At 55.4% G+C, this 136,214-nt stretch overlaps 7 protein-coding genes, 1 long non-coding RNA gene and 1 pseudogene across 17 annotated transcripts; 7 read left to right on the forward strand and 2 right to left on the reverse strand.

The window, feature by feature from the left end:
• Positions 1-1,117: 1,117 nt before the first annotated feature.
• LOC125626727 (uncharacterized) lies at positions 1,118-3,688 on the reverse strand. Of its 2 annotated transcripts, none has more exons than XR_012666209.1 (2): positions 3,601-3,688; positions 1,118-2,835 (listed from the first exon to the last, which is right to left on the reverse strand). It is a non-coding gene; the product is annotated as an uncharacterized LOC125626727 (long non-coding RNA). The 2 variants fall into 2 exon arrangements; XR_007353828.2 differs by lacking the exon at positions 3,601-3,688 and adding an exon at positions 3,445-3,523.
• On the forward strand, positions 3,261-29,216 carry WNK4 (WNK lysine deficient protein kinase 4). Of its 5 annotated transcripts, none has more exons than XM_048829923.2 (20): positions 3,261-4,470; positions 17,192-17,364; positions 18,580-18,800; positions 19,070-19,227; positions 20,257-20,345; positions 20,731-20,950; positions 21,354-21,684; positions 22,065-22,204; positions 22,306-22,379; positions 22,652-22,793; positions 23,217-23,333; positions 23,413-23,586; positions 24,158-24,215; positions 24,541-24,696; positions 24,989-25,527; positions 26,066-26,162; positions 26,370-26,805; positions 27,121-27,323; positions 27,648-27,748; positions 28,040-29,216. In XM_048829923.2, exons 1-20 carry the CDS (start codon positions 3,301-3,303, stop codon positions 28,040-28,042), a joined length of 4,602 nt encoding a protein of 1,533 aa, XP_048685880.2. In that variant the 5' UTR covers positions 3,261-3,300; the 3' UTR covers positions 28,043-29,216. The 5 variants fall into 5 exon arrangements, with proteins under 5 accessions (XP_048685880.2, XP_048685876.2, XP_048685879.2 ...); XM_048829919.2 differs by having other exon boundaries at positions 3,262-4,470; positions 24,989-25,557; XM_048829920.2 differs by having other exon boundaries at positions 3,263-4,470; positions 24,989-25,557; positions 27,651-27,748.
• Positions 29,217-33,094: 3,878 nt separating this feature from the next.
• Positions 33,095-40,162, forward strand: CNTD1 (cyclin N-terminal domain containing 1). Of its 2 annotated transcripts, XM_048830045.2 has the most exons (7): positions 33,095-34,190; positions 35,493-35,568; positions 36,547-36,721; positions 37,648-37,810; positions 38,177-38,321; positions 39,264-39,360; positions 39,987-40,162. In XM_048830045.2, exons 1-7 carry the CDS (start codon positions 34,019-34,021, stop codon positions 40,140-40,142), a joined length of 984 nt encoding a protein of 327 aa, XP_048686002.1. In that variant the 5' UTR covers positions 33,095-34,018; the 3' UTR covers positions 40,143-40,162. The 2 variants fall into 2 exon arrangements, with proteins under 2 accessions (XP_048686002.1, XP_048686001.1); XM_048830044.2 differs by having other exon boundaries at positions 37,684-37,810; positions 39,264-40,012.
• Positions 40,163-40,771: 609 nt separating this feature from the next.
• BECN1 (beclin 1) lies at positions 40,772-46,897 on the reverse strand. 2 transcript variants are annotated; one of them, XM_048830021.2, is made up of 11 exons: positions 46,676-46,897; positions 46,019-46,086; positions 45,738-45,796; positions 44,927-45,017; positions 44,494-44,630; positions 44,114-44,308; positions 43,677-43,823; positions 42,995-43,144; positions 42,850-42,910; positions 42,112-42,254; positions 40,772-41,566 (listed from the first exon to the last, which is right to left on the reverse strand). In XM_048830021.2, exons 1-11 carry the CDS (start codon positions 46,800-46,802, stop codon positions 41,398-41,400), a joined length of 1,347 nt encoding a protein of 448 aa, XP_048685978.1. In that variant the 5' UTR covers positions 46,803-46,897; the 3' UTR covers positions 40,772-41,397. The 2 variants fall into 2 exon arrangements, with proteins under 2 accessions (XP_048685978.1, XP_048685976.1); XM_048830019.2 differs by having other exon boundaries at positions 46,640-46,897.
• Positions 46,898-48,786: 1,889 nt separating this feature from the next.
• On the forward strand, positions 48,787-63,410 carry PSME3 (proteasome activator subunit 3). The gene is made up of 11 exons (XM_048830057.2): positions 48,787-48,964; positions 55,072-55,104; positions 55,522-55,584; positions 55,996-56,100; positions 56,403-56,451; positions 56,996-57,108; positions 57,740-57,808; positions 58,497-58,564; positions 58,733-58,787; positions 60,947-61,033; positions 61,584-63,410. Exons 1-11 carry the CDS (start codon positions 48,923-48,925, stop codon positions 61,662-61,664), a joined length of 765 nt encoding a protein of 254 aa, XP_048686014.1. The 5' UTR covers positions 48,787-48,922; the 3' UTR covers positions 61,665-63,410.
• Positions 63,411-67,960: 4,550 nt separating this feature from the next.
• On the forward strand, positions 67,961-69,656 carry LOC142070167 (amine oxidase [copper-containing] 3 pseudogene; annotated as a pseudogene).
• Positions 69,657-71,499: 1,843 nt separating this feature from the next.
• LOC142068272 (amine oxidase [copper-containing] 2-like) lies at positions 71,500-85,095 on the forward strand. Its single transcript, XM_048829962.2, has 4 exons — positions 71,500-73,193; positions 82,180-82,465; positions 83,613-83,742; positions 84,272-85,095. Exons 1-4 carry the CDS (start codon positions 71,501-71,503, stop codon positions 84,554-84,556), a joined length of 2,394 nt encoding a protein of 797 aa, XP_048685919.2. The 5' UTR covers position 71,500; the 3' UTR covers positions 84,557-85,095.
• An 829-nt stretch (positions 85,096-85,924) lies between these two features.
• Positions 85,925-98,397, forward strand: LOC125626675 (amine oxidase [copper-containing] 3). 3 transcript variants are annotated; one of them, XM_048829966.2, is made up of 4 exons: positions 85,925-86,678; positions 93,526-93,811; positions 96,223-96,352; positions 96,660-98,397. In XM_048829966.2, the coding sequence occupies exons 2-4, from the start codon at positions 93,555-93,557 to the stop codon at positions 96,942-96,944; spliced, it is 672 nt and encodes a 223-aa protein (XP_048685923.1). In that variant the 5' UTR covers positions 85,925-86,678; positions 93,526-93,554; the 3' UTR covers positions 96,945-98,397. The 3 variants fall into 3 exon arrangements, with proteins under 3 accessions (XP_048685923.1, XP_048685920.2, XP_074979690.1); XM_048829963.2 differs by lacking the exon at positions 85,925-86,678 and adding an exon at positions 88,274-91,171; XM_075123589.1 differs by lacking the exon at positions 85,925-86,678 and adding an exon at positions 91,689-92,994.
• Positions 98,398-112,857: 14,460 nt separating this feature from the next.
• Positions 112,858-121,326, forward strand: LOC125626704 (glucose-6-phosphatase catalytic subunit 1-like). Its single transcript, XM_048830038.2, has 5 exons — positions 112,858-113,173; positions 114,473-114,582; positions 117,910-118,015; positions 118,846-118,961; positions 120,037-121,326. Exons 1-5 carry the CDS (start codon positions 112,944-112,946, stop codon positions 120,546-120,548), a joined length of 1,074 nt encoding a protein of 357 aa, XP_048685995.1. The 5' UTR covers positions 112,858-112,943; the 3' UTR covers positions 120,549-121,326.
• Positions 121,327-136,214: the final 14,888 nt, after the last annotated feature.

Here is a 136,214-nt window from a genome sequence, read left to right on the forward strand (position 1 = left end):
ATGCCCAATCCACTTGTTCGCTGAGCAGGGGGGAGGTGATGCTATCAGGAACCCGCCAGTGTTCAGGGGATTTGCAGTTTGATCCCAGACCTATCTAGGGCCTCTGCAGAAACAACATTTCATTAAATGTTTCTCGACACCCCCCCCACCCCACCACCCCCCAGTTAAGGGGATTTGCAGTGCTGCACATTGACTAGTGCTGGGTTATAAACTTTAGCTGCTGCTCCAAGGATCTGTGTATAATGTCCTGGAAATGTGGGTTTAGTGGCTTTAATCTGAGTGGACACTGCTGGGCTGAAATAGTTCCTCTTATCGTTTAGTAGAAACAATCTGACTTTAGGGGAAATACATTAATCTGAGTGACAATTGCTTTGTATTTTGTGTCAACAGCTCCACAGAACTGTTAAACAAACGGAGAGCACCTCCCAGTTTAACCGTAAAGGCAACAGGTGCTTGTCCGTATGCGAGATAAAGGCTGCTGGTCCAGGCCATACACTTGTTAATAGCTCATAACTTAATGTCATTATTACACACTCACTTTGCTATTTTCACCAGTAGCTAAAGCAAAGCTGGCTGCCATGCTGAGGCAGCAGAGACAGACACAAGGGCAGGCCTTGAATCACAGCTGCACGAAGCAGGAGTCGGTTACAGCAACTTGCAAGAGAGAGGCGGCTGCTGCTTTCCAGTAAACATGATGCTCTGAAGCCTTGGGTTAAAAGCAGTAAGTAAATGACTAGATCAAGCACTTTGGTACAGCTCAATTACACCTGCGTCACCCCGCTGGCTGAGTCATTTCACACCGTACTGGAGAATGGATTGCAGGGAGCGAGCCTGGGAAAGCCAGGGGCTAGCTGGGACCCACTCTGACTTTCCCAGCTCTATAAGGAGAGGAGAGGCTGGGGTGGCATAAATTAAGCTCTCTGTAAAGCATCTGGTCTGATCAGGGCTGGCCCTAGACCAAATGGCGCCCTAGGCACGGAGCATTTTCGGTGCTCCCCCCCACCCCACATTTGTTAAACTTCTGAATGTCTTATTTTTTGCTGCATTTGTAGCCCATTTCATGAGTTTGATGGATGATTTATCCCTGTCACATAAGATGATAAATTTACACACTAGGATCTGTAAATCTATTTATTCATGCCATATATAAGCCAATACAAATAATTTGTTTCCTCTAAGTTTATAGAAACTTTTTAATTTTAAGAGTAACTGAAATGTACTAACATCAAGAAATTGAACTGTGCACCTACATTGGGGGGACATAATAACGTAAGAGCAGCCAGACTGGGTCAGAACAATGGTCCATCTAGCCCAGTATCCTGCCTTCCGACAGTGGCCAATGCCAGGTGCCCCAGAGGGAATGAACAGAACAGGGAATTGTCAAGCGATCCATCCCCTATCGCCCATTCCCAGTATCTGGCAAAACCAGTATTAAGTAGCATTCCAGTAGATGACAGTCTTAGAATGTTAACACTAGTCCTTTAGTTCCAAAGATCACTTTTCTCGCCATTTCCCTCACAAACTGAAGCAGTGTCAGATCCAAAGACAGGCCAATGGCACTTTCAAGCACTAAAATAGCAAGCGATGTCAGTCTCTCATTAGCCGTCGTCGATCGAAGTTATCTTTTAATGAACCTGAGCTTTGAAAAGCTGCACTCACCACTTACGACTGTGACCGGCAGCATGAGCAGAATCCTCAAAGCTATCCACACATTAGGAAAAGTGTCCTCCAGCTCTGCATCATGTATGAACTGGAGAACTTGGAGTGGAAAGTGCTCCCCGTGTGGCAAAATGGGATGGCTGTTGTCCAATTCGACAAGAGGTCTTTAGCATTGGTGTCCGAACATTCCCCATGTGTCAGTGTCCGGCGAAGGTCTGGTGAATTGTTCAAGAGTCTTTTCCTGTCCACCGGCAGCTTACTAAGGTCATACAACCCTTCTCCCTGCATCCCAGTCTTTTCCTGGTGCTTCATTTGTCCGAACCTTTCTTCGATGGACACTCAGCAGTGTCAGTGAGTGAGCAAAAAAACCTCCCTCTGGAACTTTTCTTCCAAGCTTCCCATCACCTCATCTCGGCCCTCGTAACCAAACTGTCTCTTCTTCTGATGAATAAGAGTTTCCTTGAATACATGCTCAAATCCTCAGGATTCCACCATTTCTTTGGCACTAGTGATGGCCTCTTCAAATCTGTTGACTGGTGACGCCCCGCCCCTTAAATACCCGCGAGGGCCAGGCTGACAGTGCTCTAGGAGGTTCGAGGAAAATGTAGTTCTCAGAAAGTTTGGAAGGTTCCATGAAATTCTACAAAAGTCCAGAACATTCTAGGAGGTTAGTTAAAAATGAATCCACACACAGACTACCTGGAACATTTTACTTCCAACCTTCTATTTTCCCTTTTGTCACTAACAACAAAAACAGCACCCTGAGCCTGGTATCCCCCGAGCCTGGTATCCCCCAAGCCCAGCACCCCATGTGGTCCGGCCCTGGTTCTGATCACTGTGCTGTGACAGCGCATGGCTGGCTCTCCCTACTCCCCTCACTGAGCATGGGAAAGTTACAGCCTCAGCAGAATAACGTGCAGCCAAGTGAGGAAGACGTGACCAGTGTGGACTCACACAGGTGAATTCTGCCATTTCCCTGCAGCATCAGCATTTTAGGGGTCGCTTCCTTGGTGTGGGGGTGGCTGGGTTTGTGGATCAAGAGTCTCCTCCACCAGGAACGCCCTCCCCAAGTGCGCTGCAGAATAGACAGCAGAGGAAGGAGCCCTGTATAGCAAGTGGCTCTGTGCTGCATACAGGAAGGAACTCGTGCCATAGCAGGACAGACCAGCGGGCCATCTATAAGAATAACAACACTTGTTATCCACAGATCTCAAAACACTTTACGAAGGAGGTCAGCAATATCAACCCCATTGGACAGATAGGGAAACTGAGGCCCAGAGAGACTCAGTGATTTGTAAAAGGTCAGTGGCAGAGTCAAGAACACAATGAGCCCCAGTGCAGTGCCCGGGCTCCCCAATCTAGGCCAGTCTCCTGCCTCTCCCAGACAACAGAGCTGCATGTGTGGGAGGGAAGGACTTGGTCATGAGTTGTGTGCCCTGGTCTGACATCACCCCGTGATGTGGGTCTGTCCTTTAGCTGGGGGCAGAAGGCACTTGGCCCACAGGGCTCATTAGCCCACAGTGACCCGAGAGATCTTTGTGCCCAAGTGCTCCTGTCCCAGTGTCGGTCTTTCTGCAAGGAGGATCTATCTCTTTGGGCTTTGCCATCCCAATATTTGGGGCTTTCCTTTCTGTCAGAGCAATGCCCCCGGTGCCCACTTGGGACCAAGGCCCCGCGGTGCTAGGGGCTGTACAAAGAACAAAGGCAGGCCCTGCCCCAGAGCGGGTTTGGACAGAAGGCCAGGCGAGTAAGGAAGGGGCAGCCGAGGCCATGCAGAGACAGCACCCGTCGTGTGGCCGCCACAGCCGGCTCAAGTGGCCCCGGAACAGCAGGCTAGGGCGGACTGGAGCGGGGCGCAGGGGGTCAGGCTGGCGAGTTCTGGCAAGGTGGCGCTGTTCTTGTAGGGTTGCTCCTGGAGGGTCTGAACTGTCCCAGCCTCACCAACACCTGTGTCCTCCTGATGGCGGGGGGGCGAGTGGGGAGCCCCGGGCTGGCCTTGCCCCCATCCGGGCTGGCGCCGGGGCAGCTGCTGCTCACCCGGCTCTCCGGCCGGCGGGGGCCGGCGGGGGCGGGCCGGGGGCGTGCGGTGCGCTGCGCTGCGCCCGGGGAGGGGGAGGCGCCAGGCAGGCGGAGCTCGGCTCCGGGCAGCCCAGGGCCGGCGCCTTACAGCGGCTCCCAGTCCGGGCTCGGGGGCTGCTGCGCCTCCAGGTGAGAAGCGGGGAGCCCGCCTGGCCCCGGCGCGGACCCCCCACCCCCATGCTGATGCTCCACGTGGCCGGGCCCCCCGCGGCCGGAGCCATGTCCCAGACCGAGGTGGATCTGTCCGGCTGCGGCATCGCCCTGGAGCCGGCGACCCCCGGCCGGGCAGCCCCGCTCCGCAGCCGGGGGCGCGAGAGCCGCCGCGGCTCCCACAGGTTCAACCGGCGGAGCTCGGCCGAGCTGGAGCGGCTGGGCTACGAGGGGGCCCCGGCGCCGGCGTCCGGCCCGGCCGGGGCGCAGGACGCGCGGGGGGACCCCCGGGCTCTCCAAGGCGCAGAGCCCGCGGCGCGCTCCGGCTCGGGGAGCGAGAGCGGCGGCCAGACGCCCTCGCCGCCGCCGCCCCCCGGCCGGGTCTCCCCGCGCGGCGCCCCCCCGGACGAGAGCCGCCGGGCGCAGGAGGAGAACGAGGAGATCGAGACCCGCGCCGTGGCCACCTCCCCGGACGGCCGGTTCCTCAAGTTCGACATCGAGATCGGCCGCGGCTCCTTCAAGACGGTGTACAAAGGGCTGGACACCGAGACCACCGTGGAGGTGGCCTGGTGCGAGCTGCAGGTGGGTGCGGGCCCCTCAAGGGGGGTGCGGGGGGCTCTCCGGGCCAGGCGCCCTCAGGCAGGGGCGTGTGGGGGTTCTGAGAGCCACTGCACCAAACTGTACGCCCTGGATATGATGGACAGCACCCCTAGTTCCAGCGCCTAAGCCCTCGGGTGGGCCTGGGGGGTCCCTGGGGCCGGCTGCTCCCCAGTGGTCACTTCACCGCGCAGCCTGTAAGTGTGGGAGGTGCTGCAGAGCCGGGAGCCCCCGTCCCTTGGCACCTGGCCGGCCCGCTGCGCTCCGGGCGGGGAGGTGCTTGCCTGTGGAGGGGGGGAGGGAGAATGGGGCCTCCTGAGTTCTTAGTGGGGAAGGCACTTGGCTTGGACTGGGTGCTGTGGCTCCCGGAGGTGGCTGGCTGGGCAAGGCACAGTCCCTTGGGGAGGAGGTCCTGGCTGTCAGCTGCTTGGACCCTGATGTCTGACAAATGTGGGCGATTCTGTTCAGGATCCTTCTCCCGTGCTCCAGAGGCTAGTGGAAGCTGCTCCCCAGCACAGGGACACAGCGACTGCGGGGCTGGGGCACCTCACTCTAGCCAGCCAGCCAGCCTAGCAGGCCCCTGCTCAGGACCCAGCATAGGAAGACCCTGCTTGGTTTCCCCACTCTGGGGCTGCCCCCTGCTCCCCCAAGGTTCCCAGATCAATGGGGCTCTACTTCAGGGTTAATCAGACGCTGCCCTGGGGCACAAGGCAGCCCCTTGGCACTCAGGCCCCAGGGGGTGGGTCGGAGGTGAGGGCTGTGTGGGAGTTTCTCCAGTCCCTGGCCCTGGATTGCTGAGTTAGGCAGGTTGGAGTGAGGCAGCAGGATGTGCCTGGCCCCTGGCTCAGTGCTTTGGCTCTGCCTGTGGTGTTGGCTGGGCTAGGGCAGGCCGTTCGGCAGGGCCAGCTTTTCTGCAGGTGCCTGGTCAAAGGCTCCTTTCACCAGAGGGAATTAAGAAAGTCTGGGGTTTCTGATTGGCCAGCGCTTGGTCCTGACCCAGTCCCTTTGACAGTCCTGGGACTGAGCCGTGGGTCGGATTGGGCTCTCCTAGACCCCCAAAGCTGAGTTCAAGACACGTCTCTCAGACTTCAGGTGGGGGCATGTGTGGGTCCCTGCACTCTCTATCGGCTTTAGCTTCAGCCTCTTTCTTATTCCCTGGGCTTCCCACTCCCCAGGGATACTTGTGATTCTGCGTCAGACTGGGGAAGAAGGAGCTCTGAGAAGGTAGGGGGAGGCTTGGGGTCACGTCTGTTCATTTCTCTGTTATCTCTGGCTCCTGCAGCCCCAGGTCTCTCCCTTCCATTAGTAGTGGCCTCCCGTGGCTGGCATGCTGGACCTGTGATTTCTGTTATGTAGGAGAGGGAGCTGGCAGCAGCAGCCACAGATACTGACTTACTGTAATTCATGGCTATTCCCACTGGTGCCATTTCTGCGGATGGACTGCAGCAGCCTTATAGATGGTGGATAGAAAGCTGGCTGGATCATCGGGCTCAACGGGTAGTGATCAATGGCTCCATGTCTAGCTGGCAGCCAGTATCCAGTGGAGTGCCCCAAGGATTGGTCCTGGGGCTGGTTTTGTTCAATATCTTCATTAATGATCTGGAGGATGGCGTGGATTGCACCCTCAGCAAGTTTGCAGATGACACTAAACTGGGAGGAGAGGTAGATCCGCTGGAGGGTAGGGATAGGATACAGAGGGACCTAGACCAATTAGAGGATTGGGCCAAAAGAAATCTGATGAGTTTCAACAAGGACAAGTGCAGAGTCCTGCACTTAGGAGGGAAGAATCCCATGCACCGCTACAGACTAGGGACTGAATGGCTCGGCAGCAGTTCTGCAGAAAAGGACCTAGGGGTTACAGTGGACGAGAAGCTGGATATGAGTCAGCAGCGTGCCCTTGTTGCCTAGAAGGCCAATGGCATTTTGGGCTGTATAAGTAGGGGCATTGCCAGCAGATCGAGGGACGTGATCGTTCCCCTCTATTCGACATTGGTGGGGCCTCATCTGGAGTACTATGTCCAGTTTTGGGTCCCACACGACAAGAAGGATGTGGAAAAATTGGAAAGAGTCCAGCGGAGGGCAACAAAAATGATTAGGGGCCTGGAACACATGACTTATGAGGAGAGGCTGAGGGAACTGGGATTGTTTAGTCTGCAGAAGAGAAGAATGAGGGGGGATTTGATAGCTGCTTTCAACTACCTGAAAGGGGGTTCCAAAGAGGATGGATCTAGACTGTTCTCAGTGGTAGCTGATGACAGAATGAGAAGTAAAGGTCTCAAGTTGCAGTGGGGGAGGTTTAGGTTGAATATTAGGAAGAACTTTTTCACTAGGAGGGTGGTGAAGCACTGGAATGCGTTACCTGGGGAGGTGGTGGAATCTCCTTCCTTAGAGGATTTTAAGGTCAGGCTTGAGAAAGCCCTGGCTGGGATGATTTAGTTGGGGATTGGCCCTGCTTTGAGCAGGGGGTTGGACTAGATGACCTCTTGAGGTCCCTTCCAACCCTGATATTCTATGAATTGAGCAACGCGCGCCCCTACCCACCCCCCTGCATGGCTCAGATCCGTAGGTGCCCATGTGCTGGCATCTTGGTGCTGTGCTATTTCTGCCATAAGAACGGCCAGCCTGGGTCAGATCCAAGGGTCCATCCAGCCCAGTGTCCTGCCTGCCGACAGTGGCCAGTGCCAGGTGCTCCAGAGGGAATGGACAGAACAGGGAATCACCAAGTGATCCATTCCCTGTCGCCTATTCCCAGCTTCTGGCATGTTGGGTGTGAAATGCTCCTGACATCTCGCTGCCCAGCTGCTCTGGACTCCTCCCAGCTCAGTTCTGCATCAGTCGCAGCTTCCTGCATGGCTCCTTCTCATCACTTGGTGAGCACCCGCGGCATGCTAGTGCCATGCATGGCGATCCCTGGCCCACAGAGCTTGGAGATGTGTATCAGGCCTTCTGTGCCAAGGTTAAGTGCCAGGCTCTGGGCTTCCTTTTCTGCATGCACTGTCCCACCCATCAGAGGGACTGCTTCAAACACCAGCCTCGCCCCTATTGCCAGCTCTGTGCCAAGTTCTGTGGAACTGGCCCCTTCAGGTTCCGATTTAGGGGCACTGTTGGCAGGTGTTGGAGGTGTCTTTGGAGTGTAGATGGGAGCTACGGTTCCTCTCAGGTTCTCCCTGACAGAGGCTAGTGTGGTGCCTGTGGCTTAATTAACAGAGATTTGTTGTTGGGTGCCCATGGGGGGTTTGTGTGACACGGCCAGAAGCTCTGTGGTGCCCTTGGGTTGGATGCAGAAGCTGCTTTAACACGCTCGGACCTGGTGCTTTCTGGTCTCCTGCCAGCTTTCCCATCCCTTCCTCCTCCAACCCCAGCCTCCCTCTCCTGGGGCTGGGGAGCGTGTGCTGAGGGGGGGCTGGTTTCTCTAGCCCCCACCCTCCTTCCTGCTGTAACCTGTAGCACGGCTGTATGGGGACTAACCCTGCTGGAGGACCCCACCTCTCCATACAACCCCTTGGGATGGGCTTTGGCTGCAATCCAAAATCTCTGACCACCGTCTCGTCCTTGGGTCGGCTGGCGCAGCTGCGAGTTCCAAGTCCTTGTTTACACAGAAAAAACTTGTCTTGCGAGTTTGTCTCCTGCCCCTCAAAGCAGCGTGGGGCGTCACTGTTTGCACACCCGATGGCTGCATCTCTGGGTGGGAGGAGGGACTCCTGCATGGCAGCAGGTGGTTCTGTGAGAAGGGACATTGTGCCCTGGGCAGCAGGCTGGCCCTTCGTGTCTGCCCACTGAAGCTTTGTTCTGTGTCCCGGAGCTTTCTCCCAAAGCTTCGTACCTTGCATACAAATCAGATGCCCCTTGTATTAGTGGTGACACTTCCTGGGGTCAGGCATTGAGGTCCTTTGCCCAGAGGTCACAGTCGCGCTCTCTGTGGTCAGCCCCACGGTGCCTGGCTTTTCCTGTGTGTGTAATTTTTGTGTCCCTCTGTGGGTTTGTCACGTGCTGTGTCCTGTATTTGGGCTGTGCCAGGCATGTGTGTCCCTGGCCCGCTCTCCACGCTTGCAGCGAGTGCAGCCTGGGGGCGTCTGGCCACCTTTCTTAGCCCCAGGTTGGCCTTAGTGTTGCTGCTCCAAACCGAGTTGCCAGGCAAATCCCAGTCTCTCTCCACAAACCACAGGCCACGTCAGAAGGGCGCCCATCAGGCTGAGAGCACGTGCTGTTTGCGAGGCTGGATCTGAGGTACCCTGGTGGGGCAGGAGGAGGGGGCTGTGTGTGCTGGTCTCTTAGCCTGCCTGGCAGTGTTTGGCATGGCCAGGCCAGCTGTCGTGGGCATGGTGCAGACTGCTTTCTGGTGTGCTTATAAAGTGATGCTGATTGGTGTCTTGGGGGGCCTGTCTGCAGGCATCAGTGCTGAGCAATCCCAGCCGCTCCATGTGTGTTCTGGCTGCACCTTCCCGGGAGGAGGCAGGGGACAGTTGGATACAAAGTCCCAGGAAAGCACAAGAACGGCCACGCGGGGTCAGAGCAAGGCTCCGTCGAGCCCAGCGGCCTCTCCGCCGCCCGCCGGCAGTGCCAGGTGCTGCAGGGCGAATGACCAGAACAGGCAGACAAGGAGTGATCTGTCGCCCGGTCCGAGCTTGTGTGCCAGCCCTGGCTTAGCTGCCCCCTCCAGCTCTGCTGATACCCCTCGATCCTGATCTGCCCCCCTGAGTCCCGACCCATGGCCCCCCTGCTACCTCACTGCCCCCCCCGGGAGCTCTACCAGTGCCCCTCAGTACTGACCCACGGCCCCCCAGTTACCCCCCCCGAGAATTCTACTAGTGCCCCTCAACCCTGACCCATGGCCCCCCAGTTACCCCCCCCCGAGAATTCTACTAGTGCCCCTCGGTTAGGATTTCCTCATTCAGCATCTCTGGTCCCAGGCCCCTGTGCCATGCGGAGCCAAGGAGCACGTGAGCAGACTTAACAAGCCTGTTTTTGAGCCCTAATCCTGCAGCGAATCAGCCGCTGTGGGACAAATATAGGAGTTTGCACCACAAATACAAGTGGTTGTGGTTGTGCCTTTTCAGAAATAGCTTTGTCCTGCGTTTGTCACCCGGTTGCCATTTATTGCCTTTAAAATATAAATGGTCACTTAGCCTCCACCCTGACCCGCTACCCCAGCCTGCAAGTCTCACACAACAGCTCTGCCAGCGCCCCTCTGTCCTGGCCCCCCAGAGCCCCCTGCTAGCCCAGTCCTGGCCCCCCAGAGCCCCCTGCTACCCAGCCCTGGCTCCCACCCCCCTCAGTCCTGGCCTGGAGCCCCCTGCTACCCCAGCCCTGGGCTCCCCATACAGAATAGTCTTGGCCTGACCCATTGCTGGTTTCTGAAGTCAGGTTTAAAGCAGGGTTTTATTGACAGATGCCTGGGGGATGCTGGGAGGGGCTGGGGAAACCAGAGGCCCAAAGTGGGCCCAGCTGGTAAATATTTGTTTATTGTGAATGGTTTCCTGCAGCTCCCCCCAACCCTTGCCGTGGGCAGTGGCGCAGGGCCAGGAGCTGGAGTTGCCTGAACTGGCCAGGGTGTGTCTGCACGGCGCTCTCCTTATGCCCCGAGTGCTTGTCCCTTCCCCAGAGCCCAGGCTGCTGTGGGCGGAGCAGAGCTGAGGAAGGGGGGCTGGTAAACCCAAACTGGGGCCCCCCAAGTGGATGTGAGCCCTTCAAGGGGGCAGGGGCATCTGGGGTTGCTGTTTTACAGTGTCCGTTGTCGAGCCCCGTGTGCTGGGTGCATCCCAAACGCTGGCAGGACAGTCCCTGCTCCTGGGGCTTGTGGTCAGAGGCTGGGGGGGTCTGGGCTGGGAAGTCGTGGGAGAGTGTCCGGTGGTGACCCAGAAGCCTTGTCTTGTGCTTACAGGCCTCTCTGTACTGGCGCAGCACTGCTGGGGGTCACGTTACGCTCCAGGGAGGAGGGCCAGCAGCTCCTGGTGTGTTTCCGGTCCCTGGTCAGGAGGCTTTGGTCCTGGGGGCAGCCTCTCTGTGCTCATGTGCCCAGCTGGGAACGCAGCTCCAGGCTGTCCTAGTGGCCCTTAGGTTCAGGGCAGGTGGCTAACATCTCCGGTTCCTGCTCCACTGGCCCCAGGGCAGCGCCCCATCCTCTGCGCCCCCCACAATCATTCTGGGTGTGAGTCTGTGAAGCTTCTGGGTGGCAGAGCTCTGAGCTGGCCTCCCCATGGGTAGCAATACAGTGGGGGAGACCCCTCGGGCTCCCAGCTGTGCGCTGGCTGTCTGGGCAGGGAGGACTGGGGCTGTGGCCTGTAGGCTGGGCTCCTGTTTCGCGCCTCAGACTGGCGCATGCTGGGACATGCTGGGGGACGAGGCGGGCTCTGGTCACTGCCTGGCACGAGAGATCCTGTACTCCCCGGTTACGCTGCGTGGTGTGGGCAGTGCTGGGGGCCCTTGCAGTTTCTTGCACCTGTTGATCTGTGGGCACAGCCCCATTCCCTGGTCTGGGCAGTACCATTCCCTCTCCCGGGGGACAGACCTCCGCTGAAGTCTTGGCTCTAGCAGGGCTGTCAGTACAGGCTTGCCGGACCCTCAGGGCAGGGCTGGGTGCGCAAGGAGGTGCCAGGCGCTGCTCCTTGGCTGCCTACTGGCGAAGCAGCCCTGGTGCTGTGCTGGGGGCCCATTTCCTCCTGGCTTGTTCTGGGAGCCTCTTGTTCCAGGCCTGGTGGTTCCTAGTACATTTTGGGGCTGGTTCCTGGGGGCTGTTGAGGTTCGTGGGACCTAGGAAAACAATCTGCTCCCTGCACCCCACTGGCTCCCTGTGCCCGAGGTGCTCTGACCGTGGATGCCAGTCAGGAAGTGAATGGAAGAGCTGAGTTGTTTTCAGGCTCCTGTGGGATGCGAGGGGCATGCTGTAGGTACACATGGAGCCTGGGCCTCTGCTCCCAGCCTGGGAGGAGGCAACAGCAAACAGGGAGGCTCCGTAGAGGCTGGTGCTGATCTCTTCTCCAGGCGGCAGTTGTGTGCCAGCCTCTCTCTTTACCGGGTTGCTGTTTCTCTGGGGAGCAGCAAGCTGTCTCCAGCAGGAGGGGTCTGTGGGGCTGTCCCAGGCTGGGATTTATGGCCGGGTGCTATTTCAGGGCCAGCCTGCACTCGCTATGGTGACCTGCAGAGGCTTTTAGCTATAAATGCACCATAATTATGTAAATTGGTCCCCTCTCCAGGACTCTGGGCCCTGCACAATGCGGCTTTCAGAGGCTGCTGCTCGGCTGTGCTGCCCTGGGCATCACAGAGCTGGGTCTGTAGCCAGAGCCTCATAAACACCCTTGGAGAGGAAGAAATGTGGAAAAATACCACACCGCCTCCCCCAGCTCCACCTCAGCAGGGGCCAATGAGAACAGTGGGGCACCCTGGGCTAGCTGCAGCAGGAGTGCACGTGGGCTGGCAGTGAGACCTAGCGGTGAGAGCCCGGCCGGCTCTGGCACTTGGGACTCGGTGGCTCTGGATTGCTGAACTTCTGGGACCCCTCAGCTGGGAGTTGGGGCGGGAGGCAGACGGTGTCTGCAAAGCACTCGGGGAGCTCAGTGATGCTGTCAGGGTGCCCTGGTGCTGCGAATGCCCGGCTTTGGGCTTTAATTCCAAGTGCTCATTGCTTGCTCTGGGTCCTCTCCCTCATGTGCAGGACACACAGTTACTGTGCAGCTTTCAGAGTAGCAGCCGTGTTAGTCTGTCTTCGCAAAAAGGAAAGGAGGACTTGTGGCACCTTAGAGACCAACCCATTTATTTGAGCATGAGCTTTCGTGAGCTACAGCTGTGCAGCCGTTACTGTGCAGCCGTTCTCCTGGTCCTGGTCCCGGTCCCCCCTGCCCACAGTGACTGGCTAGAACTCCCTTGGTTCAGCCTCGCCAGGAGGAGGCCAGGCCTGCCTTGGCAAGCGGGGGGAGGCTGGATGGCTTCCGCCCCAGCTTGTTAAATGGCTCCGGCGGCTGTGAGCCAGAGCATCGTAGTGCTGTGCACCAGGCGGCTATTAGCGAGGTTCGTTGTGTCCCTGCCCTCTGGGCTGAGCCCGACTGCTGGAGCTGGGTGATATGCTACCTGCCCCTGCTGAGCGGGCGCCTTCGTGGCCCTTCTCAGGGAGTGGAGCCAGGGAGGAGGGGGGTTGCTGCTGGCATGGCCCGGCATCACCCTCCTGCGCCTGTTCGTTGGGCACAGGCCGTCTTGGCCTGTGTGGAGCTGCTGGGGCACCTGGCCCACAAGGTGAACTTTCACCAAACATCGTGCTGCCGAAAGGGAGCCAGGACCGAACCCAGGCATCCTGGCTCCAAGCCCCTTCCCTCGCCCCCACATCTCAATGGTAATGTATCAAGAACGCTGAGCAGCATGTGCCAGCCTGGTTATTGCCCTCCGGGTTGGGGGGCACAGGACTGGAGGGCAGGCTGTGCCTCACAGCTCTGGGGGTGGCATGATCCCCCCTTGCACTCTGGCACTCCATCTGGGGGAGCCTGTATGCTCTGTCCAGGCACGGTGAGCCCTGGGGGTGGGGGATAGCCTTGGGCTCTTCCCTGTTGTCTCAGCAGCAACTCGCAGACTTGGGGAACAGATTCTGGAGTTCCTGAATCTGGTTACTTGTGAGCACCTTGGGAGATGTGTGGCTTCCCGGAGCCCAGCCCTGGGCCAGGCCAGCCACCTTTCCTCAGCAGACCCCTCCCCTCCCATCTCTGGGTCTGGAAATTGGGGGTGTGGAGCTGCCTGGGGACTGTCTGGGGCTGGGATGCTCTCAGGCAGCTCCCCAAGTGCTGAAGGACCAAGCGCTTCCGGCTGCTGTTTGTAATTAACCGAGGCTTAGCTGGTCCCTGACGAGTTTGCTGGGGCTCAAGTTGGTGCCACTGGACGTATTGGTCGCTGTTGCAGTTTGGGAGCACTTGTTTGAGAGAAGCCAAGGCTGCGATGGGGGGTGGCTGCAGGTCAGGACTGAGGGGCATTGGCAGAGCTGGTGGTCTTCCCGACCTCGGCTGTACTAGGGGCTGCTACGGGTCAGGACTGGCAGAGGAGCGGAGTGGGGCTTGGAGATCAGTTTGCTTGCCCTGGATCTAAAAGGTGCCATTCATTGGTCTCAGCAGATTCCCTGCTGTGCTCTGGGCTGGGTCAGGTCCCCAAACTTGTGTTTGAAAGGAGGGGATTGTGCATGGCCCCATGTAGGGTACTAGGCAGCTGCAACCCAGCCACGGGGCCAGTTATGATGCAACAAAAACATTACGAAAGATCCCCGGCTGATTTATGGCTGCTGTGAGCCGAGGGGCTGAGTGCACGGCTCCCTGGAGCCAGTAGCTTCCAGTGTTTAGGAACGCGGCGGCCGCGAGCCGTTGGTTTCTTTGACTGTCAGTTCAGGGATGTGGAGAGTCTGTCCCAGCCGGGCAGCTCCAGATCCTGCCTCCGCTCTGCCTCCTTGCTGCCTGGTGCTGGGGCAGGGGGTCAGGCCTTCACAGGCTGCTACTTGTGTCAGTTTCCCATGGGCCCTGCTCTCATCTGGCAGGGGCAGAGGGAGCTGCTTGCTGGAGGATGCTGGTCTGCAGCCCCTCAGGAGCAGTGTTCCCACTCTCTTGGCCCTGCCCTTCTCACGCCCAGCAGGCAGGGCCCTGCCAAGAAATACCGCCCGTGCAGCACATTCGGCATGCCGAGCAGAGGCCAGGAATCGATCGGGGGCCGTGGATGGAGTCAGCTCTCGCTGCTCCAGCCTCTTGTAATTTCATGCACCTGCCTTAAAGATATGCCAACGCAAGCCGGGCTCGCAGCGACTGCTGGCATACCTCGCCTCCACGCCAGGCCCGGCTCCCCAGTGATCATCACTGGCCAGGGCCCAGTTTGCCCGGCCAAGGAGAAAGCCATGGCCACATAGTGCCCTGCGGGTGTGGGAGCAGGAGCTCCGGCCCATGTCTGGGGAGGGACTGCCACAGGCCAGGCAATGTCTGGTCCTGGGGCAGGGGGGTCAGCCCTCCACAGGCTCCTACTTATGCCCGTTTCCCATGGGCTCTGCTCTCATCAGGGAGAGCAGAGGGGGCCCTCCAGTTTCTCCAGACGTTGCTGGGTTCTGAAAGGGAGGGAGCAGGGCAGCGTCTAGTCCCTGGCTGCTCCAGGACCTTGGGCAAAGTTACCAGCGGCCAGGCACAGCTCCTGGGGAGGGTTTGGTTTGTGGAGTGCATGACAGGAATGCAGGGGGACTCCAGGGCCTGGACAGCAAGCAGGGAGAGCCGTGGGGTGGGGGCTGCAGTGGGGAGGCAATGGGGTGGGGAAGGGGCGGCCCCAAATTCAGTTGGCTGTTTTGGAATTGCTGGGCTGCAGTGGATCAGTTTCCTTTGGACAGATGTCCCAGGGGGTGGCTCCTTCCGTGCCCTGAGTCCCCTGGCCCCCTAAGGCAGCCGGCGTGAGCCTGGGCCAGGGATGGGCCTGCCAGGCATCTGCAGGGTTGGCGGGGTTGTCACAGTGGGTGCCTACCAGGCCCCTGGGAGCCTGTCAAGACCCCTGCTGTCTGCCCCACTGCTCCTGGGAAAGTCCCCAGCCCCCTGTGTGTGCTGAATGGGAGTCATGGGGGGCCGCCCCCGCAGGTCCCCAGAGAGTTTGCCCGGCCTGAGCTGTCGCAGCGGAGCCTGTGGGCAGAGGGGAAGCTGTTCTGGCTAGCGTCAGCAGCCCTGGTGAGGGGATGGAGCTGCCAGGCTGAGCCGCGGGAGGCAGGTGCCTGTGCCCTCCCTGCTGACCTTGGGGCTGGGCTCCTAGTCACGGCGCTTTAAGCCTCTGTCAAAGCTCAACTTCTGCTTCCACTTTAATTAACTAGAGCAGGAGGAACATGGAAAAACCAGGTCCAGAGCCTGACGCGCCTGGGCTGCCAACAAAGGTGGCATTGAGGCTCATGTGGGCTCCTTGCCATAAAGGTGCCCTACGTCTGCACTCGCCAGCCGCCCCGCCCGCCCTCTTAGGAAGCAGCAGAGGGAGGTGGCAGGAATTGTTATTCCTTGTGTGCGGGTGCAAGGCTGGCCTGAGGGGCTTTGATTGCGGGGGTGAGGGGCACTGGGGGGGCCATGCCAGGTGGAGGGGGCAGCTGTGGGCAGGCTGCCCCTGTGGCATGCAAGTTATCTCTTGGCCAGCTGGGCGCTCCCTCCTGTCTCTGCCACAAGTTCCCCGGGCTGCAGATTGGGACCCAGCTACCTGGGCCCTGCTGAACTGCCAGGGGGGTTAGCACCTGGGAGTCAGAAGGCCTCGGGCCCCCCCTTGTGCAGGGGCTGGCGACTGATGCCCCGGGACAGATCTGCTGGCACAGAATCCCAGTGGAAATGAGCCCCCGCGCTTCTCCCCCGCTCTCCATGCAAATGCAGGTGCGTGCCCTGAGCTGGGGGCACAGAGGCAGGCTGGGTGGGCTGCTGGGGAGGAGTTGGGTTTGCCCCCCCTTGGATAAAGGTTTTAATACAAAGGTGGCTCCAATCTCCTGCAGCAGGGAGGTGCAGACACCGGTGGCTTTTGCTGTGTCACTCCGAGTCCACGTGGGTGCATGCCCAGCGCCGTGCGAGCGGGCAGCCTCCTCTGGCTGGGCCCACTGGGCACAGGAGGGAGAGGGGCCCCGCGCAGCCTCACCAGCCAGTAACCTGCATCCTTGCTGAAGAATCTCAGAGCTGGGCCGGGGGCAGCTTGTGACACTGTGCCTCCCTCCAGGCCAGCTGCTGAAATGCTGGCCCAGCCCCCTCCCCCCATCCAGAAAGTGGCTTAACTGGGGAGCAGCAAATCCCCAGTAAGTCAAAAAGTCTCACTCCTGCCCTGTCCTTGCCGGGCCACTCTGCTCCCTGGAAGGGGTGGGCGAGACACGTCCTTCCCCTCAAGGGGCTGGCACACGGGAGGCTTGGTTTGGTCACTGAGCCCGGCTGCTCCCTGCTCTCCGTGTGCAGAGCCCGGCTGTTTGCTGGGCAAAGGGTCTTGCTGTCCCTGCTTGCTCTCTGGGGCTGGGAGGTGAGTCAATTTCCATGCTTGTGCCCCCGCCACACAGCCCCGGACTCTGCCAGTGCTGTTCTGTCCTCCCCCGGCACTCCGTGCCTGCCCTGACCCAGATACGGGCTGTCTCTGGGGCTGATAAGCCGGGCTGGGGCGTTCTGGGGGAGTCGGGCAGCTGGGCTGCACAGTGTGTCCAGCTGGCGCGATTAGCGGCTGCCAGCTCCCCAGCCCTGCGCTGGCTCCAGGGCGCGGGGGCAGCAGCTGGCAGGGGCGTGGGGAGGTCGACGCTCCGTGTGGCCTTTCTGGTGCGGTGGTGCCTGGCTCCGCTCGGCTCAGCTCCATGAGTAATCCTGCTGCCCTGGGCAGCGCCGGCAGGGCTCATGGGGCTGCGTCTGGGACAGGCCACGGCTGCTTTCTGTGTGGGGCACCGGTGCCCACGCAGCCAGTCTGGGCTCTGTACTGGGAGCTAGGCATGGCCTTGCTGCCGTGTCTGTGGCTGGTAAAGGGAGCCGGGAGGATGCAGGCTCCGGGCCTGGAGAGGGGAAACACTGGAGGCTCCATCTCTGGGTGGAAGCATGGGGGCTCTCGGCGGCTGGGTTGTTTGGGGGGCTCCGTGGCAGGAGTATGGGGCAGCAAGGGCTGGGCTCCGTGGCAGGGGTACGGGGCTGGCTCAGGCCAGGCCCTGGTCCATTGTGCCACCAGCCCCGGTGCCAGAGGGTGCTCCCCGGTGGCCACTCATGCCTCTCCTGTGGGTTCCTTGCAGACCAGGAAGCTGTCGAAGGCTGAACGGCAACGCTTCAGCGAGGAGGTGGAGATGCTGAAGGGCCTGCAGCACCCCAATATTGTCCGCTTCTACGACTCCTGGAAGTCCGCCATCAAGGGCCAGATCTGCATCGTGCTGGTCACTGAGCTCATGACCTCGGGCACCCTGAAAACGTGAGCGGGGCTGGGCTGGCAGCGGGGAGGGAGCCGGGGGTTCTGGCGGGGGGGGGGGGTGTTGTGTGGCAGGCGGAGAGTGGTACGGGGCTGTGGCGGGGGAGGGAGCCGGGGGTTCTGGCGGTGGGGGGGTGGGGGTTGTGTGGCAGGTGGAGAGGGGTACGGGGTCCTGGCGGGTGGCGGGGGAGGGAGCCGGGGATTCTGGCTGGGGGGGGTTGTGTGGCAGGTGGAGAGGGGTACGGGGTCCTGGCGGGTGGCGGGGGAGGGAGCCGGGGATTCTGGCTGGGGGGGGTTGTGTGGCAGGCGGAGAGGGGTACGGGGTCCTGGCGGGTGGCAGGGGAGGGAGCCGGGGGTTCTGGTGGAGGGGGTTGTGTGGCAGGCGGAGAGGGGTACGGGGTCCTGGCGGGTGGCAGGGGAGGGAGCCGGGGGTTCTGGTGGAGGGGGTTGTGTGGCAGGCGGAGAGGGGGCAAGGGTCCTAGCAGGTGGCAGGGGAGCCTGTCTGGCCTGCGTGTGACGGCTGTGGTTGCTTGACCAGCATGTGGGCCAGGTGCGTTCCAAGCCGCCCCTGCCTGGCGCGAAGGGGCTCGGGCAGGGTCTGGGCAGAGCTCGCAGCTCCTCCCGGCCACGCTGGCCTGCAGCCGCCTACCGGGGTGGGCCTGAGAACTGGTGGGGGTGCTGTGGGAAAGCCCGGGCCTGCCAGGCGCTCTGCGGCCCCCAAGCCCCCACTGCACAGCCCGGCGGCTCCGGGATCAGCCGTCAGAGTGTCCCGGACGCCCTTATCTCGCCCCCGGCGCTGTGCCGCGTGGCACCAGGCAGCTCCGGCTGCTCGCCGTTGCTAGGCTCCTGCTTGGCCCTTGGCACCCGCAGCGCCACCCGTTCCTGTGGAGCCCGTTGTGTGCACTGCCTGGGTGAGAAGAGTCTCCACACAGCCCGCGCCGGGACCCTGCTGCCCGGCTCCGTGCAGCTTGGGTGGCGCCTGGCTGGGGGGTCTCAGCCGGGCCAGCCCCCTCCTGCCTGGCCCCATGCAGGCGCTGCCGGGTTCCCCTCAGCAGCGAAGGGGTGCGACCAGGCTCTGGTGACAATAGGGCGCAATGTGCTTGGTGCCAGGGGCTGGGCCTGGTGGCTCACTGGGCTCTGGCCTCTCCCGGGGCATCTCTGTGCTGGGTGGGGAGCAGCTGGAGTTGCCCCCTCATGTCCCCCGTGTCGCCCCTGCAGCTACCTGAAGCGCTTCAAGGAGATGAAGCTGAAGGTCCTGCGGTGCTGGAGCCGGCAGATCCTCAAGGGGCTGCACTTTCTGCACACGCGCTCGCCCCCCATCATCCACCGCGACCTCAAGTGTGACAACATCTTCATCACGGGCCCCACCGGCTCCGTCAAGATCGGGGACCTGGGCCTGGCGACGCTCAAGCGGGCCTCCTTCGCCAAGAGCGTCATAGGTACTGGGGCGCTGGGCGAGCGAGCGGCCGGGTTCCCCGGGGTCTCACGGCCAGGCTGAGGGGCCCCTCGCGGTCCGGGGGGCACGCTGCGCCATGGGACCGCTGGGGTGGCCAACGCCAGCTTGGCTCTGCCGAGAGGAGAGTCAGGGAGCGCAGCCTCCCCTGTAGCCAGCCCCCCACCCTGGGCTGGCAGGGTGTGGCTATCAGCCCCACTGCCCTCCAGCCCCGGGGGGCAGCTTGGTGCTGAGTCGTGTCCCCTCTGCCCCCAGGCACCCCGGAGTTCATGGCCCCCGAGATGTACGAGGAGAAGTATGACGAGGCGGTGGACGTGTACGCCTTCGGCATGTGCATGCTGGAGATGGCCACCTCGGAGTACCCCTACTCGGAGTGCCAGAACGCCGCCCAGATCTACCGCAAGGTCACCTCGGTGAGTGGCTGCGTGTGCGCCTTGATGCGGGGACCCCCCCGCCGGCACCGCATGGCCAGGGAAACTCCTGCCCCGCTGGAGCCACTCTAGGGGCCCGGGGAGCCCCCCTGGCAGCACCCCTCCCTTCACCGGAGCCACTCTGCGGTCCCGGGGATCCCTCTCCCCCCAGGAGCCACTCAACGCCAGCCTGGGCCTTAGCTAAGACGCTTCCCCCTTCCTGAGGCTGCTCTGGGAGCAGCTCCATGCCCAGACACTTGGGCAGCCATGAGCCACTGCTGAGCTCTTGGGTCCCTTGTCCATCCCCTTGGCTGGGGACAGAACGGGGAGCCTGGGTGCCCTTGCAGGCTGGTCCCATTCCCCTGGAGCTGTGCCTCCCAGCTGCCCCTGTCCTGCTCCCCAGGTTTCTGTCTGGTGGAGGCCACGTGGTGGTCCACGTGCAGCTCCCAGGCGTGCCAGGGCCTGGGAGCAACAGCCACCAGTGTTAATGGAGCGGAACCAGGAAGCTGTTGGTGAACCTGCTCCGATCTGCTGCCCTGGGCCAGCCCGCAGCCTTTACGACCCTGAGCCAGCCAGATCCAGCGCAGGGCCGGTTTGCTCCATGACCTCCCGTCCCCCAGAACTGCTCTGCCCCCTCGCTCAGGGCAGGGAGGGGCATGGCTCGGGAAGCTGGTTCTGCACTGGGCTCTGCCTGGCCCATGAGGGACTGGTGCTGGGTGGTTCCACTCACTCTGAGCCACTGGCTCTCGCCTGCCTGAATAGGGGTCTCCGTCCCCGGGGTGGGGGGTGTTTCCTCAGGGCCCCTCCCTGTGGGGTCCCTTCCACGCTCAACTTGCGGGTAGTGGGAGCTGGGTCCCAGGAGCCAGAGGGCAGCCCCAGATCTCGCTCGCTTGCAGGGCCAGTCTTGCCTCAGTCCGGCCCCCGGCACGTTCAGGGACGTCTGCTGCCAGAGCTAAAGCACAGAGGGTGTCTCAGCGGCTTGGGCGCAGCCTGGCCTGGGACCTGCCTGACGGTTGGGGTGTCTCCCTGCAGGGCATGAAACCCAACAGCTTCTACAAGGTGAAGGTGCCAGAGCTGAAGGAAATCATAGAGGGCTGCATCCGCATGAACAAGGCCGAGAGGTGGGCACGGCAGGCCGCAGGGCTTGGGGGTCCTTTGAGATCAGGTGGGGTGGGGCAGGGCTCGGGGGGGCCCCTGGGGTTGCGGGGGCAAGGCTGAGGGGTTGGAGGTCTCTGGGGTGCAGGGAGCTGGCTGGGTTGGGCTGGCGGCCCGGGTTCCAGATGAGCTAAGGTGCCCCGGTGCGGTTCGGTCCGTGCTGGGCTCTGCCCCTTGGCGCCAGTTATGCTGGGTGGGGTGCGGTTGGTTTGCAGGGAGCCGAGTTGCGCGGGGCTGGGTGGGGTCCCTGTGCCAGGTGGCCCTTTCCCGTACCGGGTTCCCCGTCTGGGCAGCGTCCCCCTGGGGTGCCCAGGCTGCGCCAAGCCCCGCTGACTCTGGCCTGTCCGCCAGGTACACCATCCAGGACCTGCTGGAGCACTCCTTCTTCCAGGAGGACACGGGTGTGCACGTAGAGCTGGCCGAGGAGGACGACGGCGTGAAGTCCGGCCTCAAGCTCTGGCTGCGCATGGATGACACCAAGAAGCTGCATGGCAAGTACAAAGACAACAATGCCATCGAGTTCCTCTTCGAGCTGCACAAGGACGTGGCCGAGGAGGTGGCCCAGGAGATGGTAAGTGCCCACGTGGGGAGGGGGAGCAGCCCTGCCCCCACCTTGGACAGGGAGACAATGATCTGGGCCAACCCTGGTCCTGGGCTCCCTGCCCCGCAACTCTCCACGTACCCACGGGGGAGCCGCTCACCGCTGGGATCTGTGCTGCTGTCCAGGGCTTTTCCTTCCCTGTCTGTAGTGGGCGCTGCTCCTTGTGCAGGGGGCAGCGGCCATTCCGGGGCAGCGACCATCTTACCCTCTGCCTGGGCTGCCCCCGGCGCAACTGAGCCCCACCCCCTTCGTCCCCCCTGCCCTTGGTGCCCTGACCTCGCCTGTGCCTGGCTCACTGCCTCCCTGGGTGCCCAGTTTGCTCTGCCAGGCTGTGCCAGGGCAGGGGCTGACCTGCCCCCCACCCCCACTGCAGGTGACCCTGGGCTTTGTGTGCGAGGCGGACTACAAGCTGGTGGCCAAGGCGGTGCGGGACCGCGTGGTCGCCATCAAGCGCAAGCGGGAGAAGGTGAAGCGGGCGCAGGATGAGCTGCTGCGCCAGGAGCAGGAGAAGCAGCCGGGCATCCTGCCCCTGCTGGAGGAGCTGAAGTGCCCCCCGGTGCCTACCACCCCCCAGCCCTCGCCGCCCACGCCTGGCTCCGGGGACTCCGTCTTTGGGGGCACCTTCCCCCCGGAGCCCGAGGAGCCCGAGGCAGATCAGCATCAGCACTTCTTGTATCGGCACACCAGCTACTCCTCCACCACCTGTACGTAGACCGGCGTGGGCACCCTCGTGCGGGGAGGGGTCTGGCTGGCATTGGCCGGGGGGGGCATGGCTGGCATTGGCCTGCGTCTCCCTGGGGCGCAGGGAGGGCAGCTCCCAGCCTCCCGGTGGTATCTGCGGCTGGCATTGCTGGGAGCCTGGAACCTGGCGCCCTGGCAGTGATTGCTCCTGTTTCTCTCCCGTTCTCCGGGAAGGGGGGCGAGAAACGGCAGCTCCCAGGGGGGAGTGCAAGAGCTGTTGTGGGGAGTTTGCCGTGGCTCCCCCCCATGAACAACTGGGAGCCAGGGATTGCTGGCTGGGTTGGGCTGGATTTGGTGGGATGGGCACCTGGGCTGGCCACTCACCCTGCTCTCTGCTTCCCAGCTGACTGCGAGACGGATGGGTACCTGAGCTCCTCTGGGTTCGTGGACTCCCCAGACCTGTCCCACTGCCACTCTGGCACCTTCTCCACCGGGGACCCCTTCAGCCCACCAGCTGTCCAGTCAGAGAGCTGCTTCCCCGTGGTGAGTGGGGCCTCGCGTGGCCATAGGGGCACCTGGAGCTCCCCTTTGGGGGGCTGCTGGGGATGCCTTGATGCCCCCTCACTCTGGCTTCTGCCCTGCAGAGCATCGCGGTGAGCTCGCCTACGGAGCGCCTGCCGTCTGCCCCGGCCAGCGAGTTCTCTTCCCCAGTGGACAGGTATGTCTGGGCCCTGCTCCGTCAGCAGGGCGGTGGCAGAGTGGCCATGGCCCCAGCCTTAGTGGGAGGAGTTGTTCCCCCCCCCCGTCCCCCGGGAGGTGGTGGCTGGAAGGGGCTGGGACTGGCCACTGAGATGGGGATCGGGGTGAGTTACGGGGTGGCTTGGGCTGGGGCAGGGGGAGCTTGGGGCATGATGGGCGCAGGTGGGGTCGGGCCTTAGTAACTCTTGCCCCTGTGTTGTGGTGCTACCTGGTGCTGGGGCTGCCCCCCAGCTACGCGTCTGACGTGGCGTCCGGCCTGAGCGACGGCTGCGACGGGCTCTCGGCCGGCGAGCGGAACGCCAAGCTGCCGGCCAAGCGGGCCGCGGGGAAGCTGCTGCGGCGCCGAGCCAGGTCAAGGCTCCGCATCACCAACGTAAGCGCCACCAGGCGCCTGCCTGTGTCCACGGGCCCCGAGGGGGCGGAAACTCGCTGTGAATGGGGAGTGTGGGGTGGGCGCTGTCGGGGGGAGGTCAGGGTGGCATGCCTGGGGAATAGCTGCTCCTGGGCCCATCTCCCCGGTTCCAAGCGGGTCCCGGCCCCGGCTGGGCACTCGGGGTCCCGCTCGCCTGCCCATGTGGATGTGCAGTTCACAGGGAAGGACGCGGGGGGCAGAAGCGCCGACTGGCTCTTCACGTTTCCATTGCGGGGGCAAAAGGGCCCCCCCCAAAACCGCGGGGCTCGCACAGGCCTGGGACAGCAAGCACTGGCCCCCCCCTGTGTGTTACCTGGCTCCCGGTGGGGCAGGGTGGCATGGGGGGGTCTCCACAGCTGCCTGAGAGCTGCCCCTGCCCTGCAGATCTCGGACAAGAGCGACCGGGTGGTGGAATGCCAGCTGCAGACCTACAACAACAAGATGGTGACCTTCAAGTTCGACCTGGACGGGGACAACCCGGAGGAGATTGCGGCTGTCATGGTGAGTGTGGGGCCTGGCTGGGCTAGGCAGGGTTTGGGGGGCCCGCGCCCAGCACTGACCCACCTGCTCGGCCCCGCAGGTAACTAACGAGTTCATCCTCCAGTCGGAGCAGGACGGCTTCATCCATCGAATCCGGGACATCATCCAACGCGTGGAGACCCTGCTGCGCAAGGACGGGCAAGGTGCTGCCAGGGCAGATGGCAGCCCGCAGCCCGAGAGCCTGTCGCCCTCTGCCGCCATCAACGGCCTCCCGGTGAGTGCCCCTCCCTGGCCCCTGTGAGCGCCCCCCGTCCCCTAGTGAGCAGCCCCCTGCCTCCTGGTGAGTGCCCCTCCCTGGCCCCTGTGAGCGCCCCCCGTCCCCTAGTGAGCAGCCCCCTGCCTCCTGGTGAGTGCCCCTCCTTGGCCCCGGGGAGCAGACCCCCGTCCCCTACTGAGCAGCCTCCTGGTGAGTGCCCCTCCCTGGCCCCTGTGAGCGCCCCCCGTCCCCTAGTGAGCAGCCCCCTGCCTCCTGGTGAGTGCCCCTCCCTGGCCCCTGTGAGCGCCCCCCGTCCCCTACTGAGCAGCCCCCTGCCTCCTGGTGAGTGCCCCTCCTTGGCCCCGGGGAGCAGACCCCTGTCCCCCCACCCCCCTGTGAGTTCGCCCGTTGAACACCTCCCCTCACTCTCCAGCTGCCCGGTGAGCAGCCCTCCCGGCGAGCGCTCCGCCCCCGTCCGTGTTCTAGCTTCCCGGGCTCTGCCGGGGGTCCCAGTGTGTGGGGCGCGTGCAGGCAAGAGCTTGCCGCAGCCCCAGCCTGGCCCATCACAGGCCCTATCTCTTGTTGGCAGGCGCAGCTGCAGCTACAGGATCTCTCGCGCTCCATCTCGTCCTCGTCCTCGCTCAGCGGTATGTGCCTGCCACCCCCTGCCTCCCTCCAATGGGGTGCCCCTTCCCTGGGCCTGCGACACCCCCTCCCTGGGGGGCTGGGCCACCCTGTGCTGCCCGCTGGCTTTGATGGAAGCATGTCCGCCTTGAAAGGGCGGTTCCTGTGGCCAGTAGGTGCCCGGGCAGCGGTAGCCAGGTGGCATTGCCCTATGCAGGGAGAGGCCTGTGCCACCCCCTGGCCAGCAGCTGCACAAGTTGGCCCCAGTGGGGGGAGGGCTGCTGCTGCTCGGGAGCATCGGGGCTGCACGGTGCCAGGACTGACGCCCTGCCTCTGCCTCTGTCCCAGACCTGGGCTGCAGCAGCCCTGGCCAGTCGGAGCCGTCTCCGGTCCAGCCCTCGCTCAGCGGCTCCCCCTTCGAAAACGACCTCTTCAGCCTCGCAGTCACCCCGCCAGGGACCCAGCCACTTGGGCTGCAGCCTCTGCTCCCAGCAGAACCGCCAGGTACTGGCTTGGACCCCGGCCTCCCCACCTTCCCCGGGCCCGGCCATGGCCCCACTCGGCCGGAGAGGCTCCTGGCGCCCAGCCGAGCTGGTGGCTGGGCAGGGCTGGAACGCCCAGGCTGCGCCCCACCAAGGGAGCAGCCAGCGACAGGGGGAGTGAGAGGGAGCAAGCGGGTGTTGGGGCAGGGATATGGGGACCCTAGATGGGAGGGAAGGGGAAGCACCCAGCCATGGAGGGGGGACATGGTTAACCCTTCCCCCCCGCCACATGCTCACCCCTTTCTCCCTCACAGGTTCCCCCAGTGCAGCTGCGTGGAGCTGGCCCTCCTTCTTAACGGCGCCCGACCTGGCCCCGTACCAGCTGCCAACATCCCAGTCTTTCTCACAGACTGCCGTGCCCGGGCCCCATGCTGGGGGCTCCCTGCTGCCCACCACACCACCCAGGGGAGGCCTGGGCCCCCTGAGCCCCCCCAGGAACAGCACCGCACCCACTGCGCTCCCCTGGTCTCCTGCCACCTCCCCCTTGTTCTCGCTGGCTGAAATGGTCTCCCTGGCAATGATGAGCATGGCCCAGACGCTGCTGCCGTCCATCTCCTCGGCTGTGTCCCCGCCGGGTGGGCCCCTGGCCTCTGCACCGATCCCTCGCCCATCGGCGCTGTACCTGGGGCCGGCGCACTTCACCTCCCCTGGCCCCGCAGGCCTGGTGGAGCCAGCACCACGCTGCAGTGGGACCCAGGAGCCCACCAGCTCCCATGTCACAGGGGGCTGGGGGCCAGCTCTTGCCCCTCAGGGCCTGGAAAGAAGCGGCACCAGGGAGAGTCCGCTGTCATCGGTGAGAGCTCCTGCTGTGGACAGCGGCTCGGTAAGCACCCCCCAGAAGGGCCATGGGCACTGCAGCATGAGGTGGGTCAAATAGCTGCCAGAAGGGGCTAGGCTGGGAAGACCCCAAGACCGTGGGGGGTACAGCCAGGACATGCCCCCTGGGGAGCCCCCGAGTGGCGTGAGACCCTGGCTCTTGGTGTAGGGCTGGTGGGAAGGGACCGGCTGCAGGCCATGCCCTCTGCTGCAGCAGAGCTGGCAGAAGGGCCCCAGGGGGCAGGTCCTGCTGGGACTAGTTAGAGCAACCCTGGGGCTGGTGTTACTCCAGGGGACGAGCCGCTGCCCCTGGGCTGGGGCAGCGCTGCTGGCTCGGAGCGAGGCCTGGAGCAGCCTGTTAATCCAGAGGCTTGGGCCTGAGCCAAGGAGCCGCAGCTCAATCCCTGGCCCATCTGCTGCTGGGGATTAGGTGGCCCTGGATGCTGCTGTGGACCAGGACCCTGCATGGGGGCGGCTTGGTGCTCCCTGGCCTGGCTCACCGGCTTCTCTCCTAGGTATCACCCTGCTCCCTGAAACCCAGCAGCCACCTGATCGTCTCAGAGTCGCCCGCCCCCGGCATGGCCAAGGCCCGGCTGTCCCCCATCAACGAAGGTAAAGGCCTGTGCCAAGCAGGGTTCAGGGTGGCAGCTGCTGGTTGAGCTGTGATGCCAGCCCTGGGTGGGGACAGGGCTGGCATCGCAGAGTGCCTGGTGCCAGTTCTCCCACCAGTGCAAGGAGAGCCACGCCCGGCGCTCAGACCTGCCCTGGCCCACCCTGAGCCGGCTCCCTGCTAACCTGCCCTTCCCCTTTCGTTCCCAGAGGCCAAGCCCCAGATTCTGGGCCGGTTCCAGGTGACCACATCCAAGGACCCAGCCAACAGCCCCCTGGGGCAGCCGAGCCAGAGTGACCGTGAGCAGAGCGGCCCGGAGCCCTGGGAGGGGGTGGCTGGCACCTCCTCCCAGCCCTCAGTGCCCAGCTCCTCCGCCCTGGAGGGCAGCACGAGCTCCGACTCAGACTCTGTCCCCGACACCCCGGTGCAGGACCCGGACGAGCTGCTGGCCGAGGAGGGGACGCCGGTGGTGCTGGCGGACAGCGACCAGGAGGGGCCCGCGGAGGGTGGTGCCGAGAGCCCCCAGCAGGCCGTGGTGAGCCCGGTGTGGATGAGCTACGCCCGCAGCTTGTCCTACCTGAGCAGCGACGACACGGAGAGCGAGGACGAGGAGATCTGGGAGGAGCTGCAGAGCCTGCGCCAGAAGTGAGTGGGGGACCGGGGCTAGGCCTTACCCATGGCTCCCGCGACTGGCACGTGCTGCGCTGCCGGGGGGGAGTGGGAGCAAGCTGAGCCTGCTGCAAGCGCCTCTGGCTCCAGGGAGGGGGCAGGCTCGTCCCCTCTGCCCCAGCAGGGCAGCTCTCAAGGGGGCTCCAGACCAGTGCTGGGGAGCTGTCACCCCAAGTCCTGCCCGGGGCGGAGTAAGGCAGCTTCCTGCCAGTCTCCTCCCTGTGGGCAGCGGGGCTAGAAACAGGCATCTGCCCCCTGCCCTGCTCTGCCTGACGGCCCTGCTGTCCCCAGGCACCTCTCGGAAGTGCAGACGCTGCAGGCTGTGCAGAAGAGGGAGATCGAGGAGCTGTACTTCCGGATGGGGAAGCAGGCCCCCCCGGGCATCGTCTCCCCGGCCGCCATGCTCTCCAGCCGCCAGAGACGCCTCTCCAAGGGCAGCTTCAACCCGTCCCGGCGCAACAGCCTCCAGCGCCTGGAGCTCTCGCAGCCCACAGGTACCCGGCCCGCTGCTCCCTGCTGGCACCTGGCCCCCGCTTGCTCCCTGCTGGCACCCCCCCCCGCTCTCCTCGCTCTCTCTGCCCGGGGCCCCCAGGTGGCTGTAGGACCCAAGGGCATGTGCTGTGGGGAGCTCTCTGGGGGCCGCACCCTGGGCTGCATGGAGAACCCTCAGGTCTCCGCCCTGGGGGAGGTGGCATTAACCTGTGTGTTGCCTGCTGGGGGAGACGTCCCCCCACGCCAGGCTGTGCAGCGGGCACCTGGGGGGCTGCTCCGTGGGGGGAGGCAGTGGCCCCCGGCCCCTCACCCCGTCTGACTCCCAGCAGGGATCATGCGCAGGAATTCGCTGAGCGGCAGCAGTACCGGCTCGCAGGAGCAGCGGCCGAGCAGAGGGGTGTCGTTCGCCGGAGACCTCAGCCGAATGGTGAGAGCAGGGGGCTGCTGGGGGCCTCCTGGGCCGTAGGGTCCCGTCCCACCGAGCCCCAGGCTGGCACCTCTCCATGGGACACGCTCCCTCTGGCACAGAAGGGGTTGTGTTGGAGCATGTGCTCTGGTGTCACCGCACGCCCCAAAGCGACACGGCCCGGGCTCCCCTCTGTGGAGGGGCACGGGGCTCTGAGCCCCCGAGAGCACGCACAGGTGGCTGCTGCCCGTAGGCCCCTCAGGGTGAGTTCCCCCTGCTGGGAGTCAGCGCCCCCTTCTCCTCTCTCTGCAGTGACCAGCCTGCCAGGACTGATTTTCATGGACTACCTCAGCCACGCGCCAGCTGCCATGGAGGGGTGGCGAGAGGCCCTGTTGTGAGCTGACCAGGCAGCGCCCTGCCCCACAGGCTCCTCCGTGTGTGGAGACAACGCTGGCACTGTGGGGCAGGGGTGGCGGCGGCTGCTGCTGCTGGGAATGGAGACGCCTCCTGCCCTTGTGTGCCCCTCCCAGCTTTGTCCCAGCAGAGCAGGGCACTGGGCCCCATGGTGTCGGCTGTGGGCGCCCGGAGCGTGGCCAGCAGAGACTCCTGGCTTTGTCCCACAGCCCCGGGGAGGATCTGCCCTGCCCGCACTGGGCCCCACGTGCCTGTGTGAAGTCTGATGGTGGCAGCACTCGGGTCCCAGCCAGCCCGGTTCACGCACCCCCAGGTTTGGGGGCTGGGAAGGAGACTGAGTGGGGTAGGACCCGTGACGGGGTAACTCCCCATCACCGAGCCATGGGGAGCCTTGCTGTAGAGCGCCCCCTCGTGGTGTCAGCTGAGACATGCTTCCTGCTGAGTCCCAGCCCTTCGCTGAACCCCTCTCCCCGTTCAGCTCCTCGCTCTTCAGGTGCACTTCCAGAATCCTTCAGGGACAGCACCAGAGCCACCCCCACCCTCAGGGCGAGTGCCACTGTGTGGGCCACCATGGACGCAGGCCCAGGCTGCCTGGGGCCTGGCTGGTCTTGCCTCTCCCTGGACGGATAGCACTTGGTCCTAGTCCCTGGACACCCTGGGCTAATGTTTGCCGAAGGCAGGGCCTGGGTTGTAGGAAATGCATGTGCAGACACCATCCCTCCCCTTTATGGCAACTCACCTTTGTGCTTTACTCCTCATCAGGAGCCACCGCCCCACTGCAGTGAGAGGGGTGCTGCCCCCTGCACAGGGGCTGCGTTCTCAGTGCCTCTTTGCCCCAGAACCATAAACGAGCAGCAGCAGGCCAAGTGCATTTACACCCTCGTGCCAAGCCATTCTCCTGGGCAACGGGCATCAGGCTTGTATGTGCAGCAGGGAGCCTCAGAGCTCGGCTTCCGCTGTGGCCCCATGGCTGCAGCGGGAAGCCCTGCCTCTCCATAGGACACAGACTGACCTTGTTGTAAAAGGCTTTTTAGAGACTGTACAGTGGTTGTGAATAAAACAGATCAAATGGCAATCGCTGTCTGCATGGTGCTTGGGGCGGGGGTGTGATTACAGCAGCTGGAGCATCTTGTAACCAAATCAGTTCTTCCTGTAGGATGGATGTGGGTGGGAGGTTTTTCTCAAACTGAGGAAAAACCCTGCTGGGTCCATGGTGGGGTGGGAGTGGGAAGGTGGCCAGTAGGTAATATACCTGCTCTCCCGGCTGCAGCAGGAGAAGCCTGTCCACCTGTAAATTCAGGACATAGTACAATGAGCTGGAAAATCTCATTTTCCTGCCCCCCCCCCCAACCCACTTTTACTTTTAAGCCTCTTAAGTAAATGTGGGCTGCATGGAACAGTCCCTGAGGCACAGAGCTGGCCTCCTGCCACCACCTCAATAATCATCTTGGAAGCACATTTTCCAGTGGCCTTTATTGGAACATGACAAAGGCAAAGATAACTGCAGGCACGGGAGCAGCTCCCCTGGGCTCAGGTCTGCTCTTCACAGGGGCAAAGGACCAAGTGTTTCCCCTGCAAGCTGGGCCAGGGGCATTAAGAGCTACCCTTTCCCTAGGAGCCTTTTCTGGCAGTGAGGAGTGTGGTTTGTACCCCTTTTCCCAAGGGCAGCACACCACCTTTGTATCTAATTCAGTGGGCCCTGGAGGCAGCATACAGGCACCTTCCCCCCGATTACTTCACTTACAGGGTTTTTCCTCTCCCTGGAGTATCTGAGCAGGCGCACAGGAATCATTAGCTGAAGGTCACACAGGCAGCTCACCACAAAGTTGGTTTTATTCATATCCTCAAAGTTGCATCACCTTTTAAGGAATGAGTCACTGACTTCCAGGTCTAGTGCCCACTTCTGCAAGGCCCAGTAAGGTCAATGCCTCAAGCACACTGACCTGTGGCAATGACTGCAGAACAGGGCCCATGGCTTGGGCAATCCAGTGCTTCCCCCATGGGGCCGGGTCCTAGCCCCAATGCAGATTGAACTGAGATTGTTGCTCAGCCAGAGGTTAAGCACAATTCACTCCAGGGAACTCTGCAGCCATGTGTGACCTCCACAATGCACTTAGAAAGGCATGAGCAAGTACTGTCCCTGCAGGACTTAATCTCTCCCCCTGAGGCCAGCAGGCACATTTCCATGTATCAGCCTCTCCCATGGCTCTACTCTTCCCCCCCCAACCCCCGACTTCACCAGGGGCTCTTCACAGCCTGGGGCAGAATTACTCCAGTGCTACGTCCTCCTCTGCCTGCAGGTGGTAAACAGGGTGTGGCACTCCCAGGCCAGGTACCTCCCCATGCTTCCTCTCAGCACCAGGAAACAAGGAATTCATGATGCAGCCCTATTCAGCCCAAGAATCATAGAATATCAGAGTTGGAAGGGACCTCTGGAGGTCATCTAGTCCAACCCCCTGCCCAGAGCAGGACCAATCCACAACTAAATCATCTCAGCCAGGGCTTTGTCAAGCCTGACCTTAAAAACTTCTAAGGAAGGAGATTCCACCCCCTCCCTAGGTAATGCATTCCAGTGTTTCACCACCCTCCTAGTGAAAAAGTTTTTCCTAATATCCAACCTAAATCTCCCCCACTGCAACTTGAGACCATTACTCCTTGTCCTGTCATCTGCTATCACTGAGAACAGTCTAGATCCATCCTCTTTGGAACCCCCTTTCAAGTAGTTGGAAGCAGCTATCAAATCCCCCCTCATTCTTCTCTTCTGTAGACTAAACAATCCCAGTTCCCTCAGCCTCTCCTCAGAAGTCATGTGTTCCAGCCCCCTAATCATTTTTGTTGCCCTTCGCTGAACTCTCTCCAATTTCTCCACATCCTTCTTGTAGTGTGGGGCCCAAAACTGGACACAGTACTCCAGATGAGGCCTCACCAATGTCGAATAGAGGGGAACGATCACGTCCCTCGATCTGCTGGCAATGCCCCTATTTATACATCCCAAAATGCCATTGGCCGCCTTGGCAACAAGGGCATGCTGCTGACACTGGCAGTGCCGTTGCAGCCAACAAACGTGGTCCTAGACACTTCCTATTTTACCACCTTTCCCCATTTGCTCTTAAATAGCTACAAAGTGCACCAGGGGCTGCTAGGCCAGGCCTCAGAGACCCCATTTAAGCTCCCACCTGTGTATTTCCACCAACAAGAAGATATTATAGGGATGGGGCACCAACTCCCATCCCAAGTGCCCCCCAGCAGGCCCCACTTGGGGAGGCCCAGGGCTAGCATTTCACAAACCCACTCTGGTGAATCATTTAGACAGGTTTATTGAGGCCTTGGCCCACCTGCTGCAGGGGGTGACTAGCAGAGGAGCACGTCAGGGAAGAAACCTGGTGCTGCTGCACCACAATCTGCAACTGCAGGCTGAAGGTTTAACTGGCGGTGGCAGGAGCCTGGTCTGCACAGGGGAGGGAACCCCTCTCCCCCACACACTGCAAGGACCGCCCCCCACCAAAGGGAGCGCCAGGCACGTCAAAGGCAGATGCAACCCAGGAGGGGTTGGGCTGCGGCGGGTCCCTGGCACATGCGTCAGTTCCAGCTGGGTCCATCCCAAGTGGGGAGCAGCCCCGGCCGGCTCAGGGTCTCAGTTCACCGGGGTCTTGGCAGCCTGGGCCCGGGCAGCCTCGACCTCCCGCTCCAGCTCGTCCAGGAATCGCTCCTGGGAGATCTTGTAGAAGGTGTAACCATCTGGGGAGGGGCCGCTCAGGAAAACATGGGGGGGGGGGGGGGAATCAAAGAGACACCGCCAGAAAGCCCCCCCGGCCCTTCCCTGCTCCATGGGGCTGCTCCCCCCCTGGAGTTCCCCCCCTCCTCCAGGGGTTCCCCTCCGCCCCCCTCCCTCTCTGGGGGGGACACACGCTGCCCCCACCCTCCCCCGGGGGGGACGACACACGCTGCCCCCACCCTCCCCCGGGGGGGACGACACACGCTGCTCCCACCCTCCCCCGGGGGGGGACACACGCTGCTCCCACCCTCCCCCGGGGGGGGACACACGCTACCCCCACCCATTCCCCCTCCCCGGGGGTCCTCCCAACCCCCTCCGGAGGGGGACGACACACGCTGCTCCCACCCTCCCCCGGGTGGGACGACACACGCTGCCCCCACCCATCCCCCCTCCCCGGGGGGGGGACACACGCTGCCCCCACCCATCCCCCCTCCCCGGGGGGGGACACACGCTGCCCCCACCCATCCCCCCTCCCCGGGGGTCCTCCCAACCCCCTCTCCCCCTCCGGAGGGGGACGACACACGCTGCCCCCACCCATCCCCCCTCCCCGGGGGGGGGACACACGCTGCCCCCACCCATCCCCCCTCCCCGGGGGGGGACACACGCTGCCCCCACCCATCCCCCCTCCCCGGGGGTCCTCCCAACCCCCTCTCCCCCTGCGGAGGGGGACGACACACGCTGCTCCCACCCTCCCCCGGGGGGGCACACGCTGCTCGGGGGGGCCGCGCCCCCCGCCCGGCCGGATACAGATGCCCAGCACCACCGCGCCGATGCCCAGCCCCGTCAGCAGGTTGCGGCCCCGGAGCCGCCGCTGCAGGGCCCGCTGGCGCAGCGCCCCTTCCGCGCGCTGCACGACGCGCCGCGGCTCCGGCTCCGGCTCCGGCTCCGTCCGCTGCGCGCCCCCGCCCGGCTCCCGCGGCGCCGCCATCTTCCCCGCCGAGCCGCGCCCCCCGCTCGCCCGCCTGACTGAGCGGCGCGTCACATCCGCTGCGGGCGCGCGCGCGGCCGTCGGCGTGAGGCGCGTGCCGCCACGTTCGATGAGGGCGCGAGAGCGGCCGAGGTCCGGACCTGTGGCCAATCACCACCAGGGGCCCAAGTGCGCCCGCCCGATTGGTTACGCGGCCCACGTGACAGCGAGCGCCACGGCGGCGTCTCTTGTGATTGGGGGCGGGGTCAGTGGCTTCAGGGGCTCCTGGCGAGTTTTTAGGCGGGAAGAAGTGACTCACGGGGGCGCCTCGAGCGACCGCCACGTGACCCGACGCAACGGGCAACGGCGTCGTGTGATTGGCTGAGAGGCGGCAGGCGAGGCAGCGAGGCGAGGCGATGAGGAGGGAGGGAAAAAATGTCCCCGAGCAGGCGAGGCTGCCGCGGCCTCCAGCTCCCACCATCGGCCTGGGCCCCCCCGACACCTCCCTTCCCACGCCCCCCAGCCCTGCCCAGGCCCAGGCCTAGGCCGCAGGTTCCCCACCTCGCCGCGGCCTTGAACCCGCCCTGGGGGTCGCGGAGGCTCTTGGGAGAGGCCCCGGCTGCCAGGCTGCGGCCTGGGGGAGCCGGCACGGAGCCGCCAGCTGGCTGCCAGGCCGGGCCCTCTCCGGCTCCAGCCTCCTCCGGGGGGACAGGCCACCCTGCCTCCGCCTTGCACCCGCGTGCCCTTGGCGTCCCTGGGGCCGCAGCTCGTTCCTTTTGCCGTCCGCGACGCCCCAAGCGGCACGAGGGGTGGACGGCGGTCACGGGTGCCCCAGAGCCCCGGGGTCGGGGCGTCACTGGCCGTTCTGCCAAGGAAGCACCAGGCTGGTTGAAATCCCGTTCTCCGGCCCGCCGCTGTGACGGCCCCCGCCGCACTGACCCAAGGGCGCACGTGGACACGTGTGGACACGTGTGGACTGTCACTAACTCCGGCACGATTCCGGTCACACGCAGGGCACACATCCAGACTGAGGAGGTGCAGTTTCTCCGTAGCAAAGTTCCTGATTATACCGCCGCCTTATTCCAGGCACTGCCTGGTGCCCTTGCTAATAATTACCGTAGTGGGCACGGCTGCAGTGCTATCAAAATAACGCTGTTATTATTTTATTGTTTGAGAACTGGCCAGAAGTGCTGAGATGAGCTCCGAGGCACAGGCAGTGTCTAGGTTTCGCACCCCGGAGCCAGTCTTTGGAGTTGTTGCTCCTGAGATCATTGAAGATACTTTAATCTGTTTAGCTACAGAAAATGAACAATATCTGAATGAGCTGTCGGATCAGGCAGGATGCTTCAAAGAGACCCAGATAGTGGGTGAGAGACGCAGATCTTTGTCAGCCTGTGTATGTTTGTGTGTCTGTGTCCACATGCCATGAATGCCTGGTTTGTGCATTTGTACACACCGTGTGCTTACAAATCCTTATCCTTCAATGAATATTTTGTAATATTCTACAGAGCACAGTACAGATCTGTGTTAAATTTACTCTGCTCTAAAGGTTTAGGGTGTGTGTCTGAGATTATGGAAATCAGTACATAGGACTGATTCTCACCTTGTTTTACACTGGAACAGGAGTTTCAGACTCATTTGGTGTGAAGGGCCAAATTACATAAGGTATTTTACAGATTATGAAACTACCTTTACAGCATCCTATAAAGAAGGAGCAGAAGGTTCAAAACTAGAGATAAAAGTAAAATACAAATTAATTATGCTGCTGAGCCTCTGCTGCCAGACTGCAGGTGCACCAAGGTGTTTTCTGTGTGCATGTGGTTCATTCTTAAACTTTAAGGCTCCCAGAATACAAGGATTACTAATGTTTTTATATGAAAACTAAGCTGGCTGTAGGCTGGTATTTGCTATATACTTATGTAGTTATACACCACAGTAGGAAAATTTCTTTATGATCAGCAATAATGTAATCTACAGGGAAATTAATGAATTTACAAAACTATTAGTAAATATACAGACATGAGGGGTTGTAGCAGCTGCTACAAGTGTGAGAACTCTTTAGAGTGGGGTTTCTAAGGTAATCAACATGTCAATTAAAAACATGAATTTGAGCTAACATCTTGTGAGCAAAGTTAGAAACAAATGTTTAAAAAGCATAAAAGCAAATGTGGGATTAAATCAGAAAGTATGAAAATGAGAGAGTTCCTGGTGATATATTCTTGGCTGCACCTTTTACCCCAAATAAAAACATTTGTATGGTATTTGTTCTTGTACACTCCCATCCAAAAATGCTCTGTCCATTCAGGCAGTGACATTAAAGGGGACCTGAGTATGGTGACTGTTGTGTGGGCCAGCAGTGGTTTGGTCTTGCTATGATGGCAGTCTCTGTTGCCTGTAATGAATGGTAACAAGTCAAATGAGGTCTAGTTAATTCCTGGTTTTAGCTAGAGGATGCTGCTTTATTAGCTTAGGTGCCACAAGTACTCCTTTTCTTTTTGCTTTACTAGTAACATCCTCTGTATAAACTCCCATTAGTGGCCTCTCTACAAAGGCTGACTCAGTTATCATGTCTGATTCCTTATCTTGCTTAGTTACTTTTACTTTTTGATAAAGTGTGTCCATCTTATCCGTCAGTTCCAGTGATGACTGTTAATTGCACTTTTTTGCAGAATTTGTATTTCTTTTGTGTGAAAAATGGTTTCTGGACCAATCCGCACGATATCAAGCAGTTGAAATATTTGAAAGGTAACTTCCCAAGCAAAGACAACATGCAATTCTTATACGTGTAGTAGTTATACTGTATGTACTCTGCACTGCTCGGGCAGAAGATATGGAGTATCTTTATATCTGCAGCTTTGCCTTTCCTGTCATTTAATTACAAGTATAATTGGTATGTATATTGAGAGTAAAGTATACTGAATGCATGTAGAAGGTATTTTTCCTTTTGTTAGCAAAACACAACTTTTCTGAGAGCTGATCTTTACATAAGAATGGTCCTGCTGGGCAACCCCAATAGTCTGTCTAGCCCAATACCCTGTCTCTGACAGTGGCCAGTGCCAGATGGTTCAGAGGGAATGAACAGAACAGGGAAATGTTGAATGATCCTTCCCTGTCGTCCAGTTCCAGCTTCTGTCACTTGGAGGTTTAGGGACACCCAGAGCATGGGGTTGTGTCCCTGACCATCTTGGCAAATGATGAACCTATCCTCTATGAACTTACAAATCCTTTTTTGAACCCAGTTATACTTTTGGCCTTCACAGTATCCCCTGGCAACAAATTCCACAGGTTGACTGTGCATTGTGTGACGAAGTACTTCCTTTTGTTTGTTTTAAACCTGCTGCCTATTAATTTAATCAGGTGACCCCAGTTCTTGTGTTATGTGAAGGGGTAAACAGCACTTCCCTATTCACTTTCTCCACAACATTCATGATTTTTATAGACCTCTGTTGTATCTGTATTCTTCTCTTTTCTAAGCTGAACAGACCTGGTCATTTTAATCTCACTTTGTATGGAAGATGTTTCATACCACTAATTATTTTTGTTGCCCTTTTCTGTTCCTTTTCCAATTCTAATATAGCTTCTTTGAGATGAGGTGACCAGAACTGCATGTAATATTCAAGGTGTGGGTGTACCATGGATTTATATAGTACCATTATATTTACTGTCTTCTTATCTATCCTTTTCCTAATGGTTCCTAACATAGTTAGCTTTTTTGTCTTGCAGGTTTATGATTAAGCATGTAGAAGAGAGCTATAACTCTACTGCAGAGTCAAGGATAAACAATGAACAAGGAGAGGGCAACATCTGGGGCACTTTGAAAGCACAGATGTGTGACACATTTGTGCTGCGGCTTGTGTCTTGCATTCAGCTTGCAAGCAAACTTTCTTTTCACTACAATGTGAGCAAATTAACCACTTTCTTACACTAGATTTTTAGCAGTACAGTATACTCTTACTTACTTAGATTTTGATCTTATCTAAACTCCGAACCAAAGGAGTTACTGTTTCAAAGGACAGCAGTGACTATGTAATCCAGGATAATTTTGGCATGGGAAATCTAGATCCTCTTGCACTGGGGCACAGTAACTGTTATGCCTCTGGAAATTGTACACTGCACCTTCACAATGAAAGAAGTTAACACAATTTTATTATTTAGAGTAACCATGACCTGTACGATTTGGTTCTTAAGTACACCACGATATCAAAACCCAGCATTGTTAATGGAGGGAGTCGCCAGATGATGCCGTTACGTAGCTTTACAAGTTCATTTTTTTAGTGTGTGTGATGCCCTATTCAGTCTGAAGAAATGCTGTGTTGTTAGTATTGTGATGTATTTTCTTTTTGAGGAAAATATTGCAAGCAAGAGTTTTCTCTCTGCCTTAATCTCTCTAATTAGAGTCGGCCCTTGGGACAAATATACTTCCTGGGAAGTGGGCAATGGTGTTAGGGCTGAGATTGCAGGGGGAGGGCTTTGCCTGTCTGCCATGTGTGACCACTTCTGTTCCAGGACATGTGTATATTGTGTAAATAAAAAAAGTTAAACTGATAAAATACCTAAACTCAGCATCCCTGATTTCTGCTCCAATGGGGCACAGCCCTGCAAAACCCCAAGATGTGCTACTACCTGGCAAAGGGTAATAGTTTCAGCTTGCATTTTCCATTTTTAGCTTAGAAGGCAAGTTAAACACAAATTCTATTAGTTCTCAACTCAGAAAGAAACTATTAACAGCATACCATCATGCAGGTTAACTTCTGAGAGCTTGAGAGAACACGTCTTACAGCAGCAGTTTTAGTTTTAAAAATAACCCATCACTGTTTTTTCCAGATAATTAACAATAACACAGTTCTGAAATTTCTGCAGTCCTTAGACTATTCATACACAAAACAGAACTTGGTGGAGTCAGAACTTGCCATTTTGAAGGCTCTACGCTTCCAGATCAATGTGCCAACTCCTTTTGCCTATGTTGAGTTGCTTCTGGAGGTGTTAGGTAAGAGTATTAATAAAAGGGAACTGTGTAGAAATTAAAAAAGACTAAATGCAGTTACCACTAGACTCTGAAACAAATAATCTCAGATTTAATCGTTTGTAAACAATCTGGTAAAATCAAGCATGAAGTGACAGAGAGAAACTCGCCAGTGTGGTTATTATTAATGGAAAGCCCAAAGCTTCAAAGTGTTCTCCCTACTCTGGGGTGTTTCCTAGGGTGAGTCCTGGGCCTCATTTTACCTGTCAAATGATAGAAATCTGCACAGAGCCTTCTACCATTGCCTTGGTCATAATGGCTAATATTTTTCATAATCTAGTTTTATGGATCATAAAATATATAGCTGACCATGTGTAATCTCCACTTTAGGACATAATGGCTGCTTACTTCCTATGAAACAGTTGCATAAGATGTGCATGCACCTATTGGATTTAACTTATCTCATGCGGAACATCATCTATGATACTCTACTAAAAATATCTATTGAGAATTCAACACCAAGTGAACTCCAGATGTAAGTACCACCTATGCCCTAGGACACATTTGAAGTAATATTGATTTTATGCTCAGAGGGGAGGGAAAAAGCATGTGAGGGTCACATATTCTTGTGCATTTACCATCTATCTGCTGCAGTTTCATAGTTTGACACATTATGACGCAGCAGATACAGATTAGAGAAAGTGCTTAGTGTACTGAGAAAATATGAGTCACCGTTATTTGCAATACAACTCAACAGACTATTCTTTGTGAACTAAGAATCTGGGACTGAGGTTTCTGGATTTAAGTTGCTAATCCTATTAAATGTCAAGAAGTATACAGTGTGTCCATACATGACTTCCTTTCCGTAGTAAGTGGTATTTCGGAATAATCGGTTCTAAGTATGACTAACTTAATTTGCCAAGTTTTGATTCCAGCTCTGACAGCGACTGTTTGTCATCCTGGGTGCACTGTATCTTTCTCCATCTGCAGAACAGTGATATTTACCTGCCTCTTAGGCTGGCATTGATCAATAAGTGTTTTCAAAAGAGCTTTGAAGACAAAGTACTACAGAAGTGCCAACTACAATAAGAGTTATTAGCATACTCCTCAAAACTAATACCAGTTTTTCTAGCCTTTTACAGTTTGTGGTCTCAGTTTTTCCACATGCTTATAAAAGTCAAAATGCTTCAGCAACATTGCTATAGAATAGGCAGACTGGGAGGATCTCTCTTATCTTTAAGAAAATGCAGCCAAACAAATAAGTTAAGTAGTGGGAGAGTGGACTTTCAGTTGAAGATATTAGTATCAGCCTGAAGTGGCTTTTAAAAGTGTTAATTTGTATCTGTGTTTTGTAGATTAAAATGCCACTAAAATTGTTTACCTCCAAATACACAATATCAATGCTACAACACTCAGCTGTTGAAATACAGAACAGTTTCAGTTTAAAGCAGCTATTACTACTGTTTTAATTATACAGAGCAAAATTTTTGTCAGTAAAGGAAGATTTCATGCTCTTGGCAGTTGGAGTCATCAGCACAAGCGCTTTCATACTAAATCCTGAATATTGGAATCAGGTACTGCTAGACAAGAAATACACAGTGCAGTTCTTAGGCTTACATGAACTAAAAACGTTTTACATCTTTTACTGTTTACACAGTACAGGGAGACAGGTGTGTTGCACTGGGAGTATAATAAAGGTGGAGTCCTTTAATATATTAATACTGCAGGGCAAGGGGAGGTTGGGAATTTAACATGAGTGTCTCGTTACTTTTCAAACCTATTCTGAGAAGCCTGCAGCTTTCTTACTCTGAGTCCTAGAACGTGCTGTATCCAAAGGCTTCCATTGACAGAAGGGGTGGGGGGAGAGAAGTAATCCCATAAGGCACCAATCTCCCCCCAAACAGCCAGCCTGTGTTTTATAATATAAAAGAGAGGACCTATTTAAAAGATGTTAGTTGCTTTAAAAAAATAAATTCTTCCCCTTTAAGGGAGAAAGCTTCCACTACCAGGATCCTCAATTGGCAATTGCAGAGGGCTAGTGTTTTTTTTATTTGTATTCCCATAGCAGCTAGATAGCACAGTATTAGAGCCCTAGGGTAGATTATAATTAAGTTTTTGCTTTCCTTTACATATACTCAAAGATTTAAGATCTAGAACTACTGCTCTGTTGCCCAAAATAAGGAGGAATTTTTTTTTTAAGGTTGTGGAACATTTAAATTGCATCACTGGCATTACCACACAAAGCATTTTAGAGTTTTCATATGCAATACTGAAGCACAGTGTTGGCACCACTAATCCAAGGAAGAACAAAGGAACTAGATCTTCAGAGAACTATGTTGTACCTCCTACAAAATAAACTTGACTTTTCTATTGCAACCTTTGCTACGTATCAGTGTCCTCAAAGCCACGTTCCACCCACTAACTTTTTGTAATAGATGCAGGTGGTTTTGACTTGTAACTCATGTAGGATGAACTTTTGTTTAGTTGCTATGTAGCAGCTGTCAAATATGGCATTTAAAATTGTTAAAAGTGGCCTTTGCAAACTATCCCCTGTACTCAATCTGAAGTAGTGACATGGGGAGTAAAATGCTGCGATTGTGAAGTGTTTTGCTTTCGGGAAAATGGTTATAGGAATGGCAGCGATAAGTCTACAAACTGTTCTACTGTGTACAAGTGCTACAAGCTGGGCAAGGCTTTCTTCACACAGTTGCTGTTGTGCAGAAGCAGTGACTGTCTTGAACAGTTTACAATATCAAGATTGTTCCTTCCGCCTCCCAGATCTAGTTACCCCCACAGCCCAAAAAGAAAGTCAGGTAGGTAGTCTGCCAGTGTTGACAGGGGAGGGAACTGCAAGTCAAATCAAGCAGCACCTGTTTTGAAAGCTTGATTTAACTCTCACTTGGATGGAAAGCTATTCAGGATCTACATCCCAGTACACAGGATGCCATGCTATAGTTACAGTCTATGGGGAATGGAAGCACTCCATTTGTCCAGAATACAAGTATTTTATTACAGTGTTATTCAGTGCACCTTTGTGCAGTAACAGGCTGCAGGAAATATTCGTTACAAATAGTTAAATAGCTGGCAATGTTTTAAACAATATCAAACCCCCATAAAGTTCAATGGCACCAAGTGCTCATCAGTTCTGATTTAAAGAGAAGATAACTAAGTTTCAAGCATTAGTCACCATTTAGGGTGATCAGGCAGAGCTTCCATAGGCTTTGCCCCCAACACAGTTCTCACTGTGTCACTAATATTTCATTTTTCTTACTGCATTCTCTGTTAAATTGTAATGAGTTACATCGGATCCTACTGGTGCTGTACAGCAAGTTTCTGACTTGTCTATAAAACTCTCAGACACTTGCGAACTAGCTATTTCATAAAGAGCTGAATTATATTCTGTTCTGCTCAACAGTACAGTTTTACATATTGTTTTTCTATGCACTACTTATCAAATGAAATTTTAAAGTGTCTTGTGGATTTTTGGTATTGTAAACATGTTGTACTGGTTAATATTAAGTGACAATTTATAACATTCTCAAGAAAAAAAAGCAGATACTCTCTAGCCCTCAGAACAAGTTCTTCACACACACAGCCATGCACACACTCAGTCATTTGTTATAAAATTGGGATGAAACCCAGGCAAGACCCCATTTCAGGTTAGTTAACATGAATTTGAGTGCTTTTGTCCATTGCTCTTCAGAGTTAAACTGTGTTTTAATAGAGTAAGAGCCACCACTGCCACCTGTATCTTCGATCTTGCCTTTCTCCACATCCATTCTGTATCATATAAAAAGAGGTTTATTAACACATTTACATTTCAACATAAATCGTCACCTCTGATAAACGGCTAACGCTGTGTAATCTCTTCTGTGTCACTTCATTTAAGTTAGCTTCATTCCACTGATTATGAAGCAGTTATTTCCAGTAGTTGGGTTTGACATTTGAAGTGTCCAAGTACTGTATTTTCAGACCCTTTAATCTCAGGATTATGAATCTTTCATAAGTGCTGAACATTTTGTCTAAGACATGGTCTGATCCCCTATATTAACAAAGGTAAAAATCAGCTTCTAAAAAAACTATGCAGTGGCCTTTCATTGCTGAGGAACTAGCTTTAAATCCCATTTAGGTCAAAAGGGACAGAGCCCAGGAAATGGTTCTGTGCTGCTCTCCCCTCAAGCACAGAACCATCAGATGATTTGGCTGAAAATAAGACAGGCCTGGAATAGCACAGAATGCTATGGGTCAGGATGCAGTGGCACTGGTAGAGCTGCATGGGCTAACATGCACTATGTTACAGAAGCACTTCAGATAGTGACATTTACCTGTAAGGCAAACAAAAGCGAGTTTCGCCTTTCTCCACCTCCTCTTTGAATTGCTGCACGCAGTCCAGGAATGCCACCATCGCATGATCAAATTTATTGTCCCAAAAGAACCTTAAACCCCCAGAACAATACAAGGGCAACTCCTGAAAGAGAGAAGGTAGTTCTAGGCAGCCGAGAGACTCCAGTTTAGAAACACTCACCACAGGCGCAGGAGATGGCCCTAGGGATTCCTCTACCTTCAAGAGCCAAGCCACACTGTGTTCCACTTATCCCAGCCACCATTCACCACCTGGACAGGACTCTCGAGCCCATTGACACACCTCAACTGGCCAGAAGAATGGCTTTTAAATAAAACAGGGCACCTCCTCCGCTTCTTTGCATGCCCATCCCCTAGGGGAGCACGAAGCATAATACATAGTCCTGCCTTGAGTGCAGGGGACTGGACTAGATGACCTTGAGGTCCCTTCCAGCTCTATGATTATTAGAGGTAAGGCAGTTACAGCAGCAATTGTATTAAGCCTCAGTAACAGCCGTGTTAGTCTGTATTTGCAAAAAGAAAAGGAGTGCTCAAATAAATTGGTTAGTCTCTAAGGTGCCACAAGTACTCCTTTTCTTTTTGTATTAAGCCTGTAATAAGAGCTAATCGTGAATGGCAGGATTTAAATTTTCTGCTCACTCATATTAGCAGGAATAGAGGGAATTTAACTTTCCAGGCAGATTACTTTTGGATTTTCTTACCTTCGATTTGTCTGTGAGGGACTCTAAATATGAATGGTTTCCATAGGGAACGAGACGGTATCTGAAAGAAAAGGCAGGTAAGTCTGTGAGTGCCTTTTCCCATGGCACAATAGCCAGTACGAGGTGTATAAAGTATTGCTCTTACCTTTGAAATTTCAGGCCCATCTTGTTAGCAAGGGCATGAAGCAGTAGCACAGTCTGCCCCCAAGCTGCATTGATCTCATTCCATTCTACAGGGACGCTGGGGAGGCGGCCAAGTCTGAAGTTATTAATTGTGCCAAACTGCCCACTGTGCCTGTGTTAAGAGGAAAAGCTGTAAGAAAGCTCTTTGGGGCAGGGTTTGTCTCTATGGTACCTAGCACAACAAGGCCCTAATCCCCATTGCTGCTGTAATGCAACGTAACCCTGCAAGCCGTCAAATCTCTTTAAGGAGCTCAAAGACAATGGAGCAGCTTATATTATCTTTGTAAAGTTCAGGATTCAACATGGCAAGTGCAAAAGCTCAAGCAGAGCTGTTCAGTTATGGCTCAGCACTGGGCTCCACCTGGTCCCAGGTTTGATAGCCTATAGATAGCACCTGCCAGCTGCTCTCATGTTTGCAAATCTCCCCACACAGCCTGGGTAGAGCATGTTTCCTTTCCTGCCCTTTCAGCTGTCACCATGAGGAGATCTGATTGCCTGCTCTCAGCTAAGAAGTAGATTTCAGCCCTGGGTTGCACCTAAGTTGCCAAAAACCAGGTTGCTATCTTGACAATGATGCTGTAATGCAGATTCATGAAAGCTGGTGCTTCAGCAGCTCTGCCCCTCTAGCTCAGAGCCTATGTTACCAGATATGGAAAGTTGCATTGAACACATTGGTTTTCTTCAGTTTATCCAACTGGATCTGGGCATAGCGCATCTGGTTATCAACACTTTTCAGTTCGTCGTCCAGCTCCAGTTGCTGCCTCTTGAATTCACTGTACTCCTTCTGATACCTTCAAACAGCAACAATGAGAAAGCTACCAACAGCACAGGACAGCAAGAGACCAACTCCTACATGCACCACTACCCCAGACAGACCCTCTCTATGGAGAGAGACCTAAGTCACTCTCATTAAGGTACCAGATCCACAGCTTTGTAATAGAGGAAGCCACTTGTACCCAGTCACAATTCTAATTGTGGGTCATTAGAAGTACAGTACATGTTTACTCACAACCCAGTCTGATACACCCACTTGTCCATATTTGTCACTACTGGCATGAAACGGACTTTGGCTAAGACTCACTGTGCTTCCTCCTGATCCAGTCTCTCTGCTTCTGTCCTGACTTTCTCAAAGTTTTCTGCTACCATCTTGCGGTTCTTCTCTACTTCCTCCAGCTCCTGGATCAATCTCTCCTCTTCCAAAGCAAGTTCTTTCAGTTCCATCTGCAGCTTCTCCTTATCATCCTCATTCATTTGTTCCAAGATCTCCAGACATCGTCTACAGGAGACAGTAGGTGGTTACAAAAGGATACTTAAGGCAATTCTCAAAGGATGAGATTTGGAGAATTGCCAAATGCTTAGTTCAGGAACTTCTTTATATCTATATTCTTTCCCTGCTTTTCAGACTAAGGCTACTGGAAGTGATGATGGAGTGCTCCAACTGTTCAATAATAAATCACTTACTTGTAGTTCTGGCATTCATTCTCTGTGATATTGAGTTGTGTGTCTAACTGGTCTAGAAGGGTATCTGTGCATTCCTCACACAGAGGATGGTCCACATCTGTTTGTCCTGACATAATGTCAAAAAGGTCACCAGTAACCTAGAGAAAGAGTTCACCCTTAGTATAGAAAATTTAGAATCAGCTCCAGGTTCTGCTCGATATTAAATGAAAAACCAAGTGTTAAATGGACAAACATGTGCCCCCTAAGAGAACAGCAAGGTGCCATTTTTCACAGCCCAAGCTTGATAAACTGAACAGATTTTAAGCTTGTTTACCTTTATTCTACACAAATATTTGAAGGCCAGAAATATGAGTTACAACTCCAACTCGCAAACTGCCCCAAAGAACTTACACTACATTCAAGAGAATATCTAGTTTGTCAGCATGAGACTTGCCTTCAGTCTTCTGCTTAGATTTTCCATGGTGCCCCCATCAGAAGCCTCTCCAATCAGAGTAAAACTGTTGGCACTTTCTGTTGACATCATTCTTGAAGAGAAAGGGATTTTGTTGTTGTGAACTGATGAAGAATGTCAAAACATCACTGAATTTCTCTCACTGGAATACTATGTCCCAAAGCTTCCTCACAGAGACCCCTCCACTATGCCTTTAATTCTGATGTCTTGTGCAGTCCTTTCCCTTTTGATTTTCATCTGTACACTGAATTTACATAAAGGTCAGTGGGAGATTTACAGTCTTAGGTGGCAGTGCACAGGTATTAGTTCTGTGCCACCCCTTAGCTGGTAAATAATGTCCCAAGAACAACACAAATGCAGGAGTAAGAGCTGCTACAAAGGGGGTGGGGTGGGAATAGCAAGGTCCTGAATGGAATGGATTAAAAAAGGTTTTGGGACCCTACTGGATCCAGCAAATACCCCAAGTGCCCAAGGAAACTGAGGATCTCAGCATAAGCCTAGGTGAGGTTCACCACGGCAAGGGAGAATCTGTACTTAATGCATGATTTCTGTGGTCAACCACCCACACCCAAAACATGCAAGTTACACTTATCCTTCCCTATATAGGAGTTCTTTGGGCTTTCATATACTACAGTGGAGTGCGTGATAAATAAAGAATGAGTAAGATTTATTCTGAAATGAAGCCAGCAGCCACAATGTCTTCCACAATGGCAGCTCTTATATAGATAGATCCATGTAGAATCAAGAGAGCCCCACAATGTTTCAGAAAATTTACTGCAAACACAAGCGATACCTGGCTGGAGGAATGAATCTCCTGGATACACCATCCTGACGGTTTTCTGCGAAGGCTTCCTGAAAATTAAGGCAATACACCATCAGTCAATCAAATGCCACTCATGACATAAAAGAGTAGAATCAGCTTCCTTTTGGGTTCTCTCGCAAAAGGAGGGTTATCATCCTCACTGGACAAATTAATTGACGCTCAGGCTAACCTGTAGCCTCCAAGAGACAAACTAGCTTTATCACAGGACCTTGGGTAAAGGAACGAAGAGATATTCAATCCGAGCCTTTTACCTCTGTTACGTTGGTCTCTTCTTCATGAAGGTCTCCTGGTTTTGCTGGAGCTGTGGTAAGTAACGGAGCTGAACAAAGAACAACAATGACAAGAGGACTGAAGAAATTGTGCACGATAAGTAATGAAACGATTTCACAGAGCTGCAGGTTTCTGAACGACACGGGCTGTACAGTCAAGGTCCCACCTGTGGGCATCCCAGCCATCTTCTTCCAAGGAGAGCTGGGTGTTGACCCCTGCCCGGCTGCCACCCAGACAGCCCCTCTCCAGTCATTCCTCAACCCACCCCCAGGGCGTGCCAGGTCGACAGGAACCTTCCTAACCGCCTGGTCAGCGGCGTGCTATGAAAACAGGGGTAGAGCATCTGACTGCAGATCAAGAGGTCCCTGGTTCAAATCCGGGTGCCCCCTTGAAAGATTTCAGGGGGAGGGATAGCTCAGTGGTTTGAGCGTTGGCCTGCTAAATGCAGGGTTGTGAGTTCAATCCTCGAGGGGGCCATTTAGGGATCTGGGGCAAAAATGGGGGCTTGGACTAGATGAGTCCTGAGGTCCCTTCCCACCCTGAGATTCTAGGAAAACACCGAGCCGCGTGCGCTTACCAGGCCCGCCGCGCTCTCTACTCACCCGCTCTCCTCCCGCCCCGGGCGGCGCCCCCGGTACCTGTCAGCTCCTGGATGGTGACCCGGTCGAGGATCTTGAAGGACGTGTCCAGCTTGAGCGGCTGGCTGCAGCGCTGGCACACGAAGCTGACCTGCATGGTGCACGCCGATGACTTGGAGCCCTCCATGCCCGCGCGCTCCCCCCGCCTCCGAGCGCGGAAACGGGCCCACGCGCCGGGGCCCACGCGCCGCCCGCGTCACCGCCGGGCCGCCCCGCGCAGGCAGGACGTGACGCCACCGGCCCGCCGGCAAGTCGTGTCCCCGACTCCATTTCGCGGCCTGCAGCGCCCCCTAGCGGGAAGGGGGACTAAGGGGGGCCGCGGGGTGACGGCAGTGGGGCAGGCTGGGGAAACCAGCAGCATGGCGGGGGGAGCCAGCAGGGAAGGGGGCAGTGTGGCCAGGGGAGGGTGAGAGCCAGCAGGGGAGGGGGCAGTGGGGCAGGATGAGAGCCAGCAAGGGAGGGGGCAGTGAGGCAGGGGAGAGCCAGCAGGGGAGGGGGCAGTGGGTGAGCCAGCAAGGGAGGGGGCAGTGGGGCAGGATGAGAGCCAGCCGGGGAGGGGGCAGCGTGGCCAGGGGAGGGTGAGAGCCAGCAGGGGAGGGGGCAGTGGAGCAGGGGAGAGCCAGCAGGGGACGGGGCAGTGGGGCAGGATGAGAGCCAGCAAGGGAGGGGGGCAGTGGGCGGGGGGAGAGCCAGCCGGGGAGGGGGCAGCGGGGTGGGGCTGGACTGTGTTGTCAGAGCACCACCCTGGGCTCGGGGGCCCCTGAAGGGCCGGTGTGCGGCTCCTGGGGGGCCGATGGTGCTCTCAGCAGCTCTTCACAGAGCCCGCTCACCAGAGCTTGCACCATCTCCTTCCTTAGAGGTTTTTAAGGTCAGGCTTGACAAAGCCCTGGCTGGGATGATTTAACTGGGAATTGGTCCTGCTTCGAGCAGGGGGTTGGACTAGATGACCTTCTGGGGTCCCTTCCAGCCCCGATATTCTATGATTCTATGATTCCAGCCGTGGGCCCTGGCTCAGACCAACATCTTGGCAGGTCGTCAGAGACCGACCGCTCAGGGTGGGGAAACACGCAGGCAGGGCCTCAGCACTTGGCCTGCCCTGCCCAAAGGTTTCGCACGCTTTGGAGGAGCCAGGGCCAGAGTCGGGCTCATTCCGACCGTGCCCACGGGCGAGTCCGCCAGCACGGCTCAGCGGCCGGGGCAGGGGCTTGTTCTCTCCCACGCCCGAGGCGTTGGCAGCCGGTGGAACAAGGGGGCCAGTTGCCACAGAGGCGGGAGTCCCCCCATTGCCATACGCGCCCCCTCCCCAGAGGGCAGGGACGGGCAGCAGCGGAGTCCGCCCCCCGCCCCGCCTGCTCTGACTCTGGGGGATCTCCGGGCCCGTCTCCCAGCTCTCACGCTCGGCTGTTAATAAAGACTCCCTGCGAGCCGGACCCCCTGGCTCCCCGAGCTGCCTCTCCCGCCCCGGGGGGGGCTCGGCTTGGCTGCCCCCGGGGTCCGCCTTGCAGGGAGGGTCACCCGCTGGCGGGCGGCGCACGAGGCCGGGGGCGCTGCGAGGGGGGAGCGGGGGGGGGGTGCTCAGCGCCCCCCCCCGGCCCGTCGGGTTGCCAACGCTCCCGGACTGGCCTGGAGTCCCCGGGAAGGAAGGCGAATCTTTAGCGAGGGAGGTGCCCTGTGCCGCAATCTCCAGGAACGGCTCCCACCGCAACTGGCCACGCTGCGGCCGCCCCCGCGCGCGCGGGTCCCCCCCGGCCGCCCGGCCCCACGCTGCCCCCCCGGGCCCCAGGGGGGTCCCAGGCTCCGGGCGGCTGCGGGTCCTGGAAGATACAACACAGACTTTATGAGGGCGAATCAAAGCGCCTGCTCCGCTACCCAACCAGGACCTACGGCCCCCAGTCTCGCGAGCGGCGTCGGCGCCAGGGGCGTGACGTCAGGCGGGGGACGGAAGCCGGGCGGGCGGGGAAAGGCTGAGGCGGCCGTTTCTGTTCGCTCCCCCGCCCTTCTCCGCGGCCGGCGAGGGGGAGGAATTTCCGGTCCGGCCGGGGCCCTGCTCCGCGTGCGGCGCATGCGCGCCGGGAAGAATGGTCACGTGCGGAGGGCGAGCTCAGGGATTGGCGGAGGCCATTGTGAGGTCAGTTCCGGCGGCGGCGAAGCCGGTGGTTCGGGCGGGCGCGAGTGAGACCCCGAGCGAGAGCGAGACAAGGGGGCGCCCGGCCCGAGACCCCTCCCCGCCCCCGGCCCGGCCCCGCCATGGCCTCGCTGCTCAAGGTGGACCCGGAAGTGAAGCTAAAGGTAACGATGCCCCAGGGGCCCGCCCCTCCCCCACAGCCCGTATCCCCCCCCCACGTGCCCTCACGGCCATGTCCCGCCCCCCCCCCCGCTCATGCCCCCCACCCGGCCCCGGACCCCCTCCCCCTCCCGGGGCCGCCCCTCCCCCACAGCCCGTATCCCCCCCCACGTGCCCTCACGGCCATGTCCCGCCCCCCACCCGGCCCCGGACCCCCTCCCCCTCCCGGGGCCGCCCCTCCCCCACAGCCCGTATCCCCCCCCACGTGCCCTCACGGCCATGACCCTCCCGCCCCCCCCCGCTCATGCCCCCACGGGTCCCCTCCCGGGGCCGCCCCTCCCCCACAGCCCGTATCCCCCCCCACCTGCCCTCACGGCCATGTCCCGCCCCCCACCCGGCCCCGGACCCCCTCCCCCTCCCGGGGCCGCCCCTCCCCCACAGCCCGTATCCCCCCCACGTGCCCTCACGGCCATGACCCTCCCGCCCCCCCCCGCTCATGCCCCCACACGTCCCCTCCCGGGGCCGCCCCTCCCCCACAGCCCGTATCCCCCCCCACGTGCCCTCACGGCCATCTCCCGCCCCCCCCCCCCCCGCTCATGCCCCCCACCCGGCCCCGGACCCCCTCCCCCTCCCGGGGCCGCCCCTCCCCCACAGCCCGTATCCCCCCCCACGTGCCCTCACGGCCATGTCCCGCCCCCCCCCGCTCATGCCCCCCACCCGGCCCCGGACCCCCTCCCCCTCCCGGGGCCGCCCCTCCCCCACAGCCCGTATCCCCCCCCACGTGCCCTCACGGCCATGTCCCGCCCCCCCCGCTCATGCCCCCCACCCGGCCCCGGACCCCCTCCCCCTCCCGGGGCCGCCCCTCCCCCACAGCCCGTATCCCCCCCCACGTGCCCTCACGGCCATGACCCTCCCGCCCCCCCCCGCTCATGCCCCCACACGTCCCCTCCCGGGGCCGCCCCTCCCCCACAGCCCGTATCCCCCCCCACGTGCCCTCACGGCCATCTCCCGCCCCCCCCGCTCATGCCCCCCACCCGGCCCCGGACCCCCTCCCCCTCCCGGGGCCGCCCCTCCCCCACAGCCCGTATCCCCCCCCACCTGCCCTCACGGCCATGTCCCGCCCCCCACCCGGCCCCGGACCCCCTCCCCCTCCCGGGGCCGCCCCTCCCCCACAGCCCGTATCCCCCCCCACGTGCCCTCACGGCCATCTCCCGCCCCCCCCCCCGCTCATGCCCCCCACCCGGCCCCGGACCCCCTCCCCCTCCCGGGGCCGCCCCTCCCCCACAGCCCGTATCCCCCCCCACGTGCCCTCACGGCCATGTCCCGCCCCCCACCCGGCCCCGGACCCCCTCCCCCTCCCGGGGCCGCCCCTCCCCCACAGCCCGTATCCCCCCCCACCTGCCCTCACGGCCATGTCCCGCCCCCCCCCCCGCTCATGCCCCCCACCCGGCCCCGGACCCCCTCCCCCTCCCGGGGCCGCCCCTCCCCCACAGCCCGTATCCCCCCCCACGTGCCCTCACGGCCATGTCCCGCCCCCCACCCGGCCCCGGACCCCCTCCCCCTCCCGGGGCCGCCCCTCCCCCACAGCCCGTATCCCCCCCCACGTGCCCTCACGGCCATGTCCCGCCCCCCCCGCTCATGCCCCCCACCCGGCCCCGGACCCCCTCCCCCTCCCGGGGCCGTCCCTCCCCCACAGCCCGTATCCCCCCCCACGTGCCCTCACGGCCATCTCCCGCCCCCCCCGCTCATGCCCCCCACCCGGCCCCGGACCCCCTCCCCCTCCCGGGGCCGCCCCTCCCCCACAGCCCGTATCCCCCCCCACCTGCCCTCACGGCCATGTCCCGCCCCCCACCCGGCCCCGGACCCCCTCCCCCTCCCGGGGCCGCCCCTCCCCCACAGCCCGTATCCCCCCCCACGTGCCCTCACGGCCATCTCCCGCCCCCCCGCTCATGCCCCCCACCCGGCCCCGGACCCCCTCCCCCTCCCGGGGCCGCCCCTCCCCCACAGCCCGTATCCCCCCCCACGTGCCCTCACGGCCATGTCCCGCCCCCCACCCGGCCCTGGACCCCCTCCCCCTCCCGGGGCCGCCCCTCCCCCACAGCCCGTATCCCCCCCACGTGCCCTCACGGCCATGTCCCGCCCCCCCCGCTCATGCCCCCCACCCGGCCCCGGACCCCCTCCCGGGGCCGCCCCTCCCCCACAGCCCGTATCCCCCCCCACGTGCCCTCACGGCCATGTCCCTCCCCCCCCCCGCTCATGCCCCCCACCCGGCCCCGGACCCCCTCCCCCTCCCGGGGCCGCCCCTCCCCCACAGCCCGTATCCCCCCCCACGTGCCCTCACGGCCATGTCCCGCCCCCCCCGCTCATGCCCCCCACCCGGCCCCGGACCCCCTCCCCCTCCCGGGGCCGCCCCTCCCCCACAGCCCGTATCCCCCCCACGTGCCCTCACGGCCATGACCCTCCCGCCCCCCCCCGCTCATGCCCCCACACGTCCCCTCCCGGGGCCGCCCCTCCCCCACAGCCCGTATCCCCCCCCACGTGCCCTCACGGCCATCTCCCGCCCCCCCCCCCCCCCGCTCATGCCCCCCACCCGGCCCCGGACCCCCTCCCCCTCCCGGGGCCGCCCCTCCCCCACAGCCCGTATCCCCCCCCACGTGCCCTCACGGCCATGTCCCTCCCGCCCCCCCCGCTCATGCCCCCCCGGCCCCTCCCCCCACGGGTCCCCTCCCGGGGCCGCCCCTCCCCCCACCGTACACACGTGCTCTCCCGACAGCCGCCGGGGCGGGGGCGGGGGGAGCTGCCGCCCCCGCGGAGCGGTTGAGGTCTCGGGCGCGGCGGTGCGCGTCGTTGACCCTGAAGCCTACCGATGACACGTCAAACCTGCTGCTTTCCTCGTGGTGGCCCCCAGTTACCGCCGCAAAAACCCTGCGGTGCCTGCAAATCCCAGCCCGCCTGCTGCGGGGCGAACCTCTCCCGGAGCCCAGTACGTGGCGGTGCCCCTCGCTACCGCCCCAGCCAGAGCTGGCGCTAAGCGTAAGCAGACCGAGCCATTACATTGGGCCCTGAGCTGCTCAAGGGGGCCCCCATTTGCTTTTTTAGCATGGGGGGCAAATATTCCTGTTTAGGGTCCCCGGTGGGCTAGCTCTGCCTTTGTCCCCAGCAGGGCTGGATGCAGACAGCCGCACACCTGCAGCACACATGGCCGTAAAATACAGCTTAGTGGGTGGCCAAATGACTGACCCCGGGGGAGGGGCCGATTCACTGGCTGCATCCTTCTTGCTATATCTAATTCAAGGCTGACCTTCCTTTTACTTGCCATGTCCCTGCCTGAGAATTTCCAGCCTGCTGCACCTGCCAGAGTCCCACAGAGCTTGGGTCCCGCTTGCCCTGCAGTGTACAGGACCCTGGGGGGGTCTACACTTAAAGATTAGGCTGTGAAATTTTGTGCATTGAGTGCCGTAGTTAGGTCGATCTAACCCTCAGTGTAGATGCAGCTAGGTCGACAGAAGAAGTCTTCCATCATCAACCTAGCTACTTACCGCCTCTCAGGGAGCTGGATTAACAACATCAACCGAAAAACTCTTTCAGTCAAAGTAGAAAGTGTCTACACCACAATGTTCTGGTGGCAGCATAGATAGACCCTGAATATCAGCGACTCAGTGTCTGGGCAGGCTGCCCTGTTGCTCAGGATGGGTGGCCATGTGCCTTCGCTTGCTACTTTTTGTTTTTGCTTGGGAGATAATGGCAGTAGATGTTAAATGTCTTGCTGCTTTGTCCTGGAATTCACTCCTCTGAGGAGCAGCCTTTTAGGTGAGGTGCCTACAGTGTGGGAACGCTTGCCTAAGCCTGGGGATTGGGGGAGAATATTGGAGGGGGATTGTCACTGGGGACACTTTTGTTGTAATTAACAGTCAGGTCTGTGGGGCCAGATCAGCCACACGGTTTTTGTTCATTGCGCCTCTCAGATTGTAGATCTGGGCGCTCGTGCTGCACGGTCTGCTCTAGAATAGGTCTGAGTCTGCAAAACCCTTTGTCTGCTCCAAGTCACTCCCTTCTCCATTCACAGAGGCTCTAGATTGTTCTCTGAAATACTTGTAAGGGCGCCATCAACTTCAGATTTCACTCTGACTGCAATGTTTTGCACCTTCTATTGTCAGAGCAACACCTCAGATTACAAAATGGAAATATTGGCATTTGTCCTCATTTGTTTCCTTTGCTTGTTTGACTGTGATAGTTGGTAGCACTGTTTCCCTGCTATAGTCAGGTTCTCTGTGTGTGGGTCAGTCACGTGGCAACATGAGAGTAAAATGTTTTTTAAAAAAATAAGAAAAGTGGTCGTCATACCCCAAATTGACAAAGGGCTCAAGATCATGCGTAGGACCCCAAACCACTTGTATTTTAAATTGACTAGCCTTCAGGTTGGTGATGCCCCTTTCAATAACTGAACTGCACTTGTCTTCAGATTCTTGCCCTAGCTGTTACTCTGCAGTCCTGTGTTTTTGAGTCAGGGAATGTTGAGTTTCCAGTTCTTTGATGGCAACCAACAAAGCCTCTCACCATTGGGGAGCATGCCCACTTCTCTCCCCAGAGAAAAGGACTGAATTGATGGGACCCTCACGTGGGGTGAGAATGAGGGCAAAACATTTCAGTAACTGGTAGCGTTTACTGCTATGGCAACCATGGGCTTCTTATGCAAATTATCAGTTATGCCCACCCCTCCACCCCCTCAGTGAACAGTGAGAACTCTCACTATCATCCAGACCACAAGAGCAAAGGAAGTATAAAAACCCACTTGGCCTAAAGCTAAGCAAAAGGAATAGATTTTGCAATGTGCATGCATGTGAGGTGGTGCAGTTACTCTGTTCTTCCACTGCCTCAGATAGGCAGTTGTTCCACTGCATTTCTGCTTTATGATAAATCAGGCCAGGCGTTAGGCATTTGACCAAGTCAGCTTAACAGCCAGATAAAGGAGAAGCGTTCGGCAGCCATAACACTTGACAATGAGTATTTAGGGTGGCCCTGAGAAGTTCGGCTGGTGGCAGCCTCTGTTCCAGTCCAGGAGTGCTCTGCAGATGTCACTAGCATAATGTGCATGTTTCTGAGGCTTCATGGGGACCTTCTTGAGTGCACTTCTTGACTTGTCGATCTAACAACTGCAGCTTCAGCCTCTGGTTGTGCTTCACCTGCCACGGCAGCTTGCTGTGTTCTCCATCACCCATGGTAGCAGTGCAGGGATCGGGAACGTTAGACTTGCTGTCCCTGCACTGACAGCATGGGCTCTGTTTACTGAGGTTGCTGAGTCTGACAAACAGGGACTTTCCCTGTCCTGGGGTAACAGCTTCTGCCTGGAATATCGAGTCTGGAGGCCTTTCAGCAGTTGGTAATAATGACATCTTATAAAGCTCTGTCGTCTTTCCCATTAGCCTGGTGGGGAAGGTGTCGGAGAGGCTGCTATGTGGCCACCCGCCCCTCTACAATATCATTCTCACCCTGGGTCTCCATTGTAAAGGGGCCGCTTACCCTATGCGGAGGTTCTGTGTGCTTCAGGGCAAACTGGACCTTGATGCAGAATTTAGGTCCCCAAATTCTGGGCATTTAGGAGACTCTTGGGAGCTTCAGATACATTCTGAAAACAGGGTTTCTTATTGGATTCAATATGTCATGGCTAGGATGGTCGGGGGGGTGGCCCTACTGCTTAATTTTAGGATAGAGTACAGTTTTTAATGCAGGCTCTGCATTTCCAGTTCTCACACTGTCATCTTCATGCTTCCATGCAAGCCCATGAAGATGAGTAGGTCAGCTCACTCTTTGCTATTGTTTGAGGCTCTCTGCAGACAGGTAAATGGCCCTGGGTCAGTTACCTCTTGTACTAGTTTTCAGGCTTTTCACTGGCCTTCAGGAACGTAACAATGTACACCTCTAAGAGAACTGGAATTTGGGAGCCCAGCTCTGAGGCAGGGGATGAGTTCTGTAGCTGTGGAATGAATATGTAGGGCTTTGCCTCTGGGCCAGTGCCTGGCACACCTGGGCTGCTATATCAGGAAGAACTAAGGCTGGCTGTGAACTGTGTTTTGGATCAGTTATTCTGAGCTGTTGTTTTCCTCTTTTCTAGGTTGACTCTTTCAGGGAGCGGATCACAAGTGAGGTAAGTGTCTACTCCCATCTCCCCAGAATGGCATGTGGGGGCAGAGTGAATGCCATGTTGGGATCTAGCTTTCTGTTGGATTGTGCTATGATCTCTGAGGTGCAGCAAAACCTTTCTTTGCAGGCTCCTTGCTGGCACTCAGCCCTTCAGTCACTCACTGAGTGTGGAGAGTCTGTAGCTCTGTTGTTCTCCAGAGCCTTGGCAGAGTGGAGGGCTGCCAAGACTCTTCCACCTTCAGGTGGGAAACTTTGACTCCCTCTGAGATTTTTTTCCCCCTGGCTTTGAACAGAGCTGTATGCTTGGCCTTTTGCAGTAGCCTTGGTTTCCACAGTGTCCTTGCCTGCTGGCTAAGTGCAGAGGTGAGGGCAGCCTGGGGCGCTGCTCTCATGTAACCATCTGCTGTTCTTTCTCATTTAGGCTGAAGATTTGGTGGCAAATTTTTTCCCAAAGAAGTTGTTAGAACTTGATGGGTTCCTTAAGGTAAGATATGTGCTGTTGCCTGCTTCCCCACTTGCTTCAGAATGCAATCCTGACCCTGGGGAAGAGTTGTCTTTAGTCAGAGCAGAGGGTAAAACAGAGGATAAAACGCTGAAAAGCAGTGTCCCAAACTTGCGTTATACCCATTTGAATGCCATTAGCCCTAGACACTCAGCCCTGTGTATCTTACGGACTGTGATGGTGTATGGAGTCCATCAGATAGAAACTTAACGAATTCTGTCCCAAACTGACAACCCATTTTCCTAGTCCTCTCAGTCCCATCTTCATACCTGCCTCTGTTCTTGCTTGCCTGGTGGCTGGATGAAACCTGAGGTCTGGAATCTCCCATTTCCTGGCGATTAACATGACGACAAAAGTTGTTAGATTTGTATGTGACTTCTTGTTGTTTTCCAGGAGCCCATACTGAATATTCATGATCTCACCCAGATCCACTCAGACATGAACCTCCCTGTCCCTGACCCGATCCTTCTCACTAACAGCCACGATGGACTGGACGGGGTAAGATTCCTCCCTTGGCTATATTAATTAAACCTGCATGGCTTGCTGTGCATTCGGTTAGGCTGTTCCCTGATAATGACAGGCTGCAGCCGCCCGTGAGCATGTGAGAACTGGTCTCTTCAGCCCCTGGATCCTGGCTGGAGGCAGTGCTGTGGTTTGCTCTGTAATCCGCCCCCGGTTGGAGGGGGAAGGCTGCTCTGATATCAGAACCCTTGAAGATGTTCTGTAAGGAATTTCCTCGCTGCTGTCACTCTTGGTCCCGGGTAGTTGGGGAGTAAAATGTTCTGTTGTGTGTATTTTAGCCAAATATGAAAAAGAGGAAGCTGGAAGACTGTGAAGAGACCTTCCAGGGTAAGAGTCCCCAAGTCTCTGTGCCGCTGCCTGCCCGCTGAGCCAGCGCTACGTGCCTAGGGGTATGAACCTGCACAAGCTCCGACTGCCCGCTCCCTACCCAGGCCTGTCCGTGCTTCCTCTTAAAAGCTGGGGCGTGTGACTGAGTCATGGAGGAGCCCGATAGTGGTTCTGCTGAGCCGAGCTTGGCCTCTCCCAAGAGACTGGAGTAGTGCCCATCAGAGCCGGCATGCTGATGGAGGGAGCAGGGTAGAGCCACATGGACCCCTTCGTGGAAGGAAGGAGCTGTCAAGCCTCATGCTGCATCGAAACAGAGGCAGCTCCTACGTGTGGCTCAGGGAGCAGCTCCCTTTGCACCCTGTTTCTCCAGTTTGGGTTTCTTCCTGGGTCTTGTCTCTCTTCCCCTTCCCATGTGGTAGTCTCTGTAATAGCCTGTTAAATATCCCTGTCCCCATGGCAACCCGGCGTGGTTGGAACAGGTGCAGAGCTGGCTGTCTCTGACTTGAGATGCTGTGAATAACTGACCTTTCCCCTCTGGCGCTAGGTACTAAAGTGTTTGTGATGCCCAATGGGATGCTGAAGAGTAACCAGCAGCTAGTGGACATCATTGAGAAAGTGAAACCGGAGATCAGGCTGCTGATTGAGAAGTGCAACACGGTGGGTGTGGGCCTGAGCATGGGGCTAGATGGCGATCGGCCCCCAGACACCGCTGTCCAAATTCTTTCCCCATAGCGTCAGGGCTTCTCACTGACCCACAAAGAGCGAACTGGGCCTCCATCCTACCTATAGAATAAGGAAATGTAGGACACCGCCCCTCCCCCCGGCTTCTCATGGTCTCTGAACAGGATGCTCCTCAAAGGGGCAGGTACCGGCGCTGGCCAATAGAAATGGCATTTCCCTCAAAAGTGCTTGGAGCTGCCCTGACTCCAGCTCCTGGAGCGGGCACTGTCACTGCAGACCCCAGCTAGCTCCCTCCCGCTAGTCCTTTGCTCGGAAGGGCTTTGCATCTCTGTGATGTTGTACGGCACCACCTTGCTGAGTGAGGCTTCAGTAAAATCGAGGGACAGAAGCTTCCCTTAATGCTTGGGTGGATGTCACGGGGTCCCAGGAGAGGTCAAGGTATCAGGCTTAGTCCCCAGTCGCCGCATGAGTCAGGCCCTGAGACAGTCTTGGGATGAGCTGCGCAAGCGAGAGTTTCTGAGGGCTCCCAGTAAGAGGTTCTGGTTTAAAGACAGGTCCCTCCAGTGCTGTCTGCACTCAGTCACAGTGTCACTTTCTGTCCCTCCAGGTCAAAATGTGGGTGCAGCTCCTGATCCCCAGGATAGAAGATGGAAACAACTTTGGCGTTTCTATTCAGGTAAGGCGACCCATGACATCGTGGCTCCTTTATGGGCTAGTGCCCCAGACACCAGGGCATCTTGGGCTCCTGAGGAGCCTTTCATTAGATCCACCTGGCTCTGCTTCCAAACAGCTCTCTTTGATGGATAGATTGGGCTAGTTTTGGTCTTGAAACCTGAATCCTTCCCTGGCATCTGAGAGGCGGGAGGGGCAGAGAGTACCTAAAAGCATCACTTTGCTCAGAGGCCTGGGAGCCACACCATAGTCTTGCAAGACCCAGTAAAGCTGAGCCATGTTTGAGGGAGGCTGTGTGCTACAGGCAGCCTGCCCCACCCAGCACCCTAACCTGGCAGGATCAGGGTGGTTGTGTGAAGCTATTTGCATTGCTTTCTTCTCTGAATCTCCCTGGAACTTGGCTGCTGATCCTCTGAGCAAGGCAAACTAAATTCTTAAGGCTGTGTGGCTGGTGCAGGGAGTCATTGTGGCCAGGAACTTCTGGTTCCTGCTGGCTCCTATGTTCCCGTAACCTTCGCTAACTGACTGAGGCTTGAGACTTGCGTCTGATTCTACCCTGATGGGTAGATGGAGCAACTTTAAAGATGGCCAGAGACTGAGCTGCTTGACCCTGGGTGGCTGCACACGTGAGTGGGGTTGGAGGTTCTTGCTTCTGCTGTGAAGCTCACACTGCGTCCTTGGCTCCCTTGCAGGAGGAGACAGTGGCTGAGCTGCGGACTGTGGAGAGTGAGGCAGCTTCATATCTGGACCAGATTTCTAGGTAGGTGGAGGTGGGGAAGGGGTGGCTATGAGCTCTTCGATGGGTCCCTCCCTGGGGAGGCTGAGTGCATTTGGGTAAGGACTTGAGCCCCGTGGCTAAGGCAAGGTCTGAGAACACTGCTTTGCTATTTTCTGACTATTAAATCCACCCTCTTCCATTCCCTTCCAGATACTATATCACGAGGGCAAAGCTGGTTTCCAAAATAGCAAAATATCCTCACGTGGTAAGTGGAGCATCTCTTTGCTGAGCGTTTGGTGGGGTTGGAGAGAATTAATTGTCTTTCTGTTTCTGTGGATCGCCCTCTACTGGCTGTTTCTATCACTGACTCCTTTAAGTAGCAGCTGCCAGAGTCCTGTGGGGGCTGGGAGCCTGGAGGGTTGGCGGAGGGGCTCTGTGGTGGCTAGGAGCCCTGGGAGGGGAGTCTGCAGGGCTGGAAGGATCTGGCTTCTCTCAAGGGAAGGGAAAAACTGATAATAATTAATATAAATCAGAAGTTAGGTATTGTAGAAAATCGATAAGGGATGCAAAGGGACACAAGGAGAAATCTATGGCCAGCAGAGTAAAGGACATTAAGGGGGAGTTTTAAAATATATGAGGAACAAAAAGAACCCTCCAATGGTATTTGTCCAATACTAGATGGGGATGGTAGAATTATCAGTAATAATGCAGAAAAGGTGAAAATGGTCAATAAATTCTGTTCTACATTTGGGGGGAAAACAGAAGATACAGTCTCATCCTATGGTGATAACACTTTCCATTCTAGTAGTATCTCTGGAGGATGTTAAGCAGCAGTTACTAAAGACAGACATTTTGAAATCAGTAGGTCCAGATAACTTGCATCCAGGAGTTCTAAGAGCTGACTGAGGAGCTCACTGGACTGTTAATGTTGATTTTTTTTTCAATAAGTCTTGGAGCACTGAGGAAGTTCCCGAAGACTGGAAGAAAGCGAATGTTGTGCCAGTATATACAGGGTAAATGGGATTACCCAGGTAATGATAGGACATCAATCCCAGGCAAGACAATAGTGTCTGATATGGGATTTGATTACTAAAGAACTAAGGAATACATCAGTTATATGATCTGTCAGCATGATTTTATGGTAAATAGATCCTTTCAAACTAACTTGGTATACTTTTTATAAGATTACAAGTTCGGTTGATAAAGGGGATAGTGTTGATGTAATATACTTAGACTTCTGTAAGGTGTTTGACTTGGTACCGCACGACATTTTGATTACAAAACTAGAATGATATAAAATTAACATGGCCCACATTAAATGGATTAAAAACTGGCTAACTGATAGGTCTCAAAATGTAACTGTAAATGGGGAATTGCCATTGAGCGAGTCTGTTTCCAGTGGGATCCTGATGGGATCAGTTCTTGGCCCTATGCTATTGAAAATCTTTATCAATGACCTGGAAGAAAACACAAAGTTATCAGTGATAAAGTTTGCAATTGACGAAAATAGGGTGTGGTAAATAATTAAGAGGACAGGTCACTGATTCAGAGCAATTTAGATTGCTTGGTAAACGGGGTGCAAGCAAACAATATCCGTTTTAATACGGATAAATGTACATCTGGGAACAAAGAATGTAGGGAAGCAGTGACTCAGAAAAAGGGGGTCATGGTGGATAATCAGCTAAACATGAGCTCCCGGTGTGATGCTGTGTTCAAAAGACCTAATGCAATCCTAGGATGCATAAGCAAGGGAATTTTGAGTAGGAGCACAGAGGTAATTTTAACTCTATGTTGGCACTGGTGCAACTGTTACCAGAATCCTGTGTCTAGTGGTGGGGTGCCCACAATTCAGGAAGGACGTTGATAAATTGGAGAGGGCTCAGAGAAGAACCACAAGAATTATGAAAGGATTAGAAAACCTTCCTTATAGTGAGAGACTCAGAGTCCAATCTATTCAGTTTAACAAAGAGCAGGTTAAGGGGTGACTTGATCATAGCCTATACGTACCTACCTGGGGAACAAATATTTGATAATGGGCTCTTCAGTCTAGCAGAGGAAGGTCTAACATGATCCAATGGCTGGAAGCTGAAGCTAGACAAATTCAGACTGGAAATAAGGTGTGTGGTGTTAACTGTGGGAGTAACTAACCAGTGGAACAATTTCCTAGGGTCATGGTGGATTTTCCATCACTGGCCATTTTTAAATCAAGATTGGAGGTTTTTCTAAAATGTCAGCTCTAGGGATTATTTGGGGACAAGTCTCTGGCCTGTGCTATACAGGGTGTCCTACTACATGATCACAATGGTCCCTTCGTGCCCTTGAATGCATAAGGTTGAACAGGAGAGAGCCCCCTTGATGTCTGTAGAGGGAAGGGCAGCCTGGCTTTTAGGCTATTCACAGCCACATTCTCCCTTCTCTGTGTAGGAGGATTATCGCCGCACGGTGACAGAAATTGATGAGAAGGAATACATTAGTCTGCGCTTAATCATCTCTGAGCTGAGGAATCAATATGTGAGTGAGAGTTGGGACCCCAGCTCATGTGTTCCCCTGTGGAGAAGCACCCTTGGATCAATCCCACCTCAGAGCCCTGAGAGGGAGCTGGCCTGGGCCTCTGCTTTCCCGTTGCTCTTAGCAAGCAGAGATCGCGGCAAGTTGCTGCACTGGAGAGTCTGGTATTTCCCACCTCTGTACTGAGTGCTGGCAAGCCCAGGGGCATGCAGTTCATTGTGCTCTTTGCGGGAACCTTCCGACCCAACCTCTCCAGATGGCGTAGGCCGATCCTGGGCTCTGTTAACTAATTCACTCTCATTGTTGGGGCCAAAACATGCTGGTCTCTTCAGAGTGCAGACAGGCAAGGCCTTGCCTAAGAAGCTTACTGCTTGACATGAGACATGATGCACTGAGTGAGGGCGATGGCTGGTGAGGCAGGGAAGGGCCAAGGGGCTGTAACTAAGAGCAGCCATTACTCAGATTAGGCCAGTGCTTATGGTGAGAGTGAAGTTAAGTCAAGTTGTGGACTTCCCCTCCTGATGTACATCCATGGTCTCTCTCCTCTTTCCAGGTCACTTTGCATGATATGATCCTTAAAAACATCGAGAAGATCAAGAGGCCTCGGAGCAGCAACGCCGAGACTCTCTACTAAATGTCAACGTTTGAACTTGAGAACTGTTCAGTCAACTAAAGACCGTCATTGCCTTGGTTTGTTACGTGACTATCGAGATGGGAAACTGGCTGGAAATAGTATTGCACTCGTAGTTAAACTCTAAAGAAACCCTCGCCTAGTTCTGTGATTGGTTTTGTTCAGGTCTCAGGAACTCTCCCTAATGTAGGAATTGGTATTGAGCAGGCCACTGCCATGGGACATGCAGGCTACCGAGAGTGAGCAGCTGCCAGGTAGGAATGCTCCTCCAAGCCTTTCTTCCTACTTAGGTGGGAATTGGATGAGACACCAAGCCCCGGGGTTCTCCCCTTTCCCCCCCGCCATCTGTCAGCTGCAGGGTTTCCTTGGGGTCCCTGGGAAGGGAGGAGATGCAGTGTCTTCAACACTAGACTGAGTCCACAGAGTGTGTGCTGGCTGCGAGAAGCCGGCTGCTTCTCAGTGCCATCTCTGAGTGAGCCCTCTGCTGCCAGTCGTTTTATGCGTGTTAACTGTAAGGCTGGGAGGAGGTGCCCCTTCGGAGCAGGCAGCTCCCCTAGGCCAGGCTGCAGCCACACTCAAAGTGCCATTGAGAGATTTTTAGGTTCGAACAAACCAGGAAAGAGCTACCTTAAGTTAGATCCCACCCCATTTGTCCCTCTCCCTTGTGAAATGCAGCTAGATCAATGCAGAGGGCTATGTGGCACACCTGTCACTAGATCTGGTTGCCACCAGCCACGTCCCACTGGCTGGTGGGTTCAGAGCCCGGGTAGCTTTTGCTCCTATGTAGCTTTCCTCTTGGCTCTACAAAAGCAGTTGTCCTGGTTAAAATCAATGTTAATCTCCTTCGGCGTGAGGCATTTCTGTCCAGAATGAAGTTAGGGAGAGGCCCGAGCTCAAATTTTGAAGTCCTCATAGTCTCCAATAATGCTAAGGAATTAGCAGGTTGTGACGCACAGTCCCCTGCCGAGTGTATTTGGGGGGCAGGGTTTGGCAGGCTGGCTGCGATGGCTGATCTGTTGGGATGAGGATGGCCAAAAGCAGCCACAGCAGATCAGTATCAAAACCCCAGCACCCCATGAAAAGTACCTCGATTCCTTCTCCTGTGCCCAGGAGCTCCTCTAAGGCCATTGGAACGTTTCATGGTCCATTGCAAACCCCATGGGAAACGGTCAGTTGCGTTGTCAGTTTTTGTATGTGTGGGAAATGGGCTCATGATGCTGCAGGCTCCTTCTACATTTTCTTATTTATGGTATTTTTACTTCACACCCTCCTTCAGGGGAATGCTGGGTCAGTTGGTCCTGGACCCCTGAAGCTTCCATGGGTCTCACTGTCACACTTGTAACTTCTTGTGCAGTAGCCTTATAGTAGTTAGTTGTGAGAAATGGAATGAACGTCCTCTCCTTCCCTCTTGCGTTCTGTTGCTTTTGTTTCTTCTTCTATGGTGAAGAGCCACGTTTTCTCTTGCTGGTTTCCCAGGGGTTGCTCTGAGCGTGGAGGGCCCCCTGGCCCTTTCGATAGACTCCTTTGTTGTTGTTTGTAGTAAGTCCAATTTTCGTCTTCCCGTTAATAAATATTCAGTAACAAACCAACTGCGTCTTAGCTGCTGCCTGGGAGCAGCACCTTCACTGTGTGTTTCTTTGTACTGATTCCTTTTTATTTGTTGGACTGTTCAACTTTCCTTGCCAGATGAACGTATGTAAAACTTTTACCATGTCAAGAAATTAAAATACAGGTACTTTGAATTCTTAAGTAGGACCCTTGTGTGATGCTGCGTTGTCAGACATGCTCTGTCGGTGGCTATGCCTCGCCTGTGTCCCAGTCTGGCCATGCCTCTCTCACGTCCACTCGCTCCACCCTTGTGCTGTATACATCGCCATGTCCTTCACCATGTGTCCAGACAATCGTCTGCTGCTGTGGGGTTCCAGCAGCATCCAGCAACTTAGTACCAAGGCCCCATGTCCTTACACTGCCCATTGCTCACTCCTGCGCGGGGTGAATGGGAGTTGCTAGAATAATTTGGAATAAAATGGGCCGCTGGGGACCAGGGACTGGGATAAGGGAGCCTCCAACTCTAGGCAGCTGGTGCCTGGAGCTTCTTCCTTGGGCCCTGGCTGCAGCTCTGTGTAGTGGGTGTCTCCCACATCAGGGTTGTCAGTCTCAGTGGTGAGGGCTGGATGGACTAGGCCTGCATGTGGGAGAAGCTGGCATAGCTGCCTGCCGTTTTAGGGCTAGAGTGCAGGCTCCAGGGCTCTCACCTGGCCCCTTTCACTAGGCTGGAGCTGGAGACCAAAGGAGGAAAGATACAGGCCAATTGCAAAGTTCAGCAGCGGTGCCCAGGCTGGCAGTCTGCCACGCCATGGTTTTCTCATTCCACTTCCTGCTCTGAGTTCAAAGCTACTGTGGTCTCGGAACACTGACCTCATCTTTTCTTTTTCATCTCTTGCCTCATTTCCAGCTAGCAGCTCCATCCTGGGGCTAGAGACCTGCTCCTCCGCATCAGTCTGCACGCGCACTCCCAGCTCCACCACATTTTCCAATGGCAACCGATGGTTTCCAAGCTTCCTCTCCCATGAGCTTGAGCTCTGAGGGAGGATTGAAATCTCCCCCTTAATGCTGTCTCCTTTCTGCCCTAGAGCCAGGCTCTCCCCTGGGTTAATGGATCTTGCCGCACACTCCACTCCAGTGTGGTGTCAGGTATTCGCAGTCCTCTTAACCCCCTGGTCTGGGTGAAGGAGGGACTTAGACAGTTGATGCTGAGGATCTGAGGTAGTTAAGGCTGCTTGATCTGGGCAGGGGTCTGTTCTGTACAGAAGCCATCCTCAAGCACACACTGAGGGGTTCCCTGTCTGGAGCCAACAGCCACTAGATGATGATCTTGCTCCAGCCACCGACCCATGGTGCTCCCGCCCTGAGCAGCTGGCTCCTGTGAGAGCACGCTGGATCTCATCACAAATCTTAGGAACCACTGAGGAATGTGAGAAACAACTTCTGGATAAGTCTGAGTTTCCTGCTGCCTGTGAGGCCCCCTCCACTCTGCTCCCTGTGGTGTGGGAAATGCCAAAGGCCTACTCAAGCCAGGCCCCCTTCGCAACAGGAGGGAAGGACTGTGGCTTAAAATAAAATTCCTTTGTTTGCTGTGAGGCCACAGGAGCTGGGGGTCAGCATGGATTGACGCTGAAAGAACCTGATGTGGCACTGTGTGAAAAGCACCCGCTCATCACTACCACAGAAATAAGCGTTCATGGATCTTAGGGGCTGGTCCAGCTGCAGAGCCAGGGGAACAGGCTGCTTGTGTCAAAGCTGGAGCAGCTTCCTGGGCGTTCACCCTCTAGCTGGGAGTAGCTCTTTTGCTGTGCTCACAAGGAAGCTGGTAACATGTTGCTAGGGCCTGAACTCATGGGTATGTGGGGAAACTCACCTAGGTGAGTGTGCCTATTAATGCCTGTCAAAGGGGCAACCAAGCACAGCAGCGATCTGCCCCATCCCTGCAGCCAATATAAGGAGAGTGAAAGAACATCAAGCAAACTTATTTTGACATTTAAAATGATGTAACTAGCTGACAGGAGAAAATGGGAGCAAGGAATTTAAACGTCCCTGCAGCCGGAGTTCTGCCTGGAAGTAGACAAGCCCAGCCAGCTCATGGGGAGTTGAGTAATGGGCTCCCTGCCCTGGTGGCTGGCATTCTGGTGCTGCCACTGGCTAGCTGGCTTTCGGTTTGGTTCCTGTACATTGCAGAGATGAATTGTGCGGCTGTAAAACACGAAACTTCCCTTCTCACTCCTTCAGGGGGGAATTTACCAAACCCAGGATGTAGCAATAGGTGGTCCCAAAAAGGAATTACCTGGCTAAAATAAACCTCCGCAGGAAGTGAATTCTCTGGGGCAGGGCTGCAAGAAGTTCTGTATTGTGGCTGGATCGGATGTGTGGAAGGGGATGCATGCTCTGAAACTGGGAGTAAACAGGTTGTGTTACTGCTAGTAAGGAGATTTGATACTTCCTAAGTTCTGAGCTTCTGGAGGTGTTCTGTTTTAGATGAGACCTAAAACCAAGACCTTCAGCACTTGTGCTTCTTAAAGAACCCAGATCACTTTTTGTAAGCATCAGAGAGTAAGCCCAGGTGTCCTAGCGTGCTGCTGTTCAATTCATTTCATTTGCTTCCTGACATTTCCTTTGCAGTTTTGAAATGGATTCAGATTTGTTCTCCACGGGCTCTGAAAGGGTGGGGCTGCTGTGACTCCGGAGAACTTTATCAAATGCTTTCAGATCCCTCGGCTGGAACCGTGCCGCAGAAGGTGTCAAGTACTGCACGTTTAGACAGTGCGCTGCCCTGGGGTGTCCTCGGGCACATCAATAGGCCAGAAACTCGGGAGAGCAGCAGCACAGAACCACCCATTCCCTCCATGTTGGCCATATCCTTCCCCACAAATAGGCTGCTTGTTAGTGTGGGTAGGTGGGTTTTTACTGTGGTGTAACTAGTGAGCTTAGATCTACATCAAAACACCGAACAAATCCCAAACCTTTGTGTTCAGGCCACCCTGCAGCTCCCTCCGCGCTGGCTCCAGGCAGCTGTAGGGCTTAGCCACCTTTCTTTAAGCACTCCCTGTCCCTTAGAAAAACGCTGTGTTTACAGCCTGTGCCTGGCTACAGACAGCTCAGAGGAGATGTAAACTGTCATTGCATCGCTCTTAGCCAGGGCTCCATTCTCAAGGCTGCTGCTGAATGCGCCACTCCTGTAGTGTCTCCTCCCTGGGTTCGTGTTGCTTGTCTGCAGGTGTGATGCTAGTGAGTCCAGCAGAAGGAAAGGTGCATGTTTCTGGGGTAGCCATCTTGTATAATTCGCCTGCGAGCAGGTGAGTGGTGACAGCAGCAGCCCCTGCTCTCGCCACAGCGCTAGACTCCAGCTGCCCAGGAGCCGGAAATGGGTGGACTCAGAAATGACGTGCGGCCGCTTGTGTCTGTCTTCACAGCTGCAGACTAGGCCAGAGAAGGCTGCTGGGGCCGATGATGATGGGACGGTGGTGTGGGTGCTCTGTCAAGAGCAGCCCTGGCTAAATACTTCTCTACAGGGCAGGGAGATGGGTCCAAACCCACGGCGAGGAAGTAGAGGTGGAACTGCCCGAGGAGGAAGCGACCTGCCCCCAGCAGGAAAGAGCAAGTGTTGCCTGCAGGAGACAGTAGGGAGGGGAGGCTGGCAGCGGGAATGGAAACTTGCTCTGATTCTTGGTTTGCTTGTGTGTTCAGCACAGGCTGGAGATCCGGCAGGGATTATGGCTCAAGCTGCAGGACTTTTATTTATTTCATTTAGGAGCCGTCTCTCTAGCCAACTGTGACACCTGCGCCTTTCTGGAGGTGCAGGGAGACCAAGGAAAACAGTAACTTATGAGTCACGAGAAGTTGTGCTCGCCAGTGGGAATTCCAGCAGGAGGCTGCCAGCGCCATGATCAGTCCAGGGAAAATGTGAAAAGTGACAGTTCAGAAATGTGTCTTCTCTTTTTCCTGAGCCCACCCATCCGGTACCAAGCTGGGCTCCAGCGTGTGGCCAGGCAGCCTGGGGAGAGGGAGGAGCACATGGTGGAATCCAGGGACTCCTGTGCGCTAACCCTGGTTCTGCCTCTCTTGGTGCCCTGCAGCCATCTCCTCTTTCCCCCCCTCCCCCCCACGCCCTCCCTCCTATGAAGCAGGGCTAATAATGACCCTGAGTTGTCTCATGGGAGTGTGGCCAGGATTGGCTAATTACCGGCTGTGCAGTGGCATGATGCTGGTGCTAATTATTCATTGTGATTTGGGTGCTGGGACTAAGGCCCTAAAGTGGACCTGGCTGGGGCTGCCGCATCCCTTTGGCTGTTACATAGCTGGGCATGTTCCTTCATACAGGAACGGCTGCTGGAGGTCAAACTGGGAACCAAAACCACACAGCGGGGTGGGGAGGGGGTGTGTGTGAAAGGAAGGAGCCTGAGAAATCAGGGAAACTCAGTGAACTGCGAAGAGGTGAATTCTGAGCTGTGGCAGTGAAATCTTCACTCTCACAGGCTGGGAATGTGCCTCCCTCCATTCCCCGACCTGATGCTGACAACGCCATCCCAGCTCTCATGGGTAACCTCAGCAAACTGGCCTGACTAAAAAAGCAACATAATCATATGAAATTTGTCTTATGAGTCACTGGTCCTGCGGCTTCAGTAGTTTTCCTAATGCATTGCTCTTGGAGGACCACGGAGCGTGCTGGATGGGCTGGGAGCAAAGACCTGCCCTCTCTGGTCCCCGCAAATTTCAGATCTCCTCCCCCAGCTTCTCTCCACCTTTCATGTTTCCTGTACTAACCATCCAGCCACAGTCCAAACAGGCTGACGGCAGCCTCTCTGGAAGCTGTTGTAAGGCTCCGTAAGTCTCTTCTACCTTTGTGGCTGCAACAACATGAACCTGAAAACTGTCCTTGTCCTCTTGGTTCTGGCGCTAGCCACAATTTTCGCTCTGGTTTGTGTGTTGCTGACGAGAGGAGTGAAACCAACCAGCTGTGAGCCGCAGACCCTGAGCACCCTGCAGGGAAAGTACGGTGACCAGAGCCTGGTCTTTGCTGATCTGACGCCAGAAGAAATGGTGCAAGTGGTGACGTATCTTCAGGAAAACCTTGGGGTGCCACTGGTAGATGCCTCTCAAGCAAACCCTTCTGATAACTGCATTTATTACATCGATGTGCAGCTCCCCACCAAGGCAGAGGTGCTGGGGTTCTTGGATCGTGGGGGAAAGCGACCCTCCCGGCAGGCGCTGGCTGTGGTGTATTTTGGAAACCAGCCAGATCCAAATGTCACGGAGTATGTGGTGGGTCCCCTGCCAACACCAACAACTCACCAGGACATCACGGTGCAGAAGTATGGAGGGAAGCTGCCGTACCACCGCAGACCAGTGCTGGATTTTGAGTACAAGCTGGTTGCTGGCTTTTTACGGAGGACAGCATTTCCCGCAGCTCTAACCTTCCTGAGTCAAGTATTGGATTATGATGGAACTAATTTAGCAGCTATGACCACAGCCCCCCGGGGGTTCCAGTCTGGAGACCGCAACACCTGGTTTATTCTGTTCCACAACGTGAGCGGCTTCTTCCTGCACCCGGTGGGGCTGGAGGTGCTGGTTGATCACAGCAGCCTGGACGTTTCCCAGTGGAGGGTGAGCAAAGTGTTCTTTAACGGCCAGTACTACGGGGACTTGGTGCAGCTGGAGAGGGAGTTCAAGCAGGGCCATGTCAAAGTGGACCCAGTTAAGAGAGCCCCACCCGACGGGGGATTCTCTTCCATGCAGCCCCGAGCAGCTCCCAGGGCCCCGTTCCCCCTGCAGTACGAGCCTCATGGGCCCCGCTACAGTGTCCAAAACAACCAAGTTGTCTCCCGGGCCTGGAGCTTTGCCTTTGGGGTGAACGTGAACACGGGGATGCGTCTCTTTGACATCAGATTTAAGGGGGAGAGGATTGTCTATGAAATCAGTGTCCAGGATGCTATATCTGTCTATGGGTCCAACTGTCCTGGAGGGATGTCAACCAGGTACATGGATGGGAGCTTTGGCATCGGGAGATTCACGTACCCGTTAGTCCGGGGGGTTGATTGCCCCTATTCAGCTACGTACGTAGACACACACTACTTAGCTCAATCCCCAAACCCTAGAATTAATAAAAACTCCATCTGCGTTTTTGAGGAGAACACTGGGTCTCCTCTGAGGCGCCATTACTCCAACTTGCAGTCCCTGTACTATGGGGGGCTGACCAACTCTGCTCTGGTCCTTCGGTCCATTGCCACTCTGGGCAACTATGACTATGTCTGGGACTTCCTCTTCTACGAGAACGGAGCTATCGAGGCCAAAGTCCATGCCACAGGCTACATGACTTCATCCTTTCTCTACGGTGACGGTTTAGACTATGGCAATAGGGTTGGGGATCACACCCTGGGGACGATACACACCCATTCCATCCATTATAAAGTGGACTTGGACGTTGGAGGTAGGTCTCTTTGATGGTGATTCTCTCTCTCTCCCTCTCCTAGTGCCTCTCACTTGCTATGTCCTCGGACTTATGACAATTGGTTCCTGAAAATTGTGTCGTAAGTCGAAATGTCGTGACTCGGAACCGCAATGCACTCTATTGCGGGACTGATCATCGTAAAGTCGAAACCACTAGTTGTTAGTCGAATCAGGGTGTCAATTCAGAACGGTCGTAAGTGCCGTTCGTTGTAAGTTGAACGTGGTAAAGTTGAGGCCTGCCTGTATTCTGTAGAACTGCAGGAGTGGGGGCTGTCCCAAGATGCAGAACTCCTGCAGACGGCCAGCGGCATCCTCCTTGTTCACTCTCTTACCCTTAGAGCTCTTTGCAACATTATTTTTTGACTTATTCAAATGAAAAGTCAGGGAAAGTCACAAACCCCAGGAGCCATGTGAATCCCAGCGAGAGGCAGCTGGCTCCATGGTCCAGGGGAAACGTGTAAGGTAGCAGTTTGGAAATGTGTGTATTTTTCTTACCCCCGTCAGTGGCCAGGCCTAGGGTGGGAGCCAGAGTCTTACTAGTTCTAACCGCTGCATCTCCCTATGACCTTGGGAGCATACCAGTGTCCTATCTCATGGGGCGGGGAGGATTAGCTGACTGGCTTGTGCCGTGCTAAGCATTTACTGATCTTCTCTGGGAACTTTTGTGGTTCAGGTCCCAAGACTCGGACCCCAAACTGGCCTCATTGCGGCTGCTGAATTCCTATTGCTTCGACCCAGCCAGGCATGTTTTCCAGCAGCAGTTCCCGTGGAAGGTTATTTGAGAGTTGTATGACGTCCTACACACCAGGGTTGTTTGGTGCTACTGTGCACGCCATCTGCTGGCTGAAACTATTAGGTGTCGTCTAAGTGTCTGTTCTCGAGGGTCACTGGTGACCCCAGTCATCTCAGTGGGGCTGTCAGTCTGTCTGTCTGCGACTCAGCAAGACGTCAGTTCAGCAGGGACTCTGTGACAGCACTGGGGGGAGGGTCTTTAAATTAAAAATGCTTCTGCAAAAAGGGAACAGTAACGAGGTGGCACTTTGCATCCCCCCAGAGCCAGACATGGCATCGGGAGGAGATGGATCCCCTGCCTCCTCTCCATCTCACAAGGACCTGCTTCCTGTTAGCAACACAGAGGTGCTGACTCCTGGAATGGCGGGGGTGGGGGGAAATGGAGGCCTTGTCTGGGTTACCCCAGTGCAAACCCCAGCACATGCACCTGCCACCAGCGTGCTTCATGTCCCCCGTAGAGGACTGCACCACTCTCCCTACAGCCTTTGTCTTGGCAAGGCCCGAGAGCGCATTAAAATCCAAATCCTCACCTAGCGCCTTCCGCCACATTTGCTGTGTCCCGCGGCTCTAGTCTTTGTCCCAAACAAGCATTGGTTAAGCCAGAGCCACAGTCAAGATGAACCCTTTTCAGAGATAACAATACAACCACCCTGCTTACCAAGGAAATGCAAGAGCAAATCAGACGGAGAACCAGAAACTAGCAGCAGCGTGGAGAGTTCACGAGAAAGGAGCCCCAGGAGCAGTCCAAGCTTAGTGAGCCAGGAAAGGATGAAATTCTGCACGATAGCAAAAAATCTCCAGCCTTTTGCAGATTTGGTTTCACCTTCCTACGGATGCTGAGTGCTTGGATCACAACTTCTACAGGCAGCCTCTGGAAGTTGGTCTGAACCAACAAGTAATGGGGCCTCCTCTGTAACTGGTCTTCTGTGTATCAGTTACAGTGTAACGCAGAGCGTGCTGGATGGGCTGATAGCAAAGATCTGCCCTTTCTTGTCCCAACAAACTTCAGATGATCTCCTCCTCCTCCCACCTCGCCTCCACATTTCATGTTTCCTGTACTTAACCCATCCAGCTGCAGCTTAAACAGGCTGCGTGCAGCTGGGAACTCCACTCTGGAAGTGACTCCTGAAGGCTCTCACAGTCTCCTCTGCCTTTGTGGCTGCAGCAACATGAACCTGAAAACTGTCCTCATCCTCTTGGTTCTGGCACTAGCCACAATTTTCGCTCTGGTTTGTGTGTTGCTGACGAGAGGAGTGAAACCAGCCAGCTGTGAGCCGCAGACCCTGAGCACCCTGCAGGGAAACCACAGTGACCAGAGCCTGGTCTTTGCTGATCTGACACCAGAAGAAATGGTGCAAGTGGTGAGGTACCTGCAGAGCAGCCTTGGGGTGCCACTGGTGGACGCCTATAATGCAAACCCCTCTGATAACTGCATTTATTACATCGATGTGCAGCTCCCCACCAAGGCAGAGGTGCTGGGGTTCTTGGATCGTGGGGGAAAGCGACCCTCCCGGCAGGCGCTGGCTGTGGTGTATTTTGGAAACCAGCCAGATCCAAATGTCACGGAGTATGTGGTGGGTCCCCTGCCAACACCAACAACTCACCAGGACATCACGGTGCAGAAGTATGGAGGGAAGCTGCCGTACCACCGCAGACCGGTGCTGGGGAAGGAGTATGAGCAGATTGAAATCTTCTTACGGAAGGAGGCATTCTCAACAGCCCCTACCTTTCTGAGTCAAGTATTGGATTATGATGGGACCAATTTTGCATCACTAACCTCAGCCCCCCGGGGGTTCCAGTCTGGAGACCGCAACACCTGGTTTATTCTGTTCCACAACGTGAGTGGCTTCTTCCTGCACCCGGTGGGGCTGGAGGTGCTGGTTGATCACAGCAGCCTGGACGTTTCCCAGTGGAGGGTGAGCAAAGTGTTCTTTAACGGCCAGTACTACGGGGACTTGGTGCAGCTGGAGAGGGAGTTCAAGCAGGGCCATGTCAAAGTGGACCCAGTTAAGAGAGCCCCACCCGACGGGGGATTCTCTTCCATGCAGCCCCGAGCAGCTCCCAGGGCCCCGTTCCCCCTGCAGTACGAGCCTCATGGGCCCCGCTACAGTGTCCAAAACAACCAAGTTGTCTCCCGGGCCTGGAGCTTTGCCTTTGGGGTGAACGTGAACACGGGGATGCGTCTCTTTGACATCAGATTTAAGGGGGAGAGGATTGTCTATGAAATCAGTGTCCAGGATGCTATATCTGTCTATGGGTCCAACTGTCCTGGAGGGATGTCAACCAGGTACATGGATGGGAGCTTTGGCATCGGGAGATTCACGTACCCGTTAGTCCGGGGGGTTGATTGCCCCTATTCAGCTACGTACGTAGACACATGCTACTTAATTGAAACCCAGACACCTGAAAAGCATAAAAACTCCATCTGCATTTTTGAGGAGAACACTGGGTCTCCTCTGAGGCGCCATTACTCCAACTTGCAGTCCCTGTACTATGGGGGGCTGACCAACTCTGCTCTGGTCCTTCGGTCCATTGCCACTCTGGGCAACTATGACTATGTCTGGGACTTCCTCTTCTACGAGAACGGAGCTATCGAGGCCAAAGTCCATGCCACAGGCTACATGACTTCATCCTTTCTCTATGGTGACGGTCTGGACTATGGCAATAAGGTTGGGGATCACACCCTGGGGACGATACACACCCATTCCATCCATTATAAAGTGGACTTGGACGTTGGAGGTAGGTCTCGGTGTAACTTTCCTTTCTAGTTCTGTGCCCATCCTTTTAGTATCTCAGCATCTCCCAGGCACATTTACATTTGCAAAATTAGGTTTCTCATGGACTCTGCTGCTTTTCTCCTTCTGCTGGTATCAGAGGGACCTGCCTGGCATATGCCCCAGCAATAGGGTTTCTCTGTCTCTGCCCCTTCTTGTGTCCTCACTCTGGTTGTGGTGGGGAAGCGTTAACTTGCTCTGCTGCTGGTCAGACTCCTTAATAGCTGTATAACCGCTCTGATCAATAGCGAAGTGAGAGAATGGAGCCCTGAGCGGGCCTGAGAAGCAAAGGCAAGGCGGGGGAATACTGGTCATTTTACAGATTTCCAGGGGTGAAGGAAATGAAGTTAAGGAATCTCTATTCGTCAAAATCTGATGAAGTGAGCTGTGGCTCACGAAAGCTCATGCTCAAATAAATTGGTTAGTCTCTAAGGTGCCACAAGTACTCCTTTTCTTTTTCCGATAAACAGTGAAGAGTTCTAGAGACCCCCCATTGAACGTGTGTGTTTCATTTGTAAATCAATAAGGGGCATCCCAGAATTGCTCTGGTCTAATTCCTGGTGTTTGTGCATTAGCTTCCTCGATGGAGATGTCTGCTCTCCGCTCTCTAATGCCTTTTGCTTGGGGGATGGGCCACGTAGGCTGACAGGTTGCAGGGACAGGCTCTTTACCTCCCAAGATGTGCCTGCTTGGGACCCATGTGGATAAGACCCATGTATTGTGATCTTCTAGCTGTTTTGTTTCCTTTCTGTCCTAGGGCTGGTAACTCTCCCTTCTGGACCAGCTCTCGGCTTTCCCGCTTTGTGTTGTGTTTGACACACAGCGCCCGGGCCCCCGTTCCAATCCTAGGTGATCCCAAACGTAGTGTTAGGAAAGGGAAGACAGGAACAGGGTGTGCGTGTGTATGTGAGAGGTTACAGAGGTGTCTCGTCTACCCTCCTCCAGAGTAAAATCTCTCGCTCTGATCTCCTCTTTAGCTCTAGTCTACACTGGGCATTTTGAACATACTCTGGGTGGCACAAGGGCCAAAGCCCCAGTGAAAGATGCCGTAGGCGGTGGATCGACACCGTGGGCTGGGAGGGCAGCAGGGCTGCCGGTCAGAGAGCAAGGCCAGTCCCGTGGGCTGCAGGAAAAGTTGCACAGCCCAAGACTGACCATGGAGTGGGTGGACGCAGGTATAAAGGCAACATCCCCTCCCTTTCTGGATGAAATGGGAGGTCACGTCCCTGGATCCTCATCCACTGTGTGTTCCAGCCTGGAGGGTGCATGGGAAATCCAAGAGGCTTTTATGTAAAGAATCCTAATGGCAGGTGCAAGCGAGTCCCAGAGCCTTCGTGAGCGCAGAGCCCCAACAGCTGCAGTGAATGGGTCACGTTAGAATTCTCCTCTTGCCCAGGGGGCTGCCCACGGTAGCACAGGCCATTCACCCCCCAGCCCCCGGCCCCGAGAGCGCTGAAAGAAGGTGCTCAGATCTTTGTCTGCTGTTACAATACCCCTCTCCCATGTTAGCAGGCTGTGCGGCTCCCTCCCCCAGGTGGCTGTATTCTAATACCCACCATCCCCTAACGCTGTGAGAGGGATGCAGATACAGCAGTCTGCCTTCTGCTCTTGGGTACCTGTGGCTGACTCGCTGAAGTCAGGGCAGTGACATGAGTGTCACTGGCCCACTGTCTGGTTCGGTCCCGGCAGCACGTCTCTCAGCCAGCAGAGAGCAGCCTTAGCGCAACCAACAAGGTAAATCGTGCAGCAGACGAGATGCTGGCAGATCAGTTTCTAGCAGTCATAAGAACGCCCCGGGCTGGAACACTGGTGCTCCCCTTCTAGCAGTGAGGCTGCTCTGTGCAGGCTCAGTGAGAGGCACAGGACATGTACAAACTGGTTTTAAACAACGCCTCACGTTTCGCCCATTTCTCACAAGCCCTCTGGGATTTTGCTGAGGGTTGAAGCAGGCGCGGTGGGTATGGGGCGGGTTGGTTAAGAGGCCTGCATCATGCACAGTTGTCTGTCTATGCTCTGCACGTGACTTGCAAATGTCCATCAGATGAATAGGTTAGAAGTCTGCCCTACCAGCTCCTTTCAGCAATGGGCTGTGGCCTGAATTCTGGTAACAGCAGCCCCTGCACCCGTCCCAGCACCAAATGAACTGGAGTTCTGGGGCTCTGTAGAGAAAAGCTAGCCTGCTGACTACCAGCCACTGGATGGGGCAGAAAGGCTGAGAGCTCCTGGCAGTGGAGACATGAAGAGCGTCTGACTGACAAGAAGCTGCAGACGGGAGATACTCTAGGGCAAACTGCCGCAGTGAGCGTGCATAGCACTTACATTAGACCTTCAGTCATAGATCTTGAATTGCTTCACAGAGCTGGGTCAATCGTATCGTTCTCACTTAAATGGGGAAACTGAGGGGACAAGCTCACCAAGCAACTGGAGACAGAATCCAGGGCTCCTGCGTCCTGCCGCAGTGCCCAGGGTGATGACCCATGCTGACTTGCCCTAGACTCCATCAAGGTCCGTTCATTGGTTGCTGTTGGTTCAGCAGGGGACCACTAACCCAACAGCATTTCAATTTGTCCCGTGGGATTTCCAGCTGGAGAAAGTGGGAGCCAACTGTCCTTTCACAAGGAAATGGTCCTTGTCCAACATGGCATGATAAGATTTCTGGTAGGAAACAGGGAGAGGGAGGTTCTCCATTAGGAGTCTGTCTCATGGTTGCTTATTTCTGTTGCATTTCTCAGCCCAGGCTCATCCACATGCCCAGCTCCTGGTTCCTCAGGCCAAACGTGACCTTTTTAAGATTGGTGCCCTCCTGGTGAGATGCCATCTCTGCTGCTTGCCTAGTGGGGTTTTGGTCCATAGGCCAGCTTTCTTCAGGGGCAATAGCCCTGTGAGCCAGAGCGTTGCATGAACCTTTCCTTATTAAAGACAACAAACAAATGTCACCCACCAGGTGCTTGGCCATGCAGGTGTGGGGAGGCAAGGGAAGCACCTCAGGATGGAGGTAAATAATGCACTTCACTGGCTTTATCTTCTCTACCCAGAAAAAAACAACCAATGCAGCGGGTGGCTGGTCTCAGGAACTGGGATAAATCCCTGGAGCAGCAGTTCACAAACTAGGCAAGTCCTTGTTTCAGTGAAGCCCTTCCAGGAGTCCCAGTTGGGTGGGGGGATTGTAAAACCAACCCTAAGCAGGAGGCATCTGGCTCCTGGGCTGAGACAACGGCAATCTCCCCTGCAAGTGTAACCCAGTGGGGTGTATGTCACACATCTCCCTCCAAGCCTGATCTGCACATGTGTGTCTGTTGGAGCCCCAGCTCCTGAGCCTGGCTCTTCGGCTCACCCTATAGAGGCTCACGTTTTAGCTCTAGAGGTCCTCGGTTCAACGCCTGCTGGGGCAGCCATAAGCGTGCTAGCCATGATGCTGAAGGATCCGGATCCAGGTCCAGACTCGCAGGCAGCACTGTAGAATCCAAGGAGCAGGATTTAAAAACAGGATGATCCATATGGGGCAAGACACATTTCTTCCCAAGATGCCACAAGGAGTGGAAATTTGCTAGGAGCCCTTGGTCAGCTCTAAGGTGGTGACCCACCAGGCCTCCCCCAAATGTAGAGATGGCATTAACTCTTCTCACATCTGCAGAGCCCCCGGAATCCCACTGGCGTGGGGCTGAGGCTGCTGGGGCTCTGCCAGTCACTCTGGATCTCTCCGACAACCCTCAACTCTAGTTTGAGTTCCTGCCTTGTGCCATTCCGCACACTCCTTGGAAGCTGGCAGGGCCTTTGCCGAACTGTCCCAGGTCCTGTCTCGGTGCAGCCCTTCAGCAGGGAGAATCATCGTGTCAGAGCCCGAAACAGTGTTTGTGCCTTTCTGCAGGAATTGGGCTCACTCCTCCAGGCTCAGCTGCTGCTTGCTGTAAAGCAGATCCAAGGGTCACAAGAGCAGCTCCTTGGGGGAACAGGGCCCTGTGTGCTAGGCGGTGGACGAACACACAGTGACTAGACAGTCCCTGCCCTGAAGAGCTTACAGATGCGGTGGGGCACGTTCACCCTTCGAATGCCCCCCCTTGCGTCCATGTGTAATGGCTACAGAACCCTCGGTCCAGCGCTGCCGGCAGGCTGTCTGCTTCTCACCAGGTCTTCCATGGCCAAGACAGAGTTCAAGCCCCGTCCAGGGTAACCGGAAGGGCCAAGTGAAAAGCCAAACAAACCTGAATCATTCACCTGCCCCCTTGCGCTACTGAAGATTTCTGCTCTCGCTTACAAAGCCTATCTCAGCCCTGCCCCACCCTGGAGCCTACTCAGTTCCCTGGGGGTTTCTCTCCGTAGGAGAATCCTGCTTCCTCTGCAATCTCTCCCTGGATCTTGCCTCCTTTCCAGGGCCTGCCACAGGGCCCAGTTCTGTCCCCACAGCCTTCCTCAGTTTCCTTAGCAGGCCCTTCCCAGAGAGATGCGGGGGGACACACACTCCCTGCCTCCTCTCTCCTGGGCCTGCTCCCGTCAGCCGTGTCCAGCTCTGGTGAAGTAGTTCTCTGTAGCCGTGCTCAGCCGCTCCAACTCCATGACACCCGGCTGGGATCGCGAACTGCCCCTACTCGGCTACGTCGGGGCAAGGCTTGAGGGGTAACTGCTAGATCATGGCCAGGCTGAGCCCCGCTTGCCTTCAAGGGCCAGGTAGCCTGTGACTGTACGTTACATGGGGCATGTTTTTGCATGGATTACCTGTGTGCACCATGGAGCTCCCTGTCCTACCCCGCACAAAGGGCTTCATGTGGATGATGGTTGGGAAACTGCCCACGCAGCAGACGGGAGGGAGGGTAGCAGCTGGTCCCAGGGCTGGCTTGGGAGTGTGTTCCAGGGTTTGACTAATCTGTCCCACTGGACCGAGCATCTGTGAAGTCCTCATGGGGGCTGCACGGGCTCCCTTGACGTGAAGCTTGCTGTGTCAGGTTGCCCAGAGGATTCCCTGCCAGTAGCAGCCATGAAGCCGCCATGCCAGGGGCGATAGAGTTCATAGGAATTGCTGGAGAGAGCTACAGGCATAGTCTGTAGTGACTGATACAGTTGGGTCCCGCTGCACTTTCCTCCTGAGGCCGTAGCTGCTCTGAAATTATTTTCAATGAACGCCTCAATTAAACTCGCCTTGCCTAAGCAGAAGAAGCCAGAGCAACTCAAACTGAAAACCAGAGACTATAACCACCTTTTCCCGGCTCACAGAGTTTGGAAAGTTCCTGGGAATCCTTCTCGTGAGCATCTCCCTTATTCCCATGGGCCCTTATCAACGTTGTGTCCATGCACTGAATTTGTTAGTAGACTAGTCTTAGTTACTCCCATACAAATATTGCGGGAGCCTCTTGATTTACTGGCAGTGCAATGGAATCCACCCAGTTACTTGGGAGAGGCCCATGTCTGCCGTCCACCTTTCTTCAGCTGCATCTTGTGCTTCTTGAGCATTTTTTGCCTTGTACAACACTTAATCTATTCTTCACAGTAACTACCAAACGCAGTGTCTGTTCTGTGAAAGTCTGATCCAGTCCTATTTTTACAGATCTGTCTACAAGGTCTCCAAATGTTTTGGCCCCAGAGGACTTTCCTATGGCTTGTACCAAAGCTTATGCATCTAGCACAAGACAGCTTCTCCCACCAGGGTTAACTGTTGGCAGGCAGCGGACATCAGCTGTCAGTACCTCACCCAATATTGCCTTTGGGCCTGTTCTTAGACTGTCATTTGCCTGGGCTAATGCCAAAGGGATAGGCATTAACTCGTGTCGAAATCTGTTGCAAAGTCAGTCCTGCTGGCTTCACAAGGGCTGTGCTTTGTTGCTGAAAAACATGTCAGGCTTCAACTATGAAGGCTTTCTTTTGACTTCTTCCCCCACCTCATAGAGCCTGGAAAAAGTTCGAGCATTATTTCTTGGCAGTGGATCATGACTCTGTACGTGACCAGGCTCCCTCTCTCGTGTCATAAGCCGTTTCTCAGCAGAGCTGGCCACTTGCACTTTCCCTAGGCTCTCTGCATTCAGCACCATGCCCTGTGTGGCTTCGGCAGCTACATCTTTTGTTGCGATATTTTGCAATAAAGTTGGTGGTTCATCTCCAGAGAACACCTCAAACCTCTGAAGTGTTCGTAAGAATGAATCCTCAACTTCCCCGTCACATTGCTTCCTTGAGCCAGCTGGCCAGCCAAGCCAGCGTGGAACTTGGTTCTGCAGTCTGCTGTGATCTGGGCTCTCTGGTAAGACACTCTCTGCTGAGGACTGAGCAAGTCTTGGTGATGCCTGCAGTCCTTTCTTCCCTACCCCAGTAAGCCACTCCTGGCTCTGATCAGGGTCCACTTGGTTGAACATCTGACATGATCTCTTGACCACACAGTCTCCTTGCTGGAACTCTTTGACGACTTCAGCTGGTAGTTGATGCATTTCTGCACTGTAGGTCGCACGCCTACCTTGCACAGTTTGCGTGGTCACAGCTCACAAAGAATAGCACTATTCAAATTCACATTTGAAGGTGGAGAGCTGCAGCTCTCAATTTCCTTCTCTCTGTGCATAGTTGAACATGAGCAGTAGGGACACCATTTTCATGTACTGACATCAAAACCTGAAGTTCACCCCCTACCTTCACCTTTGCTGGTCAAAAATGTAGAGGTGAAATTTTTTGAAAGCTTATATGAGTTTACCATAAGAATGTGACCGATGGGCTTTCACAATTTGCTCTTCAAGATCTTGATCATGCGTTGCTATAAAGTCCAATAGTTGTGGAAGAAGCGGGCACCACAGTGCTAGAAATGGCAGTCTGTGAGCCAGTATTACCCTGGCATATGTCTTATGATTCACAGCTTGTTCTGTTGCGTTTGGGCCAAGAACTCTTTCAGTCCAAACATCTGCTAGCCCTAAGCCTGTGTGTGTCAGACTATATGTTTTTTTGGAAGCTCACTGAGATATGGAGGCCTCCCAGTCGTGGAATAAGCCACTCTTACTTAATTTTTTGTACAGTACATCAGAAGCAGGAACCATGCCAAACAGTCCATGGGGCCACTGAATGAGTGAGGTGCAAAAGGAGAACTCAAGAATACAAAATTTGTATCCGCATCCGATCTGTAGAAATGGTCTGTGCCTGCGGATATCTGCAGATATAAAGCGGATATCCATGGATAGGCAGGGCTCTAGTTGTGGAGGAGAACCCCACGCCCGAGCCATTCTTTTTAGGTGACAAAGCTGAAGAACTGTTCCAAACTGAGGTGTCAATAGAGATGGATTCTGAACAAATTGATAATACTGTTTAGTTTAAGTCACCAGGACCAGATGGTATTCACCCAAGAGTTCTGGAGAGACTCAAATACAAAATTGTGGAACTACTAACTGGTATGCAACCTATTGCTTAAATCAGCCTCTGTACCAGATGACTGGTGGTGGTGGGGGGGGGGGTCACTAATGTAATGCCTACTTTAAAAAAGGCTCCAGAGGAGATCATGGCAATTACAGGGTGGTGAGCCTAACAGCAGTACCAGAAAATTGGTTGAAATTATAGTAAAGAACAGAATTATAAGATGAACATGATTTGTTGGGGAAGAATCAACACGGCTTTTGTGAAGGGAAATCATGCCTCACCAATCTATTAGAATTCTCTGAGAGAGTCAACAAGCATGTAGCAAGGGTCATCCAGTGGATATAGTGTACTTGGCCTTTCAGAAAGCCTTTGATAAGGTCACTCGCCAAAGGCTCTTAAGCAAACTAAGCAGTCATGGGATGAGAGGATCTTCCCTCTTATCCCATGAATCAGTAATTGGTTAAAAGATAGGAAATGAAGGGTAGGAATAAATGGTCAGCTTTTCAGAATGGAGAGGGGTAAATAGTGGTGTCCCCCAGGGATCTGTACTGGGACTTGTGCTGTTCAACGTATTCATAAATTATCTGGAAAACAGGGTGAACAGTGAGGTGGCAAAATTTGCAGACAATACAAAATTAATCCAGTCCAAAGCTGACTGTGAAGAGTTACAAAGGGATCTCACAAAACTAGACAACTGGGCAACAAAATGGCAGATGAAATACTTTGCACTTAGCAGCATTGAAATGGACACTGGAAAATATGATCCCAGCTATACATACAAAATGACGGGGTGTAAATTAGCCGTTACCGCTCAAGAAAGAGACCTTGGAGTCATCGTTGATAATGCCCTGAAAACATCTGCTCTATGGACAGCGACAGTCAAAAAAGGGAACAGAAGGTTAGAACCATTAGGAAAGGGACGGATAATACGATAGAAAATATCATAATGTCACTCTGTAAATCCCTGGAATTCACATATGACAAAAGCCGCCCTCCCCTCCCCAACCCTTACCGCTCAGACTCATTCCCTGCAAGGCCCTGAATTATATGGACTCGCTCAGTTCTTGAGAGGAGCTGCTCACTCCCCCGGTCATTTTGCAAGTTCACCTTCTCTTCTAGGAAGCTGCAAAATCGTGAGCAGAAATATTCCACTTGGTCAGTCATGATGGTTTTCACCCTGTGGTGCATGGACACAGACTATGGGATCTGCACCGCCACTGGAAATTGTTTAGGGGTCTGCAAATGAAAAAAGGTTGAAAACCCCTGATCTATTGTACATGTATAGCTGTGTTGTCATCTGGGGAGAATTCACCAATCTGCAGGGGCTAGCACAAGGGTTATGCACCTCTTAGGCTCTACTTAACCCTCTGCACAGGGTGGGAGCCAGATGATGGGGTCAGTCACATCTCATTGCAGCTCAGCCACTCATCACAACTGCAGTCATTGCTGAGAAGGACTTAGCCACACGTTTGGCATGAGATTGCTTGTTGGGCACAGAGCTGCAGAAGTGGAGATAACACCATGCAGAACCCACGCTGTTCAGAGCCTCTGGGACGGGGTGAAGGTGAGGATGCATATGCTGTCTAGGGAGCCCAGGAAGTGATTTCTCAGTGGTATTTCCCTTTGCCTTTTAGGGACGTATAATACTCTGGTGGCCCATGACATGGCATTCGAGTCTGTGCAGGCTCCTTGGAGTCCAGAGCACCAGATACAGCGCCCACGACTCACCAAGACAGTCCTGGACACAGAGGACAAGGCTGCATTCCGGCTCCATTCCAACATGCCCAGATACATCTATTTTGCAGCCAACAGTGAAAATAAGTGGGGCCACCAGCGTGGCTACAGGATCCAGATTGTTAGCTTCACCGGGGAACATCTACCAGAAACCAGTTTGATGGAGCGAGCTATCAGCTGGGGGAGGTAAGCAGCTTTCATCTAGATGTTCCCACATAATTTATGATGATGCATAAGTCACCTGTGGATGCCTAGGTGTCCAGTGGCTGCTTGGTTCAGGTACTCATAGAACGGACATGGGCAAAGGCTCTTGTACGCCGTAATGAAAGTGTCACATTCCCTCTTACCAATCACTGGGAGTTATGCTGAAAGCTAAGATTTTGTCATGGTTATTTTTAGTAAAAGTCATGGACAGGTCATGGGCAATAAACAAAAATTCACAGAAGCCGTGACCTGTCTGTGACGTTTGTTGCTACGGCTCCCTGGTTTCCCCCACCACCATGGTGGCTGGGAGCTGTGGGGTTCCCCCTCCACCCACAGCTGCTGGGAAATGCAGGGTGACCATATTTCCCCAAGAGAAAACCGGACACCCCAGCCGCTTGCCTGAGGCGTCCCACCTCCCGCATGAGGCTGTTGCCCGTCGCTGGAACCCTGAGGAGGGCCCACTCAGGAGTCTGTCACCTGTTGCTGGAACCCTGCCAGGGCCCCACTGGCTGTCAGCTCCAGAGTCCTGCAGCCCCTGGGGCTGAAGCAGACAATATCAGAAATCTCTGGAAGTCACGTACTTCGTGACATAAACGTAGCCTTAGTTATGCCCTATCAGCTGTTTGCCCACTCCTTGGAGTTTAAAGCCGAACCTCTGTTGCCACCTTGATTGAATTTTCTTCTTCATCAGTTCATTTTGTCCCCTGCTGCCACACACTTCTTCCAGTCCACCTTAACTGTGGCCTGAAGCCCCCGCTCTTTTCCCAGTCCTGCCTCACCCCTTGGCCATAGCTCAGCCAGTGTATCTCAGTCGTGACCTGCAGTACCCGCTATTCCAGCCCAGGTCACACCCACTCCCCTTCTGCTGATGCACCTTGCTGGCACCCTCTCTGGTGTTTCCTTAGTAGATCCTGACAGCTGGGCTGAATGTTGTGGTAATAATTTTGTGAGGCGTGCATTAGGATCGTAGACGCTTGAGATGGAAAAGATCCCTTACGTTATTTAGCCCATGCCCCGTCCACCCTGCCAGGTAGGGTCAGGGCAGAGTGTTCCCTGTAGTATATTTCTCCCAATCTGGTTTTAAATGTCCCTGTCCTGTGAAGCTGCCTTCTTTCTCTCCTCTCTTTAGGTACAAACTGGCTGTCACCAAACGAAAAGAGGAGGAACCAACCAGTAGCAGCATCTACAACCAGAACGACCCCTGGACTCCCACTGTGGCTTTTGCTGATTTCATAAACAATGAGAGCATCGTAACCGAGGTGAGTTCGGTTCTCTTTGTGCTGGGGCCACGTATTACAGCGTGCTGAGTATTATCAGTCTTAAAGCTATCCACAGCCCAGGACCCACACAGACAAGCCCCGTTCTTTTGCTCAGGGCTCAGACAGACATTGCTAACAGGATTCTTGGTTTCTGTGGGACAAAAGGAAAACCTTGGGGAAGGAGAATTAACTCACTGCACTCCATGTTTCCCCTCTTCTAAGTTGGCACCTGTTACAAGAAAGCACAAGCCCTTTGCCCTTGTGAAGTCCCTACGACTGAGTCGTGTGTAGAGTGAATGAGCAGAGCTGGTCAGGACAGTCTGAAAAATCTGCAATTGCCCCAAACAAATGGGGAAAAAATGTCAGGAAAATGTTTCCATTGTCCAAGCCGCTCTCCTAGAGAGGGAGCCCGGCAGGTGGCATTTGCTGGCTTTGGCCCAGGTGACGTTACTGGTCTGCCCTGTATGTGCTCCCAAATGGATGTTCTCCTGAAATAACCAAATTATCTGACGTTGTCTCCCTTCCCCAGGACTTGGTTGCCTGGATAACAACTGGTTTCCTTCACATCCCACATGCCGAGGATATTCCCAACACAGTGACGGTGGGAAATGGAGTCAGCATTCTCCTGAGACCCTACAATTATTATGACACAGACCCTTCCATATATTCACCTGATGGCGTCTTTTTCAGCAGTGAGCAGGACTCTAGTGTATGTGAAGTCAATCATATTGCCTGCCTGTCCAAAACTGCCTCATGTTTACCAGTCCTCCCTCCATTCACCTATGACGGCTTCCAAAATCTGACGAGACTGTAAGAGTTATGGGCTGCGGGGTCTCTGTGTGGCAGAAGAAAGGAATATGGTGCCCCAGAATGACTACTCTGCCCAGAAGACCCATTTGCATGACGGAGATCGGTCTTAAAATCCATTTCTAATTACTATGTTTATCTTTTGATAAAGTGACATCACCATTATCACTGCTTACAAGGGCTGTATCTAAGAGTTGTGGGCTGCAGGGTCTTTATGTGGTAGGAGAAATGAATCTGATGCACCCGAGTGACCACTCTGCCGGAAAAAATCTATTTTAATAATGGAGCTCTGTCTTCAAGTCCATCTCTTGATGATGTTGCGTAGCTTTTTATATAATAACTTCACTACTGCAAGAGGCTGTATCTTTAAAGGGAAACATAACATTCTCGGTGCACCGTCAGGTTAGAATTTGCATTAGTCTTTTTTAGAATAACTTGTTTAAATCCAGTCTGTCGCATGGAGGGAGGCAGGGAGAAGGAGAGTGAATTCTGTTCCTCCGATAACAGTAATAAATGCTGAGTAGTAACTAGCTCAGGTGAAAATAATGAAGCTTGATGTTGGTCCAAAGTTATCTCAAATGCCTTATTCCTAAACCGTTGCAGCTGTGTGGCACGGCCTGTGTCCACGAAGGCTGAAGGGGCGAAGAGTCTTGGCATAAGCACATGTGACTAGATAGCCGCCCTGGGTCAAACTAATGGTCCATCTCGGTCAGGATCCTGTTTTCTGACAATGGCCATTCAGAGGGAATGAACAGAGCAGGGCAGTCACTGAGTGATCCATCCCCTGTCGTCCAGTCCCAGCTTCTGGCAGTCAAAGGCTAGGGACACCCAGAGCATAGGGTTGCGTCCCTGCCCATCTTGTTTAATAGCCATTGATGGACTGTCCTCCATGAACTTATCTCGTTCTTTTTTGAATCCAGTTATACCTTCGGCCTTCCCCCAGAAATGAATTGCACAGGCTGAGTGTGCGCTGCCTACATTTATATGTCAACTTTAAAAACATGCTCTGGCCTGAAGCTTTGGCTAAATCACAGCCTTGAGAAAGCACAAGCCGTACAGCATCTGTGAGATCTCACTGAGGTTAGCCAGTCCTCATCATGGGCTAGTGCCTTTCAGGAACATCAGATATATAAAGCCCGATAGCCTGAGGCCTCTCCTGAGGGTCTGATCTGGCTGCAGTGAGAGTCTGGTGCCCTGCAGAAGGCTGTGAGCTAAGTCATTCCTACTCACTTCGCTTTCCAGACCTTTTGGGTAGTTCAACAACAGGAAAGGAATAAGGGATGAAGATTTGACAACTGGCTCCTGAGCATCTGCTCCCTAAGTGAGCAGCCTTGGGGACAGTGATCTCTGGTAAATACTTGATGTAAAAGCAAGATGTCTGAAGATCCGCAGAATAGTAGATGGGGCACAAGGAGCCCCTGAGTCATCACAAGCCACAAAAGGGACAAGTGAGCTGTTCAATATTTAAATGAATGGGATGCTTAGAACTGAAAGGTGCTGGATCGAGCCAGACCATGAGGGTGAGGGGGTTCTACAAGCCACTCACTCACAGGTGTCATGGCTGTGATATTATGGGATGGGACACTGCACACTCTTTCGTATCACATACCAGGGTGCAAAGCAGCTTCCACTGCCTGGAGCACAAAAGAACGTTGGGCTGATGATGCAGAGGCAGGCAAGGAGACCTGAAAGACCTGTTAAATGGCTAAGAATGGTCAATGCAGTGAGTGGACTATCGAGTGGAGGAAACGAAGACCAAGCACTGGCCAGGGCTAGGCCAGAAGCTAATGAGACCATTAGGGCTCATCATTGGAAGGATGTTAGTGACAAGGGGACATTGAAATAAGTTTCGTCCCTCCCTAGTCCAAAGGGAGGAGGCTCCTTCCCAAGATCGGGGGTCTGTTGTCCGAGGAGGAAGCATGGTTTTTAGAGCAGCTGGGGAATGATGGGACTGCTGAGGCTCCAGACCCAGATGAATTTGATCCTACAAAGGAAGCAGACTAAGGGCCTAGGCCAGCTTTTGCTCCGGGAGACCTGGTCATTTGTGGGGGAGGCAATGTGACCTCGGAGGGTACTACGAGAGAATCTGAACTCAAGCTTCCTCTGTGGCCTGGGAGGTTAGACAGCAGGTGAGCCTGCACCTCCCACTGCTCTTAGCTAGGGCTGTCCCACAAGACTGACACCAAGCCCTATTCGTTCCCATAACGCCCATCCTAATGCAGGGCTTGGGGGGTGCAGGGCTGGGGTTGGTGAGCAGGCTGGGGGGTGCTGTGCTGGTCCAGAGGTAGCTTGGGGGTATCTGGGCTGGTGGTGGGTAGATGGGGTGCTGGGCTGGGGGGGTGCAGGGGTGGGTGCTGGGCTGATAGGGAAGCCAGCAACAGTGATTGCGGGGCTGGTGTTAGGGCCCCCCCTCACCTTGAGTCTCTGCTACTGTGGGCTGGAGCCTGGGGCAGTGAGACGGGAGGCAGAGGCTGCTTGCTTGGCAGCTGCCACAGCAGCCCGGGACCAGGAGGAGGCGCTGCAGGGCCAGGGCCCGTCGTGGGAGTGCAGCTGAGACACGGCGGGTGCTCCTGGTGCGAGCACCGTGTGGGTGCCAGGGGCTGGGCAGCCCTGCTCCCCACAGACAGGGGATGGCGCTGCCTTACCCATCTCACTCCTAGGGGGCTTCTCCCAGTTTCAGCCTGTCCAAGCCCATCCCTCTGTGCCCTGGGGCCCCCTCTGATACCTGCCTTGCAACAAGCATCCCCAGCCAGGGCCTGTTCCCGCTGCCTGCCAAGGGGACGGGGCTCTGCAGGCAGGTTTGGATCAAGTCACAAGGCAGGGCCATGCCCCTGCGCAGAGGGATGGTCCCTAGGCCAGAATTAGGGACATATTGCCAAAAGGGCCCAGTGCGCCGCTGACCTGGCCGCAAGAGGAGATGGCCATTTTATCTGCTGGGACACTGCCCTGCTCCACTGTGAGACCCCCCTAGGATGAGGAAGCATGGAAGGAGTGAATTTGGAAATGATTCTGGGGTTGGAAACGGGCTCCTGGGAAGGAAAGGGGCAGAGTGGGCAGCTCAGATGTCTCCTCCATCACAGGAAGGGTTGGTCTAACCCCCCTCCCCTCCCCGCTCAACGCCCACGGAGACTAAATTTCAAAGTGCCTGAGCTGAGGTTGCAATTTCTGCCAAACTGGTGGGACAGGACAGGACATGGGGCCTTAACCAATCAGGGGTGTAGCCCCCACCCCTATGCAGAGTCCAGATCCTCACCTGTTCCTGGTATTGAGGGGGCAGCAGCCCTCAGGATGAGGCCAGAGAGTCACCTGGGTCAGCTCTGCGTGGGGGGTGGAGCGTGCAGGGAACGCTTTGATTTTGACAACATGCAGGTTTCAGAGACACCATAAATCCTGGAGCCAGCCCTGCCCAGCTGTTACAAAAGCAAAGCCTGGTCACCTCTAGCTACACAGTGAGAGCTGGAGGCTCTCCAAGCATTTGGTGAAAGGAACTTATGACTTTAAAAGAGGAAGGGAGGGGAATGGGAAGAGGGGAAAACACCTAATGTCCTAAACAGCAGGAGAGAAGGCAGCAGAGGTGGGCAGGAAATGTGGGGATGGGAGCAGAGCCTGAGGGAGATGGGGCATTTGCTGAACGTGGGGGTTAGGGATGGAAAAGGACAATTTGCTGACGAGGCAAACTGAGTGACAGTGAGTCGAGTCAGAGCATCCTGGGCTTCGCTGCTGCCACCCTATCTTTCTGCGCCAAATCCAGCTCCGAACCGGATGGGAGGGGTATGCCATGGGGAAGGAGATTTTTGAGGGGATGAGACACTGTTGGTCTCTGACCCTGTCTGGCCATCATCAGCAACCCGCCTACAGCACATTTGTGATTGGTACATCCAACCCCCAAAATATGGGGAATGGGAGTGGGATTTGCTTATTTTCTCTGGGCTTATTTCATAGCATCTGTGAGCTCTGTCTCTCCATGTATGTTTGCTCAGTGCCCATCACCAGGCAGCTCCGACCGGCCCCAGAACCTCTGGGTGCTGCTACATAATATAAACACTATTTCTAAAGGCAAACAGGTAATCCGTGAACCCTCCTGCAGCCCCATTCCCCTCCCAGCAGCCCCTGTTACTATGATTTTTATTGCAGATAGCCTCAGCAATGTGCAGGGTGTTTGACAAGCAAAGAAAGAGTCCCTAGCCCCCATGGGCCCAGTTCGGCCTCTCTTATTCCCGCTGGGTTGTACTGCCAGGGAGGAGTTCCGTTCCAGAGGGCTTTTCACAGAGTAAGGTGCCACACACCCAGTGAGGAACTCCCTGCGGTGTTGAGAGAGGAGCAGCAGCAGGAGGCTGGAACAGGGACTAGATATAGGGAGTCACCCCTGGCAGAGCCAGGCCTGTTTGCCCTCAAACGCTAAATAAAGGAGTGAGCAGAGCAGGTGCAAGAGACGAGTCCAGCCTGATCAGCCCGAACAACAGCTCTTGGGATGTAACCAAGTAAATCGCCCTGCAGGAGAACCGTTAGGAGCAAAACCGAGGGAAGCTCGAAGGGGGAAAGTCTGGGACAGGGCTGCAGAGAAGTGGACTGTAGCCAGGGAGGGATCGAGTTACAGCATCTGGCAAGAAGCCCCTAGCAGACCATCTCTCTTCTTCAACGTCTCTGCTTTGTTGGCCTGAGCATTTTGCTTTCCCTGTTTTTTTGGGTCTATGCTTGTGTTTTCTAAAAGGACTCTAAAGCCATCCCTGCCCCAAGGACCCCGGAGCTGGGAGCAGCATCGGTAACCTGCCTCCTGAACAGCTGGCCAGGAAGTGAGCTGTGTGGAGGCATAAAGTGCTGCTTAAGAAGCTGAGCCTGTGAATGGTCTGGAGACGGAGAAGAAGCCTTTTATGGTTGCCAGCAAACCTCAAGCGTCTTCTCACCACATCTCCCTCCTCCAGCTCTGCACCTCCCCACAAACAGACACAGCCTGCGTCTCCTGGAATAACGCGTCCAGCAGCAAGGCTGACTGCAGCAGGCCCCCCCATTCTGTGAGGCTTCAGGAGCCAGCTCTGCAGCTGCAGCAACATGAACCTGAAAACTGTCCTCATCCTCTTGGTTCTGGCGCTAGCCACAATTTTCGCTCTGGTTTGTGTGTTGCTGACGAGAGGAGTGAAACCAACCAGCTGTGAGCCGCAGACCCTGAGCACCCTGCAGGGAAAGCACAGTGACCAGAGCCTGGTCTTTGCTGATCTGACGCCAGAAGAAATGGTGCAAGTGGTGACGTATCTTCAGGAAAACCTTGGGGTGCCACTGGTAGATGCCTCTCAAGCAAACCCTTCTGATAACTGCATTTATTACATCGATGTGCAGCTCCCCACCAAGGCAGAGGTGCTGGGGTTCTTGGATCATGGGGACAGGCGACCCCCCCGGCAGGCGCTGGCTGTGGTGTATTTTGGAAACCAACCAGACCCGAATGTCACGGAGTACGTGGTGGGTCCCCTGCCAAAGCCGACGACTCACAGGGATCTCACAGTGCAGAAGTATGGAGGGAAGCTGCCGTACCACCGCAGACCAGTGACTGAGAAGGAATACAAAGCTATTGACCACTTTGTCTACCAGGAGTTCTCCAAAGCACCAAGCTTGCTTAGAGAGTGCTGTGATTATGATGGGACCAATTTTGCCACCCTCACCACGGTTCCTCGGGGGTTCCAGTCAGGAGATCGTGCCACCTGGTTTGTTCTGTTCCAGAATGTGAATGGCAGTGGCTACTATCTGCACCCAGTGGGGCTGGAGGTGCTGGTTAATCACAGCAGCCTGGACATCTCCCAGTGGAGGATAAGCCAAGTGTTCTATAATGGTCAGTACTATCAAGACATGGAGCAGCTGGAGAGCGAGTTCACAGAAGGCCACATGAAAAGTGTAAAAGTTAAGAAAGTCCGACCTGATGAGGAATTTGGTTCCATGAGGCCCAGAGTAGTCCCCATGGCACCAGGCCCTTTGCAATATGAGCCTCGTGGGCCCCGCTACAGCATCCAAAACAATCAAGTCATCTTCCAGTCCTGGAGTTTCGCCTTTGGGATGGATGTGAATACAGGACCACGTCTCTTTGACATCAAGTTCAAAGGAGAGAGGATTGTCTATGAGCTGAGTCTCCAAGAAGCCCTTGCTGTCTATGGCTCTAATTGTCCTGGAGGGATGGTGACCAGATACATGGATGGGAGCTTTGGCATCGGCAGGTTTGCTTGTGAGCTGGTCAGAGGTGTTGATTGCCCCTACACAGCCACCTATGTGGATAGACACTATCTAGTTGAATCAGAGACCCCTAAAGTTAATAAAAACTCCTTATGTATTTTCGAGCAGGATGCTTCAGTCCCGCTGAGGCGCCATTACTCCAACTTGCAGTCCCTGTACTATGGGGGTCTGGCTAAATACGCTCTTGTTCTTAGAGCCATTTCAACTCTCATAAACTATGACTACGTTTGGGACTTCATATTCTACCAGAATGGAGCTATTGAAGTAAAAATCCACGCCACCGGATATATCAGCTCCTCCTTTTACTATGGCACAGGCACTGACCATGGCAGTCAGGTTGGGGAACACACCCTGGGGACAATACACAACCATCTCATCAGTTATAAAGTGGACTTGGATGTTGGAGGTAGGTCTCTTTGCATGTGCGCTCGCGCGCGCTCGCGCTCACTCTCTCTCTCTCTCATGCCTGTGCATTGTGAAGGACACCCAGCACTGCAGGGTAATCTTTGTAGAACCACATTCTGGGAAGAGCGGCCCAAGGTGGCGCAAAGGGGGCTTCTGAGTTCTGGGCTTGGCCAGGTCCTGCCCATCCCCCAGTGTAAATTAGAACCTAATTTAAGGCAGATTCCCACAGCCCAGAACAACTGCAACTCAAAGGGATCAGGCAGCCGTCTCCTTTCCCACCCCTGGCTCACTCTGCCAGGAGGGGAGTGCGTAGGAGTAGTCCTTACACTAGCCCTGGGTTGCTCTGGGATCTGCCCTGTGCTGAAATGGTGTAAAGAAGCTGGAATGCAGCAAGACTTGGGGCCTCTGGATATAAGCTCTGCATTCTATAGTTCGTACTTCAGGGAGCTGGCCAGGGCTCCTCCCCATAAAGCGAGCTGGAGATCAGTGTAACTAAGTGGCACAGAAACTCACCAGAGCAGCAGATAAAGTGGAGAAGCCAGATTAAATTAGAAAACCTTCTGGATCAACTTCCATAGGAAAAACATAAAACTTTGGCAGGTTTAGGAATTGAGGACACAAACTTTGCTGACTGCGTGCCATAGATCTTGGATGCAACCACCTCCCTGGGGGGAGGAGAAAGGATTCAGCGTTGAACATGGAAGAGTATAACTTAACTGCTTGTGGGAATAAGAGACTCGGACAGATTCACTCCAATCCACCTGTGGGGGCATGCATTAATTCTGCACAGGTAAGAGGCCACTGTATGTAAGAGACCTACTGAGCCCCAAAGGGGATGCTTGCAGGAATCAAACCCAGCTATTAGAGTAGGATATAGCATGGAAAACAGATTACTCTTGCTAGTGACTTTCTGCATAAACAGCGTCGCATGACGAAATACCGACCATACTTAGCCACATGCCAGTAAAGCGTCCAATTAACCACTAGGTGGTGATTCTCAGCATCCCGATAGGTGTGAGCCTAAGTAGTGGAGCATCCGCAGAACAAGTCCCAGGGGCATTCTCAGCACACAGGGGACAGCTGCTACAACGAGTGTCAGACACACGGGACAGCTGGCAAGAAGCTGAAGCTTCAGTTCCGTCCTGACTGCCATGGCATGACCTGGGGCAGGAAGGGTTCAACGGCAAATACCCCTGTGTCATGTGACTCCTGTGAATGCTTTAACGCCCATGGAAGAGTTAACTTGTGAAAAGGCAGCGGCTGTTGGAAGCTTCTAGGAACAGTTTCTCCCTCTGGGCATTATCAGCCAGCAAGTGTCTTCTGATGATACGATGCTTCTAACTTGGGTTGCATTGGCTGAAAGCACTTGGTGTCCTCCTGGAGAGCGGCGGGGCAGAGCTCTAGCTCTTGGCTATATTCCACTCCTAATTTTCTGTCTCCCTTCTGGACTTTTAAACTCTCTTGAGCCAAGCGCAAGGTATTTTACAACTAAAATTAAACATTAATCCTCTCAACAAAGGTGGCTGGGCCTCGCCCCTAATCCACCCATGAAATGTCATGAGTCCCATGGGACCAGCACCTCTTGGAAGACTGGACGATAAACTCTTGAAGGTTGCACAATTAGAGGATTGGAGGGTGAACTGTAACACCTTGCCACCCTCGAGGAGTTAGATGGCTGAACGATCTAAATATCGACTGGTGATACCTATGAAAAAATATGGGCCTATTAAAGGACTACCTCTATACTCATGTCACAGACAGAGGGTGGCAGATACATCGTTTAGTGGTGGAGCTGCCTGAAGAGACATCATAGATATATAGCAGGTGATTTTGAAACACAGTCACTGTGTAGTAAGCCCTGTGCGATAAATCTCAGGTCCCCATGCTAGCTCTAAGTGTTGAGAGAGGAGAACACCCTTTTTCCCAGGAGTTGTGGGGGGGAATGACCTTTCCCACATGGCTGAAGAATGGAAAGCAGTGGAGCAAGGAGGAGTTTCCAAGAGGACGCAAGTAGTTCGGGTGCACAACAGGGTGGGCTGGGGATCCTCACCCTGATGAGTCGATCCAGGAGAGAACTCTAGAATTTTTCATGTCTCAACATGCTAAGTGAGTAGGAAGTTCCTTGTTCTGCAGTATTGTCAGCTGCTCCTTTGGAGGGGGTGGTGTTTCCTCTATGCAATAGATTGGTTCTGTTCAAGATCTTTCACACAGTTCTTCTTCACTCCTGAGTGATCTGCAGGGCCTGCGTCTGTAGCTTGCAGTTTAGAATGAGCCAAGGCCTGATTCTTACAACCTATGGGGAAGCCCAGGAGGCCAAAGGTGAAATTTCTCAGAGGTTTTCTCTTTGCTTTGTAGGAACCAAGAATTCTCTGGTGGCTCATGACATGACATTCGATACCATGCAGGCTCCTTGGAGTCCAGAGCACCAGATACAGAGGCCACGGCTCACCAAGACAGTCCTGGACACAGAGGACAAGGCCGTGTTCCCACTTCACTCCAAGATCCCCAGATACATCCACTTTGCCACCAACCATAAAAATAAGTGGGGTAACCAGCGTGGCTACAGGATCCAGATAGTCAGCTTTGCTGGTGACCCTCTGCCAGAAGCCAGTTCCATGGAGCGGTCCATCAGCTGGGGGAGGTAGGTGTTTACATTTAGAAATTAAGCAATTCCTGCTTGTGCTTAGAGAATTGCCATCCCTCTCTGGGTTAGTGAGATGCTGGGACCAGTGGCTGCAAAACCGGGGCTGTGGGGAGCAGCCCCCAATGGTGCAGCAATGGGCCTGCAGCCTCCTGCTTCAGGGCCTGAGCCAAGCACTGCTTGCCTGGCAGTAAGGGGAACCAGTTATTCCACAAGTCCCGCTATGAGGTTTCTTGCACCTTCCTCTGAAGCATCTGGTGCTGGCTGCTTTCAGAAATGGGACACTGGATTGGATGGACTCTCCAGTCTGACGCCAAGATAAAGGAGGGTATTCAGTGCTGGCCCGTTTCCATCCAGCCTTACTTGGGCGCAACAGGAATGCTGTGGTCTGATTGATATACCAGCTGGGCCTCTGACTCCGGCTCTCCCACCTTGTCCTGCTGGGGTCACACGGGAGTCACTCTGGGGCAGCAGGGATATGAGACCCCGAGAGATGGATCCAAAGCAGAAAGTGACTTGGTGCAAGTTCTGCCGACGGTGTTTCCCTCTCTGCCATTGCTCAGCCTCTGGGCGGGGCAAGCCCCACACAAGGAGGGAATACGGCCACAGGGAAACGATAAAATCCCTGCGCTGAAATAGCATCCAGGGCTGGGACAAAGTGGAGGGAAAGAGGCCAGGAGTACGGAGGCGCTCGCTCCCCCTGCCCAGCTGCTGGAGCCTGGGGAGCTGTGAGTGAAGATAAAAATAGACTTTAAAAGGATCCAGGCACAGCTCCCATGATCACCGGGGGCTCAGCCCCAGAGATGGAGGCCCCTTTCTGGGGGTGGGGGGGCTCACTGTGGGCTCAGCCCCAGAGATGGAGGCCCCTTTCTGGGGGTGGGGGGGCTCACTGTGGGCTCAGCCCCAGAGATGGAGGCCCCTGTCTGGGGTGGGGGGGGACTCACCATGGGCTCAATCCCAGAGATGGAGGCCCCCGTCTTGGGGGTGGGGGTTCACCGTGGGCTCAGCCCCAGAGATGGAGGCCCCCATCTGAGGGGGGCCTCACTGTGGGCTCAGCCCTAGAGATGGAGGTCCCTGTATGGGGGGGGCTCACCGTGGGCTCAGACCCAGACATGGAGGCCCCCGGTTGAGGGGGGACTCACCGTGGGCTCAGCCCCAGAGATACTCCAGGCTATTTTGCTATTTTGCTGATGACACAAATCCCAAAGTATTTCGAACCCCAATTTCCTTTCCCCTGTGCCATGGCTCTTTGCTAACTTTGTCCTTGCTCTGTTTGGAAATGGAAATCAACGGGCCATGCCATAGCCCTGGGCAGTGGGGCTGGGGCTACCTGCCCTACAGGGAAAAGGTTAAACAATTAAAATAAATATTCTTGGCCTTTAAAATACAAGAGAAAAGTGGCAGAATTGCTTCTCTTCATAGTCGTTCATTGACTAGAAGCTGGAGCCAGACAAATTCAAATTAGAAATTAGGCCTCAGTTTTCTGTAGTGCGGGTGATTAACCATTAGAATAAATTCCCAGGGTAAGTGTTGGTTCTCTGTCTCATGATGTCTTCTGAAGTTCTGGGGCTCAATGCAAGAGTAACACGGTGAAATGTAATAGGCTACCTACCATATACAGGAGGGATATGATAGATCTTATGGTCCCTTCTGGCTTTAAGTGCTGTGAATCTTGATTGTTGTATGCAGTATCGCTGTAGCTGTATTAGGGAGACAAGGTGGGTGAGGTCCAATAAAAGATATTATGCCCCCCCCCCATCTTTATGTGAATCTAGGCTGTTATTTAACACCTACATGTCGAGTCTTGTCATCTTGAGCAGTGTCCCTTTAACTTCAGTGTGATGCCCACTGGGAGGCAGCAATCTGGGGCTCACAAGGTCCATGTAGCCAGAGCTCTAGGGTAATCTCTCCAGTGCTTGCTGTCATGCCCCAGACTGTACCCCTCCACCACCCAGCCTGTGCCAGATCCTGTCCTTCGTTACTCCTCTGTCTGACCGTGTGGTGCTGATGGTTTCATGGCCCTTCCATTTCACATCCTCTCCCCTAGTATTCCTGCCACTCGTCAGCAAGTGTGGGGTGGGTCCTCTCCCGGCCTGGGGTGCTCTCCACTGACGGATGCCATGCAAGTGGGACCACTACACTGCTGATTTGCAGAGAGGGTGTCTCACTGGCACTCCGCCCAGACAAACACACAGGGCCCTTTACAAGCACTGTCTTAATTGTCACACACCCGTGGAGGCAGGGATCATCATTGCCATTCTGCCGCTGGGGAAACAGGGACGGAGAGGAGAAGTATCTCGCCCAGGCTCATTCAGCACGGAAGAGAATCCAGGAGTCCAGGCTCCCAGCACGGATGTCATCGCTCAGTCTGCATGGGGAGAGCAAATCAATCTCTTCTCTCTGTTCATTAGATACAAACTGGCTGTCACCAAACGGAAAGAGAAGGAGCCAACCAGCACCAGCATCTACAACCAGAACGACCCCTGGACGCCCACTGTGGCCTTCGCTGACTTCATAGACAATGAGACCATCGTAAACGAGGTGTGCGGGGTTCTCCTTCCACTGGGGGCTGCAGCACCTTCCAGGGGAGTGTGCAGGAAAGACAGACAGACATACACACACAGCAAGCAGATGGGGAGCCCAGTCCACGGGTGGGCAGACACAGTGCTGGCTAGAGCAGTTCATGTCACAGCCATCAGGGTATTCCCTCATTCCCTGTGTGTGTTGAAGTCTCTGCTGGACCAATGGTCGTTGCTCAGTGGTGTTTACAGAGGGTCTGCCCCAAGTGTGTTCTCCTAACTAGCAGTTCTCCTGAAATAGCCCAGTGATGCGTCTCTTCCTCTTCCAGGACCTGGTTGCCTGGATTTCTGTTGGTTTCCTGCATGTCCCGCACACGGAGGATATTCCTAACACGGTGACTGTGGGGAACGGGGTCGGCTTTTTCCTGAGACCCTACAACTATTTCGATGAAGACCCCTCTGTTCACTCACCTGACGGCATCTATTTCAGAAGTGACCAGGACCCCAGCAAGTGTGAAGTTAACCATGTTGCCTGCCTGTCAAAGACTGCCTCGTGCTCACCAGCCCTCCCCTCATTCACCTACAACGGCTTCCAGAACCAGACAGGTCCCTGAGCCGCTGACTGCAGGGCCTTGCCAGTGTGCTGGTGATCTACTGTTCCTTGGGCTATGTGCTCAGGCTTCCATCGGAAGCAGCAGTCACCTCTGGCTCACTCACACCCATAGATCTGTAGATGGTTTATATGTAGCTGAATAGTCAAACTGCTTACAAAAACGTCAGTGAAAGAGGATGCTCTCTCTCTCTGATCAAACATAATTGCCTTACTCTGCTGCTGGACTGACATCAATAAAAATGCACAAGTCCTAGACAAAGCACTGAGAACAGACAAGGAGAAATCTTGCACTACCCAGAGCTAGACCAGATGAGACCCCTGCAGCATGTCTTATTTAGCTTCACTTTTTTTCTGTGATTCCCTGTTCGCTGTGTACATTTAGGGCTGGATTTTCAAAGGAGCTCAGCTCCCATTTAGGCACTTAAATAGACCAGTCAGAAGTTTCCTAGGTGGGAGCTGAATTCCTCTGACAATCTGGCCCTTCAAGTGGAGTTCTGCAAAGTGATTCTATCTAGATGGCAGCGTGGGATTTCTCAGCATGCAGGTGACTGAGGCTGCTGCATATCCTGTATAATGCAGCCCACAGAATTGTGCAGGGCAGCACGTGGCTGGCCTCATCCCTAAGGCCACAGGGATTGAGATGGAGCGTTGCATGCTGGAATCTCTTGCACCTCTGTATTAAAGAGGAGAGGTGGCTGCAGTCTACTCCATTGAATGCCAAGTAGGTGAAGCAGTCAGGTTCCTGACATGTTGCCAACAGGGCCCTCAATTGGGCAAAGTTTGAAATACCTCATGTCTAATTAAAGTTTTCCCAGGTCCCTTTTGATTCTACAGATACCTAGTGACCCGCTGCAGAGCTGCAGTTTATCTAAGAGTGTATATAAGAAAGTTAGACACAGAAGCTGTGCAAACTCACTAGACATGGTCTGACATAGCCGCAAGCAAAACATTCACTTGTAAGCATCTGTCATCTTCTCACAGGCCTACCACGGAGCTCAGGGTGGATGTGCATTCAAGACCAATTTTTATTTCCTGTAACATTTCTATATTGCTACAAGCTCTGTATCTTCATTGGCTTAGATGTATGTCAAAATATTACAGATGTCAGTACATTCACCTATATTCAATAGTTAGACATATGTCCACATTACAAAACACAGGAAAAGATATGCTATTAATACTGAACCTAACAAAAGGTCAGTTACAGCAGTGTCCTTCAGAAAAGGTTTTAAAAAGTGCTAATGGCTTTAGAAATGTCCTGCTTTTGTCTCCCATTTTGTGGTGTTGTAAGGCACTGGCTCTCACTGGCTCTCACTGGCTTTCCAGACTACTGTACCCCATTCAGGAGTCTGATTTGTCCTATGTACCCTAAGTTTCACCTCATTTAAAAACTACCTGCTTACAAAATCAGACATAAAAATACAAAAGTGTCACAGCGCACAATTACTGAAAAATGGCTGACTTTATCATTTTTACCCTATAATTATAAAACAGATCAACTGAAATTAAAATATTGTACTTAGACATTTCAGTGTATAGTATACAGAGCAGTATAAACAAGTCATGGGCTGATGAAATTTGAGTTTGTACTGACTTTGCTAGTGCTCGTTATGTAGCCTGTTGTAAAATTAGGCAAATCTCTAGATGAGTTGATGTGCCCCCTGGAAGACCTGTGCGTATCCCCAGGAGTGCGTGTACCCCTGGCTGAGAACCACTGCTGTAAGGGAGCAAAGGCACCTTCGGGTGGAAGTGTGGTCCAGCGTGCCGGACGCTGGGTGGGAGGCAGAAGGTATGGGTTCTGTTCCCAACTCTGCTTATGACTCAGTGTGGGTAACCTGGGAGGTGTCACTTGACCTCCTGGTGCCATGGTTTTCTCTGCTGTAAAAGGGGCATGAATCGATAATGCTGACCCTGTATTGTAAAATGTTTTGAGCTCAATGGATGAAGGTGATGAGTGTTCCCACTGGAGGGAGGCAGGGCTGAAACAGACCCGGCAGGATTTTTGCAGAGACCCAACAGGAGGGTGTAGGACAGCGATGACTTACTGTGTCCTGGGAAAGGAAGGGGCAGGAGGGGGGAATGCACCAGGCAGACTGTCAGAAAGCTCAGGCTATGTTGCAGCAGACTGCAGATGGCAGACGGATGTTCAAGACGGGCCTCAATGGCTGGTGCAGTTCGGGGACTGCCAGTTCCATGGGGAGGTGTTAGGGCACTGGCTGGCATGCTCATTTGCATGGAATTGCCCAGAATGCCCCTTGTTATTTCACTGCCCAGCAAGTGGGAGACCAGCCTGGATGGTTTGAGCGCTAGGCGGATCCATGCAATAAGGGTTGATAACAGTCCCTTATTTTTTCATCTTGGTACAACAAGAGTGGGAGTTGCTGAGTGCGTGATGGTGAATAGAGGTGAGTCCTGTTAATAATTAATTATAATAATAATATCAGAGGAGAGGAAGGGCAGGGGCGCTAAGAAAACAGTCCCTTGTTTTTAAAATATAAAGTTGGCAACCCTTTCTCCAGGCTTTTCGGGTTGGTTTTGCATCTGTCTGCTAGCTGGTCAGGAGTCATTTGCTGAGGGGTCTGGGGGATTTGCAATCTCTGTTGGGTCAAGGGAGCTGGTGCTCAGAATGGCATTCCTTGCCTAATACGCTAGCACTCAAGTGCTTTTCAAACCCAGACCTGTGTAGGATCCATTTCCTAAAGATGGGCTGGAACCAGAACCCCAGCTCCAAACACTCTCTGCGAAAGTTCGGATTCAGGCCTAAACTTTACTCCCTGACTCCAACTCCTAACACATGGGGATTGCGCTGCCTGTTTGCTATGAACAGGACGAGATGATCTGGGGGGCAGTGGGAAGAGGTGCTCCCTTAAATTGTCCTTCATTTCTCCTTCCCCAGGCCCTGGCCGTCAGTCCTGACTCTGGAGCCTGTCAGCGGTGCTGCAGATCTGGCTGGTTGTGGGAGATGGGGGCTCAGAGACACTGATTGTCATTACAAGTGCATTGCAACACACTGGAAAGCTCAGAGGTGAAGGAAAGACCTGCCCTGGCCTGGCTTGCTGTGAGGTGGTTGCAAGATTCTCTTTGCAGCATTCAGCGCAGTGACAGGAAATAAATGCTAGGTTCTGCTCTTGGTCCTCAGATCCCCTCTGTCTGCAATGAGGAAGTTTCACTCCCTTAGGACACTGGTGGGCCGCTTAATTGTCTCTCTAGCACAAACAGTCAGGGCAAGAGGGGTCAAAGGCTGAGCACCAGGGCCGAGCTCTCGGCAAATCCCAGAGCAACGGTCCAGCGAGCTGGAACATGCTCCCCAGCCACTTCCAGTAAGTAGGCCCAGGCAGAGTAGCTGGCTCGGGGCAGGCAGTGCTGCGGCCCGGGGGCTGGGGCGTATTCCACGCTGGAGCAGGCTGCTGGGAGTTGTGCTGCAGGATTGTGGAGTGGCCCCAGCCCCACTAAGCTGGGCACTGCACAAAGCAACAGGCCCCTGCGCTCCGGAGCTGAGGAGCGAAGTGCCCGCTATTCCCTGTTGTTATGATGATGGGTTTTCTCGCCAGGCTGGGGGGAGGAGGCCTTGGCGCAGGCCCAAGGAAGCGTGGTGCCTTCCCTTTAATGAAGGGGACTCTCCGTGTTCCTCCGCCCGACTCTGCAGGGTTCTGGGGTCAGGGAGAGGGTTGGCCTGAGACCAGGTCATCAGCCACCTTCGAAATTCCCTTGCTCCGGCTGCTTCCTCCGGGCTCGATTCGCTTGGGACATCACAGCGATCACCACAGTAGCCAGTCGTGCCGTCACTATCAGAGGGGGAAGCAGCCATGGTGCAAGACCGCTGAAGACGGCCCCACCGTCCAGGCGCAGGAGAACCTCGCATGCGTGGGGGAGGAGACTCACAGCTGGCAGAGAAGTGGAGCTGGCTTAGCTCCCAGCATGAAGATGCCATCTCTGCTCTCCTCCTTTCCCCCCTTCCCCGGCAGGCGGCAACCCAGCTGCTTCCGAGCTCTGTGGCGCAGGGCAAGAGCGCAGTGGAGCTGTCTGTGGCCCACCGTGTGGGAGGCTCAGCTCCCCCTCCCTTGGATTGCCTGTTGTTCCCTGAGGACTATTTGTTCAATAGTTGATTGTGATTTGTAAGGAGCCCGGTGGGTGGGTCGGAGGTACACAGAGCAAGGGGCAGGTTAAAGGGCTCTGGGAGCAGCACATCCAGGGCCCCAGAGGCATGAGTTCTCCAGCTGTTCCAAATCTGTGCAATAACTTTGCTACTGTTCCACGCACCGGACTTGTGCTGATACTGCTCTATGGACCCAGTCCATTGACAGCAAAGCACTAGCTGGAAAGTAAGGGACAAACAAGTGAGTTAATGTGTAACAATTGTACTAAGCAGGGATTAATCAGCCCTGGCCTTGGCTTTTGTGGAGAGCAATCCTCCTAGCTCTGAATCAGAGACACGGACCCTTGTCCAATGGCCCCACAACCCTGCCAGACATCTGCAGGGCCTCGGAGCTCGCGCAGCCCAGCGCCGTGGGCACAGAACATCTGAGCAAGTCCCATGTGCCCTAGCACTCACTTCTTCGTAGCGGGGCTTGTCCCAGGGAACATACGCCAAACTGGAAGGCGAGGCCCCGGAGTCCGGTGGGTTTGTGTGTCTGAGGGTGGGGGAGGCCCATGTCTGCCCCAAGGCACAGATGCTTGACCACGGTCAGGGTTTGGCCTTGCTTTCGAGACATTGGTCAAACCACAACTGCGCCCTAGCCTGGGCAGCCCCATGGGAGAAGCAGGGGAGTCTGCCTCATGCAGCACCTGCCTTGACCTCTCAGGGGCTGGGACATTCGCTGGGGCAGCAGGCCCGGCCTGAGAGCCTGGTGGGCTGCATAAGGATCTGCAATGCTTTCCCCATCTCTCAAACGGCAGCACTCCTCAGGCCCCGTGAGGAGCTCTGGGAGGCTGGTGTGAAGGGCCGGTGGAGCACCAGGATGTGGGTGCAGCACAGTGGCCGTGTGAGTGCATTTATACAGACGGTCATGGAACCCCGGGGCTGGGCCAGGGGCAGTTTGCTGCCCGGGGCAGGAAGGGACTCGGTGATCTGGCGGATCACAGCCGTCAAAGGTCAGGATTGGTAGGAGGGTGTATTGTGCTGTGGGCTGAACAAGAACAGAGCGAGTACCAGAGCCCATTGAGACGCAGAGCATCTCCAGCTGCTGGAGGCCATGAAGACCCTGACCCTGGGCTGACGGCGTCCAGGCGGGGGTGTCGTTTGTGAGGTGGGTTTTGTGGGATCGGAGCTGGAGGCTTTCTATAAAAATGAGCCCTCGGAGCTCCCTGCTCTTGTCTGAGAGATGTTTTATGGCTGCTGCGTTCAGGGGATCCCTGCCTGGGCCCAGCCTGGCGCACGGAGCACGCAGCGATGGGCCCCTCTCTCGGGCTACTCTGTGCTCACACAGAGGTATGTGCAGGGCTCTGTGCTCTTTGCTTCACCACGAGGGCTGCTCATTATTGACTCCTCCTCTCTCCCGGGTGCTAGTTCAACCCCAAAGCCCTGACCAGGCACAGTCCGGATTCCCTTTCCCCAGGAGCAGCAATGTCAGCTCAGCTCTCTTGGCCAAAGGGCCCCTCAGTGAAGTTACCCTGGGTCTCCCCCAGCTCTAGGCTCAGGACTGCGTCATGCTGCTGGCTCCTACGTCCCATGCCAGAGGTGTTTGCATTTCAGTGGCAAGAGCAGTTATCCCCAGTCTATGCCCTGTCTGAAGGATCCCTGTCTGAGGGATCAGTGTATTAGGATGATTCCTCCTTTAATAGAAGAACAGACAGGCCATATGGAAAGCAGTTTCCTTTGCAAACTCCCGACTGGCTGGGAAAGACGTCACTCCCTCCCGGAGCTTTGCTGGCTGACAGTGGGTCTGCAGAGATTATCCAGTAGAACAGTCCAGGAGCTGGTTCCCACGTAAGGGCCAGTGCCCAGGAGATGAGAGCGGGCCAGAGTAGCTGCCCGGACAACGGCAAACGGAAGGCCTGGAAAATACCTGCCGGGGAGTGGAGGAGACGTGTTAGAAAAGTCCTTGCTGTTAGGCTCCTCCCTGCGCAGGAAGGAACAATCCTGCCTTCAACCCCAGGGCAGGTGGTGGACTAGCTGATTATGGCTTTTCCATCTCCAGTGTCTGTGGTTCGGCTGTTGTACACCGCTCACAGGTGGGGGGAGTTAGCAGCAGCAGCATCCTTTGCCCCACCTCTGGCCTCTGAGCATCTCACCGTGCTTTAAAAACATTGGTGCACTGAGCCTCGCGCTCTCCCTCCTGCCCCCATCCTCATCCCTGAGGTCCTGCTGCCAGGGGAATCACGAGGCCCTGGGAGTCTTTAGAGCAAGAACTAACAGCTGTGCTCTGGTTGGACCGCAGGTTACTGGGCTCAGTCATGTCCCATGGGAGGGAACTATAGGTGCCCGTACTGCAAAGGTCCCTGTGGGGGGCTGGCCTGGCACAATAGTCCATTCTGACCTTCAAGTCCATGGGCCTTGTCTCACGCTTCCACCATCTTCACACCACCTCTGATGGTGCAGTCCCTCTGGATTTATGCCAGAGCAGGCGAAAGCAGAATCAGGCCCCATGAGCTGGGGAAAGCAGAGGTATGGAGGGGTCAGTAGTGGCATAAATGGGATGCTGTTCTCTGAACGATCCCTGCCTTTCGCACATGGCGAGCCAGTCCCTGGGGAGGCCCAAGTTCTCAGAAATCCATCACCGTCTGCCCAGGGTGTTTACCGGATTGGCCTGCCTGGACTCTGCTCGCTGCCCTGACGCAGGTGAAGGCTGGGAGCGCACCGCGCTAATGCTGCTAGCCAAGACTAGCTCCTCGCTCCACACCACTTAGTCCCCCAGAAGGTCCTGGTGGGCCGGGAGCACTTTAGAGTAAATATTTGCCCAGAGGACACAGACAGGCTCTCTGACGGAGGGGCTGTCGCAGCAAGTGCAGATGCTGGGAGCATTTCCCAGAGCCCACATCGCTGATCGTGTGATTGGACACTAACCAGAGCCCTGGGAATCTCCGGGAACATGCTGTCCCAAAGCCAGCGATCTGGCCGCTGTGGTTAGTGGAACAAAGGTTGGCGAGAGGCACTTGGGCTGCAGTGAGGTTTTGTCATAACTTGTAACTTATTGAAACCTTCTGGAGCAAGAGGAGCTGGTGGTTCTGATGCGGTTGGTTTTTTTCCTCCCTGTTTATTATTGTTTCATATGCCATGGATCGGGAACTTGGGTGCTTTATAAATAGCCTGAAGGTTAGTCCTCCATTCCTGGCATACGTCAAGGGCTCTGCATCCTCCGCCCAACGGCTGCTTCACAGCATCCTGCAGCCATCGCTCCTTGGCCAACGAGCCCTGCACAGCTCCGTAAGCACTGCAGAGCTGCGAGAGGACGGAGCCAGCAGCTGAGGAACCAGCATCACTGGCGATGCTCAGAGCTGGGACAAGGCAGCGTTCACCCTCCAGTGGGGGCTGAGTACTGAGGAAATCAATCTCATGCCAAGGCACGTCCATCCCACACGTCCATCCCACCCAAGGAGTCCACAGACAGGGACACGTCTCCTCTTTCTCCGGTGCTACACGCAGAGGTGTTGCAAGCTCCCGCACGTAGGGACCTGCAAGTCCCGGCGTGCAGCAGTTAAGGTGCATGAAACATGGCCACACATATGCCCCCTTCCTTCCTATTGCTGTGCTTACCTGGGGAGTGGGCCCCATCCTGTGGCTGCAGGGCCTCTCCTGACTCCCCTCGGAGTGTTGGGGGAAGCCCCATCTCCCCCCCAGCAGCCCAGAGGCTGTGGACTTCAGGTCTGGGCTGCGTCCCAGCCATGGGGCCCAGCACGCAGAGAAGAGCCTGGGGCAGCTGGAACTTCACGCTCAATCCTCAGGGGGTAAAACAAAGCATGAAAGCCCCTGCTCCTCCCCTCGAGCCCTGGGTTGATTCCTACTCTGTGTCCCTTCCTGACTCGGGGGCATGGGCCAGACTTGCAATACCATTGAGCCAAGACCAGTTTCCTTAGATGCAAGGAGAGATGAGCTCCCAGCAGATGGGAGCACAGAGCTAACCCAGGTGAAACTATTCCAGCCCCTGCTCTGCCCTCACCCCCTAGAGTGCACCCCCTCCTCCCATGGCCCGGTGTATGCTGGGCCTGTGTGAACTGAGTTGAAGGGTCTCAGCCCAGTTCCTACTGGAGAGGTGTCCACACCAGTAAAACCGCACGTCCCCGTGGCAGCCTCAGCAGAGAGGCCACGGGTTGAACCGGCCGTGGGACGGGCGGGCCTGCCTGGCTCCAAGGCAAGGATGAGGCCGGTGGGTGGAGCGAGGAGCGAAGAGGGAGAAGATGCTTGTGGTGCCACTGCCCCTCCAGGGTCTCTCGTGCCTGGAGAACCCGCTCAGGGCTGAGGAAACAAAACCGGGATTGGGAATGCAGGTCCTGTGACCCATCCAGCAGGGTGGGCCGCCCCCCCACCCCGGTTCAGCAGGACGGGGGGTAATGGCCCCAGAACACGTCCTTCGGATCTCAGAGCACCTTGCGAAGGAAGGTCAGTGTCGTCACTCCCACTCCACAGGGGGTGAAACTGAAGCGTTGCTCGCGGACGTGACTCACTTACAGGGCAGGGCAGGGCAGGGCAGAGGGCTGAACTCCCTGCTCCTGGAACCTGTGAAAGGCTGGGTTTGAACCCCCGGAGAACAGTAGTAGTGACCAGGAGCAGGGGATTTTCTCCCTGTGATGATTTCTCATTGGGATGCAGGGAGGTTTGGGGGCAGGGGCCAAGGGGCAGCGTTTGCCTGCGACGCGTGCGCCAACATTTGCCAGCCAGCTTGTCTCATGAAAGACGAGGAGGCCCATACCATGCCGCGACTCCTGGGGAGAGTGCACGACATAACCAGCCACGACGGAGCAAGAGGGGCTAGTCTCCGGCCGGGACTGGAAGGCTGGGGCTTCTCTGCAGGCGCGTGAAGGAGGAATGCGGCTCTGGCAGGCTGTGCGGGGTGATCTGCAGAGGACGAGGAATCCCAGGCATCCAAGCCCAAAGCGCTATCTCCTCAGCTTGCAGTCAGAAGGAAACTTGGACTGAGACCAGGCCGGCTGAGGCCGATATTACAGCACCCTGGAGGCCAGGAAGAATCTTGTGTTACCCTGGCAAGAAGCTGCATTGCTCTCAGAGGCTGGGTGGGTTGCAGCTGTTCCTAGCCCTGGACAAATGTTCCTTAATGCTCAGAAACTCCACTAGAGCTTCCAGCAGGACGTGGGGCCCGGATGTCGGCTCTGGGCCCACCACGGCACAGACTCCGTCTCTCCTCTGGAGGAGGCGCCTGTCCCACACCTGCTGAGGGGGTCAGGGCTAGCCCAGAGCATGGCACTGCCTCCAGCCTGGGTGCTGCTCTGCCCGTGGGTGCGCTGTGGGGTGCGGTGTCTGGGTTGTCAGCTAGGGTGACCAGATGTCCCGATTTTATAGGGACAGTCCTGATTTTTGCGTCTTTTTCTTGTATAGGCTCCTATTACCCGCCATCCCCGTCCCGATTTTTCACACTTGCTATCTGGACACCCTATGCCAGTGCTGTGGGTGCGGCCAGATTATGCTCCTCACTCTGAACAGCCAACCCAAGAAATGCAGCATTTCGCCCTGCAGGGCTGTGTGGGACTTGGACTCAGCTACCAAGGAGACAGGGGTCCTTTGGCTGGGGGAGGAGCTGTGTTGGGATCAGAGTGACCCCAGGGTGATTGGTGTCCCCCTCTGGGCAGGAGCTTCCTGAAGGGAGGCCATCATCCAAGCAGCGGGGTTTGCATGCCGGCAGGATGCAGCTGGAGGGCATGTGGGGAATGTGGTGTATGGGTGGATGCAGTATCTGAACACCTTACGCTCGGCAGTGGCGAAGCACCTGCTGGATTTCAGGGTCTCTGGCTTTTCTCCCTTGGCCCTCGCAGTGCTGTGTTGTGATCGAGGAGCAGCTGCACTTACAGATGTTGTAGCCCTCTGGCACACACGCCAGGTTCCTGTGGACGTGAGCGGAGCCAAGCCTCACGGCCAGGCCGAAGGAAGGCCTGGGCACAGCGCGCTCTCCATCCCAGGGCTGTTTGAGCAGAACGAAAAATTCCAGCGGGTCATTTTCTGTAGATGAAACCCAGGCCCCATCCGTCACTGGGTCAATTCCCTATTCACTCGCTTCCCGCAGCTGTGCCCAACGGATCCAGGCCAGGCTGCGTGGTCTGAGTGGGGCAGGAAGCTAGCGGCCAGGCTCAGGGCTGGGAGGTAGACATGGTCGCTCCCAGACATTCTGGGTGGGTACCATGCTGGGTGCTCAGTGGCTGGGGTATATGGGCAAAGCTGGTGCCTTGAGTGGTGCCGGCTGGGGATGGGGATGGCGGGGTGGAGTGGGAGAGGTGCTTTGGGGACTGGCTGCATGGAGGCATTTCTGGGCATCAGCCCCTTGTCCTGGCAGCAGCTGATTGTTTTCTAATCAGAATCTCTCAGCTCTGTCTAGAGGGAGGGAGGGAGAGAGGAGCGCCCCCGACCCCACTGCACCCCCCACCTCCTGCAACTTGGCCGGGAAGGACAGCTGGGGAGGTTTCTTCAATAAAACTGGAAGAAGCTGCTTCCCAGTGACTCTCAGGGTCTCCCCTCCCCCTCCTGTTTTCCATGTGGAAATGTCACAGGGCAGAACTCTTACTGGGACGTTGCCAAGAAAAGATATTTTTGAAGCTGAAGCCAAATTCCCTGGCATGGTCCAGAAAGGCTCTCGCCCAAGGATTCCAGACCAGGAGTGTTTAGTAAAGTCATTTTCTAAGCACCATTTCTGTGCACGTGTTCATTCCCCTTTGGAGCAGCTCTCACAAGGCCCCAGGGTCAGCATGCCCCTCAAACTCTGCTCCTTGGTAGGGGCAGGCACCAAGCCTGGGCTCCGAACGCAGGGCCAGAGAGCGAGGGGTCTGGGCGGAGGAACAGGAGGCCCCTTGCTAGGACGATGCTGCTGATTATTTTGTCTTTGTGCTGTGATAGCGACTTGGGGCCCAGGTCGGATCGGCGCCAGTCACAGCCCAGAGAGACTGGCATGACCCAAGGGGCTCACAAGCTGCTCTCCGCAGTGAAGGTGGGGAGGTGTTGGGTACAGCTGGAGGCCGGGGTCTGCTTCTCCTCTCACTCCGTGAGTTTCACATTCTAACCGCTGTGGGGCTGCTGGCCACGAGAATCCCCAGGGCCCATCGTTCCCAGGGGCCTGTCACAGGGTGGCTGGTCCCTTTAAGTGAAGCGGCCCCACTCCCCTAGGCCTGCACAGATGCATCCCAGGTTGAGCTGATGAAGAAGGCGGAGCAGTATCTGGGGCTAATAAATAGAGGAAGGCAATTTTGACTGGGGAAAAGGGCCCTGGGGGTGGGAAAGGGCAGCTGCAGGAGTGGTGCTGGCTGCAGGCCACCCACCCAGCCTGTGGCTAGTGCTCCTGAAGAGGAATGGGGATCTGAGTGGGAGAGCCAGGCCTGGGGGCTGAAATGGGCTGGGACTTCCTGCAGGGAGGGGCTCCAGCTAGACAGGCCTGGGACTGGAGTGACCAGAGGGAGCTCAGGTTGGGGAGACGCGGAGCAGAGCCTGGGCTGGGCTGGGCTGGAAAATGGTGCTGAAGCTGGTAGCCAGGTGGACCTTGGGGAGCAGGGGCCATGCCCAGCTGGGGTCTGGGGTGCAAGACTCCTGTGTTTTCTTTGAGCTCCTTGCTAATAAACTGGAACCAAGATTTGGGGGCTGTTATTTGACACATGTTCCTGGCGCAGGGTTATTGAGGAGCTCTGAGAACAGAACTGATGCAGCAGGGCCCCCAGGCTGTGGGTGGACACTCTGGAAGTGGTGACAGAATGGGGACAAACAGCCCCGCGTAAATGCATTCAGACAGGGCCCAAACCTTCCCCGGGCTCAGCGTCCCCATTCAAACCAGGCCACCCCAACTCTGCTGTTTGGCCTGAGGCTCAGGGTGTGGCAAGGCCTCATGGGTTGCACAGGGCCATGGGCTCTGGGACTTAAAACTGTCTGATGGGAATGTGGAAGCCAAAATCCCCGGGCAATGTCCCTACACGGAGGCTCCAAAGCTCTCAGTGGCAGAGCCATGGGTGGCCGGAGAGCACCATGGTGGAGCTGAGATTCCTCTGTCCGCGCAGAGGCTCTTGTGATAGTTGGAGGGACATGGGACACACGCGTGTTCTCTGCATTCTGTGGTGAGCACGAGGAGGGGTTTAAAAAGTGGTATTTACGGGAGAACAAGAGGCCTCGCCCTCTAGGGCCTTCACAGTACAAGCTTTACAAACACTGTTGCTAATCTCGGGTCTGGCTGGTCTGTGCGGAAGGCATGGGATTGTGGGTGTCTTTCTGTCGCCTTGGCAGTCCGGGTTTCTAGGGCCAGCCACAGGCTCATTCAGACCCTGGTGCAACTTCGAGAGGCCTTGAGGCTGCTGTGCTGGATCCATGCTTGGCTGCGTTTGTGGAGCAGGGGCTCAGTTATGGCTCATCATGGCTGCCCTGTGCTGAGCTCTGGGGCCTGTTCCCCAGCCAAATACCGCGGGAGGATTTATTTTTCCAAACATCCCCTCAAACTGCTCTGCAAATCTCCTCTATGTCCATGGGGGCCCTGCCCCCAGCACCTTGTAGCTGAGGAGAAGCTGCTGCGGGAATCCTTCTGTTCTCGGCACCATTGCTGAAAAGAGAGGGGGAGAAACCAAGTTGTTCGCATCCAGAACCATGTAACGTTGGGGGGAGGGAAAAAGTGGAGCAAGTGGACCTATGGAAAATCAGGGGGGCAAATCAAAGTCTAGGGGAGGGGAACTGCAAACGGTGCCCCTGCTTGCGTTATTCCCTTGTGAGCCCCAGAACCCACCCCAGACTCGCCAGCTCCCACTGTTAAAATATCCCGAGCCAGGACCCCAAATCACGAACCTGGCTTACAAATCATGAGATTTTTTTTAAATAACTCCTTTTGACACTTTGCCTTTGGGGATCACGTTTCCCAGCTTCTCTCTGTAACCAGGAGGCCTAGAACCTTGCATTATATTTTAACAAAAGCTGAGATTCTCTCATGATCCTCTGACTCCAGGAGCTGGGGCTTTAAGAAAAGCACCAACTATTGCAAGAGCTGGTACCACAGCTCACACAAGCAGCCGCTTGGGAGCACGGTGGCTGGGGTTTAGCTGATGGTGAATTCAGAGGTTTAGTGGGTGTCCGGCCGCACCGTGTCCATTGTTTTTGAGCAGGGCCCAGCTCTTGGGGATGTGACCCTAGCCTGGGACAAGCTGGCCACAGCTGCATGGTTCAAGGCTCGTGACCTGAACTTTCTCACTGAGCGGAGATAAGGGCTGCGTTTCACTGACTGGCAAACATGAAACCCTCTTGCTGTTTTCCCCTGCTTGCGTACGCCAGCGTGTTTTGGTGCAGAGGAATTTGGTTAGCTAACGTCACGGCTGTTTGGTTAGCATCTCCCCACAAAGTTTCAACAGCAGCGACAGCCGGCTGGAACCTGCAGGCAGGTCGGGGGGAGGCACTTGTGCGAGCGCTGCGTTAGTCACAGAGCAAAGATGTTGGGCAGTGCTGCATCTTGTGCCGTGGGGCTGATGCCTGTGACAGCTGCTTCCACCCTGGGCCTGTCCCTGTCTGCAGCTCTCACTGTCCCGGTGGCGCCAGTCACCCCAGGATGGTTAAAACTGAGCCACTGCCCTACTTCCCAGAACCTCACCAGCCTGCTTCCTGAAACCCAGAGCCCAGGGGCCAACTCTCCCTCCCCTCCTGGGGCCAGACCCGCCCTAACATTAGCCCCATTGCTCTCTGCGCTGCAATAGCGGGGACGCATGTAAACTACAGCTCAGCTCCCTAATCATCTCCTGCCTTGAGTGCTCAGCCCCCGCCGCTCTGTTCTTCACGGCCCCGGCCCCCACTGGCTGAAATGCTGCTGTTGAAATGGTTCCCTCCCTCCTGGCTCTGACCCAGTCACCTCCCTTTTGAAGGGCCATCAGCTCCCCATTGCTCTGTGCATCAGGTCTGGCCCTTGCCTTCAAGGCTCTACATCACTCGGCTCCTGCCTGCGCCTCCGTAATGGCTGCCGTCCCAGACCCAGGGGCCCAGCCACCCCCCGCCTTCCCGTAAAGAGGGGAGCCTGCCCCACGGCCTGTGTGAACCACCCACGATCATCCGTGTGCAGCCTCGTCCACCCCTCCCTCTCCCGCGCTGCCGTTAAAAGCCCAGAATCTCAGCGAGCGCACAAGCTGCCCTGGCGTTGGCCCAGGTTCTGATTCCTGCTCATCAGCATCAGAAGGGACCCGGTCACCAGATATAAAAGCACTTGTTCAGCACTTGACAGCGAATCCAAGTCCTCCGCATGCTAATGGCACGTGGTTGCAGATACCAAATCCATAATTAATGCTTATGAGGAGAGCTGCTGATTACGCGGTTGGGGCAGGACTGCCCTTCCTCGACAGCATGGCTGTAGGGGAGGAGAAGCCAAACTTAGGGACAAGGGTGTCAAGAGTTGAGTATATTCCCTTTGCTTCAGATCCCAATGATCCTTCACGGTTTTATTTTCTAGTATAAACAGGTTCCACCTTTGCCTGAAACCCATTTCGAGGGCTGCGTGTCTCAGATTCTTTGTCACGGCATCAAGTGGGGCAGACTGGGAGCTTTTGCAGGATGCCAGGGCCCAGGGCAGGGCGGCAGCAGCCCAGTGCAGATGCAGAGCTGGCGGCCTGGGATTCGTGATTAGGAGTTGAATCAAATTGGTTGTTTCTCTGGGCATCTGTTGTGCCCTGGGAAGTTCAGCTCTGCATGGAGCAAGCTAGAGAGTGAGGCCAGATTCAGAGCTGGTGTCAGCAATGGGACTCCACTGCAGTGCATGGGAGTTTTACCACCGCCTGCAGTGGGAGCAGGATTGGGCCTTACGCAGTGCGCACCCTCCTGTGGGGGTGCAGCCCTGTGTCCTCCTCCTCCGCTGTGCCCTATGCCAGGGCAGCACTGGGCATGCGGGAAGCGAGGGAGTTACTGAGCAAAGAGTGCTTGGTGCTCAGCGTGCAACTGTGCTAAAATTTCTAGGGTATCTGGATGCTGAAGCTCCTTTGAGGCCACACAAAGCCCAGCAAAGTGTCTCTAGAAACGCATGATCACAGGCCAAGCACTGGGGAAGCCTGACTGTCTAGAGCCATTGGCAGGTCCTTCTGGAGTTTGCGGGGACACTGGCCCAATAAGCAGAGTCTGGTCCAGTTCCCAGTTAAATTACAGGGTAGTGCAAATGCCATAAAGGTGCCCATCCAGCTCTCGGCTTTCATCCTGCTCCCACAAATGCTGGGTGAGAATCAAGCCCAAGCGACGGAGGCACCTCTCTCCGAAGTGCAGAGCCCAACAAAGGGCCTGCTTGACCCCTGCGACACTCCAGTGACATGCCAACGTGACCCCACGGGATCTCTGGGACAATGTAGCACTGACTCAGGCCGGAGCGCGCTGTGCTTTGTGCCACTCGTGTTACTATCCGTCCTTCGAGTTCTGGTCAAATAATGTTCTTGACACTCGTAATTAAAAAATGAACAGTACCGTTGTGGTTTGCAAGCGACGGGCGGCAGCGGGAATTATGCCCAGGCTGGGTTCAGTTTAAAATACAAACCCGAGTGATTTTTCCGAGGCTATTCCTGTACCGTAGCCAGTAGCGTGGTGTTGCAAAGGGGTAACGGTGCCCTCGGGTCAGCGGCTGGCAAACAGCGAGCTGGTTTGTCAGCCTCCTTTTCTCTTTTACGCAAATGGCTCTAAACATATTTGTATCAAACACCCCCCCCCCCCGGCGTGATGCACCTTTGATCAATGGGGGTTTTGACAAGAGTGTTTTGAGTCCAAAGATCAGTGCAGGAGCCAGCAACTTACAGGCTGCAAACAAGAGCCTGGCAGGGTATAAAGCCAGCCAGTGAGCAGCCCCAGAGCAGCGCAGTCTCATGAGAGACCGAGCTCACTCAGCACTCTCAGCTGATACTGAAGTGTTGATAGAAAAGGAGAATGGAGGCCGGCATGAACGTCCTGCATGACATGGGGATCCAGGCAACTCGCTACCTGCAGGAGCACTACCAGGGCTCCCAGGACTGGTTCCTCTTCATCTCCTTCGCTGCCGACCTCCGAAACACCTTCTTCATCCTCTTCCCCATCTGGTTCCACCTCTGCGAGGCGGTGGGCGTCAAGCTGATCTGGGTGGCTGTGATCGGGGACTGGCTCAACCTGGTCTTTAAGTGGTGAGTAGCCAGTGCTGGTCCTGTTCCTGCTGCTTGCCCTGCACACACCCTGCTAGCTGGGGGTTGTTTGGCTGTGAAGTGGGTACTTACCAAGAGGGTTCAGGTTGGCTCCACGCTGGAGCTTTCCAAAGACAAGTTCCTCCAGCTCTGTAGCACACAGATTTCCTTCCAAGTCAGAGCCCCTGAGTGAAGCCTTGAACTGCATCGATCGTCCGGTTCATGGATCAGTGTCCATGGGAATCCACCCACCGCTGCCGACTCTCGGTGCTCCTGACCATTCTGTACAGTGCACAGTTAGGACTCCCACAACAGCCCAGTCACACAAAAGAAACCCTGGATATATTAAGATCTCCTGTGTGATTTCCATCACGGGTACGGCTCCAAACTTTCCCCACTCTGCTCCTTGCCAACAGCCAGGGAGAGATCTAGTCCTTGAACTAGCCAGAGGTGCCACACGTTGCAAATAGGGTCATGCTTGTATCACTGCAGAGAGGGGCTTATGTTTAATTGCATTTATTTTCCTGTGAGTGTCTGTGTGGTGCTGGGGCTACGGGGCTTACCTGGGACACAGAGATGCTGCTGACCAACTGTGTGATATGGGGCAAGGTAGCCTCAGTTTCCCCTTCTGTAATACAAGTGCTTTGAGGTCGATGGATGCAGAGTGCCATCTAAAATCGTAACCCTTTTTAAAGCCACGTGAATCTTTGTATAGCTCATGACAGACAGCAGCAGGGAGAATGCATGGGGCATGAGCCCGGGGTGTGAGTGAGCATGGGAGCTGGACCCAGCACTGGGTGTCAGCCATCCGGTCCTAGGTGCTGCATTTATGGCGATTGCCCTTCTCCAGACTTGCGGTTACCGTGGGGCTTTGATCCATCAGGGGAAGGGCGAGATTGGGTGTGGTGATGGAGTTGCCTCTGGAGACAAGGAGGCATGTGCTGGGCTGGGCTGGGGGGATGATGGGTCAGCCAGCGTGAGGGCACGTGCTGTATCTCTGGTTCATGCCCGGGGAGAAGCAGCCCATCACTAGTAGATTTAATATCTCCTGTGCCCTGCTGCACCATCAAGGAAAGGGGGGAACTGGCTCCTGGGTCAGCATGCAGCAGGTGGTGCCTGTACGCACAGAGCAGAACCCAGCTGTGTGCCCCAAGCTTGGACTGAAGTCAACCGGCCTGGAACTGGGGATCCCCGATTCTTGCAACCCCTGCCCCAACCTGGGCCAGAGCTGACGAGCTGTGTCCTTGCTTTCCTGCTCTTGTGCCCGAGGCAACTAGAGACACTTTTATTCTTGCATTTCAGGTTCCTCTTTGGGCAGAGACCCTACTGGTGGGTCCGGGAGACCGGTTATTATGGCAACACCTCCACCCCTGTGATCCAGCAGTTCCCCCTCACCTGCGAGACCGGCCCAGGTGAGACACATCTAGAGAGAGGAATAATTTGGCAGAATCATGCTTCACATTATACACAAGGAGGGGAGGCATCTTCCACTGCAGCAGCAGGGCGTGGGATTGGCATTTATCAGGGCGGAGGGACCTGCTGGGAAGAAGGGGAGGGGATGTCCTAACCTGCTCCACGGCTTAACTATCCTAGTTAGAAATATTGTTCTAATGTCCACCCTAACCCTTGCTGCAAACTAAGCCACCTACTTCTTGTGCCACCCACGAAGGACATGGAGAACGACTTTCCTCTGCATATGTCCTTTACAAATGTGAAGACTGTTTTCAGGTCCCCCCTCAGCCTTCTCTTCTCTGCACTAAACATGCCCAGTTCTTTCAACCTTTCCTCATAGATCAGGTCTTCTAGAACATAAGAACAGCCAGACTGGGTCAGACCAAAGGTCCATCCAGCCCAATGTCCTGTCTTCCGACAGTGGACAATGCCAGGTGCCCCAGAGGGAATGGACAGAACAGGGAATCATCAAGTGATCCATTCCCTGTTGCCCGTTCCCAGCTTCTGGCAAACAGAGGCTAGGGACACCATCCCTGCCCACCCTGGCTAAAAGCCATTGATGGACCTATCCTCCCTGAATTTATCTGGTTCTTTTTCTAAACCTCTGATAATTTTTGTTGCTCTGCTCTGGGGTCTCTCCAATTTGTTCACATCTTTCTTAAAGTGTGGTGCCCAAAACTGGACACAGGACTTCTGCTGAGAACTCCTGGTGCCAAGTAAAGCAGGACAATTACCTCCTGGGTCTTAGATACATAGGGTGACCATATTTCCTAAAGGGAAAACAGGACACTGCGTGGGGCTGGCCCAAGCCCCCTGCCCTGCCCCGCATGAGACTGTTGTTTGTCACTGGAACCGTGCTGGCCCCCCCACGGGAGCCCTGCCTCCCCCCTGCGTGGGGCTGGCATCTCTGCTTACCCCTCCCCCCGCCCCGCCTCGCCCCGCCCCGCATGCTCCTCCACACCACACCTCGCTTTTTTGACAAAATTGGGCAATTGTCCCATTGGCTCTTGCCAACCGATCAAGTCCCGAAGTATGAGTCAGGATGGCCGGGATGGGGCGTTAAAATGGGACTGTCCCAGCCAAAACGGGACGCATGGTCATCCTTTACAGACAACACTCCTGTTAATACAGCCAAGAATTACATTTGCCTTTTTCACAACAGCATCACGTTGCTGACTCATATTCAGTGTGTGAGCCACTCTGACCCCCAGATCTTTTGCCTCGGTATTGCTGCCCAGCTGGTTATTCCCCATTTTGCATTTGTCTTTTCCTTGCTAATCACAGAACTTTGCACATCTTTCTTGAATTTCATCTCATTGACTTCACACCAAGTCTCCAGTTTCTCAAGATCATGGTGCATTCTAATTAGTTAACCTGCATTAAACCCCTGGGTGGACACTCCCATTCAGAATTAAATCGCCTTAATTCCATTACATTTAGTTAATTTGGGAAGTAAATTAACATAAACTGAATTAAGGTAAACTAATTCTGATTGAGAGTTTAAGCTTAACTGACTTCCAAAATTAATTAAATTAAATTGAATGAAGGCAATTTTTCATTCTGAATGAGAATGTCCACACAGGGGCTTAATGCAGTTTAACTAATTCATTTTAAACTCACCAAAGCCCGGGGGTGCCGCTGTGCAGAGTGGTTTAGCACAAGCTTGAGTGTTGGACACAGCTGCTGTCCTTAAGCATTTCCTGGTCACTGGAGAAAGGGAGACATTGGAAGTGCAGATTTTGCCCTGTCAGCAGTTAGGGGCAGGCCAACCTCGCCTTGCTGCTGGGGTGAAACAGGTCAGCGTATGCAAAACCCCCCTTTTAGGCTAAATTTAGGCTCTGTAGAAGAAACCTTTGCTCCGACCCTATAGCTACTGAAATTAAGAACAAATACCTTCCCATGTATGACAGAGGCCTGTCTGCCCTCAGTATCTGCCCAGCCCAGGAGAGAGGCTGTCTTTCCCTCCAGAAAAAGAACGGACTAATCCAGTACCAGTGCAGATTTTGTTTGCAGGGGGACCCTTGACCTATGCTGGAATTAGAAGCTTGTTGCAAACCTCAGCAGGAAGGCAGGGTGGTGCAGGCTCAGGCCCAGATCAGAGGCATGCTGTGTATATTGCAACCACTGGGGCTTTGCTCACGCCAGCTGTTTTGTGCGTGTGTCTACACATACACTGTCAAACACACACACGTGCGAGCTCACACACGTTCACTACTGCTCTCTACTGGATGGGCTGTTCCAGTGCTGTGTGTGCAGTGTTGTAGCCGTGTCTGTCCCAGGATATTACAGAGACAAGGGGGGGTAGCGGGGGGGGGTTAATTCCTTTTATTGCACCAACGTCCCTGTTGGTGAGAGACAAGGTCTCGAGCTACTCAGGGCCCTTTTGAAGACGAAGACCCGAAGAAGAGCTGTGTGTGTCTCGACCGCTTGTCTCGCTCCGGAGCCGTTACCTCCCCTGCCTTGTCTCTCCGGTGCTATGTGACTATCCGTTCCCTCTGCCTGCTGAGGGGGGTCTGTGGCTAGAGCAGAAAGCCAGGTAGTCTTGAGCATGGGACTAGGAGCCAGGATCCTTGCAGCCTAATGCCACCTCTACCACGGGTGCTCTTTCTGTAGCCTTGGGCAACCTGGATAATGGGGACTGGGTGGTCTGCCCCTAGCTCAGAGCGTGGTGGCTGCCTTGCCGGGCGGTGCTGATAGTGGGGTGTGGAGATGGGAAAACGCACCGTGGGAAGGGGGAAAACGGGCCGGAGCATGCCGTGAAGACAAGGCCAACGTCTGTGGCGTGCCAGGGCTGGTCTCTGCAGGGGACTAGTGTGCAGGGTAATACGTAGCGGGCGGCTCTGCCCGCACAAGTGCCAAGTATTCTGGCAGCATTACCATAATGGCTCCCTAATGCCAGGTGTCGTGGGGAGCTGGGCCGGGAGTGCCTGTGCGACAGACCCTGAGAAATCTTGTAGCGCGCCCCTGGGCTCATGCTAGCTCTGCGGGATCACTCCCCCTGCTGAGCGACTGCCCTTTCCGCCTCATTTCCCCTCCTACGCACCCCTGGTTCTGGTAAGGACACTCCCCTCCAGTGCCTCACGTGGGGGATTCCCCCTGTGCCTGCCCCTCCCCGTCAATTCCCTCGCGCCCTGCGCAGCCAGCTATGCCGGGCTGGGCTGATGCCGGCTCTTGGCCTTTAGTCTGGGTGATCCCAGCGCTCCGGGCACCCGGTAGGAGGTTGCTGTTTGTGACCAGGGCAAGGAACAACCTGGGGAGGCGTAACGCAGGTGTTTTCTCTCCCCTAGGGAGTCCCTCTGGCCATGCGATGGGCTCTGCAGGAGTTTACTATGTGATGGTGACAGCCATTCTGTCCATTGCTCTGGGGAAGAAGCAGCTGACAATTAAAGACCAGTAAGTAGGGTTCAGACTGTTGCGCTCCTGTGTCTGCAGGGTCAGCGGGGTGCCCTGAGGCCTGAGGGAGGTGCGTTTTGAACCAAAGGAAATGAGTCTTCATGCAGCGCTCAGTGGAGCTGTGGAATTCACTGCTGCAGGAGGCCGGCAGCGCTACGTGCTCAAACACCCCAACGCGCACACAGACACAGGGTTTTAGAAGGGGTTGAATAACTGCGTGAGCACTGATCCCACCGGCAGCTAAGCCAACTAACGCCTAGATAAAGAGAGTCGCATCTCATGCCTCCCCAAGACTGAGTGCCAGCTTCGGTGGCTGGGAAGGAAGTGAAGGGCCTGGACTAAGACCTGATCCAAAGCCCACTGAAGTTGATGGGAGTCTTTGGATGAGGCCACAACGGGTATGGGAAGTGGGGTGATCAGAGGAGCTCTGCAGTGTCCGAGCTCTGCCCCACTGAAGTCAATGGGAGTTTTGCAGCTGCTGTCAGTGGGAGCAGAGGGAGGCCAGCTCCACGCGAGTTTGGACCCCTCCTGGGTGTTTAAGCTTTCCCTGGATCATGGCAGAGGGCAAATCCCTGGTTCTGAACCTCTACCCACCCCGCAGGGGCTGTTTAATGCCACTTTCCATTCTGTGACTGGCAGTCAGGACTTTATAATGTGACCCTCCCGCTTCTCCACCTGCTGAAACTTCAGCCACTACCAGCAGGGAGAGACGTCTGAGATCCCAGCCTCCCTGCTCCCCGCTGGAGGGGGCAGGGAAAGCCGCGGGGTGGCCTTGCGCAGGCCGTGCTCTGCTGACCTTTGTGTCTCACCCGAATGTCTCCCTGCTGCAGGTTCTTGAGGACAGCGCTGTGGGCAGGATTCTGGGCTGTCCAGGTCTGCGTCTGTTTGTCTCGAGTCTTCATTGCTGCCCATTTTCCTCACCAAGTCATCGCAGGGGTCATCTCAGGTCAGTGATGGCGTGCACCGTTGCCTCTCCCTGTACAAACCGCACTGTTACGGTCACTCGGAGCAATGGGCTCAGGGGCCACCCGCCAGCTGTTCCTAGGCGCCAAGGCCAGAAGGGACCATTATGCTCATCTAGCCTGCCCCCTTGCATAACACAGGGCCTGGGACTGCCCCACAATCCTGCCTTTTGAGCTAGAGCCGGTCTATTTAAAAACATCCAATCTAGATTTTAAAATTGCCAGTGAGAGGGAATCCACCACGCCCCCGGGGAAATTGTTCCAGTGGCTAATTACTCCCACCGTTAGACATGTACACCTTATTTCCAGTCCGCATTTGTCTCGCTTCAACTTCCAGCCATTGGATCATGTTAGGCTTTTGTCTGCTGGACTGAGCCTATTACCAAGTATTTGTTCCCCACATAGGTACTTATAGACTGTAGTCAAGTCACCCCTAAACCTGCTCTTTCAAACGAGCGTAGATAGATCGAGCTCTCTAAGTCTCTCTCTATCTGGCCTGTTTTCTAAGCCTTTCCTCATTCCCATGACCCTTCTCTGAACGCTCTCCACAGGACAGACCCTGAGGTGGACGCTGTGGCTAGGCAGCACTGTGCTGCACTGATTGCACTTGTAATCCCACACCCCGTGCCCTAGGAACATGCCTTTGCAAAGCCCTTGTTCCCCAGGCTCTGCAGTGCGGTAACCCAGCTCAGCCAGACAGAACAGTAGCAGACTAGTTCCAATCACTGGCTGGTTTTACCGCCAGCAAGCATTGTCTGGAGGTGTGGGCACAGAGGGCTTGGCACTAGGAGGAGGGGATCTTAGCCTAGGGAGAGATGGGTGGTTAAGGTTGCCTCTCTGTGCCCACAGTGGGCACTGCTCATTCCCAGGGAGGTGGCCGTGCAGAGACTCGTTAGTTGGCTCTGTGACGACCCTTGGGGCGGCTGCCCTCAGGAGCAATGCTCCACCACAGCTGTCCTCCAGCCCCTGATTTTCTTGGGAGCCCTGTGGCTCCATCTCTGCGCACCAGGTTCCTCGCTCTGACGGGTTGTTTCTCCTCTCACGTTCTGTTCCCTGCAGGCATGGCAGTGGCTGAAGCTTTCCGGCACATCCCCGCCATCTACAGCGCCAGTCTCCGGAGGTACCTGGGCACCACCCTCTTCCTGTTCAGCTTCGCCCTGGGGTTCTACGTGCTGCTGAAGGCTCTCGGTGTTGACCTGCTGTGGACCCTGGAGAAAGCCAAGAGGTGGTGTGACCGGCCGGAGTGGGTCCACATTGACACCACCCCCTTCGCCGGCCTCCTCAGGAACCTGGGGATCCTGTTTGGGCTGGGGCTGGCCCTCAACTCCCAGATGTACCTGGAGAGCTGCAAAGGGAAAATGGGCCAGCAGCTGCCCTTCCGCCTGAGCTGCATCGTGGTCTCGCTCCTCCTCCTGCACCTCTTCGACTCCTTCAAGCCTCCCGCCAAGGTGGAGCTGCTGTTTTACGTCCTGTCCTTCTGCAAGAGCGCGGCCGTGCCCGTGGCTGCCGCCGGCCTCATCCCCTACTGCGTCGCCCAGGTCCTGAGCCAACAGGATAAGAAAGCTTTATAGAAGGAAGGGACTTGGGTATTTATGCACACGACATGTGACATGTCCCAGGAGCAGAGGCTTAGGACCCTCAGCTCCCCCATGTCTCTGGGTCCAAATGCTAGAACTGGGTCCTGAGTCAGCAGATACTGGCTCAGCACAAGCCCTTTCCAGTGCGCTCTCCTTGCTAGACCTGCGGAGAGCGACTGTGTCCAGAGACCAGACCAGCCCTGCTCCTGCTCGCTTGGCCAGGGCATGCTCCCGTCTGGCTCATGCAGTAGAGCTGGTGCCTATGTTACAGACCACAGTCGATGTGCAGGGCACACGATGAGCCAGCCCAGACTCTGGCTCTGCAGATGGCTCAGCAGCGGGGCCTGGGAGTCAGCGCGCGGCAGGCAGGAGCCTCCGGAAAGTGTGGTCGTTTCCCCTGCGGGTCATGCCAGCGCCGATGAGGAAACAGCCTGGCTTTGCTGCCTCCCCTTGACACACGGTGAGAGAAGGAGACTGGCATTCTCTGGGCCACAGGGCGCTCGCTCCTGCACGTGCTCCCCAGAGGATTCCTCAGACAGCGCCCCGTGGAGGGCAGAGGCTGTGTGTGGGGGAGCTAGGTTAGGAGACAAAGCGAGGGCACGTGGCAGAAAGGCTGGCACGTACCCGCACCCTGGGGCTCACTGGCCTCTGTGTCCCACTAAGTACCCAGTGTCCTGCAATTACCTTAATGTGAAACAGTGATGTGTGTGTGTGGGGGTGTCTGTATATAAGTGGGGTGTTTTATTAAAGCCTGAGCTGTATTTCATTACCAGACATGAGTCCTTTGTACGTCTTAGCCACAGATCGGCCCGGAGTGGGGGCGCTGAGTGGGGGGTGACTCTCCCATGAGTGGTGTTTGGATTGACAGGGGACGTTTTGCTGCTCCTGGGGGAATCCAGCCCCCTCTCTGGATGCTGCTAACCTATCCCCTGCCAGACACACTTTAAAACGATGGAGGAAGATAACTGGACCCTCCTACAAAGTCCCTATTGCCCACCCTGCTCCCCGCAAATACTGCCAAACACTGCTGGCATAGGACTGTCCGGGGGTGGGGGCAGAGGCTCAGTGCCATGGGATCACTCAGTCAGCGACTCGCACTTATTACCTTGCTCTTTGCTTTATTGGTCACTGGTTAAACCAGCTCGCGTCTGTTTACCTGGCCATCCCACTGGCAAGAGGAGCAAGGAATTCACAGACGGGACTTCACTGGCAAGAGCAGTGTCCCGTCCTCCATGCAGGCTCAGGAAGGGGGTTTGTACAGAATCAATCGCTGTGTGAGCCCCACTTCTCTGTGGTGCTGGGATGGAAACAAACCTGGAAAAGCACGAACTCTTGGTGGGTCCTAGACGCTGCCCTGGCACTGCAAGGTTCATTGTGGAGCTGGCGTGATTGATCCAGCCCAGAGCTGGAACAGACGTCTTTGTTCTCCCCTGAAGTGAAGGGGCCAGGTCCTGAACCCAGGTCAGCGCAGCTCAGGAAAGGCAGAGTGCTGCGCTGGTTCCAGCGAAGGGCAGGTAACAGCGACCCAGACCCGTGGAACTGCTGTTTCAGTCTGATCAACTGAGCTATTCCCACGCTGCTCCTGAGCATCACCAGGGGCCTGGGCACAGGCACGTCAGCTGTCAAACAGCCTCACCTCCTAGTTCAGGTCTCTCTGGCTCACCAAGCCTGCCTCTGGGGGTGGGGCTGGGCCTCTCCACTGGGAGTGGGGCGGACATGGGGAAATCTGGGCATGTCAGGGCTCCTCTGCGGGGCAGTGGGCGTGGGTGTCACGGAGTGTGGGGGAGTCCAGGCCCTGCACCCCTCTTCCTGGGATCCACTGAGACTCTCAGCCAGCCAGTAAAACAGAAGGTTTATTGGACAACAGGAACACAGCCCCCAACAGAGCTTGTGGGTACAACCAGGACCCCTCAATCACGTCCTTCTGGGGGAGCAGGGAGCTTAGACCCCAGCCCTGGGGTTCCCTGTGTTCCTCCACCCAGTCCCAAACTGAAAACTAAACCCCCCCAGCAGGTTCCCTGCTGCAGTCTCCGTCCACATTCCTGGGCAGAGGTGTTACCTCCCCCTCCCCCTCCTGGCTCAGGTGACAGGCTCTCAGGTCTCCCATCCCCAGGGCACATTCCCAGGTCAACACTCCCCCCTCCCTGCTGAGTCACATCGTCACATCTCTCCCCCCTTCGAACTGAACTGAGCGGGGTCACTGTGACCAGTGACCTGGGGAAGTTCGGGGCCCCCTCTCCGGGACAGCGCGTCCGCTATCAGGTTGGCACTTCCCTTCACGTGGACCACGTCCATGTCGTAATCCTGCAGGAGCAGGCTCCATCTCAGGAGTTTGGCGTTGGCTCCTTTCATCTGGTGCAGCCAGGTCAGGGGAGAGTGGTCGGTGTAGACGGTGAAGTGTCGCCCGAAGAGATAGGGCTCTAGTTTCTTGAGGGCCCACACCATGGCCAGGCACTCCTTCTCGATGGCCATGTCGTGTTGCTCCCGGGGTAGCAACTTCTTGCTCAGGTACACGATGGGGTGTCTCTCCCCCTTTTCATCCTCCTGCATTAACACTGCCCCCAGTCCCGTGTCGGAGGCGTCGGTGAACACCACAAAGGGCTTGTCAAAGTCTGGGTTTGCCAGAACTGGGCCACTGACCAGAGCCTCCTTCAGCGCCCGGAAAGCCTCCTGGCACTGCTCGGTCCAGACCACCTTGTCTGGCTTCCCCTTCTTGCATAGCTCAGTGATGGGGGTGGCTATGGCACTTAAGTGGGGCACAAATCTTCGGTAGTATCCTGCCATCCCAATAAAGGCTTGGACCTGCTTTTTGGTGTGGGGAGCGGGCCAGTCTCTGATCACCTCCACCTTGGCTGGTTCCGGCTTTAGGCGGCCGCTCCCCACCCGATGGCCCAGGTAAGATACTTCCGCCATCCCCACCTTGCACTTCTCCGCTTTTACAGTCAGCCCAGCCCCTTGGAGTCGGTCCAGCACTTGTCTAACCTGGGACACGTGGTCCTCCCAGGTCTGGCTAAAGACACAGATGTCATCAATATACGCCACGGCAAAACTCTCCATCCCCCTCAGGAGCTGGTCCACGAGGCGCTGGAAGGTGGCCGGCGCTCCCTTGAGGCCGAAAGGCAGGGTCAGGAACTCATAGAGCCCCAGAGGGGTGATAAAGGCCGATTTCAGTCGGGCATCTGCATCCAGCGGCACTTGCCAGTAGCCCTTTGTAAGGTCCATGGTGGTGAGGTACCGAGCTCCTCCCAGCTTGTCTAGGAGCTCATCCGGCCTGGGCATGGGGTAGGCATCCGATACAGTGATGGCCTTGAGCTTCCGATAGTCCACACAGAACCGGACCGACCCGTCCTTTTTGGGGACCAGCACCACCGGCAAGGCCCAAGGGCTGGCAGATGGCTGGATCACCCCCAAAGCCAGCATGTCCCGGACCTCTCTTTCCAGGTCCTGAGCAGTTTTCCCTGTGACTCGGAAGGGGGAGCATCTTATCGGCGGGTGCGACCCGGTCTGCACCCGGTGGACAGTCAGATTAGTGCGTCCAGGCTGGTTGGAAAACAGCTGTCGGTACGGATGCAGCACCCCCCTGACCTCAGCTTGCTGGGCAGGGGTTAGCTGATCCGAGAGGGGAATTGTTTCCAGGGGGGAACCAGCTCTGGTCCCAGGGAATAGATCTACTAAAGGGTCATCTCCCTGCTCCTCCCACTGTCCACACACGGCCAACACCACATTCCCCCTGGCATAATATGGCTTCATCATATTCACATGGTACACCCAGCGGTGGTGCGCCCGGTTCGACAGCTCCACCACATAGTTTACCTCATTGAGCTGCTTGACGACCTTGAAAGGGCCCTCCCAGGCGGCCTGTAGTTTGTTCTTTCTCACTGGGATGAGAACCATCACCGGATCCCCGGTGGCGTAGGCACGGGCCCGCGCTGTGTGGTCATACCAGACCTTCTGCTTCTTCTGGGCTCTGGCCAGATTCTCCCTGGCCAGGCCCATGAGTTCAGCCAGTCTCTCTCGGAAGATCAGGACATACTCCACCACTGACTCTCCATCGGGAGTGGCCTTCCCCTCCCATTCGTCTCTCATCAGGTCCAGGGGGCCCCTCACCCTCCTGCCATATAACAGTTCGAAAGGCGAAAATCCGGTCGACTCCTGGGGCACCTCCCTGTACGCGAACAACAGGTGAGGTAAGTACTTGTCCCAATCCTGCGGGTGCTGGTTCATAAAGCTTTTCAGCATCATCTTTAGCGTCCCGTTAAACCTCTCCACCAGCCCATTGGACTGGGGGTGATAAGCTGAGGCCCAGTCGTGCCGGACCCCACATTTCTCCCACAAGCACCGGAGCAGGGCCGACATGAAGTTGGAGCCTTGGTCTGTCAAGACTTCCTTGGGGAACCCCACTCGGCTGAAAATGGTCAGGAGCGCATCGGCCACGGTGTCTGCTTCAATGGAAGCTAAGGGTACTGCCTCGGGGTAGTGGGTGGCAAAATCTACCACCCCCAGAATGTATTTCTTCCCCGACCGGGTCGTCTTGCTGAGAGGCCCCACGATGTCTATGGCCACCTTCTGGAAAGGCTCCTCTATGATGGGCAAAGATCTCAAAGCCGCTTTCCCCTTGTCCCGGGCCTTCCCCACCCTCTGACAGGGGTCACAGGATCGGCAATACTGCCGGACCCTGGTAAAGACCCCGGGCCAGTAAAAGTTCTGTAGCAACCTCTGCCGGGTGCGCCGGATTCCCTGGTGCCCTGCGAGGGGGATGTCATGGGCCAGGTACAGGAGCTTGCGGCGATACTTCTGGGGGACCACCAGCTGCCTCCTGATCCCACAGGACTCTACTTCCCCTGGGGGAGCCCATTCTCGGTACAGGAACCCCTTCTCCCACAGGAACCTCTCCTGGCAGCCTCTCCTCATGGTCCGTACCACCCTGAGGTTGGCCAGGTCCCTGAGCTTCCGCAAGGAGGGATCTTTCCTCAACTCGGCCTGGAACTCAGCAGCTGGGGAAGGAATGGGGCCCGGTTCCCCCTCAGTGGCCAGGTCTGAGGCCTCAGCCTCTCTGAGCCGTGCCCCTTGGCGCTCCCTCCCCACCAGGGTAGGGTCCTGTGCCTCCGGTGTGGTACCCTCCCCGAGGTCAGGGCGCAGTGCCCCTCGCCGGCTCTGGCTACGGGTCACAACCAGAGCGGTCTGGGACTTGCTTGGCCAGTCCTCTAGGTCTCCCCCCATCAAAACTTCAGTGGGCAAATGGTGGTGCACCCCCACATTCTTGGGGCCCTCCTTGGCCCCCCATTTCAGGTGTACCCTTGCCATGGGCACCTTAAATGGGGTCCCGCCCACCCCTGTCAGGGTCAGGTAGGTGTTGGGCACCACCCGATCTGGGGCCACCACCTCGGGCCGGGCCAGCGTCACCTCCGCGCCCGTATCCCAGTATCCATTGACCTTCCTCCCATCCATCTCCAGGGGAACAAGGCACTCTCTCCGGAGGGACAGCCCCGCGCCCACCCTGTAAACCGAGCACCCTGAGTCCAGAGCCTCCAGCCCTCTGGTGGAGCTGGCCTGGGGTACTCTTCCCTCCTGAGCAGGTGGTAAACTGGTAGGCCCCCTTTCCTGGGTCGTCTGCCCCTCGTCCAGCTGGGTCCCTACCCAGTTAACCCTGGGTAGGTTGGGTCTGCTCAGTCTGTCCCTGAGCCCGGGGCACTGGGACCGTACGTGGCCTCTCTGGCCACAGTGATAGCAGCTCAGGTCACGTTGGTCCCCTCGAGCAGGTCGGAGGGGCCCGACGCCAGGCGTTCCCCTTTGGAGGGGGTTCCCCCTATTTCCCCGCTGGGAGGCCCCCTGGTGACTCTCTCTCTGCATCGGGGGGGGGCCTGTTCTTTTGGGGCTCCTCCTGGCTACCCCCTGACCGACTGTTCACAAACTCGTCGGCCAGCTGCCCTGCGTGCTGGGGGTTCTCTAGCTTTTTGTCCACCAACCACAGCCTCAGGTCGGAAGGGCACTGTTCATACAGTTGCTCCAGTACGATTAGGTCAAGCAGGTCCCCTTTAGCTTGGGCCCCAGCTGTCCACTTGCGGGCATATCCCTGCATCCGGTTGACCAGTTGTAGGTAGGTGACCTCAGGCGTTTTACGCTGACTCCGGAACCTTCTCCGGTACATCTTGGGGGTCAGCCCAAACTCACGGAGCAGGGCCTGTTTGAACAGTTCATAGTCCCCTGCCTCCGGCCCTGTCATCCGGCTGTACACCTCCACGGCTTTGGGGTCCAGTAAGGGGGTGAGGAACTGGAGCCTGTCTGCAGGGTCAACCCTGTGCATCTCGCAGGCATTCTCAAAGGCCGTCAGGAAGCTATCTATGTCCTCCCCCTCCTTACGCTGGGCCAGGAAGCACTTATCAAAGTTCCTTGCAGCCTTGGGTCCCCCCGCACTCACTGCAGCCGGGGCCCCACTGCTCCTCAGCCTGGCCAGCTCCAGGTCATGCTATCTTTGTTTCTCCTTCTCCTGACGTTCATGTTGACGTTGTTTCTCCTTCTCCTCCTGCTCATGTTGACGTTGTTTTTCATGATCCTCCAGCTCCCTCATTTTCATCTCCCTCTCCCACTCCAGCCGCCTCCGCTCCAGGGATGGGGAGCTCCGCCGGGAGGATCCCCTGCTGGTTGCTGGGGTCAGGGTGCCCTCGGTATTCGCTGGGCTTCCCCCAACCCCTCCCCCAGTCCTAGGTAGGAAGGGTCTCGGGATGTCCTGGGCAGCAGTCTGACCCCTCCCAGCCCGGTCAGGCCCCAGGGCCCACGCTGCGTCTGCCGGGCGGCTTCCCTCCAGGACAGGGATCGGGTCATCCAAGCGATCCCTCTCCTCCAACTGGGCAATCAGCTGTTCCTTGGTGGACCTCCCGATGCGCAGCCCCCTCTGCCTGCACAGCTCCACCAGGTCGCTCTTAAGGCGTTTAGCGTACATCTCCCTGCTGGCCACTCGCAGGCCGGGCAGCTTCCCACAGTTTCCAGGAAAAGCCCTTAGTGTGCCAGTCCTTCTTGAGGTCACCGACTCTTTGCCAGGGTCGAGCTGCAGACTCCTCCACCCCGGGACCACTCGCTGCAATCCCCCGGGGGACCCTGTTACTGCAAAAGTCCTTCTCTCTGGTCACACATTCCCAGGGGTTAACCGCCCCCCAAAACCGTCTCTCTCTGAATCTTCAGCACGCCTGGTCCCTGTCAATTCCCCTTCGTTTTACTGTTCCCCAGTCACTTACTGCAGGAAGCGCCGTTCACGGGGTGCAGTACATCCCACCTCTGCCACCAGTTGTCACGGAGTGTGGGGGAGTCCAGGCCCTGCACCCCTCTTCCTGGGATCCACTGAGACTCTCAGCCAGCCAGTAAAACAGAAGGTTTATTGGACAACAGGAACACAGCCCCCAACAGAGCTTGTGGGTACAACCAGGACCCCTCAATCACGTCCTTCTGGGGGAGCAGGGAGCTTAGACCCCAGCCCTGGGGTTCCCTGTGTTCCTCCACCCAGCCCCAAACTGAAAACTAAACCCCCCCAGCAGGTTCCCTGCTGCAGTCTCCGTCCACATTCCTGGGCAGAGGTGTTACCTCCCCCTCCCCCTCCTGGCTCAGGTGACAGGCTCTCAGGTCTCCCATCCCCAGGGCACATTCCCAGGTCAACACTCCTCCCTCCCTGCTGAGTCACAATGTCACAGTGGGATGCTCTCTGGGCTGTGCATGCTGGAGGGGTAAGAGTCAGTCTCCAGGGCTGGCAGCCCAGCCCCCTCCGCTGACCTACTACGCTTAGTGGGGACATACACGACTGACTGTATAAAATGGCTTTCTAAAGATCGCCTTCTATAAAACCGACCTAATTTCTTAGTGTAGACATACCCTGAGTTAAATAGAGCACAAAGGGAAAGCAGTCCCGGGATGGACCAGGGTAGGGGCTGGAATTATTGTGCTTCATCACCAGGGTCACATTGTCTGTCGGGCCCCTGGGGGAGACGGGAGGTTCGGTGTCACACAGCTCGGCACCAGCCTTCTGGCATGTTCCTGGCTGCCCCCTCTGAGACCTGGGCTTTAGGAAGGGTTTGCTGCTGACTAGACAATGGTGCTGAACTTGGCTCATCCCTGCCACTAACTCGATTGTTAAAAGTCCTGGTTCAACGTGATTCAATTTAAAATAAATCCCATGTAGAAAAGGACAGTTCAGCCCTTTGATCTGCAGTTCATGTATTTTTGTGGAATGTGTGCAATGGGCTGATCCCTTTTGGCTGCCATCATAGGGGTCAGAGCACACAGAGCTCCCCAGGAACTCAACACTCAAATTCACGCAGCAGCTGTAGCTGCCCAAAGCAGCCCCCTGGCCTCAGCAGCTCTCTGTCTCAGGACAGTGGACTTTATCGCTATGCACAACACGGCATTTCTGTGTATCCGCGCTTTCTCGCCAAGGGAGGGAGTTCCCGCACTGCCCTCAGAGCCCCCGTTCCTACGCCTACACTCATCTAAAGCCCTGTGTCGCAGCCACCAACACTCAGTTAAGCCAATTAGTCCCAGTTATTGCTCCAAAACTCTATGAGGTACCCCTTCCGTTCAGCCCCAGGGGGTACACATGCTATTCCCTGCCCACCCCAGTCCTTCCTTGCTCTAATTCCGACACATGTGAGAGGCTTGTTTTTTGCAGAGAATGAGCTATTACAGACAGTAGAATTTAATCCAGTACATTTTATGTGATGCCATTAAACTGTCTAACTTGCTGGTCTGGGCTATGAAGGATGCACTCCTGCTGACAGAGAAAGTACAACACTTAGGATTCCACTGCTGCTTCTGATACCAGGACATGGCAAGCAGCATGCAGGGGCTCTGAGCTCGCTGCAGAGCCATAGCAATCACAGCCCATTTACCTTCTCTTGGTCCTTCTCTTTCATTTAAAAAACCACAAAGGATCTGGGATTTTGATGGAGGAGGAGCAGGAGCTGTAATGAGAAGGGATGAGTAGAACTGGCTCTGCATGTCTCCATCACCTGCCAAAAGCAAACAGGAGAAGGATGGGCTCGTGGTTAAGCCATGGGCCTGGGGCTTGGAGGTCTAGCTTCAATTCCCAGTTCTGACACTGCTCGTATGCCCATGGGCCCGCCACTTCGGGCTGTGGCTCCCCTTTGTGGAATGGAATAATACTAACCCTCTTTCTCCCTGCCGTGTCTATTTAGAGTGTAACTTCTCTGGAGCAGCGACTGTCTCTCAGAGTGCGTCTGCAGCAGGGAGCCCTGGGCCTCTCAGTGTGGCTGTAATACAGATAATAGTAATTACTGAAAGCTTTGCTCTTCAGCAGGGTCTTTGTGAGCCTGGGTTAAAGGTCAGCTTTGGAAAGGATTGTTAAGTAACATCCCCTGCCTCTGTTAGCACACTGGACTGGGCTCGATTGCTTATTTCCTTATGAACTTTCCTGATCAGAAACAAGCAGCATGACTCTAGCTATCACTTGAAAGTGACATGCCCGCATCCAGCATCTGAAAATACCAGGCCAGTTTGGATTAACTCTATGTTTTGCTTTATCTTTTCGGATGTATTTTGTTTATTCTCAGGGCAGGGGTTCTGAAATGTTCCCATCTTAACAGAGTGTGTGTCCTGTGGAAAATCCCCCCTTCCACCCACAACCGCATGGGCCACCTCCCCTTACATGCATGATATCCAGTGCGATTGCTTTCATGGGAAACGGGAAGTAGGAAAGGCATGTATTTTTAACTTTTAATGGAATTTAGCAGCTGGAAACCAGGGGTGGAGCCAGCCCCATGTGCTGAGCCAGATATCTGCTGACCACAGACAGCTACTTGGATATCTCTCCCTTGGGGTGCTTAAAGGGCTTTGGAGAGACAAGGTGAGGGAGGTAATCTCTTTCATTGGGCCAACTTCTGCTGGTGAGAGAGACAAGCTTCAAGCTACCCAGGGCCCTTCTTCAGGTTTTGTTGGACAAATCAGGACTGGTTCATACAGACCTTAATCCAGGAAAGCTCCCCAGTCCAGGACAGCACTTAAGTACCTGTCTATCTTTAACCTGAACAGGCGTGGCGCGAAGCACATGGTTATGGGTGTGGCGCACTCTATATGCTTTTATGAAAGTATGCTGATGAGTGTGACTATAATGTAACTAAAATATGCTCCATGCAAAAGGTCTTTTGTAAGGTATCATTACAAAGCATATAATCTCCTGAGTGTGGTCATCCTATTTCTATAAATGTATCACCCTTGTATCTGAAACTAGAAATATGAAATATAACTCTGAAGGCCTATTGTAGTTATGCAAAGTGTGGGCCATTAATGGTGGTTTGGAATCTTGATGGCTCCTAACAGCCAGGACAATTGACTGTGGATGGCTCTGTTGGCAGGCAGGCCTTCCTGCAAGCCAGGCTGGGAAGAATGAAGGCTTGGGGTCTCACAGGACATGTGACCATGTCATCTGAACTGGAATCCATCTTTAACCTGGTGCTTTTCCATTGAGAAGGAGGGGTGGGAACCCAGAGGGACGGATTCCCACCTAATGCAAAAGATATATAAGTGGGTGGAACAGAACAAGAGAAGCAGCCATCATGAGAAATTCCCTAGCTACCACCTGAGCTGGAACAAGGGCTGTACCAGGGGAAAGGATTGTGCCCAGACTAGAAAGGTGTCCAGTCTGTGAAAGAAACTTATTGAAACCTCTCTAAGGGTGAGATTTTATCTGTATTCAGTTTTTATTACTGTACTAGACTTAGACTTGCGTGTTTTATTTTATTTTGCTTAGTAATTCACTTTGTTGTGTCTGGTACTACTTGGAACCACTTAAATCCTACTTTCTGTATTTAATAAAATCACTTTTTACTTATTAATTAACCCAGAGTATGTATTAATACCTGGGGGAGGGGGGGCAAACAGCTGTGCATATCTCTCTGTCAGTGTTATAGAGGGCGAACAGTTTATGAGTTTACCCTGTATAAACTTTATACAGGGTAAAATGGATTTATTTGGGGTTTGGACCCCATTGGGAGTTGGGCATCTGAGTGTTAAAGGCAGGAACACTTCTATAAGCTGCTTTCAATTGAGCCTACAGCTGTTAGGGGACGTGGTTCAGACCTGGGTCTGGGTTTGCAGCAGGCTAGCGGGTCTGGCTCAAACCAGGCAGGGTGCTGGAGTCCTAAGCTGGCAGGGCAGGAAAGCAGGGGCAGAAGTAGCCTTGGCCCATCAGGTGGCAGCTCCCAGGAGGTTTCTGTGACCCAGCCCGTCACAGTGGGCTTTGTGAACCGGAGCCATGGAACCTTTCTAATTTATTTTCTTGTCTCTCCTCTTGTTGGTGTTAAATAGCAAATGAATACATCAAATATATTTTAGAAACTGCAAAGCAGCGGCCAGGTCTCCCCCTGGTGCCAGGTGCCAAGGTAGAGGCCACCCATATTACTGTTTATTTGTAGTGCAATAACACCGAGGCACCCCACTCCTGGACCAGGACTCTACTGTGCTAGGTGCTGATCAAGGGCAGAATGAGAAGCTGGTGCCGGCCGTAAAGAGCTCACAAGCTAACTAATAAATAACCTGTTATTGTAAGGTAGCCAGGCCGATCGCTCTCCCAGAAGCAGAGCCAGGGACAGCGCACATCGGCGTGGCTCTGTTCGGGCAGCATTACTACGTCAGTTTACACCAGTCAGGATCTGGCTGTTTATTTTTAATCAGTCTAATGACCATTAGTTTCTGATTTTGTTTCTCAAGGTACAGCAGCGTAGCCAGCACGGAGGCGTCCCCAGGGCAGGTCTCCCATGGACGCTGTCTCTGCCCCGGCCCAACCCACAGCCTGCGCCCCAGTTCCTGCCACTTGCCAAGAAAACGCTTCTTGTCAGCAATAATCCATCCTGGCAGCCGGCTGCTGCTTCCAGGAAACTCCATAGACTCAGGGGCTGAGTGCCAGGCCAGCGCCGTGTGTGTGGGACTCCAGGTGTGAACCCCGCCCCCTGTACACTGTGGCTGCTGAGGGGGGCGCTGGGTGCCAGAGCAGGGGCTGGCTGTATCCTGGACACGCCCCCCCTCAGCTCTCAGCCCCATTCCTGCAGAAGCACCTGCGGCGAGGCAGCTGCAGGGCTGGCCCAGCCTCTGGCTGGCAGGAGAGTTCTCCCCACACTCAGCCCCCTGTTCCCCATGCAATCACAAACCACCCCATGGAATTGGAGGGGCGGGTTGCCCTGGAGATGTCGGCGGGTTAGAATTTAAAATCCTGAGGTAAAATTCCCAGGGGCCAGTGCCTGGCCCCCCAGGCCCATGGACCAGGCAGAGGCTCCCGCCCTCCGGTGCCCGGTGAGGTCGGAGATCCTGGCAGCTGTGAGAACAGGGGTGGCCCAGGGGTCAGGGCACCAGCCTAGGGCTTGGGAGATCTGGGTTCACTTCCCTGCCCTGCCACAGACTCCCTGTGTGAGCTTGGGCCAGTCCCTCAGCTGCTCTGTACCTTGGGTCGTTCCCAGCTGTGCAGTGGGGACAACATCCCAGCCCTCCTTGTGGGGCTGAGCACAAACACAGTCACGACTGGCATGTGCCCAGATACCTGATGGATGGGGGCCAGCTCAGTACCCCGGGTAGAGCGATCAGGAGCCAAAGGGCCCTGGCCTCGTCTCTGCTGGGCAGCCAGGGGTTTGCCAAGAATGAAAGAGCCCCGAGACTGATGAAAGGATCAGAAAACTGGCCTTAGAGTGAGAGATCCCAGGAGCTCAGTCTCGTTAGCCTGACAACGAGAAGGTTGGAGGTGACTTCATCAGAGTCTGCCGGTACCTACAGGAGGCATGAATATTTGATAATGGGCCCTTCAATCTGGCAGACAAAGGTCTAATTCGATCCCGTGGCTGGAAGTTGAAGCTAGACAAATTCAGACTGGAAAGAAGGTGGGTGGTTTTGCACGCAAGAGTAACTAACCACTGGAACAATTTACCAAGGGTCGTGGTGGATTCTCCAGCACTGGCCATTTTTAAATCAAGATGGGATTTTTTTTGCAAGATCTGCTCTAGTTCAAAAGGAATTATTTGGGGGAAATTCTGTGGCCGGGGTTACACAGGGGGCCAGACAAGATGATCACCGTGGTCCCTTGTGGCCTTGGAATCTAGGAATCCCCCAGCCACGGTAGTTAGTGAAATCTTAACAAATACAGGTTCCTGCCTGGCTTGGGTATTGCCCAGCAGAAGGGCAGAGAGAGCCCCTAGGGCCTGAGCTCAACTGCTGGGCTGCCTGCGTCATTTAACAGTTAATGCTGAAGGCCAGGAGAGGGATTTAGCTCCCAGAGCTTGTCCCCAGATCAAATTAGCTGCAAAGCAAACTCACTAGAGAAGGCCAGTGTGGAAAATGGAGCCATCCTTGGGGCATTAATCTGCTCAGGGCCAGGGTCCCCTCCCGATCGCTCAGATCTCAGCCTCGCAGCCTGCACGGAGCTGGGAGGGAATGGCCCAGCTGGAACTCCTTGCTTTGGGCTGAAGGATTTAGAAATACTGGCTATTTTCAAGGGCTTAGCCATAATGCTGGTTCACATTCAACACCCTTACGGCTACTCTGTCATTTTGGGTATAGCTAATGGGTGGGTGTGTGGGGGTCTGTGGACGTTTTGGGGTCAGAATAACAGACACAGCGTCGGGGTGCCTTAGGCCAGGTGCAAAACACAGGCCCAGTAATGACAAGCGTATTAAGCAATTCTAAAGTGCAGTGGGGCTGCACAGGTGTCCCGGCGATGGGCAGGCTTTGGACCTTCGGGTGTGAATGCCCTTCTTTTGTACATTTGCTCCAGTGCGAATGTCCTACTTGGAACAAGGGAAAGGGCTAAGAAAAGTTAAATGTTCTTTTAAGGATGGGTGGGTTTAGTAATAGTAGGGCAAGGGGCTCAAGAGGTGAGCTGAAGAACGCTTTCCATGGGACAGATCGTCCTGGGCTCTGCTCAGTCACGTGGCATCCCATTGTAAGACAACCATGGAGTCCTCCCACTGTACTGCATTGCAGGAAACCCTCCGTCCAACCCCCGGACAATGGGAGAGGTTCTCTCCTCCCCTCCTTGCAGGTGAAAGAGTTCCAGAGTTCAGCTCCCCGTAGGCAGCTGCTCTACGATACATAAAGAAGAACTCAGTGCAGCGCCTACCTGTCAGTCAGCTGGGGGCTCACTTGGCAGATGTGCTACCCCTGGAGTCCTGAACATAGAATCATAGAATCTCAGGGTTGGAAGGGACCTCAGGAGGTCATCTAGTCCAAGCCCCTGCTCAAAGCAGGACCAATCCCCAACTAAATCATCCCAGCCGGGGCTTTGTCAAGCCTGACCTTAAAAACTTCTAAGGAAGGAGATTCCACCACCTCCCTAGGTAACGCATTCCAGTGTTTCACCACCCTCCTGGTGAAAAAGTTTTTCCTAATATCCAACCTAAACCTTCCCCACTGCAACTTGAGCCCATTACTCCTCCTTCTGTCATCTGCTACCACTGAGAACAGTCTAGATCCATCCTCTTTGGAACCCCCTTTCAGGTAGTTGAAAGCAGCTATCAAATCCCTCCTCATTCTTCTCTTCCGCAGACTAAACATCCCCAGTTCCCTCAGCCTCTCCTCATAAGTCATGTGTTCCAGGCCCCTAATCATTTTTGTTGCCCTCCGCTGGACTCTTTCCAATTTTTCCACATCCTTCTTGTCATGTGGGACCCAAAACTGGACACAGTACTCCAGATGAGGCCCCACCAATGTCAAATAGAGGGGAACGATCACGTCCCTCGATCTGCTGGCAATGCCCCTACTTATACAGCCCAAAATGCCATTGGCCTTCTAGGCAACAAGGGCACGCTGCTGACTCATATCCAGCTTCTCGTCCACTGTAACTCCTAGGTCCTTTTCTGGAGAACTGCTGCCTAGCCATTCGGTCCCTAGTCTGTAGCGGTGCATGGGATTCTTCCCTCCTAAGTGCAGGACTCTGCACTTGTCCTTGTTGAACCTCATCAGATTTCTTTTGGCCCAGTCCTCTAATTTGTCTCGGTCCTTCTGTATCCTATCCCTACCCTCCAGCGAATCTACCTCTCCTCCCAGTTTAGTGTCATCTGCAAACTTGCTGAGGGTGCAATCCGCACTATCCTCTAGATCATTTATGAAGATATTGAACAAAACTGGCCAGAGGACCGACCCTTGGGGCACTCCACTTGACACCGGCTGCCAGCTAGACATGGAGCCATTGATCACTACTCGTTGAGCCCGACAATCTAGCCAACTTTCTATCCACCTTATAGTCCATTCATCCAGCCCATACTTCTTTAACTTGCTGGCAAGAATACTGTGGGAGACCGTGTCAAAAGCTTTGCTAGAGTCAAGGAACAACACATCCACTGCTTTCCCCTTATCCACAGAGCCAGTTAGATTAGTCAGGCATGACTTGCCCTTGGTGAATCCATGCTGACTGTTCCTGATCACTTTCCTCTCCTCTAAGTGCTTCAGAATTGATTCCTTGAGGACATGATTGGCTTGGGGCTGTATTTTATTATTATTAATAATAAAGTGGAAGATATGTACAGTGAGACCAGTGACCGTATGGGAGGGCTCCTCTGGGCAGCCCAGTCCCCTGTGCGGGAGGGGGAGACCCAGCTGCTGTCCCCTCTCTGGTCACTGGCATCTCCTGAATGAGCCCAGTGTTGAAAGTAAGGACCAAAATATGGGAGATGTGTATAC

Source organism: Caretta caretta, chromosome 27 (assembly GCF_965140235.1).
Source record: "Caretta caretta isolate rCarCar2 chromosome 27, rCarCar1.hap1, whole genome shotgun sequence".
Classification (NCBI taxonomy): domain Eukaryota; kingdom Metazoa; phylum Chordata; order Testudines; family Cheloniidae; genus Caretta; species Caretta caretta.

Bases quoted from the DNA above. Each gene is read 5' to 3' on its own strand.
- WNK4 (XM_048829919.2), top strand. From the start codon at position 3,301: ATGCCCCCGGTGCCCACTTGGGACCAAGGCCCCGCGGTGCTAGGGGCT. The intron at 21,685-22,064 runs GTACGTAGACCG...TCTGCTTCCCAG, and splicing joins CAGCTACTCCTCCACCACCT to CTGACTGCGAGACGGATGGG. The intron at 23,334-23,412 runs GTGAGTGTGGGG...TCGGCCCCGCAG, and splicing joins AGGAGATTGCGGCTGTCATG to GTAACTAACGAGTTCATCCT.
- LOC125626675 (XM_048829963.2), top strand. From the start codon at position 89,599: ATGAACCTGAAAACTGTCCTCATCCTCTTGGTTCTGGCGCTAGCCACA. The intron at 93,812-96,222 runs GTAGGTGTTTAC...TCTGTTCATTAG, and splicing joins CGGTCCATCAGCTGGGGGAG to ATACAAACTGGCTGTCACCA. The intron at 96,353-96,659 runs GTGTGCGGGGTT...TTCCTCTTCCAG, and splicing joins ATGAGACCATCGTAAACGAG to GACCTGGTTGCCTGGATTTC.
- CNTD1 (XM_048830045.2), top strand. From the start codon at position 34,019: ATGAGCTCCGAGGCACAGGCAGTGTCTAGGTTTCGCACCCCGGAGCCA. The intron at 35,569-36,546 runs GTAACTTCCCAA...TTTGTCTTGCAG, and splicing joins GCAGTTGAAATATTTGAAAG to GTTTATGATTAAGCATGTAG. The intron at 36,722-37,647 runs GTGAGCAAATTA...TGTTTTTTCCAG, and splicing joins AACTTTCTTTTCACTACAAT to ATAATTAACAATAACACAGT.
- PSME3 (XM_048830057.2), top strand. From the start codon at position 48,923: ATGGCCTCGCTGCTCAAGGTGGACCCGGAAGTGAAGCTAAAG. The intron at 57,809-58,496 runs GTAAGGCGACCC...GCTCCCTTGCAG, and splicing joins ACTTTGGCGTTTCTATTCAG to GAGGAGACAGTGGCTGAGCT. The intron at 61,034-61,583 runs GTGAGTGAGAGT...TCCTCTTTCCAG, and splicing joins CTGAGCTGAGGAATCAATAT to GTCACTTTGCATGATATGAT.
- LOC142068272 (XM_048829962.2), top strand. From the start codon at position 71,501: ATGTTTCCTGTACTTAACCCATCCAGCTGCAGCTTAAACAGGCTGCGT. The intron at 73,194-82,179 runs GTAGGTCTCGGT...TTTGCCTTTTAG, and splicing joins AGTGGACTTGGACGTTGGAG to GGACGTATAATACTCTGGTG. The intron at 83,743-84,271 runs GTGAGTTCGGTT...TCCCTTCCCCAG, and splicing joins ATGAGAGCATCGTAACCGAG to GACTTGGTTGCCTGGATAAC.
- BECN1 (XM_048830019.2), bottom strand. From the start codon at position 46,802: ATGGAGGGCTCCAAGTCATCGGCGTGCACCATGCAGGTCAGCTTCGTG. The intron at 46,087-46,639 runs GTGAGTAGAGAG...TTCTTTGTTCAG, and splicing joins CCGGGGCGGGAGGAGAGCGG to CTCCGTTACTTACCACAGCT. The intron at 44,309-44,493 runs GTAAGTGATTTA...TGTCTCCTGTAG, and splicing joins AATGAATGCCAGAACTACAA to ACGATGTCTGGAGATCTTGG.
- LOC125626704 (XM_048830038.2), top strand. From the start codon at position 112,944: ATGGAGGCCGGCATGAACGTCCTGCATGACATGGGGATCCAGGCAACT. The intron at 114,583-117,909 runs GTGAGACACATC...TCTCTCCCCTAG, and splicing joins CACCTGCGAGACCGGCCCAG to GGAGTCCCTCTGGCCATGCG. The intron at 118,962-120,036 runs GTCAGTGATGGC...TGTTCCCTGCAG, and splicing joins CATCGCAGGGGTCATCTCAG to GCATGGCAGTGGCTGAAGCT.